Below are 104,464 nucleotides of genomic sequence, written 5' to 3' on the forward strand. Positions count from 1 at the left end.
ATTTAAAAGCGTCAGTTACAATGAAGAGCACCACAGTGCACCACGCAGTGGTGTGAATGGGCCCTAAAATTGCTCTCATGCATACAGACACCCTCATAACAGGACACCATCTACTAGAGCAGTCATACATAGCGCTTCTTTCCTATTCCACATTTCATTTTTTTTCTTTTTTTCGCTGATATATATTTTATGAAGACTGTAGTCTATAGAGTTATTGCTTTTTCTGTGACTGCTAAGAGATAATAAATGACCTTCCTTTTCCTCTAAGCTGGGAATACAGAGTCATAGAGCCTGAGGTAAAGACTGGCTGCTTGACTTGTTTCCAAGTTACACATTTTTCCGCCAAATTTTGTGTGTGAGGAGAACTGCTGTGTGACAGACAGGCTGTGAGGAGAGGCGGCAGGCCGGCAACCATGAGCCAGGCCCCAAATGTAAACCTCATGAGACAGGCTGCTCTCATCTATATGGACAGGAGTGGTGGGCTGGAGAAATTTATAGAGGACTGCAAGAGATATAAAGGTAAATACAATACTAATGGAAGTTTACCACAACCATTTAAGAGAGACTATGTTTATACTGGAAGCGGCTTTCTGTTCTTTTTCATATCCTCCATGCACACAGACTTGGTTTTCCAGTGCCAGTAATGTATATTTAAAGCCAAAACTTTATTTTTTAATTTTGTATAGTAGGGAAGGGTTACTACCCCTTTTCTTGTCAACTGTGTCCCGGTGCATAGAATTCCCTTCACTTCCTGTTCTGTAGACGCAACAAGAAGTGAGAGAAAATTTCTCCAACGTGAATTCAATTCTTCTTAATGTGGGAGTAAGCTCCCATGGATGATTTTTACCCATAGGTAAGCCTATAATAAAGCTTACCTATAGGTACAGTAAAAATCTCCTAAACGTGCATCACTTAGGAGATACAGTTTTACTTGTGAAGCCAGCGGAGACGTCACCGGGGCATACATTCTGAAGAAACAGCATACCCGTGCCGTGAACAGCGGCTCACATGATGTTATCGCGACTTGCCCAATCAAAGGATCGGAGCCCACCAACCCGTAAGAAAGACGTGAAAAGGGTGAAAGGGTGAAAAGGGTGAAGATGGAAGCCCTGTCAGCAGTGACAGCACGCCACTGGAGTGCTTTGTTTTTAAGGTATGTTTCACATAATGTGCTAGTATGCGATGCATACTAGCACATTATAACATTGCCCTGCAGGTTAACCTCTTGCTGACCAGTGCACGCCGATTTACGTTGGCAGAATGGCACTGGCAAGCAAAAGGGAGTACAGGTATGTCCCCTTTAAGAAGCTATGTTGAGAGCGTGTGCGTGACCGTGGGTCCCACGGACTCCATGTCCGCCAGGTGACCGCAATCATGTCATGGAGAGGAAGAACAAGGAGCTGCTTTTGTAAATAAAGAATTGCCCCGTTCTGCCTAGTGACAGGACACTGATCCTAACTCTCTGTGTCTTGCCCCTCACAGGTAGAATCACTCCCTAGGACACACTTAACCCCTTCACTGCTCCCTAGTGGTTAACCCCTTCACTGCCAGTATCATTTACACAGTAATCAATGCATTTTAATCGCATCGATCACTGTATAAATGACAATGGTCCCAAAATAGTGTCAAATATGTGTCCGCCATAATGTAGCAGTCCCTATAAAAATGCAGATCGCCGCCATTACTTACAAAAAAATAATTAATAATAAAAATGCTATAAATCCATCCCCTATTTTGCAGACGCTATAACTTTTGCACAAACCAATCAATATTCGCTTATTACGATTTTTTTTTTTTTTTAACAAAAATATGTAGAATACATATCGGCCTAAACTGAGGAAAATAAATTTTTTTATATATTTTTTGGGGATATTTATTATAGCAAAAAGTAAAAAATAATGCTTTTTTTTCAAAATTGTCGTTTTTTTTTTGTTTATAGCGCAAAAAATAAAAACCACAGAGGCGATCAAATGCCACCAAAAGAAAGCTCTATTTGTGGGGGAAAAAAGAACTCCAATTTTGTTTGGATACAACGTCGCACGACCGCACAATTGTCAGTTAAATCGACGTAGTGCCGAATCGCAAAAAGTGCTCTGGACAGGAAGGGCGTAAATTCTTCTGGGGCTGAAGTGGTTAAAAAAAATTTAAAAAGCTGGTGGTTCACTCTACCATTAAGCAGTTATCTCCAGAACAAATGCCCCCAATTAAAAGATTGCTCTCTACTGCTGTACTCTGGGCCGGTACTAGGACGGGGGTGGGAGGGTTCAGCTGCCCTGAGCGCGATGATTTAGTACAGAAATTCCTTTGTTTTCTTGGACAGGTTCCATCAATATTCTCCAGTGTGGGTCGTGTATATACAAATAATCTTGTGCATGTTTGAAGTTCTGTAACAATGTCATTAAGACCCCTTTCACACCAGGACCTTTTGCAGGCGCTATAGCGTTAGAAATAGTGCCTGCAATCTGCCCTAAAAAAGCTGCACCATTGTTTGTAGTGTGAAAGACCTGAGGGCTTTCACACTACAGCGGTGGGCTGGCGGGACGTCAGGGAAAAGTCCTGCCAGCAGCTTCTTTGGAGTGGTGAAGGAGCGGTGTGTTTACCACTCCTCCACCGCTGCTCCCCATTGAAATCAATGGGGCAGCGCTGTAATACCGCCGGCAAAACGCCGCTATTGCGGCATATTGCCGGCGGTTTTAACCCTTTCTCGGCCGCTAGCGGGGGGTAAAAGTGGCCGAAATGCGCCGCAAATCCGGCGGTAAAATGCCGCTAAAAATAGCAGTGTTTTACCGCAGACGCAATGGGCGGTGTGGTGTGAAAGGAGTCTAAGACCAAGCCTTTACTGATACTTTTTGTTTACTTGTAAAAAATCTGTATTTTTTGCTTTAAAATTACTTAGAACCCTCAAACATTATATACATTTTTTTTGCAGAGACCTTAGAAAATAATGGCTGTTGCAATTTTTCATGTCACTTGGTATTTGCGTAGCGTTTTTTTAAACGCAACTTTTTGGGGAAAAAATCCACTGGACTGGAAGTCTTTTCCACAAACCCAGCCACTGCCTCTGCAGTTAAAGTGGAGGTAAACCCGTCTATCGTTTTCAGTCAAGGAAGCTGCCATCTTGGCCTCTAATGATTCTTCAGCTGCCATAATGCTGCACATGTGATCAGTTATGAAACCAGCCATTGGATGGTTTGAAAGTTTAGTTGCGAGCACAACCAATGTGAAAGTTAGCATTTTCGGCATGCCGGGAATGTAAGTGTTTTTTTAAACTGGGTTTACTCCCGCTTTAAAGAGAGTAGCAACTGGTGGGATGATAAAAGCACAGCTCGACCACTGGGTTTTTCAGCCCCCCAATCACATGTGTGAATATGCCCTTATGTCATTTAAGACATCATCATGGGCATATGTTAAATATCAGTACCACTCAGTATAACGTCCCTGCCTATCATAGTCTTTGCCTGCAGCAAGGCTGGACATGGCACCTGTCCCACACACACTAAAATGCTGAGAGAGACGCACTGAGACCCCTGTGTGCAAGGGGTCTAACCAGTTAAAGCAGACCTTCACCCTTCTCTGCCACCTTCCATAAGTCCATATTCCATACTCCATACTCCTTTTCTTTTGTAAATATCTTTCTTTAATCCAAGCTTCCCCCACTTTCAGTATTGTCACCTAGGTGAGAGTGATGTACCTCAGCTGCCTTATGGCTTTTGAGATACTCACGTCACACTGCGGTGCATTATATATATACCCAGATATAGAGGTGTGATGTGTACTCTCTGTATATACTATAAATCCACTGTCCTATATATCTCTATATAATATATCCCCGTATATACCCAGATATAGAGGTGTGTATGGGTGTAATATTCCTGGTGGGGGGAGTATTGGTGTAATATTCCTGCCAGGGAGAGTATGGGTGTAATATTACTGGTGGAGAAGTATTGGTGTAATATTTCTTCTGGGGGGAGTATTAGTGTAATATTCCTGATGGGGGGAGTATGGGTTTAATATTAATTCTGGGGGAGACATCTGTGCAAAAAGTTATTGTCGTACGATGGAGACTCTGTTCACCTAGGTGTAGAAATGTCAAAATAAAAGGGGATATATATATATATGTATGTATGTATGTATGTATGTGTGTGCGTGCGTGCGTGTGTATAAAATATATATGCATTGAGGAAAGAAATATATCAAGGATACATAAGGGCCTCAATCAATTAGATATACAGGTTAGGTTTACCTTAAATGTCATTCAAATGCGCCTTCCACAGAATGTAGAGGGTAGCAACAGACTAATCCGGAAATATTTCTTTCAGTGATGAAGGAACAATTTCATGAAGCCATGATGAGAGGCTCACATGAGAGGCTGCAGATTAAATCAATAGCGTCCCCCAGACCAACCACAGTGTCCCCTCTGATAACAAATAGAGATCATGCACCCATCAGCAAGACCAACATACACATAAGAATCAATCCTACCGAAGCTGTAGACTGTGATCCTCTTCCTATAAACAATATATTATGGTTACAACCTGCGGATCGTAAGTCTATAAATAACCCCATTTCTAAACACTCTCTATCTATATGGGATAGGTATAGAAATTCACATGGTCTGCAATCTCCACAAAATCCGCTATTATCTTTCCACAAGAATCTGACTTTTTACCCAGCCTGGAAATATCCCAAAACCTTTAAAGCTTGGTCTAAGGCTGGTATCACTTGTCTATATAATTTAACTTCAATTACATCAATAAAATCTTTTACAGATCTATGTGAATTATATAAGCTTCCACAATCAGAAATATTCAGATATCTCCAAATCAAAACTTTTTATACTCCTCTTCTCAATTTAAATGTAAACTTACATAATATTTCTCAATTTGAAAGATTTTGTCTCAAGGAACCACATGCTAAAGGTCGTATTACATCATTTTATACACAATTGATATCTAATTCTAATACTGTTATACCTAAATATGTGGCCAAGTGGGAAAAAGATTTGGATTGTACGATCGATTCTAGGTCTTGGTCCAACATATGGCCTTTCACAAAATCTTCCTCTATAAATATATTGGCGTCTGAATCATCATATAAAGTCCTCACACGCTGGTATTTGGTTCCTGCGAGAATCGCCAAATTCTCAACAGACAACACTGGCCTCTGCTTTCGTGGCTGTCCAGAAAAAGGTACCTACATACATACCTGGTGGCATTGCCCAATTGTACAATCATTTTGGAAAAAGATCTTTCTGATAATTACAAAATTTTTTGATCGTCCAATTTTTCCAGACCCAATTATAGCTCTCCTTATTTTAAAACCAGCCTTTCTGAATCAGAAACAATTCAAATTAGTTCTTACACTCCTGATAGCCGCAAAGCAGACTATAACCAATGCGTGGAAAACAGACGTGGTGAATATTGCAGAAACCAAACGTTGAATGAATCAATCTTTCATCCATGCTAAAATGGACGCTATAGATAAAAACCAGATGACAAAGTTTGATATCATATGGAAACCCTGGATTAAATATTATACGTCAGATAATATTGACAACCGAGTTTCATTGTTATGGTGATTAAGATTTTTTTATAGAATTACAACATTAGCTGATATATAAAACCTCCTCCAGAGAATTATTTCCTCCTCTTCCCCTCCTATATACCTTTTATGTTCTTCCCTTACTATATAATACTTACTATAAACATACTTTAGAAGTTATGGTCAAAACTTTAAAATCATATATTTTCTTTTAGACATATTTATATTTTCTTGGGATTAAAATGTTTAAAACTCAGCTATAAGAATGTTTTCAAATTCTAAAATATATAAGGCAATTTATTGTCATTCCCACGAGAATATCTTGAAATTCTTCTTTGCTTTGTATCATCCGTACTTCAATATGCCTTTTTATTTCTGGTATCAAATAATTTGTCTTATATTCTGTACATGTAATTTATTTTAACATAAAATAAAAACTTTTGAATGAGGAAAAAAAAAATAATAAAAAAGAATCAAATCCTACCAAGCGTATCCTCAAAACCCTCTGCATCTGTCAGAGACATAGCGGCCACCAGGCCAGACGGGACTGGTGCCAGCCACAGAGCCAGCCATGGAGCAGGAGGTGGCTGCTATGTCTTTGTTCTGACAAATACGGTGAATTTTGAGGATACGCTTGGTAGGTTTGATCTTCAGGATATTCTTATGTGTATGTTGGTCTTGCTGATGGGTGCATGATCTCTATTTTTTATTAGATGGGACACTGTGGGTGGCTTGGGGGATGCTATTGGTTTAATATGTCCGCATTCATCATGGCTTCTTTACATTGTTACTTCATCACTTTGGAAGAAATAGTTCTGTATTGGTCTGTTGCTACCCTCTACATTATGTGGAAGGAGCATTTGCATGACATTTAAGGTAAACCTAACCTGTATATCTAATTGATTGAGGTCTTCATGTATCCTTGATATATTTCTTTCCTTAGTGCATATATATTTTACACACACACACACACACACATAAATACATTTATACATATATATACATGTAGCACTAACCCCCGAAGGAGCTGCTGGTTATTTTCGGGCTTACCGTTACCTTCTGCTTCTCCTTGTTGCATGTCTAGGGGATGTCCCGTGGTAGATGGCCCAGTAACTTGAGACTGACAATTGATCCAGTTGAATGGATTTTATTTGCAAACTTCAACCACTGAACAGTTTTTTAACTTGGGATCAGCGGGTTGGAAAGGAGTTCAGGTACTCTCAATGTCAAAGTCTATAAACGTTAAGGAACTTGCTTACTTTGACTGCATCCAGAGAATAGCCATTCGCAGCTGGATAAGCACGCAGGTTGGACAGTCCCTCACAAGGCCTAGCAGCCAACAAGGTGCTTACTCAGGAACAAAGTCTGTATCACCGACGTTGTTGCAGAACATGTAGGGAAACTAAGCTGTAGAACACTTGTAGGATACCTGGATCTTTCAGCCACTTGGCGATATCCACAAGTCCAGATTCTCTCGGTTACTTCAGCCCTTCCAGGCTCTTGTTAAGAAAACCAACCCGTACGTGGTGTTCTTCTAAAGAGTCCTCCCCTGAAATGCTTGAAGTTCAATGGGTCTCTCCCAAACCGGAGACGGCACCCAACCACCTCAGAATCCTCCTTTAGTTCCCTTGCCTTGGGCTAGCTAGCCCTGAGGCATTAAAGTCAGGTGGATCCGCACCCCAGGCCATAGCCTTCCTGGGGGCTGGTCAGGAGTACCAGGACTATGTAATCAACACTTCATACTGGACCGGAACCCCAAACCACGTGACGTCCGCATCTTAAATGCCCTCTCCCAGAGGGCACAGCCAGAGGGCCACTCCCACTGACATGACTCCGGGAGAGAGCAAATTAAGCGCCTAACCAGACCATAGTTCCATGCCTGCCACCAAACTGTATTTTGGGTGAAGTTAAATTTGGAAAACACGTGCTCTTCGCACCTTTTATTTTGACATTTCTAGTATTTCCACCGGCCACATTTGGCTCCTCCTGCCAGCAACTGCCGCTGCTGGTGTTAGCACCTCTTCTTACATCAGTTTTGGATCCTTTAGTAGTAGTACGCATTAGCTTGATTACATTCCATATACATGGTGAATTTTATGTTCATGTTGTGTGCCCCTCTGTATAGTGCTCAGACTCTCATGGATATTTATTGAACATATTATTTATGGTGTTATATATTTTTGATACACATTTACTTTGAGAAATGTTTATTTACGGTCATGCATACTTACTCATAATTCTTTATTCCTATTTTTGGAATTGTTTATTTTTTATTTTGATTGTATTTGTCTTTTTATAGCAACATATTGCTTTATAAAAAGTAAAGAAATGTGGCGCTTACTAGAACCTCAAAACTAAGCAAATCCTGAATAAATGAAAAAGCTAAGCTATCTATACCTCTGAGGGTATTCAGTTTCCCGCTACTCAGGCGTCGGCACAAGATAAACTGTACAGGGGACTAGGAAAGCCGCAGGCAAAGCCCTTCCCAGTACATCGGTCTCTCAAAGATATCATCCTTAGAGAGTGGAAGGACCCAGAAAGCGAGGTTTTAAAGTTAAAAGCCTGAAAGCGTAGGTGTCCTTTTAAACCAGAGGAGGAGGAAAAGTTTTTCAAAGTCCCTCATTTGGACACATCTTTGGCACAAGTGTCCAAACGTTCGGATCTCTCCTTTGAAGTTATGGAAGCATTCTGGATCAGATGGACAAAAAAATCAGAAGTCCTGTTACGTAGAGCATGGGAAGTCAATGCTGCAGCTATGGTTCCAGCTGTGGCTTCCGCCTCTGTCACCAGGAATGCTGAGGCCTGGGTTGGTAGGCTACTAGATCATGTGGCACACAATAATAAATCCAAGGAAGTTGCAAATTCCGTGGAAATTATCAGCAAAGCAAATCAGCAAAGCGGTAGCATATGTGTAGAAACAGAACGAAACTCTGGATAGCCGCACTCCGGATTGTGTAAAAATTAAATGCCTTTATTTCTTCAAAATGCAAGTGCAAAACTCCATTGAACAAAACGTCACAGCAAAAAGGGAACAAAAAAGGATTTTTGAATAAAATTGGTAACGCGTTTCACGCTACAAACAGCGCTTACTCATAGCTAGCTTATGTTCCGAATAACAAACAAATATATACTGTTCATGTATAAGCACACCACAGTGAAATCAGAGATAAAACCATGACAGCTGATAAAGCTATCATCATAGATTCTCCACACATGCATTCCATACCCAGTCAGGCCCGGACTGGCCATAGGGCATACCGGGCATTTGCCCGGTGGGCCGAGGCCGTCGGGCTCAACCTCGGGGCCGTGATCTGATGCCCGATGATGGCCGGGCTGCACAGCGGGAGGTAAGCGGTGACCGCGGCCTGGAGAGGGTTAACACAGGCCGCGGTCCCCGCTCACCTCCCGCTGTGCGGCTGTGCCTGTGTCTCCTCTCCAGGCTCTCCTCCCCTGCCGACGATGTCATCTATCAGCAGAACAGGGGCTGGAGGAGCCGGAGATCTGTACACTGAACAGGGATCCGTGGTTGCTAGGCACCAAGTCGGATCCAATTAAAACAGCGATCGCTGTACGCGCATGCGCGCTGCGGCCGACGATTGCTAGGCAACGGGACGCTGCCAGGGCTTTGAATGGACGTAAACGTGAGACGTCAAGCCAATTCAGAGTGTATACAAGGAAGGGAGACACAAGGAAGGAAAACAGGTAAATGAGAAGGCAGTCCAGGGAGTAATAGAGGACACAGGAGGAAAGTGTAAATAGATAAAGATAAATGGCGGCAAAAAGGAGATAAGAAAGGGGGAAGAAGAGGGGAAGGTGGGAAGAAGAACGGATAGAAAAAAAGGGGGGATATATATAAAGAAAAAGAGAGAAAAAAAAAGAGACAAAGGAGAGGAAAATAAGAGAAAAATACGAGTGAAAAATAAAAAAGAAGAGAAATGAGAATAGTAAAAAAGAAAAAAATGAGTGGGAAAAATAGACAAATTAAGAGGATAAGGTGAAACTGAGAAAAATGTTGGAAAATTAACTTTAAAAAAAAAGTAAAGAAAATTACCTAAGTAAGAAAAAAATTTAAGTGTGAAAAAATAAAAATATTAATAAATATAAAATAAAATAAAAATTATAAAAAATAAAAAAAATATATAAATAATAATAATAAAAAGAAAAGGAAAAAAAAAAGAAGAAATAAAAATAATAATAAATAAAGGATAAAAATGAAAGAACACGAAGAATAAAAACCCAGAAAGAGGGGAAAAAAGAAAAATATGAGAACCTAAAATATTATAGATGGAAAAAAGATGATCACAGCATTTAAAGCCAACCCCATCATTATTTGAGAGAGTGTTCTACTGACATAGATCTGATATACAGAGTGCTTGAGAGAGGGGGATACTATGCGGCTATGCCTGTGTGTCCTCTACTGGCTCTCCCACCTTTCCAACAATATCATCCTATCAGCAGAGTAGAGGGCGGGAGGAGCTGGAGATCTGCACAGAGAGCGGGATTATTTTCACATCAACAAGTGGGTAATCACCCGTTTGTTAATAGGATCTAGCTCTACAGCTCCTCCCGCGCCCTACTTTGCTGATAGGATGACATCAATGGAGGGGTGGGAGAGCCTGTAGAGGACACACAGGCTGAATCCTGCCTCTGCCCTGCCAAAGGTAGGACTGCGCAGGGGAGGCAGAGAGGGGGGCATGACTGCAAGGGACACTGTGATGGGGGTCTGTGATTGGGAAGGGCACTGTGATGGAGGGCTGTGATTGGTAGGGGCACTGTGATGGAGGGCTGTGATTGGTAGGGGCACTGTGATGGGGCGCTGTGATTGGTAGGGGCACTGTGGTGGAGGGCTGTGATTGGTAGGGGCACTGTGATTGGGGCGCTGTGATTGGTAGGGGCACTGTGATGAAAAGGGAACTGCACTGAAAAGGGGGACTGTAATCATTACAGTTTCCTTTACAGTGCTGTCCCCTTTATATCACAATGCCATATTAGAGTGCGGAGGACCGACTCCGTGATTATCCCGTCACCAACCGCCCTTGCGAACGGGTGGTTGCTGGAAAATTGGCTGCTCAGTCTAAATTGCCCGGGCCTGTTTTTTGTCCCAGTCCGGGCCTGCACCCAGTTGTTGGTTGGTGAAAATAACTGGGAAAGGAAAAAAGGGGAAAAGGGTGAACATATCTGTGTGTTTAAACGTGATTTGATGAAAAGTATAAATATGTAAAAAATATATATATATACATATAGAAGTGAAAATAACAAAGTGTAAAAAGAAAAAGAAAAATGTATATATGTATATAGGCGTGTATAAATGTGTGTATATAAATATATTGGTGTAAATGTGATAATAATACTTGTAATTGTGCACTAGTGCAGAGTAACCTTTTAATGCATAGATAATGAATATGAATAAATGTCATACAATTCAAAGTGAAACAGTATTGAATGTTTATATGTATGTAAATAAACTCAAATATTTAGAGAATAAACTGTGATATAAAAGTGACAGGGATGAACATGCACTAAACAAAATCACATCGAATTGATGGCCATATTTATGTGAACTGTCGGTGAAAAAAGAAAAGGATAATAATAAAAGAGTCAATATGAAACCATACAATTGATGGACTTATTTCGATGACAAGTAGTATGCATGCATGGAAAATCCAAGATTCAGAAGCAGATCACAATTGCCAAATATTTCTAAAGTTGTACATACACCAACCAATCTCGTGTTTTTATCGATGTGTAAATGAATGTAAATACACCAATCAATGCATAAAATAAAGTATGTACCTGCAACTACCACTATAAAAACACACAAATATACAAATATAACATGTAAAATAGTTAAATAAAAACAGAAACAAAAAAGAAAAACAAAAAACCTTTTAGAACCCTCACGGACACTAGAATAAGCCTAGACGCCTCAATCAAGTGCCTAAAACAGTAAATGCACCCAAATGAGGCGTATACTTTAGGCAATCAACCATCTACTTGAATGTTCCATAAATATTACGATTAATGGGCGAGTAAAGGAAGAAACATTAATAAGGAGGGGGGGGGGAAATAACCCCTTCCCTCCTAAACTATAATTAACTCATGTTGTTCACACGGGTCGCCCCTATTAAAAACCAATACAGCGGCGTGCAGAAATGTCTGTAATACAATAAATGCAACTAGTGTACGGACACCATCTGCTCTACATAGAATAGTGATATATAGTGTGTGATCGCAGTGTATATAAAGTCACTTAGACATTTTTTATAAGTTGTATAGTATGTAAAGGAAATATCTCCTTTTCTTTGAAGACCAATGACCTGAGTGAATATTATGAGAGAGTCTATGATGGAATAGAAGCAAGGATGCAATGGCTATAACAGGTGATTGAACATGATCAATTCCGCATGAGATAAAATGGTGATATATATAACCACAATATGTATAAACTCATGTGAACACAGTTTGTGGATTATATATATGCAGAAGGGATCACGCTATAATGCTGTGAGATCTCTTGATTTCTATTTTTTATTTTTATTATTATTTATTTATTTACCTAATGTAAATGACACCTCTCTAGGTTGTGTAAAGTGAAAAAATATATAAAAATTTACTTGTTAAAAGACTATAGTCACGGAAAAAGAATATTTCCAGATCTGTACAATGGTTGAATGTGAAATGTGCTGTATATAAACCGCATCAATAAATTGCATAAACCGCAAAGTGTGTAATGCGGTATTTACAAATTCCCCCATATCTGGGTTATATCAGTAAACCACATACATGTAAAACAGTAAGTGTGTCCCATATCTGTGAGACTATACCCATATAATATATATTGTATCTGAAAATATCTATATGTGGGTAACATTCACAAGCTAGACAAAAACCCCCCTCTATGGTATTAGTAAATATGGGGAAGAAATGTCAATTACCACCCACTTGGTGTGTCTGATTAGCGCACACATGTATAATTTTAGGCATTCACATGGATGTTTTGATCCCATGTGACAAGCTTATAGAGGGTGTTATTGTGAATGAACCTATGACTATTATAATGTTAAATTTCGGGATGGATGGAAGAGATGATGAAAAATAAGAAAAAAAACTGGAACACTAGTACATCATAAAAGATAACATTAAATTGGGGTAATCTTAATCCTGAAGGGGAATTACAGTGTTTCAAAAGATTTCTCAATCATAATAATATGAAACATCCCAATCAAAATGTAACCCTGTCGGAATTCTGGTTTCTAAAAAGAATATCCAGAAAACCTCACGTTTACAGAGTATGAGAAATCTGTCACCTCCTCGCTTGGGGGTCACCACCTTCTCAATCCCCTGTATAAATAGATTTGAAACATCCTTCTGATGTACAGTGTCTAGCCACATTAGTGGATTTGTTCTTTTCAATGTCATATAAATGATCATATAAGCGATCTTTAAGTCTGCGTGTAGTGCGTCCTACATATTGTATATGGCAAAGATTGCATGTGATGACATAAATTAAATACTTAGTGTTGCAATTTATGAAAGATTTAATGTCAACAATTTTATTATTAACACAAGAAGTAATCTGTGTACCTCTCATGATATGGCAACAGTAAGTACAACCTGTTCCGCATTTGAAGTTGCCTGTAAATCTTAACCAATGTTGGTCAGATTTACTACTTGTAAATAAACTGGGGGATAAGGTATGTCCTAAAGTAGGTGCTCTACGAGAAACCGTTTTTATGCCTCTGGAAAGGATTTGATTGTATGCCAAATCTTTAAATAAAATAGGGAGATATTTAGTCACTATTTTCCCCACGTCATTGAATTCTGAACTATAAGATGTGGAGAACACAGGGATGTTTGTCTCTAGAGAAGAAAATTTACTTTTATTGCTATTTCTACTGGAGGAATGTTTATTTTGTAACAAAGTATCTTTTGGGATGGTACTAGCTGAAACCAAGGCTTTTTGTATATTGGCGGGTGTGTATCCTCTTTCCTTAAATCTATTAGCCATCTCATTGGCTTCCAGCTGAAACATTTCTGGGGTGCTGCATAAACGCCTCAACCTCAAAAATTGTCCATATGGTATCCCTCTGATGGTATGACAAAGCGGTAGCATACCTGGCACACGCCGCGATCGAGACATTCAGAACAACCGCCAAGTCTGCGGCCCTTCTAAATTCTGCCAGACGATCCTTGTGGGATAAAACCTGGGATGGTGACTTCACGTCTAAATAACATCTCTGTGGCTTACCCTTCGAAGGCTCTTTGCTCTTCAGTGCGGGCCTAGAGCAAGTCCTATCCCGATCCACAGACAAGGGGAAGAAATTTCCAACGAAACCCAAAAGGGATGGGGGAAGGAAAATTTTTCGAGGCCCCCAGGCGAAAGACCGCTTCAAGGGCAAAAAGGAAGCCAGGAAGAAGTGGGGACTTGGGAGAAACAAGGGAAAAGGGGGAATCCTGTTTCCCGAATAAGTGTCCTCTAACAAGGAGACCAAATGACGCCAACCTGAAGGTTGGTGGGAGGCTCTTGTGGTTCCTTCCTCAATGGGTCCCAGAGTCCCTGCATTCTCAGTCTGATAAAGGAGGGTTACAGACTAGAGTTTGTTTCCACCCCTCCTTCAAATTTTACACTGACCCATTTCCCCAGAGATCCACTAAGGGCAAGGGGTCTACTGGACAGTATCAAGAGTCTGACGGAACAGGAGGTCATCACTCCTGTTCCAACAAGTCAGATTGGCCATGGGTTTTATTCCCACATTTTTGTGGCGCCAAAACCCTCAGGGAAATTTAGTTTAATTATAAACCTAAGGAAACTGAACCGGTTCTTGTTGTATAAGAAATTTTGCATGGAGAGAATCTACACAGTCAGAAGACATCTCCAAGAGGGCATTTTCATGATCTCGTTAGATCTAAAGGATGCTTACCTGCATATCCCCATTGCCCTAAACCATCAGAGATTTCTACGGTCGCGGTTCAGTCTCCTCAGGGTGTCCAACACTGGCAGTTCAAGGCACTCCCCTTCGGACTGGCAGCCAGTCCCAGGGTATTTACAAAGCTCCTGGCCGAGGTGGTGTCGTTTCTACACTTGCAGGGGATAGCCTTAATCCCATACTTGGAAGACATGCTAATCTACAGCCCGTCAAGGGAGCAGCTCTTGTCCGATCAGGACAGGGTGCTGTCAACCTTAGAGTCTCTGGGTTGGTTGGTCAGTCTGGAAAAGTCCTCCTTGGAACCAGCGCAATCCAGAATCTTCCTGGGGTACCAGATAGATTCAGTGGTACAGAAGATTTTCCTCCCCCGGGTAAAGGTTGCTAAGGTACAGGGGGTGGTGGCCACTCTTCAACTAAGAGGAGAAGCTTCTCTAAGGACCATTATGAGTATTCTGGGTCTGATGTCATCCTGCATTCCAGCAGTCCACTGGGCCCAGTTTCACTCCAGGGGGTTACAGGGATTCCTTCTCTCCTCCTGGTATGGGAGAAGAGAGTCCCTAGATCTAAGATTGTCTCTCCCAAAGGAAGTAAAGAGCTCCCTGGATTGGTGGCCCATTTCAGCCAACCTGTTGGCAGGTCGGGCATTGAACCAGCAAAATCCTCTAAATATAATGACGGACACAAGTACCTGGGGCTGGGGTGCTCATCTAGGAGACCTTTTCGCCCAGGGTCCTTGGGTCAAGAGCAGGCAGGGGCATCCTCAAATTTCAGAGAACTGCTGGCGGTTGAAAAAGCTTTGAGCTTTTTCAGAGATCAGGTTCGGGGTCGAGAAGTCCAGATTTTCTCAGACAACTTAGTGACCGTGTCCTATATAAACCACCAGGGTGGAACAAGATCCGGCAGGTTGTTGAACCTGACCCAGGAAATCCTGGGAGAGGCAGAAGAGATGTTCCTCTCAAACTCGGCAGTTCACAGAAGAGGTTTCCTCAATGTGCGGGCAGACTTTCTCAGTTGACAAGCCATTCACCTAGGGGAGTGGGAACTGAGCAACGAAGTGTTCTCCCTGGTTGCCAACACTTTGGCAAGCCGGAGATAGACCTGTTCGCCTCTAAGAAGAACAGGAAGGTAGCGAGGTTCTTCTCTCTGGACAGAGAACAGGATTCAGGGGGGAGTAGATGCGCTGGCTCAGAGATGGGAATTTACCCTAGCCTATGCGTTCCCCCCCTCTGGTGCTTTTTCTACGGGTACTACAAAAATGATCCCCTGCTTCCTTTATAAAATCAGAATCCTTGCTACAAATATGTCTTAGCCTGAGAAATTGGGCAACCGGGATCCCTTTTATTGTATGTTTTGGGTTGCCTGAATCGGCTCTCAATAAGGCTCTGCCGGCAGTGGGTTTTCTAAACAAACTAGAGGTCGCCTTGCTGTCACTGGCCTACAACTCAACATCCAGAAACTCGATGGACCTAGGGCTGTGATGCCCTGTAAATCATAAATTCAAATCATTTTCATTTTTATAGTCCAACCAAGCTTCCATGCTGAATTGTTCGTCAGCAACATCGAACAACAGATCGTCTATGAAGCGACAATAAAATGCTTTATCTTTCCGGCGGGGGCTATTCAATCCAAAAATTCTGATCCCTCTCCCACTATCCCATCTTCAAACAGATTCTATCTTTCATTTTTAAAGCTTAAATGAACAAGCTGAAGATAGCAGCTGATTGGTTGCCATGCACTGCGCTGGAATTTGTCTGCTCCAATTTTAGTCATTTCCCTCCATAGTGCTTTGGGATTAAAAGAAACAGCTAAAATAAAACAAACCCTAAATCATTATAATTTCTCTTTGTTTTGTAAGTATCACAGTAGCTTAGTGATTAGTGCTTCTGCCTTGCAACACTGGGGTCCCTGGTTGAAATTCAAGCCAGGACAAAATATGTGTGGAGTTTGAATGTTCTCCCTGTGTTTGCATGGGTTTCCTGTCTCCTGTCTATCTGAGGCTGGGTTCACACTTGTACGACAACCGCCCTGACATTGGGAGCTCATGTCACATGACGTGTGAAAATCAATGTTTCCCTATGTGAGCCGTCTTAACTGGTCCGACCTTGAAAATGCTCCCTGCACTACTTTGGTCCAACTTTGATCCTACTTCAGCTCATTGAATATCACTGAAGTCGGATCAAAGTCTGATCTCTATCTTGACTGATCCAACTTTTGAATGTGACTTGTGCTCTGATCTTGAAAGGGAACTCCATGTCAAATAAAAATAAAAAACGGCATGGGTTCCCCCTCCAAGAGCATACCAGGTCCTTCGGTCTGGTATGGATTTTAAGGGGAACTCCCCAAGAGCACACAACCCGGCAGATCAGGAAAGGGGGTGGGGATGAGCGCCCCCCTCGAACCGTACCAGGCCGCATGCCCTCAACATGGGGGGGTGGGTGCTTTGAGGCAGGGGCCCTGCACCCCCCACCCCAAAGCACCCTGTCCCTATGTTAATGAGGACAAGGGCCTCTTTCCGACAACCCTGGCCATTGGTTTCAGGGTCTGCGGGTGGGGGGGCTTTAACAAGGGGCCCTCAGATCCCGGCCCCCCATCCTATGTGAATGAGTATCTGGCCCCAAAGCACCCACTCCCCCCATGTTGAGGACATGCGGCCTGGTACGTTTCAAGGGGGGCACACGCTTACACATGTTAAAAAAAATGAAACTACTCAAAATCCTTTTATTCCAAAAATACTATGTTATTGTTAATATTTTTTTTTACTCTGAACTTAAACCAGATCTAGAATGTATCTGAATACCACAAACCAAAAACACTACTTAATACATTTTTTGTATTCAAAGCGAACTCACCCATCCATCCATATCGTCATGCTTTATTTTGCTGGGAAATCACTTGGAAAAACACTCCCTAGTATTTCTTGCCGTGACCATCTTGAGTAAGGGCAGATGATTCATGTAGCATTTACTTTCTGGAATCCATCTGCCCTTACTTCAGGCATGCAGACAGGAGGGTGTGCTTAGCTGAGAAAGCCCCTCCTCCCCTCCTGAAGACTCCTGGGCCATAGGACATCATTTGCATAGAAACCAGGAGATAACTGAAGAAATTGATAAAAAAAAGTGTAAAATAAGTAAACATAATATAACTTCCTACCTATTTACTAATGCTAGCAGCATAAGGATGTTGATTGGGAGATTAAAGTTTCAATGTAAAGGCTAAGTTCACCATCAGGAAAAAATAATAAATGCACCTATTTTTCCCGAAAAAAAGGTGCATTTCTGATTTTTTCCTACAGGAGTCTGCAAACCATTGTACCTGTGATCAGTGAATCGTGGGTGCAATTTCAGACTCCTGCAGACATGTTCTACAGTTTTCCGTGGTAGAAGACGGGACTTGTAGTTTCTTCATTCACAGATGAATGAATGAATGATGCGTCTGTGTGCACAGAGCCCATAAAGCCTTGCTGATTTTGAATGGGACTGCAGCTGCTGGGAGAGGAACCCCCACCTGCTGTCAAGGGGAAGGCGGGGGGGGTGTTGGAACAAGTTAAGTTACACCCTAACTAAAGGTATAATATGTAACATGTTCAAAGGGTGAATTTAGCCTTTAAAACCCTGTAAGCAAATTATTTACTTATACCTTACAGCCCCGTGGGGTTGTTTTGCACCTGCGTGGCTAGGAGAGAAAGAATGCGCAGCATGGGATCTAAAATAATAGAGCGGTTGCAGCAATCAGATCTTGGTAAATATATATCTGTGAAATGGATGAGATTGGTTAGATCAGGGCAAAGGGGGCAAAAAGAATAAAGTGGTTGTAAATCTCGGACATTAAATATGATCAAAGCATATCCTTCTATATTGTGCACTTGTCTCATTTCAAAGCACTGAGTGCAATTTCTGTCTGCTGCCTCGTTCCTCTGCTATCTGCATAAGTCATTTCTGACAGATTTTACCAATTCTAATGTCGCATACACACGACCGGACTTGGCCACACACGACTGGACTAAGTCCGTTAGTTTTGAAAGAACGGGACGAAGTTCAATAGCCAGTAGTCAATAGCTGCCCTTGCATTGTATTTGGTCCATCAGACCAGCACACAGATGAACGGTTTTCCCAATTTTTAGTCCGTCGGATAGATTTGAAACATGTTTTATTTCTAGGTACATCGGTCTTTTGGGGAAAAAAAGTCCGCTGGAGCCCACACACGATCGAATTGTCCGACGGATTCCGGTCCACCGGACCAAGTCTGCCGGAAAGTCCGATCGTGTGTACTCGGCATAAGAGATGAAAAGGTAACAGAGGAGGGAGTACACGCCCATAGCGTCGGCGGTAAAACACTGTTATTTTTAACTGAGTTTTACCGTCGTATTTGCAGCGCATATAGGCCGCTAGTGGGGCGCTTTTACCCCCAGCTAGCGGCCAAGAAAGGGTTAAAACCGCCCGCAATACGCTGTAATACAGCGCTGCCCCATTGATTTCAATGGGGAGCAGCGGTGGAGGAGCGGTAAACACGTCCTGACGCCCTACCAGCACAACGCTCCAGTTTAAAAGCTCTCTGGGCTTTCACACTGGAGACAAAGGAGCAGTAGCTTGAGGGCAGATTGTAGGCACTATTTCTAATGCTATAACTCCTGCAAAACACCCTCGGTGTGAAAGGGGTCTAAAGGTTTACAACCACTTTAACCACTAGAGATCCGCGCTATAGCCGAATGACGGCTACAGTGCGGACCTGCTTTGCCGGGACGACGTCAATAGAGCGCCTTGAGGGGCGCACGCGGCGCGCTCTGTGATCAGCGAGTCTGAGACTCGCCTGTTCACGGATCGGAGCAAGGGGTCGATCCCGACCCCTTACCACGTGATCAGCTGACAGCCAATGACAGCTGATCATGTGACACAACAGAGCCGGTAATCGGCTATTCTTCCTCCTCACGCTGACAGCGCCAGGAGAAAAAAAAAGCCGATCACCGGCGGCCGTGAGAGGGACTTCAGTTCCGATCACGGCCAGCTCATCAGTGCCCACCTGCCCCTTGCCAGTGCCACCTAAATATTAAAAAAGTGCCCCTCATCAGTGCCCACAGTGCCACCTATCAGTGCCCACAGTGCCACCTATCAGTTCCCACAATCTGCCTCAACAACAGTGCTGCACCCCAGTGCCACATATCCGTGCCCATCAGTGTCATCTACCAGTGCCCATCAGTGCCACCTATCAGTGCCCATCAGTCCCATCTATCAGTGGTATCTATCAGTGCCCCTTAGTGCCACCCATCCGTGCCACCCATCAGTGCCATCTTATCTGTGCCCATCTTTGCCCATCAGTGCCCATCAGTACTGCCTTATCTGTGCCTATCGTGCCACCTTATCTGTGCCTATTAGTGCCACCTTAACTGTGCCTATCAGTGCCCACCAGTGCCGCCTCATCAGCGCATTTCAATGAAGGAGAAAAATGACCTGTTTGCAAAATTTTATAACAAACTATTAAACATGATTTTTTATTTTATTTTTTATTTTACATCTTTTTTTGTTTGTTTAGCAAAAAATAAAACTTCCAGCTGTAATTAAATAGCACCAAAAGAAAGCTCTATTTGTCGGAAAAAAATGTTAAAAATTTCATTTGGGTACAGTGTTGTCATTCAAAGTGCATCAGCGCTGAAAGCTGAAAAATGGTCTGGGCAGGAGGGGGGTTTAAGTGCCCAGTAAGCAAGTGGTTGATGGAGCTATTGTATATGAACAGGTGCTCTGTTATTGTTCCAACTTTGCTTTGATTTTTTTTTTTTATGTTATGCATGTAGTGCCAGAGTAAAGCCACATTAACACTTTTGCATTTCAGTACAGTGCGTTGTTAAGAAAAAAAATCTGCTTGCTGCATTTTTAGGGTGCCTCCAAGCAATGCAGCTTCCACAGGGATGGGTGACAGCGCAGGCACCACAAGTACAATACATGAACTTTGCATGCTAATGTGTGTATTTAGCCTTTACATTATATGAAAGCAAAGGTTAGCAACAAAAATTGTTAATTTATATATGTTTTGTTTTTGGAAACATAATTCATATTTTTAAATAAAGTTATTTACATTTCTTTTATTTTTAATCATTTACTAGTTCAATTGCAATATTTAGTATGGTAACGTGAGTAGTTACTGACATCTAGTGGGAAGATGGCATACTAAAATGTGCCGGTCTTTTTTTTAAGTTATCTTCAGGATTTGTTATTAGGGTTAAGAAAAAAAGTGTTGAAAGAATAGGAAATTCCCATTTCTCAGTTTTTATACTGAAAATGCTAGCTCCTTTGCTGCCCTGCTGATTCTGGGGTTTTATAAAATATTTTGCTTACCGATCAAAAGTTTACAATCACTTTAAGGCAAGTGTCTCAGAAAGCATTGAGCTTGAAAATTCTGCCAGACAGCTGTCTTTTTGCAAAAGTAGTCTTGCAAAAGCAGGAGTGAGAGAGCCTCTGCTCTCCTACACATTACTGGATCGAGCTTGGGTTCAGGTAAGTGTTTAGAGGGGCTGGGAGGAGCTGCTTGCAGAATATTTTTGTTACCTTAAAGCAGTGGTCTCCAAACTGTGGCCCTGGGGCTGGATGTAGCCCTTTGCTTGCTTTTATTGGGCCCTTGGGGCACTATTCCATCCACTGACTCCAACAATGGAACAGCATTCCTGGCACAATTCCTCCTATTGATACAAATGATAGTATACAATTCCACCCAATGACACCAACAATGGAGCGTTATTTCTCCCAGTGATATCAATGACAGGACACTATTTCTCTCACTGACATATACAATATGGCACAATTCCTCCCAAAAACACAAATGATATTATACAATTCCTCCCACTGACACCAACAATGGGGCACAATTCCTTCCACTGACATCAAAAATGGGGCACAATTCCTTCCACTGACATCAATAATGGGGCACAATTCCTTCTGCTGACACTAACTGTGGGGCACAATTCCTTCCACTGACACCAACAATTCGGCACTATTCCTTCCACTGACACCAGTGTGGGGATACATTTCCTACTGATGGCACTAACCATGGGGCACTATTCTTCCAATTAACCCTAATGATGGGGCATTATTCCTCCCACTGACACCAATGATGGGGCACTATTTCTGCCACTGACATAAATGATGGGACACTATTCCTTTCACTAACACCAATGATGAGATTCTATTTCGCTCCCAAATCCAAAGATAGGGCATTCTTTACTTCTAGTGAAGCCTGGGCATTTTCTTCTCTGGCTTCCCACAGTCCGGCCCCCTAAAGTCTGAAATACAGTTAACTAGCCTTTAGAAAGTTTGGAGACCCCTGCCTTAAAGTGTTACTAAACCCACAACAGTATAATCAGTCTGTATATACAGTAAATCATGCTTATTTTGCTCACTGTGGAACCTAAGGGGATATCCTCTGCATTGAGTAAAAAGGCTGTTTGATGCTGTACATACAGATCCTCCTCTTTTTCCACTGACTCCGGAACATGTCCAGATAAGACAGAGCCTTTGGAGTCAGGCTGCACATGCACAGTTTGGTATCACTGATAACGATACTAGTATTGGTGTCGATACCAAGTATTTTCCGAGTGTATTGGTACTCCTGCAAATGCTCCCGATGCTTGATCCGATACCTGGACACAGTGTGGCGGTACAGGAAGATATAATCACCGATCTCCCTGTGTGGCTTTCAATAAAGCAGCTGACAGATGCTTCTCCTCCCCTCCCCTCCGCAGCCTTCAGCTGTTTCATTGAAAACCACACAGGGAGATCGGTGATTGTAACGTCCCCTGCCACCACACTGATCATCCTTGAGTAACCCGTGTTCTCCTCCGGCTCCCCTCTGTGTGCTCCTCTGTGCTCCTCCTGTCCATCTCCCGCGTGGGGGGTGGCGGCGGAGTATTGACCCCTTCCCGACTGTCTCCCGCATGGGGGGTGTCGCTGCCTTCCCATCAGGGGTGTGACGTTGTTTTGCCCCCCCCCCCCCCCAAATTTTGGGCACCAGCCACCACTGCTGTAGACTACAATGCACAGCCCTGAAGTGAGTATATCATAACTCTCACAATAGTAAGCACACATTAGTCAGCACAGCCATATGACTGTGTAGACAAATAGGAAGTGCAACGTAGGCTTCTTCATCCAGTAATGCCCTGTACACACGGTCGGACTTTCCGACGATCGGATTGTGTTGTCGAAAAATCCGATTGTGTGTATGCTCCATCTGACTTTTTCCTTCGGAATTTCCAACACACAAAGTTTGAGAGGTAGATCTAAAATTTGCCGACAACAAAATCCAATCGTTTAAATTCTGATTGTGTGTAAACAATTCCGACGGACAAAGTACCACACATGTTCAGAATAAATTACAAGATGAAAGCTATTGGCTACTGGCCCGTTTAAAGTCCTGTCGTACCTGTTCTACGTCACCGCGTTCAGAAAGATCGGATTTTCTGACAATTTTGTGCGACCGTATGCTAGATGCTAGACAAGTTTGGGCCAAAATCCTTCTGAAAAAATCAGATGGATTTTGTCGTCGGAAAGTTCGACCGTGTGTACAGGGCATTAGAAGAAAGAAGTGTGTCTCATTGGTCAGCACAATAAAGGGCTCACAGTGATCAATGTGCGCTTGCTATTGCCAGCATTATGACGGATACTTCTTCTGGAGCTGTTTATTGTAGTGCACGGTATATATTCTGCTACATCAGCAAAAAGAAAAAAATGGTAGAATAAATATTTTTGTAGTTTACTTAGCGTTGTATTATACTTAGATCCATGTAAGCCGTTGCTAGAAATGCTGCTTTCAGTTACTGCACACAGCTTCTCTTATGACCATGCTACCAAAGTATTGTGCTTACTCCACCCTCTTTGTTTACTCTAAATATGTCTTGTTGTTCAATTATATTTGCATGTATCCTGACAGACTCCACACACAGTTATGCAGTGTACCGATTTGTAATCTCCATTAATCCTGTGGACATCACTGAACTTAATGCCACACTTGGAAACTATATCCTACATGAGCCACTGAGAGCTTCACAGATCTTCCAGTCGGTATGGCTTGAACGTTTATTAAATATCATTGACTCGTGTAATATTGTCTACACTCTGATATACTCTTAAACTTGCTTATTCATATATATATATATATATATATATATATATATATATATATATATATATATATATATATATACATACATATACATATATACAGTGCCTTGCGAAATTATTCGGCCCCCTTGAACTTTTCAACCTTTTGCCACATTTCAGGCTTCAAACATAAAGATATAAAAATGTTATTTTTTGTGAAGAATCACCAACAAGTGGGATACAATTGTGAAGTGGAACGAAATCTATTGGATATTTTAAACTTTTTTAGCAAATAAAAAACTGAAAAGTGGTGCGTGCAAAATTATTTGGCCCCTTTACTTTCAGTGCAGCAAACTCACTCCAGAAGTTCAGCGAGGATCTCTGAATGATCCAATGTTGTCCTAAATGACTGATGGTGATAAATAGAATCCACCTGTGTGTAATCAAGTCTCTGTATAAATGCACCTGCTCTATGATAGTCTCAGGGTTCTGTTGAAAGCGCAGAGAGATGATCCCATGATCACTCTGGATGAACTGCAGAGAACTACAGCTGAGGTGGGAGAGTCTGTCCATAGGACAACAATCAGTCGTACACTGCACAAATCTGGCCTTTATGGAAGAGTGGCAAGAAGAAAGCCATTTCTCAAAGATATCCATAAAAAGTCTCGTCTAAAGTTTGCCACAAGCCACCTGGAAGACACACCAAACATGTGGAAGAAGGTGCTCTGGTCAGATGAAACCAAAATCCAACTTTTTGCCCACAATGCAAAACGATATGTTTGGCGTAAAAGCAACACAGCTCATCACCCTCAACACACCATCCCCACTGTCAAACATGGTGGTGGCAGCATCATGGTTTGGGCCTGCTTTTCTTCAGCAGGGACAGGGAAGATGGTTAAAATTGAGGGGAAGATGGATGCAGCCAAATACAGGACCATTCTGGATGAAAACCTGTTGGAGTCTGCAAAAGACCTGAAACTGGGACGGAGATTTATCTTCCAACAAGACAATGAGCCCAAACATACAGCAAAATCTACAAAGGAATGGTTCACAAATAAACGTATCCAGGTGTTAGAATGGCCAAGTCAAAGTCCAGACCTGAATCCAATCGAGAATCTGTGGAAAGAGCTGAAAACTGCTGTTCACAAACACTCTCCATCCAACCTCACTGAGCTCAAGCTGTTTTGCAAGGAAAAAAGGGCAAGAATTTCAGTCTCTCGATGTGCAAAACTGATAGAGACATACCCCAAGCGACTTGCAGCTGTAATCGCAGCAAAAGGTGGCTCTACAAAGTATTAACGCAAGGGGGCCTAATAATTTTGCACGCCCCACTTTTCATTTTTTTATTAGTTAAAAAAGTTTCAAAAATCCAATAGATTTCTTCCACTTCACAATTGTGTCCCACTTGTTGGTGATTCTTCACAAAAAATAAAATTTTTATATCTTTATGTTTGAAGCCTTAAATGTGGCAAAAGGTTGAAAAGTTCAAGGGGGCTGAATAGTTTCGCAAGGCACTGTATATATATATATAATATATTATTTTATTTTATTTTTTATTTTTTTTTAGGTATGTGATGCTGCAATAAGAATCCTATCCTTGATTGAACAGTACCAGACTGAAGCACAGGTAAATAATCTGCTCTGAAAATCCAAAGGGCTGGTGATAAAACAGAAAATATTCAGCATGGACTCATTAGAAATGAGTGAATCAATGTAGCTGCTGTATAACAAATCTCACTACAGCAAATCCATATTGTGGAAGCTGATGAGCTAACAATGTGTGAGACCTATAGATGCCTACAGACTGTGACTGCTGGGTGTACAATATGTTAGGCACAGCGACCAGCAAAGATTTAGTGAACACTGATACATGCTTTCATTAAGTTTCATTCGTGCTAATTTTTAAAGTGACCCTGTCAATGTGCCAATAAACATTGTTCCTGTAAAGAAAAAAAGTGAACACGCTTGGATCCCCCTCTGTGCGCAGAGGTTCCTTCTACTGACACTACAGGATCTGGCAGTGATGTAGGGATTGGTGTGAGGGACCACTGAGCAGAGCAGGGAACCAGGAGATCAGCCCCCTCAGACAGGTCAGCTTCTGAAGAAGCTTTAATTGGGCATTTCTCTTCTGTCTTCTCATGCTGTTGATCTGTAGCTGTTTCAAAGTGAGTTTCTTTGTGACTTTGACACAACACCTAAACTTGAACTTTAAACTTGATTCTTCTATCTTTTTGTAGGGCTTGTAACAATGAACAGGCTAATCTTGTGTACTTTCTCTGCAGATAAATGTAGTCCTGAAACTAACACACTTGCCTGAATTGCCTGGCTATCGGTTAAGCCTATGCAACTTCCCCCTGGACTACAAGTCTCAAAGACTTTATATGATAGAAGGAACAGTAACTGCAATATCTACGGTGACAAAGTACACTCAAGGAGCACAATTTCTCTGCTCAGAAACAAGGTGTCCTTTCTCTCAAGGTAGAAATTCACATATCAGTCTATTTTATTCACAAAAAATGTATAATTTTCGCTTCTCAGTCAGTCCCTCTTCACAGTCGTCCAGTAATTACTTGCTAAAATCTGTGCACTATTAGTATCCCAGTTGACTAATCTTTCAACACTTAGGACCATAGGTGTGCACAGCCTATTGCATTAGGGTGTGCACCCCAAAGCTCAAACACATATGCATGTATGTTGATGCGTGTGCGCGTGTGTGTGTGTGTATATATATATATATATATATATATATATATATATATATATATATATATATATATATATATATATATCGATAGATAGATAGATAGATATTGACAGTGTCAGTAGAGCAATGGACAGTGTCAGTAGGGCAGAGATTGGTGTCAGCAAGGCAGTGGCTGGTGTCAGTTGTTTTTATGTTTTTATTATTTTATTTATTATTATTTTCTACTATTTTATTTCTTTTATTATAATTTTTTTAGGAGCCCCTTTAAGGGGCTTTGGTAAAATATAAGGAGTCTAAACAGGGGGAATCTGCACCACGTGGGGTGATTAGGGTGTGCCCGGGCACACCTACCACAGCCTGTGCGCACGCCTATGCTTAGGACTTTGCCAGTAACATAATATTCAGTGAGATCTTTTGTTAAAGCAAAGTAAACTATATCTGGGCACCACAAACTTAAAATGCTGTTTTATACATTTTTAATCCAAGTGAAGAGAACTTAAGGTGTAAGCACTACGCCCACTGGAACACACACATGGGTGCTAGCCCTGCCTCGTCTCTGTGGTATATAGTCAATGTAAGCTGCACCAATAATGGTAGTGATTAAGCACATCTCTGTTGTGTGAAATGCATCTACCTTGACCACTACTGGTGTCTGCTGCTGTTATTTTGGATGTTCCAATAAACCTTATTTGGAGCCCATGTAAGGTGCAGCTGTTTTTAAAGCCACGTACACACGTAGCGGTATGTCCGACGTACTTAGTCTGGCGGACTTCCTGCCAGACTGTCCGTCAGACTTTCCGAACGGGCTACTTGCCCACACATGGCACTTTTTGAGTGGACTAATACGGCGTACTATGTCCGCCGTACTATCCGCCCTACTTTTGAAATGAACGGACTCGCCCACACACGCAGAGGAAAGTCCGCTCATTTCGAGCGGGTCTCCAGGTAGGCGGGGCCCGCGAAGGAGACGTCGCAGGCCCCGCCGCCTGGTATGGACTTAAAGGGGAACCCCAACGCCGAAAAAAATCGGCGTGGGGGTCCCCCCCAAGTCCACAACAGACCCTTGTCCGAGCACGCTACCCGGCTGGCCAGGAAAGGGGGGCGAGCGAGCGCCCCCCCTCCTGAGCCGCACCAGGCCACGTGCCCTCAACATGGGGGGTGCCTTGGGGAAGGGGGGGCCGCGCGGCCCCCCCACCCCAAAGCACCTTGTCCCCATGTTGATGAGGACAAGGGCCTCTTCCCGACAACCCTGGCCGTTGGTTGTTGGGGTCTGCGGGCGGGGGGCTTATCGGAATCCGGGAGCCCCCTTTAATAAAGGGGCCCCCGGATACCGGCCCCCCACCCTATGTGAATGAGTATGGGGTACAATGTACCCCTACCCATTCACCTGTAAAATAAAAGTACAAAAAAAACACAACACACGAGATAAAATACTTTATTGCACAGCTCCGGGGGTCTTCCGTCTTCGGGGGTCTTCTCGCCGGACTCCTCCGCTATCTTCTTGTAGCTCTTTTGCTAGCAGAGGAGTCCGGCTTTCTTCCTCGCCGCCGGCCTCTTCTTCCGACTTCGGGGGTCTTGTCCCCCTCTTCGGTTCTTCTGCCGGGCCACCGCGCCTTCTTCTAGCTCTTTTACAGGCGGTGGCCCGGTCTTCTGTCGCCACCGCCGCCTTCCGTTCTTCTTCTTCTTCTTCTTCTCCAGGAGATGTTGACTCGACGATCTCTCCGGCCGCAATGCCAGGGACGTGCTGCGCTGCCACTTATATAGGGACAAGGGGCGGTGTCACATGGCTTTATGTCACATGGGTTGGTCACATGGATTGATGTCACATGGCGACAGTCCCAGCATCCTCCGGGACTGTGACATCGTAAGGGGGCGGGGTCACCATGTGATATATATATATATATATATATATATATATATATATAGCTAGCTATATTTCTCTTTTTTAATAGAGCTTGCAGTCAGTGGTAGGAGATTGTGAGTGCTGTCTGCGTGCTCTGAACCCAGTATACACCGCTATATCCACCTATATAGCTAACTATCTTGCTCGTTTTAAATAGAGCTTGCAGTCAGTGGTAGGCGATTGTGCGTGCTGTCTGCGTGCACTGAACCCAGTATACACCGCTATATCCATCTATATAGCTAGCTATCTTGCTCGTTTTAAATAGAGCTTGCAGTCAGTGGTAGGAGATTGTGCGTGCTGTCTGCGTGCTCTGAACCCAGTATACACCGTCTGGGTGATGCCATCAGCCCAATTTTTCTGCCCCTGTTTAACAGGGGCATTTAATTACAATTTTTGATGCAATGCTTTGCAGCAGGGCTAATTCCTGCACTAAAACTAGAGTATATGGGAGAGGTTGCAGTGTCGTGGCACCAGCACCAGTACCTAAGGCCCAATTTTTCTGCCCCTGTTTAACAGGGGCGTTTAATTACAATTTTTGATGCAATGCTTTGCAGCAGGGCTAATTCCTGCACTAAAACTAGAGTATATGGGAGAGGTTAAGTGAAAAAATTTGTTGCGCTAAAAAGCAAAATCAATCTATATAAAACAAAAATAGCTGCTAACACAAATATTGCTGGAAACAATATATAAAGATATATGGACAATGATATAGCGCTCTATTCAAAACAAACAAAATATATAAAAAAGTTCATAAACAAGAAAATAGTGAATGGCTTCAAAATACGATATCCTCAGATATGATGATCACATCCAAAGGCAGAAGAAGGAATAGTCATAATCATGCCCCCCATAGTCATGCCCCTGAGGACGCACGTTGGTGGCGAAACGTCGGGCGTTTTTTGGGACCTGGTGACATCAGAAGGAGCACAGGAGTGGTCTTCATTCGTTCTTTCCATCTGTAGCCGATTGTCATTTGATGCCTGTATATCTCATCTTAAATGTGAGTTCAACTACGGTTTTAGAGAATAAAAAGATTATTGGTTTATCAGTATATCTGCGCAATGAGGCCACTTTGTTTTATGTTTTCTATGGTTTTTGGGAGGACTGTTGGTCTGGAGATTTAAGCAGTTCCTGGGAAGTGAAGTGCCTACTAAACAGAAATAAGAATCCTCTTTTCCCATTGGACGATTCCCATTGAGATGATTGCGCTTCTGTAGACGAAGGGAAATCAGCATAGAAAACTGCCTCCCCCTTGGTGATTTACTACATGCGTTTTTATCTGTACATCTATGGTAAGAGTCAGTGTTTTTGGGTGTTGGTGACGGTTCCCCTCCTCCTCTGCGTATGAAATGGATTATGACTATTCCTTCTTCTGCCTTTGGATGTGATCATCATATCTGAGGATATCGTATTTTGAAGCCATTCACTATTTTCTTGTTTATGAACTTTTTTATATATTTTGTTTGTTTTGAATAGAGCGCTATATCATTGTCCATATATGGGAGAGGTTGCAGTGTCGTGGCACCAGCACCAGTGCCTAAGGCCCAATTTTTCTGCCCCTGTTTAACAGGGGCGTTTAATTACAATTTTTGATGCAATGCTTTTCAGCAGGGCTCATTCCTGCACTACAACTAGAGTATATGGGAGAGGTTGCAGTGTCGTGGCACCAGCACCAGTGCCAGCAGCCCAATTTTTCAGCCCCTGTTTAACAGGGACATGTAATTACAATTCTTGATATAATATTTCCCAGGAGGGCCCGTTTCTGTGCCCACCCAGAGTAACTGTGAGGACTTATAGTGTTGTGTCACCAGCACCACAACCACCAAAGGTCAATTTTTCTACCACTGTTCAACAATGGCATGTAATTACAATTCTTGATATAATCTTTCACAGCAGGGGGCTCCAGCGCCCACCAAGAGTCACTTTGAGGGCTTACAATGTTGTGGCTAAACCAACACCAACACCAAAACCCTTCCCTATGTTTTCCAAAAAGCTTAAAAATAGTTTTTTTGACTGGAGCTACACTTTAAAAATGTAGCAGTTGAAAACAGGTTACAAACAGATTCAACTTAACACAACAAACCTACACAGTCCCTGTCTTGTTTGCACCGCCTGTATACTGCTGTTCTGAGTATGTAGGGCCTGGGGGCCACACGTATTTCCTTTTTTTTAATATGGGTACGGGGTTCCCCTTAATATCCGTACAAGACCCAAAGGGGCTGGTAATGGGCAGGGAGGGCTACCCATGCCATTTTTCTCAATTATTTTCAACCATATTGCAGGAACCAGATATAACATTAAAACCGCAAGCAGTTTTAAATTACGTTATTTCTGTTAAATGTCATTTTGTGCAGGGACTGTTCTAAACACGGGAAACACGTGTCACTTCACAGGCATACCATAGACACCCCCCAGGCACGATATTTAAAGGAATATTTCACTTTAATCGTCATTAAAATCAGTGCTCCCGCCAAAACTGACGTTTTTAAAACTTTTTTTTGCATTGACCCATGTCCCCTGGGGCAGGAGCCAGGTCCCCAAACCCTTTTTAGGACAGTATCTTAAAATACAGCCATTAAAATTAGCACTTTTAATTTCGAACGTTCGAGTCCCATAGACTTCAATGGGGTTCTAACGTTCGTACGAATTTGGGGTCCATTAGAAAGTTCTGGTGCGAACCGAACCGGGGGGGTGTTTGGCTTATCCCTACTGTAGAATATCAGTGCACTGTACTATCAAATGCCTATATCAGAGTACTATACTGGTATAGGATGATATTAGTTCACTGCACAATAATATACCTCTTCTATAATACAACTCTGTGTGCTGTCCTGTAAAACTATTGTATCAGTGTAATGATTTGTAATATACCCCTCTCTGTACCTATTGTTGTAAAAGCAATATATCAGTGCACTGTGATATAATATGCCCTTGTGATCCATGCTGTAATACCATCATATGAGTGCCCTGTGCTATTATATGCCGTTGTGCACAATTCTATAATATCATTAAGTCAATGCACTGTACTATAATAAAGCTCTCTCTGTGCTATTACTACTATGATGTTACTGTACTATGCTGTACACTGTACCAATATAGTGCACTGTGCTATAATATGCACCTGTGTGTTGTACTGTAATATTATAATATCAGTGTATTGTTTTGCAATATACCTCTCTCTTTGTGCTGTGCTGTAATGCCATTATATCAATGCACTCCACTAAATAATTATTTCCCTAGAGACCGTGCTGTAGTTATAGCAGACCACTGTGCACAAGGCTGCTGATAAAGGGGTACAGGAAGCAGTCCTGTATCTGGCTATGTCTTGAGAGAGTAAGCAGGGGGGCACAAGCCCAGCAGAGGCTGACTATAGGCATCCTTAGTGCACCATCATTTCAGCAGAGTGCAAGAGAACAGCAAAGCGTCAGTCCAAATCTTTCTTCTGCTTACCTCCTCTTCCCACACTATGGGATGGAAGGGGCCCTGACAGGTAAACTGTAAGGGGCCTTATGATATTTAATTGCAGCCCTGCACCTAAGTACTGGATAATATGTCTTTACTTTTGCCAGGATAGGAATAAGGAGGTGAAGATACTGGATGCAGGAATGGGCAGGCAGCATTTAAGTGAAGATGCTGCTTTGCCTAGCAAACACAGTTTTGCTTAAAAAATAAAAATGTTCAACTTAATGCACTTTACTAATTATATTATTATGATTATGTCAATTAGATTTTCAGTATATCCGAGTCCACATACCTGGGGCTACAGAATTAGCCACTGTAGGACAAGACTTTATGTGCGATTTATGTTCGTCACCACTAAAGGAAGACATGAAGTATAGAGTTCTTGGTGGTATGTGCTATGGTTTAGAATTTGTATTTCACATAAGCCTAAATATTTGTCTGTAGACAAAAAAAATAAAGTTAATTTTTTTATATTGTACTCAGATAAACAGGTGGTTGAGTTAACAGATGCAAAGTCATTACATGTTCTCCAGGGACAATATGCAACCTATGAGAAAAGCCGATTCCAATCATATGCTGTATATGTCAGAGGTAACGTCTTTTGTATTTATTGGCCCTTTATGTTCCCATTAAAAATAGTAATCACCATAAGGGTCCTTTCACACCAGATGTGTTGGCACAATTATTTCAGCTCATGCCAAAGCAAGGAGCTTTAAAAAAATAAGAGATGTGAATTGGAGCAGTTCCCACTGATGTTAGTGTAAGGAAAGCATAGTGATGCCTGTTAGCACAACACAACGCACATCAGCGCACAGGTAAAACAGGAGACCCACACAAGTTTGGCCCCTCTGCCATGATGTAGACCCTTTGCAGGTTCCATAAAGTAAGAAGAAAAGTGCACGTTAAAACACGACGCACAGCAATGCAGCATGACAGCATATGTACATTTGCACTTAACTTAACTTGCACTTAATGCACACATTGTGGTGTGAATGGACCTCATTAAACGTACATTACATTAGGTTACCTGCATTTTGAACTTCTTTTTTCTGACTGCAAGTGTTTTAATACCTACACTGAAAATTCGAAATCACGTCATCTAAATAACATGTTTGTTTTCTTTTTCTTGTAGATGAGTTAATTAACAGGATGAAAATAGGGGGAAGGTATAGAGTAGTAGGAATTCCAGTATGTGGGCCTGATGGTTCTCAACTATCTTTTTGCATAGAAGCAAATAATATTCATCAGTACATATCAGAGAGTAAGTGCAGTACCCTCTAGGAATACAGTACATCTTTTCATCTTTCATACATATATATATATATATATATATATATATATATATATATATATATATATATATATATATATATACAGTATATCTTCTAAGCCAAGCTAAAATGATTCTGTCAGTGAGAAAGAAGATAATTAAAGAATGTTTCTTATAACTATGGTCATATTCCTATGGTATACTTTGTGATTTTAGACTACCTGGTTTTTTTTTTGTTTTTTTTTTTGTTTTTTTGCTTGAGGTGGTTGTAGCTGTATTAGTGCACTTGCAACCAAAACAATTTAGTACTGTCTGTGATACCTTTTTTATTTGCACTAACATAGAATTTTTCAGGACAAGCTTTTGGGATATGTCCCCTTCTTCAAGGGTAAAGCAATATTATGCTTGGACATTGAAGAAGGGAACATAACCCGAAAGCTTGTCCTGAAAAATTGTATGTTAGTGCAAATAAAAAAGTATTACAAACAGTACTTAATTGTTTCTGTTTTTTTTTTGTATTCTGTATTTATCCAAGGCAACAAACACAGTAATATAGAAATACAGACAAGTATTACATATCAAAATTCCTTGATTTGGAGAGTCTAGGATCATATTATGCAACAGTAAATTGATCTCAACTAGAATGGTGGTATCATTACAGATAGGACTTTACACCTTCAGTACTGGCCCTGTGCTTACTTTGGGAGGTCACCCTAGAGAGCTAGGTTCCCATTATTTCTTTGCATTTAGCTGAAAATTTGAATTGGGTCTAACAGGACCATGTCTTATGAAAACAGTCCTCCTGCTTCCTAAAAAACATCATAAGGTCTTCCATTTACACAGTGTCCATTAGTGTTTTAAACCATTATTATATTTTCAGTGAGATGGGATATGGGCCCTGGCAGCATCTTATTATAATGAATTACCAACAAATGGTGGTATTTCTGCTTTGTTACTGAACTGAGATGTAGTAGACATGCTGCTAGATTGTCTGCAAGGAATAGTCCAATAAGTTCTGAAATTAAGTGATTCTAAATCCATACCTTGTAAAACAACACATTCCGTTTAAAATAGAAAAGAAAGGCAAAACATTTGTGTAGAGATATATAAAAATAAAAATAAAACATTATAAATACATTTTCCCCCTTTTTTATAAGTCATCACATTCCCTTTATACTCAGGTGCATAAGGGCTGGGTGAGGAGAAACACCAGAACACTGAGCTTCCAAGTCTGATCTTTGGAGGAGAGCAGGCTGGGTTTCCAGAACAGCTAGAGAACTGACCGCAGTTTGTTCTCCTGCTTAGTGTGGACAGTTTTTAATAGGAAAGCAGAGGGACTGGCAGGAACACCAGGGATTTTCACACAAAGAAAGCAATACAAGAAGAACAGAAGACTTTTTCATACAAGTACCTGGTACAGCAGGCACGTATCAGGAACATGAAATGTTGAGTTTCCATATTCTTTAAGGCACAGACATTGAACCAGAAAGGTCAGATGTGTGGGCTTGAAAAAAATATATGGAGCAGCGTACCCCTAGAACCCCTGCATCTCCAGCAATTAGAATTGACATTCAAGAACATTCAGTCTAGTCTCACAGGGACATTATACTATCTGGTTAGCAACTTATAACCAGACTCCTGGAGCCTGAATGAGATGGAAGATTTGTGTGCAAAATGGAGAGCATTCTTGTATTTGCTTTTTTTTTCCTTTTCCTATTGCCTTTTCTTTTTCCTCCAACCTTTTTACGGCATGAGACCTGAGTTCTGGCCATAAAATATTGGTGTAACTAGGTGCTTAGGTGTATAAATGTCATCATTTTAGCTACCCAGACAGACTTGGGCACTTGTGGCTGCTTTAAACTGAAAGGTCAGTTGGTGTTATCCTTTATGAGCAAAGAATGTCTTGTACAAGGACTTTTGTGGATGTAACAACTGTCTACCTTATGGTGATATCTTTATATCTTGATTTTTCTGTTAGGTTCTCTGACCATAAGTGAGCCACTTCGAGAACTTTATGCAAAGACCTTTGGTTCCCCATGGATTTTCACAGGAGTACTTGCAAATATCTTTGCTTCACAAGTTGTCCCAGTGGGGACATACAATACTCTTAAACTCTGCCTGCTACTCAGCCTTGTACAAACATGTAATGAAGATGAAGACATTGGAAATACCATCGACCTTTTGGTAGTGACACGTGAGACACTAATTGTAGAGAGGTATTTTAATTAAACTCTATCTGAACCCAAAAACAAAAATTTTATATATTGCAGGTTTGCCAATCCATAGTTGTGGTGGCTGCATTAGTTTTCTTTTTCAAGATTTTTTTTCTTTATTTTCACTTGGTGATTCTGTCAATAACACATGGGTTGATTTACTAAAACTGGAGAGTGCAAAATATGGTGCAGCGCTGTATATAAAATCAATCAGCTTCTTCAATTAACTTTGACAGTAAGGCCCCTTTCAGGCAGAGCGAATCCACTCAATCTCTCCACTGAGCCGGCAGATGATAGGTCCGTGTCCGCTCCGCTATGCAGAGTGGACACAGCTCGCTCTCCTCTGTGTGGTTGTCAGATGGAATCTGATTGCATGTCCATTTCCATCTGATTGTCATCTGATTCGATACGCCTGACATATTCGCATCCGTCTGTTGTTGGCAGACACATGTCCCCTGGCATCTGCCACCCCATAGAGAGCTATGGATGGTCTGATCAGGTCCGCCTTATAAAAACAAACAGGTGGACCCGATTGGTCCACGGGTGTGATGGGGGCCTAAAACCTGGAAGTTGATTGATTTTTATGCAAAGCTGCACCAGATTTAGCACTACCCTGTGTTAGTAAATCAACCTTACACAATGCTCACTCCCTCTTTTGTATAATAAAAGAAACAGAATAGGACTACAGGAATGCCCCGTTTTCCTCCTCTCCATAACACAGAAGGGTGTGGTTCTGTAGTCTTTGAAGATAGCTGAGAATAATGTAGCTGATATTAGTTACAGGCATAGGGCACAAACAAGTTCTCAGCTAACACATTTTCTGAAAAGATCAACAGGTATTTTTTGCACATATCGAACAGATATAACAAAACACTTTCAATCCTATATTTAACAGATCAAATGGGTATAAATAAGAGAAGTTCGTTGTTAGGATTTCATTCCCCCTTAAAATGTACATTGAAAAAAATGTTTATCCCATGCAATTTAAAACCCAGCTCCATCTTTTGGCATATCTTATATTTTATAGGAAGTGGTTTTTGTTTTCCTTATTTATTATGGTCAGTGCATATTAATAATACCTAAAAAAGTAAAAGGAGAACTATAGGAAAACCTTTTTTTTTTCAATTTTGGATAAAGTAAGGGAGGGTTATAACTCCCCTGTCAGTTTTATTTTTGCCATGTTTATCCCATTGGAGAGCTTTACCTTCACTTCCTTTCATAGCCAAAACAGGAAGTAAGAGGAAATCCCTGCAAATTAAGGGAATTTCTTGGGTACCCCCAAGTCTCCAGAACTAGTGTCCCCTTTGGAAGATTTCCCCTCTGTTCCTGTTCTGGAGAAAACCCCAAATTAGCAATTTTCTTTTCTTTCACTGTCAATAATAATAGTAAACAGGATAAATAGAGAAGGTGAATCTCCCCAAAGGGGACACAAACAGCAATAAAAACTGATGAGACTGTTGTAATCCATCGCCCCCTGTCCAAAACAAAAACAAAAAGTTTTGCCTTTACTTTACTTTAAAGTGGTATTAAAGGTTCAGCTTTAAAAATAAATAATAACAAACATGCTATACTTACCTGCTCTGTGCAGTAGTTTTACACAGAGTAGCCCCGATCCTCCTTTTCTGAGGTTTCCCCCCGGCACTCCTACCCCCCCCCTTTGACCAGTGCCCCTAATAGGAAGAAACTATCTATAGGGGAACTGGTGTGTGCTCACTCCTGAGCCCTGCTCTATGTGCCCATAAGACACATAGGGTGTTATTTACTAAACGAAAATCCACTTTGCACTGCAAGTGCACTTTGAAGTAAAGTTGCTGTAGATCCGAGGGGGACACGCAAGAAAAATAAAAAACAGCATTTTAGCTTGTACATGATTGCATGATAAAATCAGCAGAGCTTCCACTCATTTCAGATCTACCCCTTAGATTTAGAGCGACTGCACTTCCAAGTGCACTTGCAGTGCAAAGTGGATTTGCCTTTCATAAATCACCCAAATAGAGTTGTGGTTCAGCCACGCCACTGCTCTCTCCTCATTGGCTCAATTGTTGTGATTGACAACAGTGAGAGCCAATGGCTCCCGCTGCTGTCTAAGCCAATGAGGAGAAGGAGTCCTGGGACAGCCGAGCCTTGTGGGGGAGCCTGCCTGTAACACTCCCCCATCTTAAGCTGTCCCTCGAATTTCCAATGTCTCCGGAGGTAGCCGGATTGGTGGGCAGATCTGGGGGTGTGGCTGTCTCCTCCACTCCTCCCACAGACTCCTTCACTCTGGCTGATCCCACATCTGAAGGAGAAAGAGGTGAGGACACTGCAGCCCGAGTGTCTTCATCTCTGGGCATGCTGTAAGTTACTGCATATATCACTACATAAAGTCCTAACCTAGCACTATAACACCCCAGCCTGCCCTATTCATTTCATTTTTTTGTTATTTTCTTTCAAAGAAGTTTCAAAGAAATTTAGTTCATAAAAACTTTCTGTCTAACTCCTGAATATACTCACTATTATTCATTTGCACACTTATTCATTTTACAACAATGGGGAAAAGGTGTAACAATTAAAAAGAGCAGATAACATCTGTTTTTCAGACTGATGAGTTACAGTGTGGGCCTTCTACCACGTGGAGTGCGACATACACCTTTCAGTGACATCTTTGCTACTGTAAGAAAAGATGAACATGGGACAGGGACTGCTATTATCCATGCTGGCAGTGCTTTAATGGCAAAAGGAGGAGTCTGCTTTATTGGAGATATAAATTCAAATAAAAAAGACAAGCTTGACCATTTAAAGTCCGGTAACTATAAAATAATAACATTAAACTCAGTTCCAGCGATCCCTTAATCAATGATGAGCTGCTAATAGTGCTTTTTGTCATAGTTTTGGAGAGTAGAAACATGGTTGTGTTCATACCTGGGAAGAAATATGGAATAGATGTGGATCACCAGATATTTATACCTCTTCAGTGTAATTTCTGGGCATATGCAGATTTCTCTTTTAAGAAGTGCAATCCGAGAGAAAACACCTTTATTGGACAGATGGTAAGTAAAGTGAACAATGGTTTGCAAACAGCACATACACACAATAAAAAAGAATTATACAAAAAAAATTGGTAGCTAGTTATCAAAAAGAGGGACTGCAAGAATTCAGCAAAATCTATATTTACAAACCTGGTACTTGATAAAAGTCTGAGTGCACAGAGTCATCTAGCACATCTGTACATGCATCAGGGAACACTAGAGTCAGCACTATAGTTTCAACACTCCCTAAAGGGATCTAGGCCTCTAGGATCTTCCTTCATTTAAGCTCTAAAACATAGACTATCTATGCATATTATCTTAAACAGTTTTATTGCAGATCTGTAGGTGCTTTGGACCTGTAGATAATAATGTTATTCTTACCAGGTCTCTTGCTGGACTTTTTTTTAAATTGAGTGCTAAATGAGGGGGGTAGCATTTACTTCTGTAGCACTGACCTCAAATGAGCTGCTGTATTTTGCCAGGCTCTCCTGCTTTCCAAACAGTGATCTATCCTGGAGCTGAACTTAGATGCTCATCAACCCACCAGCAGTAGCAAACAAACAGGCTTCAAGGACTCCAATTGTTATTTTTGCAAAAAATTATTGCCAAGGTGTCTAAGGAGAGAGGGTTAGCGGTAAAGGATACCGTAAAACAACAAAAATACATCAGACCTTCTTTATAGCATCAAACTGTCCAAAGACATGCAGGTAGGTTAATTGGCTTCTGTCCAAAATTGGCCCTAGTATATGAATGGGGGACCTTGTATTGTGGGCTCCTTGAAGGTAGGGACCAATGTGAATGTGCAATGTACAGGGATCAGCACAATTGTAGACACTCACTCAGGTTGAACTGGATGGACTGCTGTCTTTATTCAACCTTACTAACTATGTAACTATCTAAACTTGATGGTGGTTCTTATGTCTCAGCGGTAACCTACCAGTTAGAAATTAATCCTTTAGAAGCATCTAATTGGTGGTCCTAAAATCTTCAGTAGCATTCTTCCAAAAACAAAGGATACTTTAAATACTGGTATTTATGGCCCTAGTTACAGCAGTAGCAGCCTGGTTCTTAGGTCCCAGGCAAGCAATCACAGATATCTTAAGGAGCTGAGAGCTGCGGCCTGCATGCAATCTCTATCTGGCAGAAAGCTTGCCCTAAACTTTCCTGGACATTCTTATGTATAGCAGATCCCTTGGAATATGATCCATCAGGCTGCCATTTTCTTGATTCTTCAAGCCAGCTCAGATTCCTTGAGTCTTGCTACAGGCTAGCTTTAAACACTAAAATTTGTTAGGAACATTCCAGTTTATGTCAAGGTTTCTACACTATAATCATATGATCAGCCTCACAGTTATAGTAAGAAACATTACATCCCAGCATACTTTTGGATGTGCAATATCTGACCCAATTACAGTGCACATATTACAAGAAACGTAAGCAAATTCCAGGGAAGCTATATAGTATATTTCATGTCAGAGACATGTGGATACATTTTTAAATCTGTTGTATGGTTACCATAAAAACGTATAATAAATTAAGTGAAATATTCTCATTACGTATTCAGGATTTAAGTATGATACCAATCAACGTCATGGATGCATTTGGAATGTTGGTTTACTGCAATGAGTCATCTCTTAGTCACCCAACTGTGCCTCTTGTACAACACAGCCTACTAAGGGCAGTAAATCCTGGATCGCCTCTCTACCCTGCATCTGAACAGTTCACCACACAAGACTTTGAAGAGGTAGGTAGCACAAAATCAGCAATTTATGCATCTATCATTTTAAACATTATTACTACTTTGTTTTTTATAACTGATGTGAATGTTAAATGTTACAACATAACATATTGGTAACTATCTATATGAAGAGAAGAACAATACATCAATAACATTAACTTCACTTTTGGTGTAAAAAAAAATACCAACACTGACAATAGCCTGTACAGCAAAACGCAGTGTTTTGCCATGCAGGCTACTGTGAACGTAGCCTAAAGATAACATCAAATATACGAGGTATGTCCAGAAAAAATCCAGCCTCTGTTAATATAATGAGAACGGTTTGTGCATCTTTGATGTAACCTCTCAGCCAAAGAGAGTAAACTGGAATGCACATGCGTGAATAATGATGACTTTGACTTTAATAGTCAGTGGGGGCTCTAGATGCCATTAGGTGAGCATGTGTACTGAGTGAGTAGAGCAACGAATCTGCATCAAATTTTGCGTTATATTTGAGCATTCCTCTGCAGAAACTATTTGGATGATTCAGAAGGCTTTCGGGGATTATGCAATAAGTGCCATGCAGATAAAAGTGTGGCACAAATGCTTCAAAGATGGTCGAGAATCTGTTGAAATTGATCCATGTTCTGGAAGAACCAGAGAATGTTGCACGTGTTTTGACTACAACCAACAAAGATCAGCAACTGACAGTGTGAGAACTAGAAACTGATCTGGGAATTTTAAAAAAACGCTGGGTCTAAGATTTTGATGCAGGATCTTGGCATGAAACCTGTTGTGGAAAAATGCCTTCCACAGCTTTTGCTACGAGAGCAGAAGAAACATCATGCTGCAGTTGCTAATGACTTGCTTTAAACTGCTACCAATGAACCAGATTTCCTCAAGAAGATCATAACCAGAGATAAATTATGGGTCTACGGCTATTATCCAGAAATTAAGTCCTAGTCATCCCAATGGTTGGTTCTCCACTCCCAAGAGGGCAGGGCATGGCAAAGTAGCAGCAAGATCAAGACCATGTTAACTGTGTTTTTTGATTGAGAAAGTGATTCCAGTAAAGGATTTTGCAGAGTGTTTTGAATAGTAGAAGAGATGCTGGGAGAGGTATGTGAGGTTTCCTCTATCTTGTATCTTCTTCAATAAATGTTTCTATTTTTCATATTACACAACTGGATACTTTCTGGACAGACCTCTTATGTACTTATTTTGTGGTAAATGCATGCTAAGATTGCATTTCCCAGAGATCACCCTTTGACAATACCTTCATCTTTCCTTCTCCCTAACATCTCTGTTCAGGCTTAATCCAAAATTGGCATCTACTGTCGGGTCGGAATCTGGCCACGTATGTAAAGTTTTCTTTTGTTCACCCCAGGGGCTGAACTAGGGAAAGCTATAGACTCCCCTATCCAGAGTAAATGGTATACATGAAGGAATCTCCTGCAGCTGGCTATTGTAGTCTGACAGCTGCCTCCTGGGGCTGTCAGAATACCTGAACAGTCACTGTAGTAGATGGGCTGTGGTCACTGTTTCACAGTCAGGGATTAGGCTCAGAGACCAGTAGCTACACTAGCAGAGAGGCTCCCGCCAACCAGCTGGATAAGTACATAAGTATACAAGTTTTGGTTATGAAGGAATCTCCTACATCTGCCTATTGTATTCTAAGAACTGGCACCTGTGGCTGTCAGAATATCCCAACAGTGGCTGCAGCTGACAGGCTGTGGCCAATGTTCAGCTGTGTCATGAGGTCAAGCACCGGCCAGCTGGATATCGTAAGTATACAAGCAAGTAAGCCTGGCAGATGGCACGATTAACCCGAGGTGCAGGATTTAAGATCTAACTAGTATTCACCAAAGCCACTGATGGTGGGGATGGGCTTTGCTGTGTGTTAGTACCATGTCACAGTCCTCAGGATCAGCCCACCAGGAGGAGAGGAAGCCAGGGCCCAGTAGCAGATGGGGATCAAGCAGAAGCATAGTATTAGTCAGCAAAAAAGTCAAAGGTTGGTAACAGGTGGTTGCAGGTTGGGATCAAGCTTAAGCAGAGTCAAGGAACAAGCCAAAGGTCAATAAAGATAGTAGTGGAGTGGAGATAAGGACAGTTACAGGTAGGCAAAAGAGCAAGATATTGGCTGGAGAGAGCACAATAATCTGGAACAAAAGTACAAAGGCTTGGCTTAAGTTCCAGGAAGGAACAAGGATTTCAAGGTTCACCACCAGGAATAAGGTACAAAAAACGATTATGCAAGGGATCAGACAGGATGCTGTCCAGCATCTCTGGTGCTTCAGCAAGAAGAGCTGCTCTTGGATGCAGCAGAGGTTGTGGGTTCAGATCCCACTCTTGAAAAGCTGAATTTTTTTCTGTCCAGCTCTTTTTTGTTTTCCTAATTGAAGTTTGTCAAGCCAGGTGCTCTTGGCATGGCCACCAACAGCTTGAATTTCAGCTGAGTCCTTTTGCCTATGCGATTAAAGAACCCATTCTTGCAGAGCTTGAGGTATTTCATTGTATTAGTATTGTTTTACAGATTATCACATTCTATTGTCCTAGATTGTTGGCAAAATTTAGGTGGTTGTGTTGGTAGTTCACAAATATAGAATGTTTCTTACAGCAGACATTTTAGTTTATAAACATAGAAATACAGGGGTATGCCTGTATAACACTACTAACTTAATTACTACTCTGCATTTGTTTAAAAATAATTTGCTGTGTTTTACTTGTTTAGCTAATTTCTTATGCAAAGAGTTTAAAGGTGACCTTTAGCCTTGAGGCTGAAACATTACTCCAGAGTTATTATTTGGCAAGCAGGAGGATAAGGACAGACAGTAGTGGATCTAAAATTTCAGCATCAGCACTGAGACACCTGTGAGTACTTTAGTATAACATAAGCACCTCATAGTACATTAATCATATATGTATATGTGGAAAAAGCAGTGCTTATTGTGAAGACAGAGGATAATTACAAGAAAAATTAGATTTAATCCTGCATCCAATATTAATCTCTTTTTATTTTTAGTTCTTCAATGGCAGAAGCACACGCAAAGTTAAGTTTGAGAAAGGAAGTGACAGAAGAAGATGCTTTGGTTGCCATTTTATTATTTGAAGCTTCTCTTACTCTGAAACACGGTAAATGTTTTTTTTTCCTCTGCAATTAATTTGATTATAAAAAAGTATAAAATATGAATATCTATGATATATACAAGATAAGGGTTAAATATTTTGAAGGTAAATGGGTTGAATATGTATTATTTCCTTCATTCGCAGGGTCCTGTTACTTTACTGCTTAAAATTATACTAAAATCTTGTTTAGACACAGGAAGTACTTGCTGAAAAAAAGCTTAGCATGAAAAATTAAAACAATTGCAGCCACCAAATCTACAGACTGCTTAACCACAATATTCTGCATTTTAGTTTTTGGAAATAGATTCTCTAACTCTTTCACTCACCATAAGACACTTGTATGACTGTGCCTAGGTAGCAATAAGCTACAGGAGCCAACGGTTCCTTGGAGTCTCTTATAAAATAGCAAATGTGACTTTCACCAAACATTTGCTGCTGCTACTGCTGAATAAATTACTGTACTTAAAAACATTTGCACCTGAAAGTGAACGTTTGCTGAATGTCAGATTCGCTACGTTATAACTATGTCCCCATTACAGTGTCAAGCAGTGTAAAACCTCTTGATTTCTGATTTTGATAATCATAGGTGAAATGGCTTCCACCAAAGAGAATTGTGTAGATTAGATTAGGCGCTTTAATGATGTGAATGCTTCAGTATTCCCTGGAAAACACCATCATATTGTCTTAGGTGCAAAGAATTGTCTACCCACAAGCACCCATTGTCACAATAAGAGTTATACATTTGAATTGAGGCTCTGTAATGAAACATTCAGTCATTCCATCTTTACTAATAGGCTTTTCTGTTTCAATAATTTTTATTTGAGTTTAGCAAGTAGCCAACATGCAATAGTTGCACCCACACAGGGGCTAGCATTGACAGTTATCACACAGATTAGCCAAATAACAGCCAAAAGAGGTCATGTAAACATAGAGGAGAATGGGAACTCACACAGCAGTAGAGGATAGACCTGTTCCATAAGGCCGCCAGGGGTCCTGAGAAGATTCCCCAAACCAGTGGGGCATCCCCTGGTCCCACTAATAGGCTTTTCAAAACAGAAGAAACAACATACAGATACATAAATTCATTCACAGGGATCTGTGAGTGAAGAAACTCCAAGTCCTGTCTTGTAGTTCTCAATAGACCATGAGGGTGCTGATGAGCACCCTTGTAGTCCACTGACACTTCCTCCAGCTTTCTAACAGAAAGCCCGTACAGAAGCACAGGCAAGAAAGGTGGAGGGTGTGTCTGCAGGAGCCCGACATTGCACTCATGAGCCACTGATTGCCAGTACAATGCTTTGCATGCTCCCTTAGGGAAAAAAAAAATACACTTTTTTTTTTTTTTTTTGCAAAAATATTATTTATTTATTATTTTTTTCCTGAAAGATGAACTTAACCTTTACCTCAGAAATAAAGCTCAGCCCAGAGCATAGCTGCACTTTGTTTTACGATAAACCATTTGACAAAAACAAAAGCTACTTTTCCGCATTCGATTTTAACCTAGTGCAACTCCAGCATGTTTCATTTCATGCTATCAATTGCAGACAAATCTAGAATCATGCAGTCTTATGCTCCTTTTTAAAACAAAGTACTCCAAGTGCATTACTGGATGTTTTTCAAGTTTATTCATTATTTTTGTTTCAAGTGAAGCTATGTAAGTGACTTTACACCTGTGTTTTCATGCAGGCAGCTCAGTGTTTTCTGTATCCCATAATCCTCTATTTCCAGTTGAGCTGGTGGATGAGAGTAGTTTATGTCAGCGAGATAAATACCTGAGAGAATACCAGCACCAGCTCTTACAGTTTATTATGGCATATGGACCACCAGCAGCAGCAGCAGCAGCTTCTATCTCTGAAGAATAAGGACAATTTTCATAGAGAAGGAATTTGCCTCTTAAATACAAGAAACATTTGCATGTTTTCATAAATCAATTTACTACTGATATTTTCAACAATAAAACGGTTCACATCATTTTAACTAATATGCATTGGATGACATACCACTAAATATATTATGATCTAGATAAGTGTTCCTAGGATGAGGACAGACGATGACTTTCAAAGCAACTCTTTCAATCAAGTAGATCTAGCAACAGCCTTTTTCCCATCCAAGTGCATGCATAATAATGTGTACATGTATCCTCTCATTTTCTCTTCAAAAGAAATCTTAATGGTCTGAGATGCTGACTCAAATGGCAAACATGTAAAGCCTGGTACGTGTGCATTTTTTGGTGTTCACAAACATCTGGCACAGATCTGACCCTGTTACAGCCACTTACCTTCTGACTTTCTCGAAAAAGTTACAGGTCTGATGACTGGGTATGTGGGAATGCTGCTGCCTGCTGAATAATGCCATTTTCATCAGGGCAAAGTTACGTGTTCTAAAATAAGGCCACGGGTGGCAACAGATAGGTTGGGTTATGAATACAATGGATACAGGCAGAGGAGACGGTCCCAAAAAGGTACAATGTTCACAGGTAGTTACCAGGCAAATATATTCAGTAAGTGAGATTACATGTTGTAGACATCGTGTACCATTATGGTGAGGTAGAACTTAAATACTCTAACCACACAAGCCCTAGGGTATCTCCTCAGTGCTGGGGAAAATCTCAAAATCGTTATATGCTGCTGGAGGTTCTGTGTTTATGGATCAAAAAACAGTGTGGGATATGTTGGGACCAGGAGCTTTTTTTTGATAAATGCTCATTAAACAGCTTGGCAAGTACATACACCTGCTAGAAATTTTGTTCCAGGAAATATACTTCAAGCCCAAAACCAAAAATGTAATATATTACAGCATACCAATCATTATATATGGTGGCTGTATTTGTTTTCTTTTAGTTTTTTCTCCTATATTTGCACCTGGTGATCTGACCAGTCCTGGTGTAATGGTGTATATCCAGCCTTCCCTCTCCTGTTCTGGCCACTTTTCTTCTTCCCTTTGTACTTAAGCCCCATACTCAGATTTTCTGCTGATTTTTTTCCTTCAGATTTACCAAAACCATATAATATGAGGTCAAACCTTAGGAGTTTTGTATGCAATCAGGCAGGCCCTGGTTTTGGTAAATCTGAAGACAAAAATCAGCAGAAAATGTAATAGTGTGTATGGGGCTTAAGAGTTGTTTTTAATCCTGACGTTTTTTGATTGAGTGTAACTAGTCTTATATGTATCAGTCTGAGGCTGAAATATATGATGTTCTTGGATTTGTACAGTATTTGTATTATTATATGAAGTGAAATGTGTATGCTCATTTTCACTAGAATGATATTCACAATCTTTCCTATGGTTTTTGTTATTAATGGTAGTGTTGACCTTTTTCCAGTTGAACCCCCGACCATTCAGGTAGTCCATCCGATCTCGCTCAAATTTACCTGACTTTTTACTTATAAGGTTAGCTTCATATTCCGTCATTTGCTCATTCACTTTCACTTTCTGATCCCAAACTATCAAATGTCACAATATCAGAGAATGTGGATAATTCTTCTTGTAGAATACAAATGTCTATATGGATAGCAGAGATTTTGCTCTCTGAGTAATAATGTATTGTAACCACAATCGGTTACATTCGTGCAGACATTTTATCCAGCTCTCTTTGAGATCTTCGTCAAGAAATTAGCATCATTTCGTTATTCTTAACCCTCTTGGTATTCTCTTATTCTCTCTCTGCAGTAGCAGGATATCCCACCACTGCAACATCTCTCTTTTTAGTAGCTCTTTCAATTTGTAAAATAATGATATTATGTTGTCCTCTCTATCTGGAGTCTGTTTATCGGTTTCAATCACAGTAGTCTCTTCATTAGTTATAGTCTCAGATTCAAAATGTTAATACTGGTGGTAAAACCTTTAGCTAGTGAAGATCTTCTTAGCTGTCTTTCTTCAATGTATTTCACTATCATCACTTCAAGAAGCAGCTATATACTGAACAATAGCCCCGCTGGAAAACAACACACACTCTGCAGCAGGAGTCCCCAACCGATTTTTGATAGCAGCAAAACAAAAAATACTCGGACAACAAATAAAAAGCTGATGGCAATTGGTCTGGTATCAACAGTCTCCAGGTGATGAAGGAGAGGACATGGGAATCACTGCTGGCTGACGTGTTTCGAATGAGTACCTTCTTCCTCAGAGCCTGGCAGTGCTACCTCCTTCAGCTATTTAAATACCCAAATGCATCCATAGAACCCATCCCAGAAGGGCCCCAGGGCCCGTCCACTAATTATGGGCGTTCCAGTGGGGAGGAGCAGGACTAGAGTGACAACTCCACAATATGTATATACGTATAACATGTAGCACCAAATTCCCGCCATATAGTGCGAACATGTGAGCTCACAGATTGACATAGCGGATCTCTATAGCCAGTGTGAGAGACAATCCAGTGCTATGTACATAAAGATGCCTGATGGCCAACCAACATTACATGTAATACTATATGAGCCTGGGTCTTACCATGTGTTGGTAGGTTGATCCATACCTGTACATGCTTACATCGACTGCAGCTTTATGTGGTGGCTACCACACCAGTGGCGCTAATGCTTCATCTTAGTGGTCAGATTAGAGTCTGGAACGCACGCTGTTTTGTTTACTTTCCGGAAAACCCAGAAGTGCCTACCAGGCATCACTTCCTGTTTGCCCACAGTCGCACAGGAAATTACGTCAGCCGCTGTTGGTAGCGTCTTCCATTTTGATGTAGACTTCACATAGTGGACGAAGCAGACAATTCTACCTTTATGTAAAAACATGAATAGACATAGAGATAAGGGGGAAGACAAGTAAATATACATTGTCTATCTCACCCTTCGCATCAAGATGGAACAAAGGAGCCTGAGCCCCTCTGGGATTGGATCAGTCTGCAGCAGGCGACCTATATAGACACTTGAACAGGATAGAATACATACACATCGATGGATATACAGATGGGAAATAGTTATGCTGACATATTGACATTATTTATTATGACATATATTGACATATATACAAATACACAAATGTGGATATAGATGCACAATACAAAAGTACTAAGCCATAAGCATCTATAACTGTAGCTGGGGTATATATATATATATATATATATATATATATATAAATTAGTATATCTTATTAAAATACCATGGTATACATTTTGTAATACAAATTGAGTTCCATAAAATTGACCTTAAAAATGCATTTGATATGAAATTGGTAAATAACTTAAAAAGTTGGTAAATGAACCAACCAAGAGAGAGAGATGCATAACTATACCAACCAAGTGAGAGAGATATATGTGTACACACATGTCCACATACACACACCCCCCATACAATGTATACATACACATAGAATGTCTGAATGAAAATGCTCACAATAACTGTTGGGGCATGGTGTGTACCAGCAGAGCCTGAAAAAATGAGTTCATTAATAAATTAAACATATCTAACATAGGAAAGCCAGGGCAAGGTTTCCTACCCAGATGACTAATTGATGGAACATAGTAGATGAATATCATTTCTAAATGGGGATCTCATTCTTTTTTTGCTGAGTACACTATTATTTTACACTATTTTACATATCTCGGGATCTTCGTTGAGACCTCCAGGGGTGAGAATGCCAAGGGTGAAGATCCAGAAGGCTTCTCGCTTACATAGCTTCTGGTATCTCCTCCCTGCGTCTAGATCATCCCCAATTAACTCGATCCCAAATACTCTCATAACTGATGGATCACCCTGCACAAGGCTGGTGCCCCCTCTTTTTCTTTGCTTGACTGCTAGGATATCCCTATCCTGGAGGGCAGCAAGGCCTGAGACACTAACCATTTCGAACTCTAGATCACCTGATCAACACACTTGTGCAAGAGTATTTGTTGTTTTGCTGCTAAGTTATTTTCTAATTTCATACCAAATATATTTTTTTTTAACTGATTACTTTTTATTGAAAAATATTTTTTTACATAAGACTTGATTTCCCGAACAAAGGGAAAAAACATATATCACATCAAGAAATAAAAATTCTTTCATTAAAAATGTACCTAACAACGCAGGCGAAGTCATGCACAACATGCTAGTTGTCCCTGACCCGCCTGCTAAACACCCCCCCCCCCCCAAAACCCCATGCTACGAACACGTGCTGCTGGCCCCGGCCAACCCTATTCTGGTTAGCCGGCAGGGAGATGGCAGGGCACATCAGGGACAGAAATAAGGGATATCAAGGAGGGAGCTCCCAACCCACACCAAACCGAGTGGGTGAGCGTTAATTCTAATCCTCCGCTATCCCATCCAGTTATAAGTTATTTTGTCTTATAAACATCGCTCGTTCACACCAGATTGTAGAGTTTATGGCATTTACCCATGCTTGTAGTATTGGAGGTCTTTTTGCCTGCCAGTTCATCGCAATTAACCGTCTGGCCTGATAAAGGCATCTTAATATAGATGTCTTTGTTACAGCAGAGGTTCTACCCCTTTCCATGATCCCCAATAGACAAGTCTTGGCTTCTGGTTTCAGGGTGGTATTAAAGATCCTGTTGATTCTATGTACAATTTCTATCCAGTACCAATACAGTTTTGGGCACTTCCACACCATATGAAGAAGATCTCCTGATGCCCCACATCTGGGGCAATCATCATTAGGTTTTCTGCTTATTTTCCACATTCTTTTAGGGGTATAATATACCAAATATATTTTTAATGTCAATTTAATGGAATTACATTTGTATTACAAAATGTATACCATGGTACTTTAATACTATACACAAATGTGTGTATATATATATATATATATATATATATATATATATATATGTGTGTATATACAGTATCTCAGTACACCCCTCACAGTTTTGTAATTTTTTTTATATCTTTTCATGTGACAACGTTGAAAAAAATGACACTTTGCTACAATGTAAAGTAGTGAGTGTACAGCTTGTTTAACCACTTCAATACAGGGCATTTTCACCACCTTCCTGCCCAGGGCAATTTTCATGCAACACTGTACCCAAATGAAAGTTTTATAAAAAAAAAATTCCCTCACAAATAGAGCTTTCTTTTAGTGGTATTTGATCACCTCTGAGGTTTTTATTTCTTGCGCTATAAACAAAAGAAGAGTGACAAGTTTGAAAAAAAAAACAATATTTTTTACTTTTTGCTATAATAAATATCCCAATAAAAAAAAAATCCTCAGTTTAGGCTGATATATATTCTACATATTTTTGGTAAAAAAAAAATCGCAATAAGCGTATATTGACTGGTTTGCAGAAAAGTTATAGCGTCTACAAAATAGGGGATAGATTTATGGCATTTTTATTATTATTTTTTTTTTCTTGCTAGTAATGGCGGCGATCTGCAATTTTTATCACGACTGACATTGCGGCAGACACTATTTTGGGAGCATTCCCAAAAATAAAATATAAAAATGCACTGATTACTGTATAAATGTCACTGGCAGGGAAGGGGTTAACACGATGGGGCGATCAAGGTGTTACCTAGGGAGTGATTATAACTGTGGGGGGGGGGGGGACTCACAAGGGGAGGAGACCAATCAGTGTTCCTCTGTACTAGGAACGCACGATCGGTCTCCTCTCCCCTGCCCCCTAAATGCACGAGAAGCTGAGGACGTCATATGGGGCCTGTCCAGGATGGGAGATCATTTGACTATGGGCGGGGTAGGAAGTGGTTAAGTGTACATTTGCTGTCCCCTAAAAATAACTCAAAACACAGCCATTAATGTCTAAACCAGGTCGTCCTGGAGGTGTGTTTGGGTCATTATCATGTTGGAATACTGCCCTGCGGCTTCAGTATGTCACAGTACATGTTGCCATTCATGGTTCCCTCAATGAACTGTAGCTCCCCAGTGCCAGCAGCACTCCTGTAGCCCCAGACTAATACACTCCCACCACCATGCTTGACTGCAGGCAAGACACACTTGTCTTTGTACTCCTCATCTGGTTTCTGCAACATACACTTGATACCATCTGAACCAAATAAGTTTATCTTGGTCTCATCAGACCACAGGACATGGTTCCAGTAATCCATGTCCTTAGTCTGCTTGTCTTCAGCAAAGTGTTTGGGGGCTTTCTTGTGCATCATCTTTAGAAGAGGCTTCCTTCTGGGGCGACAGCCATGCAGACCAATTTGATGCAGTGTGCAGCGTATGGTCTGGGCACTGACAGGCCAACCTCCCCACCCCTTCAACCTCTGCAGTAATGCTGGTAGCACTCATATGTCTATTTCCCAAAGACAACCTCTGGATATGACACTGAGCACGTGCACTCAACTTCTTTGGTCAACCATGGCAAGGCCTGTTCTGAGTAGAACCTGTCCTGTTAAACCGCTCTATGGTCTTGGTCACTGTGCTGCAGCTCAGTTTCAGGGTCTTGGCAATCTTCTTGTAGCCTATGTAGAGCAACAATTATTTTTTTCCAATCCTGAGAGTTCTTTGCCATGAGGTACCATGTTGAACTTCCAGTGATCAGTATAAGAGAGTGAGAACACCAAATTTGCACATCCGTTCCCCATTCAAATATGAGACCTTGTAACATTAATGAGTCACATGATATCAGGGAGGAAAAATTACTAATTGGGCCCAATTTGGACATTTTCACTTAGGGCTGTACTCATTTTTGTTGCCAGCAGTTTAGACATTAATGGCTGTGTGTTGAGTTATTTTGAGGGGACAGAAAATTTACACTGTTTTACAAGCTGTACACTCTCTACTTTACATTGTTGAAAAGTGTCATTTCTTCATTGTCACATGAAAAAGTATAATACAATATTTACAAAAATGTGAGAGGTGTACTTACTTTTGTGAGGTATTGTGTGTGTGTGTGTATATATATATATATATATATATATATATATATATATACATATACACACAATTCTGCTCCTCCAGCTAGTAAATAGATGCTTACGGCTTAGTACTTTCATATTGTGCATCTATATCCACATTTGTGTATATGTCTATATCACTATTTCCCATCTGTTCAAGTGTCTATATAGGTCCCCTGCTGCAGACAGTGATCCAATCGCAGAGGGGCTCAGGTTCCCTGATTCCATCTCGATTTGAAGGAAGAGATAGACCGTGTATATTTACTGGTCTTCCCCCTTATCTCTGTCTATTCCCGTTTTTACATAGGATAAAGGCAGAATTGTCTGCTTTGTCCTGTGAAGTCTACATCAAAATGGAGGACGCCACCAGCAGCGGCAGACGTAATTTCCTGTGCAACGGTGGGCAAAGTGATGCCTGGTCCACACTTCCGGTTTTCCAGAAAGTAAACAAAACAGTATGCATTCCAGACACCAATCTGACCACCAAGATGAAGAATTAGTGCCACTGGTGTGGTAGCCACCACAAACAGCGGCGGTCGATGGAAGCATGTACATGTATGGATTAACATACCAACAAATGGTAAGACCCAGGCTCATATAGTATTACATGTAATGTTGGTTATCCATTGGGCATCTTTATGTACATAGCACTGGATTGTCTCTCACACTGGCTATAGAGATCCGCTATGTCAGTCTGAGCTCAGATGGTCACACTATATAGCGGGAATTTGGTGCTACATTATATACATATTGTGGAGTTGTCACTCTAGTCCTGCCCCTCCCCACTTGAGCATCCACAATTAGTGGACAGGTCCTTCTGGTATGGGTTCTATGGGTGCATTTGGATATGTAAATAGCTAAAGGAGGTAGCACTGCCAGGCTCTGAGGAAGAAGGTACTGCTTTGAAAGGCAGCAGTGGTTCCCATGTCCTCTCCATCACCTGGAGACTGTTGATACCAGACAGATTGCCATCAGATTAAGGCTTTTTATATTGCAGCTTTCCTTCACATTTGTGAGTAGTTTAATATATTATTTTAATAAACATAAGTATGTTGCTTTTATTTTTTTGACTGTGCAAGAGTATTTGTTGATCTGACCAGTAAGGCTGTTTTGTTCAGTTTAGATTTACCATCAACTGTAGTTCAAGGGCCTGCCTGATTGCATACAAATCGAAAGTGTTTAGGTTTACTGTCATACGGTTTTGGCAAATTGTATACATTTATAGCCAGCTTTAGGCTCGGTTCACACAGGGGGGCGACACGACTTGCCGTGCCGCGACCTGACAAGTCGCCCCCGTTCTGTACTACGGAACCGTTCTAAGAGGAGCGACTCGAGTCGCTCCGACTTAGAAAAAAGGTTCCTGTACTACTTTTGGGCGACTTGCATTGACTTCTATACAGAAGTCATTTGCAAGTCGCCGCGGCAAGTCGTGTCGCCCCCTGTGTGAACCGAGCCTTACACACCTATATTAATATGCCCCCACTCAGCAGCATTGTCAGCCTGAGGGAAGAGGAATGTTAGATGTACGAGCAGCTTTAGATTAGGGCTGCAACTAACAATTATTTTCATAATCAATTAGTTGCCCGATTATTATTTCGGTTAATCGATTTTCATTCAACGAATGTACAAAGATCTCACATGAATATTCTGGTCTGAAAATTGATGTGTAGCCAGCATAAGGCTTGGTAAACATCTATGCAGTTTGCATTTGATTAATTTATGCAGTGCATGTTGATTTTTGCACACATGATTTGTCTGCAATTTGCCTTTGTTTTTTTTTTTACTTTTTTGGCCACTTTGTTATTGGGATGATGGCACTACATGCTTATCTGCAGCTTCTCCATTGAAGTACAGTATATTGAACCAAACAAGCACAGTTTTGCGTTGAAAAAGGTCCTGGACCCTTTCCAGCAGCTGAAAAAGGAAGCATAGATGTGAATGTTAAATGAACTGTAGTGCGTTTCTGCAAAAAGCAGAACACATGGGTGGGAACCAGATCTAGGATGTTTAGTAACATAATGTGGTTTAAAATAAAATTAGCCCTTCATAGTACAAAAAAAAATGCAAACTACTACTGTAAGGGGTTAATTTTTTTACTGTGCAACAGTGAAAAGTAATATTTATAGTAGTGATTTGCTCTTTTCGTACTATAAGGGCCGATTCATTTTTTTAACCCCCTATGTTACTGGCTGATTAAGAAAATAGTAATTGATTAATTTCATAATAGATTAGTTGTCAATTCATTGTTTTCAGCCCTACTTTAGATACACTTATAAAAAGTAAACTGGAGTTTGGCTTCAGTTTGTAAGCCGTTACAACAGTTTTTGTTTTGGGATAAAGTTTATACATTGTTGGCTCCTCTGCTAGTGTTGAATGACTTGTTTGATCTCATGCATTCTGCTGGAGTTTGTTCTTTTGAAAAACACTTAGGAAGAAAATGAATGTCACCACATCAGTTCTATAAAAATGAGTGTTCTATTCGTAAACAGAACCCTCACAACCTTTACACATTTTCTGCACAGAAGTGTGAGCCTACTATAACTAAGGTCTGTACTATAGAAGTCTGCATGCTCATTTCTTTCATGTATGCCTTGGGTATATAAATGGCCACATATGATTAATGGAGGACTGTACCTTGCTATTAAGGTTTTTCATTTGGAGAGAAACCTAATTTAAAGCCATTTTGTTCTATAATCTGGGGGTCATAGTTCTCTGGTGCACCTCCTTTCCATAGAAGGGTGGTTTACATTGGGATGGCTTTAATATCTCAGGCATCATAATGAGATCTTTACACAATTTGCCCTTTTGAAATTGGGGGGCTGTCACAATTTTCTTTGGCTTTATTGCACTGGATTATTTGTGTCATGTAATATGACTTAATTAGAACACCATTATTTCTTCTTTATTGGAGCATATTTAATGGCTAAACAGGCTTCATTCACAAAATTTGATCACATGCAGTACTTAGCAGTTTTAAAAATACCAAGCAATCCTAAAAATGTCAAGTCACTACAGCTTTATGCAGCATTTACCGCATAAAGCAAAACATTCAGTAAATACCACATAACAGGTGAAGGTTGATTCACAAAATATATAATGTAATGCATGTGGTAAGTAGTGGTCTTGGCATGCAATATCTAAGGAACTGGCAGCCAGGGGCATGATGGGTTGTGGCACTGCCCCATAGTTTTATTAGCAGCAGGAGGAGCAGTGTTTGTTTTTGTGCGGGTCAGCGGACAGTGAGTGACGATGGATCTGCACCAGTGGATATTTTTCAAATAAAGAACTTTTAAAAAACCACTTTAGGCAGTTTTTGACATGGTACTAGTTACATACCATGTACCCCATACTCAAATTTTCCATCAAAACCCATCTGCTCATAAGGGATTAGCAGAGCACACCCCCTGCTGAGCAAGCAGATGCACCCAGGTAAAAGGGGCCTTTGGATGCATGCCTCTGAAGGTCACCCCCTTTAGGTTTTAAAATTCCTACCATTTAAAAACCACCCCAAGAAGAGACGACACAAGGAGCGACATGAGAAATTGCTTTTATTTCACTTTAAAGTTACAATTACAAAGTTGAATAAAGACATTAGTCCATCCAGCAAATACCAAGTTACAATTTTTTCCCCATATCCTGTACATTGCATTTGCTAACACACCAAGTTTGAGATGGAACAGCTTCTTGTCCAGCTTCACTGTGTGAAGCACATCCTCTAGTTTTAAAAGTTAAAAAAAAAAAAAAAAAAAAAAAACTTTCACACCCCTAAACACTTAGAGTCCTGTATTAATCCTAGCACTATGCCCATCTGCCATGTTTCTCTCCTCACAAGCTTGGCTGGAAAGCAGCGGAAGCCATGGGCTCCAGCAGAAAGTCAAATCTTATGACTAGAGTGGGGTTCACAGCCCAGCTCAGGATCAAGACCAGACATCTACCCACATAGGAGAGTGACTTATGGGGCAGAAACTGAATAGCGCCAGCTGAGGGCACAGTACAACCTGGCCCATTCCCTTTACTGGTTTTGACCGACTTGATCCCTTATGTTTGAGGTTTGGAATTCGTGTGCCCAGCAGAGCATTATTTCTATTTGGGACGTCACCATTTGACACATGAAATTTTCAAATTACATTCAACAATGAGCCCTGGTGGAGTGTGCAGTCTGTCCGCCCGCCCAATACCAGGATAGTCAACCTCACCCATAATATTACCATACGATCTCAAACTGAAAAGGAGATTATCGCCTTCTAAACATTAAGGGGCCAATAGCATAAAGTATTTTTTACTGTGGTTCATTCAAGAAACTCCCACCCTCCTTATACAATGTCCTCGCTCTTCATACAAGCAACCCCTCTACCCACCTTGTTCCTCCAATACAGGGGAGAACCCCTGGAGAGATGCAAGCCAGTCATGTGCACTAAAAAACATATTTGATTTTCACACAAAGTCATAAGCTTGCTTATGTAACAAGTTCTAGTGCTTCCATTTTATTAACCAGCTTAGCATACATGCCTTTTAATTTTATTCAGGCATATACAATTCATCCTCACGCACCTTCTGAATTGTTTTAAGTTTCTAACATTAGCCACTAGTTTCTCAATCTGGATTGAAGGCCACATCTCCCATCTTTGCCCACTGCACAATATACATTATTCTGAACTCTCCCCCTCAGCATCTTAGTTTATGGCCATCTTCCACAACAGAGCAGTACCCTTCTCCATTTAGATGCAGTCTTTGCTATAGAAGCAGTAACAGATCAGAAAGTCAGCCCAGTTCTTTGAACCCAAAACCCTTCTTGCATTAGCACTTAAGCCACATGGTTAGCTTGGAACAGGTAGTAAGTATAAGGTCCTTTTCTTTAATATAGGAACCAAGTCCCTAAATCACTTGGTCAATTCTACCAATATGCACCTGCCTGAAAACTGGCCCTTCCCTAACCCCTTCCAACAATCTGTCCATCTGATGCATAAGTAGCTTTTCATATGCCTGTTGATTCCCTTGTCTCAACTGCTATGAAGTCACCATGTCGCAAAATATCCCATAACCATGTGCCTTCCTGATTGTACATTCCTGCAAAAAAAAATAAAAAATCCAGGTTAGTGTTAGGTTGCAACCTTTAGAACAGAAATTTGCAAACAATGAGCACTATGAACTACAACATATCAAAGCATCCTAAAAATTGTCAACCTATCACTTTGCAGCCATTGTCCCTTTATGGAATACACCACCCCCCAGACAGGTAAAAGCTACAGTATTTATTCTGCAGGCTTGTTTAAAATGTGATGAATATTTGCTTCACACCCAGTAGCCCTCATCCACACCTATGGTGAATCAGTGCTACACAAATCTTGGTTAAAAAAAAAAAAAAAAGAAGCCACAGAAGCCAAAGATTCAGTAGCAAGTATTTAACTTAAGGAATAAGTTACCCGATTGTTCACAGCTTTAGGACAAGAAACGTAAACTTAAAATTAGCCTAAGAATTTTACCTATTGCATTACAGATAGCACAACTGGGCACCTAGAACCTGTATGAAAGGTTGGTATTTTCATGCACCTAGTGCAAAGTACACATTTATGGCCCTTTGTTCAGGAACAAATGCCATGTCCTAAAAACATTACAAGTTGCAATGAACTGTACCAAACAGTATTAAAAATAGACTCCTCAGATTTTTTAAGTATCAGCATTTACCATTCAGATGGGTAAACGGCAAAGATATATCATCATAGAGTCAAATATTAAATGCATGCAGCAATAAAAAAAAAAAAAACCATAGCTGACAAGGGACTCAATTTCACACTCACTTCCAGATTTAAATTTTATTGGGCCAAAATCTTAAAGCATTACAGCAAAGTGGAATAATCCACTGGATCCATTTTATAAATTATACCTCCATCTTCCTTCCCAGGTGCTTTACTTTCCATCTGTCACTATCCTCGTTCTTTTCCATACTTTGTGTCTGAATGTTGGCCGGCAGCAGCTTCACTGTACACTTGAAATAGTTGTTGCAACTATGTTGTCATTTCTCATTTGGGGGAAAAAAAAAAAAAAAAAAAAAAAACCGGAGTTAGACTTACCGGTAACTCTTTTTCTAGGAGTCTTCCAGGACAGCCTTTGAGATATAGGGCTCCTCCCTCTGGGACAGGAAACACGTCAAGCCAATTAAATAAAAGGTGTGGTCCTCCAGGCCCTCCTCAGTTTTACTCCAAGAACCGCCGGGAGGCTCTGAAAGACATAACACACTAACAATCATGTTAATACACATCCTCACCACTTAGTCCAATTTAAACAACTTTGGGTGGGAAGCCAGGCTGTCCTGGAAGACTCCTAGAAAAAGAGTTACCGGTAAGTCTAACTCCGGTTTTCTCATATCGTCTTCCAGGACAGCCTTTGAGATGATAAGCAAGGAGCTCACCTTGTCAGGGCGGGACCACTGCCTGGAGGACCTTACGTCCAAAAGTCTGCTCTTTATCAGACCATAAATCCAGACGGTAATGTCTTGCGAACGTTGAGTAGCTGGACCATGTTGCTGCTTTGCAGATCTCCTCCGGAGAGGCTCCAGCCCTCTCTGCCCATGATGCGGAAACCGCCCTTGTAGAGTGTGCCTTAACTAAGGGTGCCTGCTTCCCCTCTAACTCGTAGGCTTTAACTATCGCCATTCGTATCCACCTGGCGATAGACGCTTTGGACGCCTTGCAGCCCTTGCGGGCGCCCGAAAAATTAACAAAAAGTGAGTCTGACTTCCTGAAGACCTTAGTGGCTTCTAAAAAAATCAATAGACTTCTCCTGACGTCTAACAAACTTAAAGATCTCGCCTCATCCTTGTCTGAGGTTGAGAAAAAAGTTGGCAAAATAATATCCTGTGTCCTATGAAAAGTGGACACGACTTTAGGAAGAAAACTAGGATCAGTCTTAAGTACTACCCTGTCCTCTAAGATTAACAGAAATGGCTCTCTGACCGAGAGCGCTTGTAGATCACTGACCCTTCTAGCTGACGTGATCGCTATCAAAAATACAGTCTTTAGTACAACCCACTTAAGTGAAGCTCCCTCTAATGGTTCAAATGGATCTTGGGTCAGAGCTCTAAGAACCAAGGCCAAATCCCAAGTAGGACAGGACTTCATTCTCACAGGCCTGGATCTAGATAGAGCCTTGAAGAAGTTCCTGACAAATGGATTCTGCTGAAGGGAGGACTGAAGGAAAACACTTAAGGCCGCCACCTGTACCTTTAGAGTGCTGATAGATAGGCCCAGTTCTACCCCTGCTTGTAGAAAATCTAGGACTGCCGGGACCCCGGGACTTGCAATCCCCTGTTCTCGCAACCAGGAATTAAACCTCTTTCCTACCTTGGCGTAAATTGCCCTAGTAACAGGTTTACGGCATTCTAACAAGGTCTTAATCACTCTCTCTGAGAAACCCTGTGACCTTAAGATTTGTTCCTCAGATACCAGGCCGCAAGCTTGAGCCTCTCTATCTGAGGGCACAGGATCGGCCCCTGGGAAAGTAAGTCCTCCCTGACTGGTAGAAACAGCGGAGGATGTACGGCCAATCTCTTTATGCTGGCAAACCAGGGTCTCCTTGGCCAAAAAGGAGCTACTAAAATGAGGTCCGTAGTTTCCGAACGGAACTTCTGCAGAACCTCCGCCACCATCCTTACGGGAGGAAAGGCGTAACACAGGCCAAACATCCATGGATTGGCAAGGGCGTCTATCCCCCTGGCCCGATCCTGTGGGTGAACCGAAAAAAATTGTGTCACCTTCCTGTTGCCTTCTGTTGCAAATAGGTCTATTTCTGGCCTTCCCCAGCATGACACTATCTCCTCGAACACTTCCTTGTTGAGGGCCCACTCGTCCTGACCTATTTTCTGGCGACTGAGAAAGTCGGCCAGGAAATTCTGGGTTCCCTTTAGGTGAATGGCTGATATTGAGGACAAATTCTTCTCTGCCCAGCAGAAGATTTTGTCCGCAATTACCTGCAGTGCAGGGCTTCTGGTTCCCCCTTGCTTGTTCAGGTAGGCTACTGCTGTCACATTGTCTGAGCGAACTTGTAGATCCCTGCCATGTAACCGGGACTGGAATGTTTCTATAGCTTTCCAGACTGCCAGAAGTTCCTTCTGGTTTGAGGAACGACCTGTCTCTAGGTTCGACCAGGAACCCTGGGCTAAGGTTCCCTCTAGGTGGGCACCCCAACCCAGCGCACTGGCATCGGTCGTGACCACCACCGTAGCTTGTGGGGACCAGGGAAGACCCCTGTCTAGGTTGACCTTGGCCCGCCACCACCAAAGAGACCTCCTGACTGCCGAGGATAGGGGCATAACCTGATCCAGGCTCTCCTGCCTGCCATCCCAATAACGGAGCATGAGTCTTTGTAAAGGACGCTGATGATGTCTTGCCCAGGCCACCGCTGGAAAGCATGATGTCATCAACCCTAGGACTCTCATCACCTCCCTGATCTGGGCTTCCCGACCAGATTGAAGCTGGGCTACCGCCTGCTCTAGCTTGCCGATCTTCTCCTCCGGAAGAAATACTCTCATTTCCACTGAAGAAATCCTGTATCCTAGATACAGGACCTCCTGTGAGGGGGTCAGCTGGGATTTTTCCTGGTTTATCAGCCACCCCAGTGAGCGCAGGAAAACCAAGGCCTCCTGTATGTCCCTCTGCAGCTGTTGGGCCGACTGGGCTATGAACAGTAGATCGTCCAGATATGGGATCACTGTTATAGCCTTGAGCCTTAATGGGGCCAGTGCCTCTGCCAGAACTTTTGTAAAGACTCTTGGTGAGGCTGAAAGCCCGAAGGGGAGAGCTCGAAACTGGAGGTGTAACACCCCCGTGTTCAACCTCACCGCCAACCTGAGAAATCTCTGAGATTCCGGATGAATCGGGATATGTAAATATGCATCCCTGAGATCCACTGTGGCCATGTGGCAGCCCTGAAACAGGAATTTGGTTACCGAGAAGATTGACTCCATCCGGAACCGCTTGTATTTTATAAATCTGTTCAGGGGACGGAGATTCAGTATTAACCTGAACTTCCCCGAAGGTTTCTTTACCACAAATACGTGGGAGTAAACCCCCAAGCCTCGCTCCTCCTGAGGTACCTGCACCATTACTTCTTGGTCCACCAGATCCCCCAGAAGAAGAGCCAAAGCCTCTGCTTTCTCTTGGTCCCTTGGTAACCTTGTTACTTGAAAGTTCGGGAGGGGAACTGAACCAAACTCCAACCTGTAGCCGTTCCTTACAAGATCTCGAATGAACGGACTTTCGGTTGAAGCTTCCCACTGTGGGAGGAACTTCCCCAGTCTTCCTCCCACCGGGACGCAGGAGTCACTGGGTTTTAGGGGAGGGTTGAGGAGGATTGAATAAGATACCTCCTCTGCCTCTTCCCTTGTGACCCGTCCAATGCTTTTTGGGGCGAACCTCCCTTTCCTGCAGGTTTTGCTGCCTGGGGCTTCGAAAAAGGCGTTTCCCTTCAGGTCTCTTTTTCCTTTCTGGGAAAGCTTTCTTCTTATCCTGCGTGCGCTCTAACGCCTCTTGTAGGCCGGGCCCAAACAAATGGTCCCCTGAAAAGGGTAATCCACACAACTTTAGTTTTGAAGCTGTGTCTCCTGACCAGGTTTTAAGCCAAACGGCCCTTCTGGCAGCGTTCACTAGTGCTGCTGATCTAGCAGCCAGTTTGACTGATTCTGCAGAGGCATCCGCTAAAAAGCCCACCGCTTTAAACAGTAGCGGAAAGGACTTCAACAGCTGTTGCCTAGAAGTACCTGCAGAAATATGTGATTGTAACTGTGTAAGCCAACACTCCAAGTTTCTGGCCACACAGGTAGCTGCTAGGGCCGGTTTAAGCCCAATGGAAGAGGCATCCCAGGCTCTCTTGAGCAGCAGATCTCCCCTCTTATCCATAGGGTCCCTGAGTGAACCCATATCATCAAAGGCCAAATCTGTCTTCTTAGAGACCTTAGCCAAGGGAGCGTCTAATTTGGGAACCTTGTTCCAGGGATGCACCGCATCCGATTCAAAAGGGAACCTCCTTCTAAGGCTACCTGAAAAAAATGGCCTTTTTTCCGGTTGTTCCCACTCCAGCAGAATCGCCTCCACTAGCGACTTATGGACGGGGAATACCCTGTCTTTCATTACACTCGACCCTTGATACATCATGTCGTGTTTTGAAAGCTGGACCTGTTCTTCTCTGATCTCTAAGGTGTCATATATAGCCTTGAGGAGGTCACCCACATCATCCAAAGACAGCTTGTATCTGGCTGATCTAATGGCCTCTTCCTCCCCCTCAGATTCTGAAGTAGACTCTGTCCTAGAGGAGGCTAATGACCTGGATAACCTCTCCCTATCCACCTCCTCCTCCTGACTTGGTTCGGATAAGGAAGGCATACTCACGGCTCTGGGTAAAGAGACAGAAGGACCCTGCATCCTATCCATCATGTTTTTAAAAGATTGGAAGGTGGATGCAATCTCATCCTTTACGGATGTTAAAACATTGTGACAAGCTGTCACCGAGTCCTCTTTTACCAGGCTACTGACACAATCTGGGCAAAGCGGCTTCTCCCAACCGGTGCCTAACTTAGCCCCACACACGGCACATTTCCTTCTGGGTAAAGGTATCTGGGCTCTGTCCTGTTTAACCTAAAAACAAAGAAAAACAGGGTCCCATTAAAATACCACCCCTGACCACACCACTGTGCTTCTAGGGTCTGTTTAGGAAGTGCCCCCCTTCACCAGCAGGTTCTCCACCCCGGGAAGGTGCTACGGGTCAGAGTGACCCCCCACCCCCCAGTGTAAGTCCTGGTCTGCCCTCACCAAGCTTACCTGAGAGGTACTGGAGCCTGTTGAACCGGAGTCCACCTGCACAACCGCACTCTCCATGGTTCCTGTGTATCACTCAGTCTCTCTGAGCCTTCACACTGCTCCAGGCAACCCTGTAGTCACACCGCCGCGCCCAAAGGACTGGAACGGGTCCTGCGGCGCCCCCTGATGACGCGAATCCGGCGGAAGTGCGTCTCTCGCACTTCCGTACGCCAGAGCGCAAAAACTCCGCCCCGACGCCGTGCGTTCTTACGAACGTACCGCTCACAGTACCCGAACGCCGGTCGGTAGAGCGAACGTCTCCCGCCGCCTCCGACCGACAGGTACGAGCGGTTAGCGCTCCGAGGGGGAGATTGCCGCGTATCGGGGTCCCGTTCTCTCCGAACGTTTAAATGGCAGCGGGGACTGAAAGCTACCCTCTCCTCCCTTCGTTTGGACCGAGGGGTGCTAAGGGCCAGGTCCATCAGGCGCTCTCCCCAGGTAAAACCCCTGAGAAGGAGCTCCCCTTACCAGTTCCAAGACGTGCTCCTTCCCGTCCGGCAGGAAACACAAAAACTGAGGAGGGCCTGGAGGACCACACCTTTTATTTAATTGGCTTGACGTGTTTCCTGTCCCAGAGGGAGGAGCCCTATATCTCAAAGGCTGTCCTGGAAGACGATATGAGAAAAAAGTGTTACAAGATGCAAGCTATACCTGCAAACCGCTTAATCACTAAACAGACTAGTCAGATTTTTAAAGATATCAACATTTACCATTCAGATGGGTAAACGGCAAAGATATATCATCATCTCTAGCAAGAAGGGGCATGGTATAAGTTCTCATAACCCACTGCTAAAATTCACTGATCATTTTATAAGATACAGCAAAGTGCAGCAATATATCTTAGCATCTGTTCCAATTCCACATTTTTCAGTACAGCTCTTTAATATCCACCAGCCTCTCTAATTCCAGGGTCTGGGTGTTAGAGGGCAGCTTCCCTGCATACTGTGCACCATTAAGCTGGCCATACACCAATAACAATTTGGCCAGTCCAGCAGGGACCAGCCACATTTCCATTGGTTAAACAACTTCTGTCAAAGGGGCATATAGCAAATGCCACACAGCCACCAATGTAAAGACAGCGGGAGAAAAAAAACTGCACCAATAACTATTTTACCCATGCACTTAGGCCATGTCCACACTTGCGTGTTGCAGGAACACATGTAGCCCTTTAGCAGATTAATGTCAGTGTCAGTATTTTTTAATCACAACTTGCCAGCATGTGCACGGACGCCAGATGCATATTATGTAACAAGGTACAATACATGTGGCTGCTGCACAATTTTAAAAAGGATCAGGGGCCTCTTGCGCATTTCTGGAGCCCATTGAAATTGGGCAGCCCTACATTTTGTGTGGTGTGACGGGAGCCTCAAAGCCCAACCTTAGTTTTGAACAAAGTGTGAAGGGTTACAACATCTGTCAAGTTCCCCCACTAGATACCTTTTTTGTGCTTCTGGGGAAACGAATGCCAGCTAAAGCTTCCTCCCTACTGCAAGTGTGCTTCTTGCTCATATACACTTGCTTTTAATGTGGATGAAATAAACTCTGTGCCATGTCTGGGCTCAGCTATCAGGCAGAAGGAAAAGTTGACCATTTACTTTGCAATAAAGGACTTTAGGAAGCTATAAACCTTAACTAAAAAGGCACTTGTGCACCTATTCTAAAACACAGGGAAGCATGGCCGCAGATCAGTTTTAATACACAGCAGTAGAAATAAAAAATTACCTTAAAGCCCAGTGAATTGGATAACAAAATTAAGTCACCTGTTAGACAAAAACAAACACACCATTACAACAGTGATACATGAAGAAACAGCCATAAAAATCCTGCCAGCATTCAGTTTAGACAATTATCACCATGTACAATCTGATGGGTAAACGGCAATAGTAAAATCATCATAATGCTTGCAATGAAGGGCGGCAGAGTGATGTCGGCGATAGACACTTACCTCAGAGGCCATGTGTATTTGTGGCAAATTCACCACGTGTTCAATTATAGCATCACATTTCAGACGAAAGCGCTTCCTGAAAAATAAAGGAAATGGTACAGATTGCATAGTGTATGCAAGTACATGGGAGGGAGTGGGTAACAAATTTCACTTTCAGGTCCCATTCATATCCAGCATAGTAGAGTGCACATTTTCCCCTAAAACATGCATAGGGCAACCCATATAAGTTTCCATGTTTTGCCATGCATTTTTCCACAGCAAAAACACACATTGCTTTTGTGTTTCGTGTCCCCTTAACCATTAAAAAGGTAACTAGTTTATTATAGGCGTATAAAGGTGGACACACTATGCGATCAAACAGTACAATTTCTGTACAATCTTGATTTACCAAAACTAAATAAGGACATCCTATCCAATCACTCAATCCAATCAGGAAAGCCTTTGAAGTACAGTACAATCAGATTGTAGTGTATGGTGAGCTTTACAGACTTCCAGGGACATAATGCCATTTAATACTACAGCTCTGCTCCACATAGGTTGTGATTGCTCAGCCCCTGCACACTGCAAAATGAATGATTTATGCAAAAAAAAGGTAAGGGACAAAACAATCCACAGGGGGATACATTGGCTGTTTGAGGGAGAATGGTGCACGACAATGATTGCACTGGAGAAGCAACTTCAGAGGGGGAAGGACGGGTGTAGGGCATTTTAATGAGTTCAACTGCTGAAGTACTTCCTGAATCAAATAAACAGTTTTCACATTTTGCAGGACATACCACCAGGATGCCATGAAGTTTTAAGTTTCAATAATTTGAAACCAGTTTCCAGGTACAGGATGAGTGTCTGGACTGATAAATTAAACGAGAAAGGGTCCATTATAAAAAAACATTTAGCAAGTTGCCGATAGCCGTGAATAGTAAAAAGTTTAATTCTGCATTGGGGCATGGAACATAAAGGAATTTTCTATAGAAGAAACTGAAGGTTCAGGTGAGGCTTGCCCTACAGAATAAGGAAAGCTTTTTTCCTGCAACAGGACTACATTAATGCTATATTGGTAGACAGGGAAGCTGTACTTAGAAACAAAAGTTAACTTAAAGTGGAGGGCCAACCAAAAAAATGCATTAACATTTTTTTTTACCTTGTCAGAAATACCTGTTGCTAGGCAGTCTTCCTAATCTGCCTTCTTCCTGCTACTCAGTGATCTTCGGTCTTCTGTGTAATGGGGCGCACTGTGTTCTGGGAACTGTGTGTTCCCCAACAGCACGACTCGCGCAGTAGGAAACTGGCAGTGAAGCCGCAAGGCTCCACTGCCCGTTTCCCTTAGTACGAATGGCAGCGCTGGGACCCGAGGGACATGTCGGCCCGGCGGCCGACATCGCATGCGCCCTGGAAAGGTAAGTCTCCTTATTAAAAAAAAAAAAGTCAGCAGCTACTTTTTTTTAGCTGCGGATTTAAAAAAAAAAAAAAAAATTTACAGCTGAAAAAACGCTTTAACCTTCAGGTATGAAGGAATAAAGAAAGCACTAGCTAAGTCTATTTACACTAAGCTTTCTAGTACATTACAACTTTAATAGACACATCAATGTGCAGGTCTTTCTAAATGCATTGCAGTCAAAAACCTCTATGAACACCATCTCAGTTTAAAGCTGTTGAAAAGCCTCAAGAAATTTCTTGCAAATCCTGCAATGACCTAGGGGTCTGAAGAATTCATGGTGAGAGTGCAGGAACTGAACAGAGGTAGGAGAAAGGCTGCCAGAGGGGAGGATACTCGGTTTTAAAGCTTGAGACCCAATAAAGTCCAAGTATGGCACCCAATTAAAGATTGCAGTGAACATTATTTCAGGACCAATCCATCAATACAACTTACCTACATCCTGATGTGTAGCGCTCAATACAAGTTTGGAAAGAGACACTGTCTTGGACACTCCCCATGCTAGATCCCATTCACAGTTTAAGACTTCACGTTATTGTTTCAGATTTTCCTATATAGAAAAAATATTGTAAAAGTGTTAATTTTGCACTGGGCATTTCCATGTAAAAGTACTAGTCACCTTTACAACTGATCAGGCATTTATTACAGTTACACACAAAGCACCATCAATTCACACATATGCTCCACGCAGGTTGTTGTGGGGATTTGGACCAGTGAACCTTATGCTGATAGGTAGAAGTGCTAATCACTACACCACTGTGCTTACTGGCTACCAAGTGGACCAGGCAAAGTGCTGTGGCTTTCACATTTAAAAAAAAAAAAAAAACATGCTACTATTGCAGACAAAATCCCATGCCAACATGTTCCTGATCACATTGGCATAAACAGCCAATATTTAAGGCCATCATGAAAGTTGCATATTGCATTATCCACTTTCAGACCGGACCATTTTGCTGGTAAATGACCAGAGGTCTTTTTACACTTTGGCACTGCGCTGCTTTAACTGGTAATTGCGCGGTCATGCAATGTTGTACCCAAACAAAATTTGCGTCCTTTTCTTCCCACAAATAGAGCTTTCTTTTGATGGTATTTGATTGCCTCTGCGATTTTTATTTTTTGCGATATAAACGTAAAAAGACCGCAAATTTTGAAAAAAAATGATATTTTCTACTTTTTGTTATTAGAAAAATCCAATAAACTCAATTTTAGTCATACATTTAGGCCAAAATGTATTCAGCCACATGTCTTTGGTAAAAAAAAAGTCAATAATTGTATATTTATTGGTTTGCGCAAAAGTTGTCACATCTACAAACTAAGGTACGTTTTCTGGAATTTACGCAGCTTTTAGTTTACGACTGCCTATCTCATTTCTTGAGGTGCTAAAATGACAGGGCAGTACAAAACCCCCCCAAATGACCCCATTTTGGAAAGTAGACCCCCTAAGGAAATTGATAAGAGGCATGTTGAGCCCATTGAATATTTTATTTTTTTGCCTCAAGCGATTGAATAATGACAAAAAAAAATTTTTTTTTTTTTTTTTACACAAAGTTGTCACTAAATGATATATTGCTCACACATGCTATGGGCGTATGTGAAATGACACCCCAAAATAAATTCTGCTGCTTCTCCTGAGTACGGGGATACCACATATGTGGGACTTTTTGGGAGCCTAGCCGCGTACAGGGCCCCGAAAACCAAGCACCGCCTTCAGGCTTTCTAAGGGCGTAAATTTTTGATTTCACGCCTCACTACCTATTACAGTTTTGAAGGCCATAAAATGCCAAGATGGCACAAAACCCCCACAAATGACCCCATTTTAGAAAGTAGACACCCCAAGCTATTTGCTGAGAGGCATGTTGAGTCCATGGAATATTTTATATTTTGCCACAAGTTGCGGGAAAATTACAAACTTTTTTTTTTTTTTTTTTTTTTTCACAAAGTTGTCACTAAATGATATATTGCTCATGCATGCCATGGGCATATGTGAAATGACACCCCAAAATAAATTCTGCTGCTTCTCCTGAGTACGGGGATACCACATATGTGGGACTTTTTGGGAGCCTAGCCGCGTACGGGGCCCCGAAAACCAAGCACCGCCTTCAGGCTTTCTAAGGGCGTAATTTTTTGAGTTCACTTCTCACTACCTATTACAGTTTTGAAGGCCATAAAATGCCAAGATGGCACAAAACCCCCACAAATGACCCCATTTTAGAAAGTAGACACCCCAAGCTATTTGCTGAGAGGCATGTTGAGTCCATGGAATATTTTATATTTTGCCACAAGTTGCGGGAAAATTACAAACTTTTTTTTTTTTTCACAAAGTTGTCACTAAATGATATATTGCTCACGCATGCCATGGGCATATGTGAAATGACACCCCAAAATAAATTCTGCTGCTTCTCCTGAGTACGGGGATACCACATATGTGGGACTTTTTGGGAGCCTAGCCGCGTACGGGGCCCCAAAAACCAAGCACCGCCTTCAGGCTTTCTAAGGGCGTTACAGTTTTGAAGGCCATAAAATGCCAAGATGGCACAAACCCCCCCCCCCCAAATGACCCCATTTTAGAAAGTAGACACCCCTAAATTTAGGGGTACACTAGTGAGACTAGGTAATAAATGGCGGGTGCCCTGAAACTATAAAAAAATAACTAACCAACCAGCGTCACCTGTAACAGTTATATGGTGATCACTGGTGAAAGGGTTAACTAGGGGGCAATCAGGGGGCTTTATGCGGTAGTATATGGGGGTCCCTGGCGCTATAAAAAGCTGCGGCGAACCTAAATACCTACCTGCCTAACTAGCGTCACCTGTGACACTAATACAGCGATCAGAAAAACGATCGCTTATTAGGCTGGGTTCACACTGGAGCGATGCGGGAACGCCACGAATGCGCGGCGGGTTCCCGCATCGCATGCCTCCCGGCGGCAGTTCACACTGCCCTATGCGAACTGCTGGGAGTGTCAGTGAAATGTTAATGACACCCCCAGATCAGTTCGCATATCGCAGTGCGATCTGCAAACTTGGATCGCATGGTGTGAACACCCATGCGATCCGATTCTGCTGCGGACCAAAAAAAGGGTCCCGTGCGAGTTTGCGGCGGGTGCGGCGGGTGCGACACGAATTCAGCCATACTATCTGTATAGCTGAACTCGAATCGCACAGAGATCGGATGTGATTTGCACTGCAGTGCGGTGCGAATCACATCCGTTCTCATAAACCGCTGCAATGTGAACCCAGCCTTAGTGACACTGGCGACGGGGGGTGATCACGGGGTTAAACCTTTATTGGGGGGGTTAGGGGGGTACCTTAGAACTAAAGGGGGCTAACCCTAACTGCCCTAACAGTTATTAGTCACAAATGACACCTGCCGGGTGATCAGGGGGTTAAACCTTTATTAGGTAATAAATGGCGGGTGCCCTGAAACTATAAAAAAATAACTAACCAACCAGCGTCACCTGTAACAGTTATATGGTGATCACTGGTGAAAGGGTTAACTAGGGGGCAATCAGGGGGCTTTATGCGGTAGTATATGGGGGTCCCTAGCGCTATAAAAAGCTGCGGCGAACCTAAATACCTACCTGCCTAACTAGCGTCACCTGTGACACTAATACGGCGATCAGAAAAATGATCGCTTATTAGGCTGGGTTCACACTGGAGCGATGCGGAAACGCCGCGAATCCGCGGCGGGTTCCCGCATCGCATGCCTCCCGGCGGCAGTTCACACTGCCCTATGCGAACTGCTGGGAGTGTCAGTGAAATGTTACTGACACCCCCAGATCAGTTCGCATATCGCAGTGCGATCTGCAAACTCGGATCGCATGGTGTGAACACCCATGCGATCCGATTCTGCTGCGGGCCAAAAAAAGGGTCCCGTGCGAATTTGCGGCGGGTGTGGCGGGTGCGGCGAATGGCTGAACTCGAATCGCACAGAGATCGGATGTGATTTGCACTGCAGTGCGGTGCGAATCACATTCGTTCTCATAAACCGCTGCAATGTGAACCCAGCCTTAGTGACACTGGCGACGGGGGGTGATCACGGGGTTAAACCTTTATTGGGGGGGTTAGGGGGGTACATTAGAACTAAAGGGGGCTAACCCTAACTGCCCTAACAGTTATTACAGTCACAAATGACACCAATGCAAAAAAAAAAAAAAAAAAAAAAAAAATGACATTGGTGTCACTGTGACTGGGGGGGCAGGGGTAATTGGGGGGGTGATCGGGGGGTAAAGGGGGGGTGCGAGTGTGCCTGGCATGTTCTACTGTGTGTGGGATGTGTTGGTGCAACTCACTGATCCGCTCTCCTCCGTGTCGGAACGAAAAATACCGACACGGAGGAGAGAATACATCACTTCCTCTCCTGTGTTTACATTACAGGAGAGGAAGTGATGTCACCGGGGATTTCCATTCGTCGGGAGCGATCGCGAGGGGGTGGCCATGAATGAATGGCCGTCCCCTCGTCCGGGATCGCTCCCGAACGAAAACCGACCGCCGCAGGCACCGGGCGGGGGCCCGATCGGGCCCCCGACCCGCGGGAGGCAAATCACGTACATGTACGTGCTTATGCCTGCCCGTGCCATTCTGCCGACGTACATCGGCGTGAGGCGGTCGGCAAGTGGTTATACAAACAGGCTGAAAATGAACCATGAATGACTCATGTAAATAAGTTATGCCACCTTTTGCATTACTTTCAATTAGGGATGCACCGAAATTTTGGCCGCCGAAACATATCGGCCGAAAATGCCCTTTTCGGCAATTTGCCGAAAGAGAAAAACGGCCGATAATGGAGCCGAAAATGGGGTGGGGCCAGGGTAGGGGCGGGGCTCCGCCCCCCACCCCTGGTGCGCCCATCATGAAAAGCTATAACATTCCAAATAGTGCAGGAGAGCCGTCTCCACCACCTGTTTGATCACAGAGCGGGAACATCACAGCTTTTATTTCAATAGCTGTGTGTTCCCGGCCGTGCGCCGTCACGTACAGCCCCTCCCCCTTGTCCGGGCACTTTGATAGACAGATCACCCGTAGGATTGGACGGATGCTCTGTCTATCAAAGTGCCCTGACAAGGGGGAGGGGCTGTACGTGACGGCGCGCGGCCGGGAACACACAGCTATTGAACTGAAAGCTGTGATGTTCCCCTGCTGTGATCAAATAGGCGACGGAGGCGACTCTCCTCTTCTCTCTTCTCTTTACAGGTTAGCTGCTCTGAGGGGGGACACACTGGCTGCTCTGAGGGGGACACACTGGCTGGCTGCATTGTATCAATTGTATCATGTGTCATGTATCATGTGTGCAATTTCTGACCACCTCCTGTACCACGTCCCCAGTCTCTGACCACCTCCTGTACCACGTCCCCAGTCTCTGACCACCTCCTGTACCACGTCCCCAGTCTGACCACCTCCTGTACCACGTCCCCAGTCTGACCACCTCCTGTACCACGTCCCCAGTCTCTGACCACCTCCTGTACCACGTCCCCAGTCTCTGACCACCTCCTGTACCACGTCCCCAGTCTCTGACCACCTCCTGTACCACGTCCCCAGTCTCTGACCACCTCCTGTACCACGTCCCCAGTCTCTGACCACCTCCTGTACCACGTCCCCAGTCTCTGACCACCTCCTGTACCACGTCCCCAGTCTCTGACCACCTCCTGTACCACGTCCCCAGTCTCTGACCACCTCCTGTATAAAAATATTTTTTTAAAACAGTCATTTTCGGTATCGGTGCTGTTTCGGTATCGGTTTCCGGCCTAGTGTATTTTTCATTTTCGGTATCGGTTTCGGCACCAAAAAACCCATTCGGTGCATCCCTACTTTCAATACAGCCCTCATAATGCAAGGTAACAGTTACATTAAGCTTTATTAACACTACAGCAATTGTGATAAATGAGATGAACCCCGCTGCAAGGTACTGTAGGCATGAACTACAAAAGGACAAGCAGACTGCATTGATCCAAGGTCACTGTACACCAGGGACATCCTTGACCAATTTAGTGGAAGCAGATGGGATCCACTGGCATGACATGGAGGGGGGTCAGGGTCACCTACAAAAATCTGACCACTCAACTCACGAGATGTCAGGAGTGATTTATGAAGATATCAGAGGCGTAATGTCCCCACATTATCAAAGGATATTGATGCAGTGACCACATGGGAGGCCACGGCTGCTGGATGACAATGTGTTGTCATACATTAAGTCCCCGTTCACATTGGAGCAACTTGTCATGCGATTTAATGCAGCCTATTGCCAGCAATGGCACTGTTTAAATTGGTGCAACGCTAACATTGCGGCACCACACGGATTTGCAGAAGTAGCTCCTGCACTACTGGAGATTTCCGCCACACATCTGACTTCCAAGTCACACTGTAATGAGGCTTTGAAATCATGCAATTTCAGATGAACTCGCACCATTTCAAACGCACAATCAACGTGAATGAGGGCTAAAGCAGTATTAAAGCCAAAACTTTATATTGCAGCTTACCAATCAGATGTGGTGACTGCATTTGTTTTCCCTTTTAGGCCTAGTTTTATTACAAAAGGCAGGCTAGGTTCACATGTTAGTGTCTACTGGCCCTCTGAAAAGCAATCTATTGTGGACAACTCTTCAGGAGGTTGCATAGCAGCTTCCAAGCATTCAGGAAGGGCCCCGTGAATTAACTTCTTTCAAACAAGGAAAGTTTGCATGGAACCAACACCACAATGGATCCAGGCATTTGGCTTGCTGTTGTAGTACAACCTCTGACTGCAATGTGGGAGTTCACCTATCAAACTAAACAGCCCAATCTAAAAATCTCCCCTTCTGCAGCATGTGTATGATCACCCTCCAGCTGCCTGGTTAGTGGGCAGTAAAAACTAGGCTAACATTTATTTTACCAACCATTTCAGCAAAGCCTAAAAGCATTTCATATGTAGCAGAAATGAGCTACACATGTGAGAAGAAACCACACCTAATAAGGGACATGACCATTCCATACACATGAATGGGGTATATACAGCTCTACAAAGAAGTTCCCCCACTGGCCAGGAATGAAGAGGAACGTCAGTTTAATGGGCCCCACTTATTACAATCTGATTGTATGTTACCACATAACACGAGGGCCCCATCATACGTACATGCAGGGTTCGGCATGTAACATGAGGGCCCCATCATACATACATTACTGCGCACAGCTGTCAGTAGATCTAGATGAGATCACACCTGTGGTGACCTTTTATCTAAAAGAAATCTCTAGTAAGTGAGATGTGATCACCAGGATGCAGAAGTCCTCCTAGAACATCACACTTCATGCAGAAGTTCAAGCCAGCTATAACAATTAGATCCTCCCAGCAGAGGAATTAATGTAATCAGGGTGAGATTCTCCAATCCGCGCCCCGAGCTCTGCCTGGAAGATCACCTCCGTGTCCCTCCTATGGGGCTGATCACACGCGCCTCACCCCACACATCCTACCTGCTGAACTGCCCGGCACAAAGAGAATGGGGGAGGAGCCCAGCCTCCCTATCTACTCTACTACCATAGAGTTCTGCCGGAGCAAGAGCGGACACCATTCCACCATAGATTTCTATCAGGAGCCAGAGTGCCCCACGCTCGTTCGGCCATTTTTATTGAGGGCAAGTGTTTCGTCAGATTAGGTGACCCGTTGTTGTGTCACATTTTGCTGCCTATCACAGGATGCTGCGGAAGTGACGTTCCCGCCAGAAATTGCGTACTGCGCATGCGCGATGCGTTCCAAACACTCGCGCCGTGCGTTCCAACATAGTTTCTGGTACTTGTAGTGCCTATCCTGAGCTACATGCTTCAATGTTCAGTGTCCTCATCCTTATCCCCGAGCTTCAATTTTCAGTGTCCCAGGATAGGCACTACAAGTACCAGCAATGCAAAACCTACTAGGTAACAAGGGGAGTATTAGTGTTGTAACGCACGGCCCAGTGTTTGTGTTGTGTGTAACATCACTTCCGTAACATTATGTGATGGTTTCGCTTAACTGTATTGCCGAAACTATGTTGGAACGCACGGCGCGAGTGTTTGGAACGCATCGCGCATGCGCAGTACGCAATTTCTGGCGGAAACGTCACTTCCGCAGCATCCTGTGATAGGCAGCAAAATGTGACACTACACCCCCAGATTTGGCGAATGTGCAACGGAAGTGACGTTGTCACCGCCATCTTGCTACACCCCGCACTCGCCAACAGTAAGTATAGAGTGGGGAGGGGGGGATGTATTATAATTTTTATCTGTTATCAACATTATCATTTTTTTTTATTATTAATATTATTACAAATGTTTTTGTATTAATAATATATGTAATAATAGTATTTATAATAAGAATACATAAATATTAGTAGTAGTATTTATATTATTATTATTATTAATAATATATTATTATTATTATTATTATTAATAATAATAATAATAATAACGATAAATATATGTTTTTGTGTTAATAAAATATGTAATAATAAGAATAATAATAGTAATAGTTTTCTTTCAGGTTGATTGATAGCTACCATCATTGAACACACTTATTGGAGACCAGGCTGTCATGGATCCGCCCCTCACGGGTGCGTTATCACATAGCCTGGGGTCAGAATTACTGACCATAGCTGAGCAGGAGGAAGGAGCACCCATTATCAACTTCAGCAGACCAGCCAGACGACCCTTGGAAAAAGTAGGCACAACAGAGATCTCAGCAAACAATCCAAAAGATATCCACAGGTTTCATACTCAGTTATCCATCTAACCTTCTAAGCATTTATTGGTTTCTGCAGCCATAGACAACCATTAACCCCCCCCAACAACTCTTCTTCTAACACACCCACAGACCTCTCTTTCAATCATGTACTTATGGCCACTCATACAGATACCAAATCTAGATGTGGAGTCCTTCAGGTTTAGCAATGCCATAGTCTGGGTGTGATATAAACCCTATCCGAAATCATACCCTGGGGTAATTTGTCACAAAATATGCACAAAATATACATTTTGTGTGTGTGTACTGAGAGAGATATACAAAAGCGCCCATGGAACTAAAAGCCCCAACATGCTCTGTTGTGTCAGTGAGGTTGGATATAGACAGGTATTTAATTTTATTTTATTACAGGTATTTTATATACTGCCAACAATTATGCAGAACTTTACGTACTGTATGTTTACATCATACTGTATATTTACATCAGTCCCTGCCCTCAAGGAGCTTACAATCTAAGGTCCTTATCTCTCATGCGTAGATACACTCACTAGGGCCATTTTACACAGGAGTCCAGGAACCTCCCAGCATTCTCCCTGGTTGAAAAATATCATTTTACCAGCCTTATTTGAACTTGATACTTCTTCAGATCTGATACAATTTATGTCAATAATAGCTTATGAAATGATACGTTCCTTGGGATGTCTGAACTTTAAAAGGAAAAAGCTAATGAGATCATTTGAGCAAAACAAAGTGACCAGCTGATAAAAGCCCATTTGTAACATCGTATACTGATTAAGTGACTGCCCTGCTAAACAAGCTAACTAAAATAAATTATTTTTTCATCAAGTTACTCTGGGTAACTACTCACACACTGAATTCATAGTTATGACACTAATTATTTAGATTTTCGATTAAATGGAAAATTGATTCCAGTAGGAAATTCAGTGTGTGAGTGCTATGACCGTGTCCGTGTTGTCTGTTATATATGTGTGTCTATTTTTTGTTTAAGTGTATGTTGTTTCCTGGTTGTAGAACACACTAGGAGGGCATTCATAGTTCTCCTTGGTGTGAAGCTAGCTGAAGTCCAGCAGGCTCGGATGTAATCTGGTCATAGGATGATGTGATTTTATACAATTGTGTGATTTTGGTAAAAATAAATAGTTTATATTAAATATTACTGTCCTATATTTGTCCGCTACAGCCATAGTAGCTGTCTGTGCCTTGAGGGTATAGCGAATCCTTAGCTGTACGTGCAAGGTATTTTATTTTTGTGCATGCTATTTTTCGCTACGACAGTAGCATCCGGCATAAGGAGGAGTGACATAATAGGGGTAAAACCAAGACCACTTTGTAAATGTTTATGATAGTATGAGCTCCAATTGTTTAATAATATACCTACCAGCATGTCCTGAAGTGTGAGAGACAAAAAAAGTGTATCCAAAGAAAACCCACACAAGCCCAGGGAGATTGTGCAAATAGTGCCCTGACCCAAATGCAAACCAGGAACCACAACGCTGCCGGACAGAAGTGCTAACCACTAAGCCATGCAAGCTTTTAGGAACAGCAGTACACCTGCCTTTTTATGCAGTTTTCCAATCAGCCAGCCATGTGTCAGCAGTGCAGTGTATAAAATCATGCAAAAAAGATACAGGTCAGGAGAGTCAGTTAATGTTTACATCATGCACCTGAATGGGCAAGGTGGGGGGGGGGGGTGGAGTGGTGGGGGGGGGGTGGAGTGGGGGGGGGGGGGCGTTGTGAGATCACAGTCTGACTTTTGACTGTGACATGAATTTTAGTGGAACCAACATGAACTGGTTCTAGTAGAAAGAGTGAGAACAAAAAGGGCCTCTGGGTAGTTCTATTGGCAAAGGCGGCCAATGATGTTGTTCAAAGGATAGGCACTAGGCACAAGTCCTCTACTTTAGTAAAACATCCTATTTTTTCACCAAATAAAAGATGCATTGTGGTTTTAAATTGACACTTCCTAAGTTCAAGGTGATAAAAATGGTGTCTAATATCAACTGGTAGTGAGATCCACTTAGGGAATATTCTTTATTGGCCTCTAGGTGGAATGTAGGGCTTGTGGCAGTGACGTCACTTGGTGGATCACATGTAGTTGGCTTCTAGCATTTCTAGCATTAAATGCTGATTTCCTGGGATTTTCACAGTTTTCTCACAATGATGCCAAAACAGAAATCATGCAGTGAGTGGCAGTTCTGGTGATGGAAATACTTTGTTGATGAGATAAGTCAGAGGAGAGTGCCAGACCAGTTCAAGCTGACACGCTACGGTAATTCAAATTGACACCCTTTTCAACTGTGCTAAACAGAAAAGCATCTCAGAATTTGCAACACATAGAACGTTGAGGTTGGTGGGGTACAACAGCAGATGACCACATCAGGTTGTACTCCTGTCTCTTCAGCCAAGAACAGAAAACTGAGGCTGCAGTGGGCATTGGGCACAGGGTCACTGAATGTTGATGTTATCCCAAAACCTTTTATGCAAGAGCTGTGTTGATGGGCTTTAAGCACGTGTAAATTACATAATTTAGACATCAGTTTGAGGCACTTCTGAGATCATTCAGATTTCACTGACAGGTGCACTTGACCTGCAGTTGACTTGCTTCTGACGTGCATTTGACTTGCTCCAAGCCAGTTTTCCATAGACTTAAAGCGATATATGTTTTTGTTTTTTTTAAATAACAAACATTTTATACTTGCCTGCTCTGTGCAGTGGTTTTGCACAGAGCAGCCTGGATCCTCCTCTTCTTGGGTCCCACGCCGGCACTCCTGGCTCCTCCCTCCTGCCCAGTGCCCCCAGAGCAAGTAGCTTGCTGTGGGGGCACCCAAGCAGGTGCACTCCTGAACCCCGGCTCTGTGTGCTCATTCACAAATGGAGCTGCGGGTCAGCCACGCCCCCTCCATATCCTAATTGTCTCACTGGCTGTGCTGCTGTGAAAAGCCAATCAGGAGTGTGAGTCCCCGGAGAGGCAAGGCTCTCATGGGCATCACTGGAGCAAGAGGAGGCTCGGGTAACTATTATGGGCCTGCTGCACACAGAACGGTTTTTGCCTTCATGCATTGAATGCAAAAAACCTTATGCCTTCACAACCACTTTAAGGTAAGTTAGTAAGGGAATGCAAATCCTGTTTGAACAGAGCAAAAACCCATCAACGTAAAAGAACTCTCATGGTTAGTAAAGAACAGAATAGAATATATGCATGTTTAGATACTATAATTTGTCTCTGCAATGAACCGAAAATGTATTTCAGGAGAAAATCTCCTCTAAGGCTGCGTACACACGGGCGGACTGTTCGCCCAACTAAGTTCGTCAAACAATCCGACAAACAGTCCGTTCAAAATTTGCGTGAACGGACTTGACCACACACGATGAGCAGACAGTCCGCTGAAAGCGTGCGCGATGACGTGAACGGCACGTACGACGGGACGAGAAATTCGACGTCCAATACACTGCAATGCAACCTTCGCCGTGTAAATCCTTTCTGAGCATGCGCCAAACTTAGTCTGTCGAACTAGCCTACACACGAGCGGACTGTCCGCTGAAACCAAGTTTGGACGGACTGTCTTACGGAAATTCCGTAAGACTTTGTTCGTCAGACTGTCCGCTGAAACAGTCCGCTGAAGCCCACACACGAGCGGATTGTCCGCTGAAACACTGTTCAGCGGACTAAGTTGGGCGAACAGTCCGCCCGTGTGTACGCGGCCTCAGTCTTCATTGGTTGCTAGGAAGCAGGCAACCAGGCTCTATGGCTTCACTGTTTTTTATAGTGTTGATGGAGGACTTTCCTCTGCCTGCTATTTTATTGTGACAGCCAGCGACTGCATCTGATTTGCTGAATTTTCTGCTCAGATTTTCAGATCAAAGTTTGATGAGCCAGATGGTGCCAACAGGGCCACCTGCAACTTGAACTATGCATGGCCACCATCACAAAGTTGCTCTCTGGCTGTTGAGCGCTGTACTACTTCCCTAGTAATGTGCAGACTGCATAGCACTGATCCCTACAGCTCTGCGTCTTCCTCCCATCACAGCAAACCTATATTCTGAAAATATACAACTGAATCACCTCTCTTCCTTACCCTAGTTTGAAGGGGTTAAACTATACATTCAGCATTGCTCAAATAAATACAGTTAAATATTTCTCCCCTTAAATCCATTTGTCAACAGCATACCTAGTGGGAAAAAAAGTGTCCCGATAAGGGATTTGTTTTACAGGTAGAAAACAATGGAACATTTTTTTTTGCATATTTCTTACCATGTTTTGTTCGAACACAAATGAAAAAAAAAACTCCCAACGACTGGGAATCACTTTCGATAAATGGGGACTATTGTCCACAATCTGACAGGCCACTTAACATGACAAACTATTTGCCTATTGTTGCATGCATTTAGTGCAAATGTTTTCACTGAAAGAGCACAGCCCTCCAGCCAGGCATGACAATTCAATTCTCTTAAATATACGAAATTCCTTAAAAGCACAATGTCAATAATGCCAAAAGCTTCTTGAGAAGATTTAACATAGCAGCAAAAAGAAGCATGTTGCAGGCAAGGGGCACGTATAAACCTGTGGATATTTCAATTTACACATACACATTATTACATCTTATACTCAAGAAATTTCTACAAAGGAAATGGGCCACTATACAGAACAATAAACATATTACAAGCGGAAATTGCATTTAATTCTCTGTTTATGTACAGTTCATGTACAGACTTGTTAGATCATATGTACAAACCTGGAAGTTTAAATCTGTAATGGCTATGAAGAGGTCAAGTACATGGAACCAATCTGCAAATATGAGGTCATGATAGTGGCTGATGGGCACAGACATATCAAAGCAGTATGCCAATCTTGACATTTTTGGAATAGTCAGATTGTTATAGGTTCAGTTGACCACTGACTTCTTTTACGCTGTGAGACTCCAGCAGCATGATCATCTCATCGGAATCCTTTGCTCTTCCACTTCCATCGTGACGTCTCATTCTCCTGCTCATATTATGAAATGTAAAATAAATAAAACATGCAACAGGAATAAGAACGTTTGCCATGGCTTTAGCAAGTAGGAGAAGGTACAGCAGACGTTTCACCTTTAGGATACCTGAATAATTTATCCCACCACCATCTAGCATAACTTAAACATTAGGCTTGGTTGCACTGGCCTTTTGTACAGTATATGGCATTTATTCTATTAAGTATTACTGGAAACATCTGACTACTGACATTTGAAATCTTAACTTGAAAATGTATAGTGTCTCTGCTCTAGATAACTAGTTATCAATATGAACATATTATTATAATTATCATATTACAGATAAAGTTTATTTTTTCCCATCAGTGTCGCATAGGTTTTCCCTTCACTTCCAGTCCTGAAGACACAACAGGTGAGATCAAAGCTCTACAGTGTTATAAAGTCAAAAAGCTTTTTTACCTCAATGCATTAAAGCAGTGGTCTCCAAACTGTGGCCCGGGGGCCGGATGGAGCTCTTTGCTTGCCCTTATCTGGCCTTTGGGGCACTATTATACCAACCGACACCAATGATGGGGCTCCATTCCCCTTACTAACCCTATCAATGGGGCATTTTTCTTCTCATTGCTATCAACAATAGGGCACTGTTCCTCCCATTAGAACCAATGATGGTGAACTAATGCTGGGGCATTATCTACTCCAATTGGCCACATTCCAGCCCCCCTAAAGCCTGAAGGACACTAAAATGGTCCTAAGATTGGAAAGTTTGGAGACCCCTGCATTGAAGGATAAGTTCAGTTTTCCAAAAAAAAAAATGAATGTTTTTTTTGCAGGTAAATAAATGTGCATTTTTTTTGGAGCCTGTAAAGCATTGCACTAGCGATCTGCAGATCACTGGTGCCATACAGGTTTCCTACAGATCTGGTAATGTATCTGTGTGCCCGTATATCCCATACAGGTAAGCAGATACACTGACAGGATAAATGAATTACTACGGCACTCCACAGCACCATGGTAGTTCATTGAGAACTACAAGCCAACAACTGCAAAGGATTTTGGGGCTTGTAGTTCTTTCACACACAGAGCTGTGTGAATGCATAATTACAAAAACTGTACTATTGCACAGAGCAGGTACATTTAAACCTCTTTTTTATTTAAAAAAAGATATGTTTGGCTTTACAACCGCTTTACGGGAATTCTCTTTTTGGACGGTTGTCACTAGAACACTTGTCTTCATTGGAAGATTTCCCTTCACTTCTTTTTCTGTTGGAAACACAATTTTGGATTTCGTATCACTTTCTGTCCCAGTGGTAAACAGGACTGATATAGAGAGTGAATTTATTTTACAGGGACACAGATAGTAATACAAATTTGGTAGGGGTTCTGTTTTTTTCATACATTGGGAAAATTAACTAAGAGTGGTGCAGCTATAAAGTCTATGCCACTCTCTTAAACTGAGAATACAAATCAGATCTGCCTCCCTCAAATAACCTACCCCACCTTCCCCATCTAACAACGAGGAGGAAGGCTGTTAACCTTGAAGTTGCTTGGGTTAAAAGCTGGGCATATACACAGAGAAATAGGGTTTCCCTGCCTATATGCAAGTAATGCCCATGTAGAGGCATATGAGCTGTCTGTGAGGTTATTGGGAAACAGTTCACATAAGGTGCGCCATGTTCATTTCTCAATCTGGCGAGTATCTGCATCAGTTTTCTATATTGATGTGACCACCTTGTGAGTTTGGAGCAGAACCTGAACTGGTTTTATTTTACTCTATAACAGGTCTATCCACTTTGTTAATGTGGCGCATGCCACTGGCACCAGATTCCCATACCATTATAATGTATGATGTTATCATGTATGATGTATAATTTCATGCAGGATCTTGCTGGCAGCCCCCTCAAGGTATGGGCAAGGGAAACTTAAAGGTAGGTCAAGCTGTTATTGTTTCTAATGTCTCCTCCTTATTTTACAGAAATAAATGCTCATAAGCAAAAACTTGAGAAAAAAATGTGGAAACACGCAGCATCAGGATCAATGGATCAGGATCAATGTTCTTCAGTGGTGATTTAATCATTCTACCATAAAATCATATTTCGGGAAATGTATACATTCCGAAAAGTTATATAAACCCAAATCAAACTGTGAAATTATTATCATTTACTTTGTACTAAATCACAGTGAAAAATACATTTTCCATGTAGCCATTGCTAGTTATGAGAGAAAAGAACAGGTCCTGCTCACTTTTTCCAAAAAGAAAGAAAAATTGGGTTAATATGCCATTTAGGGCTCATTCACATGGGCATATTTCTGCACAGAATGCAGGTTCCTGCTCGCAGAGCTAATAGATGATCCTGCATAAAATATACACCTAAAGTGCTTGTGTTTAGATGCATTTAGACATGTGCAATTCTAGTGATTTCACTAGTTGAAATGCATTTATAATCAGAAAAGAAGTTGTATGGCCCTATTGATTCCTATAGGGCTACTTTTAGATGCATACAAAACTATAGGCTGTATACATCTAAACACAGCATTTTACAGGCCCTTATGAATGAGTTAATTTAATTGTTGCTTCTAAAGTCATTAACATTTCCATTTCATCTAGTATATGAAATGTGAAATCAGTTATTATAATGAGCGGCCATAAAGTGGGTATGCCTATTAAGTTTGGTGACAATGAAGAGGGCAAAGTACATAGGTGGGCTTATAGGACCATGTGGAATTCAATGAGTCAGTAAAGCTGGGGGCTCTAAAAAAAGTGTTATGTAGCCCTATACTGTGTCACAATAAAGCTAGATTTGGCTGATCTGTATTACTTCATGCATCCTCTGGAAATTTACAGTTCATGAATTTGTGAATTATGAATATGTTTCCTGTGTATGTCATTGTTTGGGTAGTTGAGTAGATTTTTAAGGGCCCTGTTATATTTTTTTGTGAGCTAAAACATTATTTTTTGTGCTTAGAACTAAACTGTATCTGAGCACCAGAAACGGAAAACACTATTTAAAAATAATTAATACATTTTTAGTATTCAAAGCAAACTCACCCATCCATCCATTCATTCCACCTTGCATTTTTTTTCATGATAAATCACTTTTAAAAACAACCATCTAGCATTTCTAGTTGCCGCCATCTTGAGTAAGGGCAGATGATTCATGTAACATTTACTTCCTGAAATCTATCTGCCCTTGACTCGGGCATGCATACCGAAGGGTATGCTTAGCTGAGAAAGCCTATCCTGCCCACCTCCAAATGAAAGAAAAAAAATGCCATGAAAACACCTGGGATGTATGACATCATTTTGGCCTAGGCCAGAAACCAGGAAGCAATTGAAGAAATGTAAAAAAAAAAAAAGTTTGAAACAAGTCAATATAATATAATTTCCTATCTATATACAAATGCTAGCAGCATAAGGATTAAAAACAATGAATAATGACTTAAAGAGTTTAGTTCTGCTTTGAAAAAATGCACTTGCAGCATTTTCAGGAACACAGCACAATTCACAGTATATGCTTTGTGGTGCAATGTAGCTTAGGTTCATTGACAGCTACTGTATGTCTGTATTGGGATACCATTCTAATGTCACCACAATGAAGAACGTACCGCACATTGAGATAATCTATAATAAGAAGCTTGTTACTACATTGCACAATTGTGAAGCCAGTCTAAATGCTGAGTTGCCTCCTCTGAGACATACAAACTCCCTTTGCAGAAACCTTGTGTATATGAAATCTTTGTACTTTATCGACACCGATAGATAATTGATATAATGACATACTTTTCATACCCAGGGAAGGATGAGCTTATTTTATATAGCTGTTATTTCTTCTCAAATTCCAACATTTTGTATACTTCATTTCAGCTTCTGCTTTGCTTGTAGTATTGAAAGTTTTTAATGCTGATAGGTCCACTTTAGTGCTCATCCTGTTCCTGCCTAAAGTATTCAGGTTACACATGGACCCAGTAGTAGTAGTTTCCACCTCTCCTCTTATTGCTAAACCACTAAAATGTATAATATTCTATCTACATAGATTAAAACATTTGTCTACCACCTTTGAACGAATGTCTACTGTAATAAATACATGTACATGTCAATGTTTGTGTTCATTCACTGGAAGGTGGTGTCATTTATACAAGTCTTTCAATCCAAAAAAGAACTGTTGGAGAGATCTTGGTAGGGCACTAGGCAAGAAGTCCCAGGTAGAATGTTTATAGGCAAACAAATGCAGAGCTGTCTTTTACTGCATCCTCTCAAACGTCTTGGCCTTAGCTCTCAGAGCGTGGGGTGTTCTCATCTTGATCCTGGTTTTCAGACCCTGTTGACTGGTGGAGGAACTGCCCCGAGGCTCCAATGTAAAGTCTGGATCTCATAGGCCATTTCTGTAAGAGAAACAGAAAAAAAAACTTACAAAACAATCCAAATTATAGGTACTGTATGTAACAGCTCTTAACACAGTCCACGTACCTTACAGGCTCTGAAAAGAAGCTCAAATCCTATTGAAATATCATTTTACAACATGTAAGCAGTATGGGATATGCATGGTGTATGAGTATACAATGTATTTAAATGTTCCCTGTGTGATGAACACCACATCAATGTCTGAAAAAAGATCTTAAGGTCCATACACAAGATCAGACTTCTTGACAACAAATATGCAAATGAGCTGTTTTGGAGCAACATCCGACCGTGTGTACGCTCCATTGGACAAACTTTTTTGGTTTTCATCTGACTTTTGTTGGCTGTGCGAACGGACAAACTTTCTGGCAACAAAAGTCCGATGGAGCAAAGTCTGATCATGTGTACAGAAAACCATAGGACTTTTGTACAAAGTACAAACACACATGCTCAGAACAAATGGAAAAGATCAGACAACAATACAGAAGTTGACCAAAGGTAGCGGTAAAGAGCAGAAAAACCACATGATTTGGTGAAAGTTGGCTGAAAAAGTCCTGCCGTGTTTATGCAATACAAGTTCTCGGCCTACGCCCTTTGTACAAAAATCCACAGGAAAGTTTGTACAATGTCCGATTGTGTGTATGAGGCTTAACACCCACCACACACGTTATGAATTGAATGTACAATGTCCCTTAAGCCCCATACACACTATCGGACTTTGTACAAACTTTCCCGTGGATTTTTGTACAAAGGGCGTCGGCCGTGAACTTGTATTGTATACACACAGCTGGACTTTTTCAGCCAACTTTCACCAAATCATGTGGTTTTTCTGCTCTTTACCACCACATTTGGTCAACTTCTGTATTGTTGTCTGATCTTTTGCATTGGTTCTGAGCATGCATGTTTGTACTTTGTACAAAAGTCCTATGGTTTTCTGTACACACAAATGGACTTTGCTCCATCGGACTTTTGTGGCCGGAAAGTTTGTCCATTCACACAGCCAACAAAAGTCTGATGAAAACCAAAAAAGTTTGTCCGAAGGAGCGTACACATGGTCGGATGTTGCCTTAAAACAGCTAATTTGCATGTTTTTTGTCAAAAAGTCTGATCGTGTGTTTGGGCCTTTAGAGATACTGATACTATGTAGTGAAAATCTAAAGTGAATACAGTAAGATTGTAATTTGTATGGTGACCCTAAGTTAACAGCATTTTGTATATCTATCTACATTCTTACATAAATATAAGCAAAGAAAGGTAGTATGCAGCTTCTTCAACTTTTAATCCTTGCCCATGTGCCAATTTATGCTTGTGCCATGATTGCTGCCTTGGGTTTCCTGTTTCGGAGTGGTTCCTTTCTCTTGCAGCACCCTATGGAGATACCTTTGTATACAAGGACTACAGTTATGTCTCCTTATACTGTGTGCATAAATAGAAACACACATATATGCCTTTCTTGTAAAGACTGGAAATTCAGGGAAGCACACTGAGAGAGGAGGAGATAGCAATACTAAAAGTGGTAAACTGCAGGTGCTTCAGTTAGATTTTTAGCAAAAACTGGGGAATGTTAATTTAATTGTGCTCAGTGTGTTAGGCTAAAAAATGCTGAGGGTTTGTCAGTTGACTTTAGGGTGATCAAAATTCAGGCCTTCAGAATGAGTAGTGGCTAAATGGGTTTGCAACTGGACAAATCAATAAAAAGAAAGCCAGGGGACCTAGATTTAGGCGCAAAAGTCACAAGAAAAAGTTGCGTAATTCCTTCCCTAAATAAATATAACTCTTAATAATTTTTATATATATATATATATATATATATATATATATATTATGGATTTATATAGCACCAGCAGTTTACGCAGTGCTTTATATACACACAATATATTATAATATATTATATGCTGTATATATTCACAGACAACCATGTACAAAAATGGCACATAATAAAACCGAACTGATGCATTTCAATCCATTTAGGCCTTAAACATAGCAATATACTGTATACCATTTTGTTTATGACTCCATTAGGTTAAAATGCGTCAGCTATGTCCTACTAAGCGGGATTTTCAATAAAGCACTCTTTGTTTTTGCCTTAATTTTGAATCCACAAACTGATCCATCTTGTTCTTGCTGTGGCTTGTGCAGTCTACTCATTTTCTGTTATTGCTTGAATCATCAACATTAACATGTAATTATAATTTTGTAGTATAAAGGTAGTATACATGTTTGTGCTCCCAAATGGTGTAGTGTTCCCTGACTCTAATTATGCGTCCTCTTCTGCCTGCAAATTTCTGTGTGCATTGGCACTCCACGTCAGACACCATAGACGTGGCAGGCATTACCACACTATTAGTTAGTCTAATGTGGAAAAAAAAAATGATTTTCCTATTTTATTTTTTATTTTTTTACAAATGTCAATTTTACAGTATGTTCATAGAGATTTGATAGTTAAGGAAAAATACCACAATAATTGTACAGTATTGTCAATATCAATATAGTATCAACATCAAATCAGTTTTTCTATTTGTATGGATTCAGCTCAAAATGTATTAATAGTACACAGAAATAACACAGAGATCACTGAGCTGGTTAATTGATTCAGAGTGCAATGTTGTACCGTTTGAAATGTTATGCCGTTAAAGTGGGGAAAAATATGGAATTTAGTAAAACACAAATCAGTGAAAAAGAAACCGCTTTTTACAGTCAAAATGTTATAATGATCACTTAACAGCAGGCATGTCAAACTCAGATGAAACAGTGGGATGAATTGAGTGAAATAAAAAAATCAAAGGGCTGCATTTTGTCCACTGCGCGTAGCACCTACTTAACTTCCTACTTCAGAAATTTACATTATAGTAAAATAAAATTGTAGTTTACAATATTTTATCCATATTATGGTTTATTGGTATGTTACAGGATGAAAAAAAGTGGAGAATGTAAATGACTGATCAGTCCTTCGTTCAAAAAGTTCATTTCAGGAAAACAGATATGTTAACAGAAAACTGTCATACGCCTCTCTACCCCAAATACCAACATGTTATTTCCTTGCTGGCGTGAAATGAACATAGACCTTGTATATATTACATCTAAGAAAGATTAATGTACCGTAATGTGATACCATCATTATGAAGTCTACATTAAATAAAGACATCATTTACAATATTTCCTTATTAAAAACAATACTTTGAAGTGGAGTATGAAGGGATCTATGAATGACAATTATTTTATTCCATCACTAAAAAATGATGATGTAAAAAAAACATATCTAAGAGCAGAGGCGTAACTAGAAACCTCAGGGCCCCGGTGCAAGAAATTAGGAAGGCCCCCCCCGAAAAGCATGATTTTGATACTATATTTTTTTCCACTGTACAACAAAGTAAAACATTTCTGTGCAACCTGTGTCCCCAGTGGAACCTGTGTCACCAGTGCAGTGGTGGTCCTGGAGAGGGGTGGTGGTACTGGAGGTGGGTGGCGGTGGTGGTACTGGATGGGGGTGGCGGTGGTGGTACTGGAGGGGGATGGTGGTACTGGAGGGGGGCTGGTGGTGGTACTGGAGGTGGGTGGCGGTGGTGGTACTGGAGGGGATGGTGGTCCTGGAGAGGGGTGGTGGTACTGGAGGTGGGTGGCGTTGGTGGTACTGGAGGGGGATAGTGGTCCCGGAGAGGGGTGGTGGTGGTACTGGAGGGGGATGGTGGTACTGGAGAGGGGTGGCGGTGGTACTGGAGGTTGGTGGCGGTGGTGGTACTGGAGGGGGATAGTGGTCCTGGAGGGGGATGGTGGTCCTGGAGAGGGGTGATGGTGGTACTGAAGGTGGGTGGTGGTGGTACTGGAGGTTGGTGGCAGTGGTGGTACTGAAGGGGGGGTGGTGGTACTGGAGAGGGGTGGCGGTCCTGGAGAGGGGTGGCGGTGGTACTGGAGGGGGACGGTGGTACTGGAGGTGGGTGGTGGTGGTACTGGAGGAGGGTGGCGATGGTACTGGAGCGGCATGGTGGTCCTGGAGAGGGGTGGCGGTGGTACTGGAGGTGGGTGGCGGTGGTGGTACTAGAGGGTGAGTGGTGGTACTGGAGAGGCATGGTGGTCCTGGAGAGGGGTGGCGGTGGTACTGGAGGTGGGTGGCGGTGGTGGTACTAGAGGGTGGGTGGTGGTACTGGAGAGGCATGGTGGTCCTGGAGAGGGGTGGCGGTGGTACTGGAGGTGGGTGGCATGGTGGTGGTACTGGAGAGGGGGTGGCATGGTGGTGGTACTGGAGAGGGGGTGGCGGTGGTCCTGGAGGTGGGTGGCGGTGGTACTGAAGGTGGGTGGCACAGTGGTGGTGGTACTGGAGGAGGGGTGGCGGTGGTACTGAAGGTGGGTAGCACGGTGGTGGTGGTGGTACTGGAGGAGGGGTGGCGGTGGTACTGAAGGTGGGTAGCACGGTGGTGGTGGTGGTACTGGAGGAGGGGTGGCAGTGGTACTGAAGGTGGGTAGCACGGTGGTGGTGGTGGTACTGGAGGAGGGGTGGCGGTGGTACTGGACATCAGGATCCCCAGATACCCACCCTTAATTTAGGGTCCCCAGAGAGCCCCCTTACTTTAGGGTCCCTAGACAGTCACCCCCTTTAAAGAGGTTTCTCTGTACCTTGCTGGACTCCGCCGTGCACCTTGGCCCCCAGCAGATCTCTGTACCCCCCCCCCGCACCTGGGGGGAGGCAGCGATCAGCAGCTCTATGATGTTGATGGGCGGCGGGATCTTCCTGAGTCTCTGCACACACTGGAGAGGAGTCAGCACGGCTGTGAGTGAAGAGCGTGTCTCATGTAAACAGCAGCACAGAGACACCGGCACTCGGGAGTGAAGTTTCATTTTCCCTTGTCCTCTCGCAAAACACACAGCTGATCCTGCTCCCCCTTCGGCCCCCCCTCCCCTCCTCTCCTCTCCTGTGTTCTCCGCGGAAAATGTGAGCTTGTTAGCTTCACACCTGAATGCCCGCGGAGAACACAGGAGAGGAGAGGAGGGGAGGGGGGGCCGAAGGGGGAGCAGGATCAGCTGTGTGTTTTGCGAGAGGACAAGGGAAAATGAAACTTCACTCCCGAGTGCCGGTGTCTCTGTGCTGCTGTTTACATGAGACACGCTCTTCACTCACAGCCCTGTGAATAGCAACCACGCCGGGGCCCCCCCACAGTGATGGAATTCCAGGGCCCAGTCGCAACTGCGACTGTTGCGACCCTGATAATTCCGCCACTGTCTAAGAGGAGTTTTGTCAGCCAAGTATTTAGTCTCTATAAATGCCTAATTATAAAGAATGAGCTCTATAATGACAGAGGTCAAGGTTTTCTTTATTCCCAGAGAAGTTTGTAAATCGCTTTTATTTATCAGGCATCTTGATTTGACATAGAATCTGTGGAGGAATAACTGAACTCCTGGCATCCCATGTTGGCCAATAAAGATGGCTGCATCCCACCTCCTTAAAGATGGTGAGTATTGCATACTTTGGTTCCAATTTAATAATATAAAAGTCATTCTTCTGTTTTGCTGATGAGAATTCTGCCTACAGGACCCCTTCTTTACTACACCTACACATCCCTTCACACTGAACATTCTTCATGCATCCATTGCTTTCACCACCTCACCTGAGCACCTAACCTCCACTCTTCCCCTGCTCTCTCTATCACACCTAAATGCCTAAGGTCTTGTTCATATGCGCGTACTTAAGCGTACTCACACCGTCTGTGTTCAGGGGCCCACAACATGACCCTCACACGGGTGTACATTTAGCTATGCCCGTGTGAATAAGGCCTTATGGTTAAGGAAACTGAAGCCCTATACACAGTAGAAGATTTTCTGCTGATTTTTGTCTTCAGTTTTACCAAAACCTTATAAGATGAGATCAAACCTTAGGAGTTTCAATTTGTATGCAATAAGGCCGGCCCTTGCACTACATGGTTTTGGTAAATCTGAAGACAAAAATCTGCAGAAAATCTAATAGTGTTTATGGGGCTTAAGACTTACTTAAAATGTGTGGTTTCTTCCTGGGAAATGCTCTCTTTTCCTGGTTTGACCAGTCCCCAAACCATTCCGGTTTGCAGGTGTCTCCTTTAGCTAAAAAAAAAACATAGGAACCAAAAGGTTCCAAACTCATGCAAATCAATGACCAAAAAACAAATAATCTACAATTTAGAGCTGTGTGCTGTAAAGTGCAAAAAACACCTAAAACGGGAAAAGAAACAAAGGAACTGCACTCTTGTATCATAAATTACATATCAAAAGTCATAGTGAATAAAAAAATAAGTCTTCATTTGAGTTATAAAAAAATACATAAAAATTGCGAAGTCCATGTATACATCCCACACGTGAATAATGTCCTCAGTGAGTATAAAAAAGGTTCCTCTCCACCGACAGGACCCCTATTAAAGGAGTTCTGTAATAGGGGTCAATTAAGTCTGGTGAGTGCATGGTGTGTCTGCATGCGGATAGAAAGGAACCTCTCCTTTAGCTAGCCAGCTACTAAGGAAACACCCATGTATGTGTGCTGCATGCCGGGGTCAGGACCGTCTTTAAGGCAGGACAAAAAGGGGAGTTGCCCTGGGCCCTGTTATTGTTGTGGGGCCCAAAGCAGCTGCCTCCTACTTGCCAACTATTCCAGTTTAAATTCCCTTGTCCCTAAAGCTATAGTCCCGCGCCGTGTTCTGATATCTCAGTGTGAAGTGCTGCTACTAATGCTGCCCTGCTCTGCATGGATTCCAATGTTTTTTATTTTTAGAACACATGATTAGAGCCTGAGGCTCTAATTGGCTTAAAAAAAGGGTGGGCTCGGGGCGCAGTGCCCACCCAGTTGTGTGAAAATAGCCAATGAATATTCGCTATTGTCTTCCTGATTCTTCTCATGGCCAATCAGGAAGTGGGTCCTGAGACCTGTCACCTGGGGGGGGGGGGAGGGTGGCTGTGGGTGCATTGTTTCCCGCTCCCCCCCCAAGAAATATACCACCAGCCACCACTGCTAGCCATGACATTTTCAGGACAAGCTTTTGGAGTGTATTTCTTTGTTGTTTGACCTCAGAAGGAGGGGTATGTCCAGAAAGCTTGTCCTGAAAATTTAACTGCAAATAAAAAAAATATCATGGACAGTAGAGCTGCATGGTTAATAGTTAAGAATCAAGATTGCAATTCTTTCCCCCTCTCAATCTTAACAAAGAATTTTTCAGATTCTATGAATAGCTCTCTGCTCAAGCCAACAGCTATCAAAACCCCCCCCCCCCCAAAAACAGGCAGTCTGCCAAATTTCACAACATTCCTCAGCCCCTGAGCTAAGACCCCTTTCACACTGAGGCAGTTTTCAGGTGTTTTAGCGCTAGAAATAGCAACTGTAAAGTGCATGAAAAATGGCTCCCATTCATTGCAATGAGTGCTTTCATACCCAGGTCGTGCGCTTGCGGGACATTAGAAAAAGTCCTGCAAGCAGCATCTTTGGGGTGGTTTGGGATCACTGTATAGAGCGCTCCCAAAATGCCCCTGCCATTGCAATGAATGGGCAGCGTTTCTGAAGCGCCTGAAAAGAGCTTCGGAAGCGCCACAACACGGACATCTTTAACTCCTTCTTTGGGGTTAAAAGGGCCCAGCTAGCGGCTGAAAAGCGTTGCTAAAGTGCTGCTTAAACAGCGGTAAATCACCACGTAAATAGTGGTAAAGCAACGCTATAACAAGCTGTGCTTTACCGCTAACGACCGGTGCTTTCAGTGTGAAAGCAGCCTAACTATAAACATTGTAACGTTTTGTTCTTTAGATCAAAGGAATGAACTTCGGTCTGTAAATGAGGGAAGTTTAACTACTTAAACACTAAACCTTTTTCTGACACTTGTTGGTTTCAAGTTAAAATCATTACTTTTTCTAGGAAATTACTTAGAACCCCCAAACATTTTATATATATATATATATATATATATATATATATATTAGCAGAGACCCTAGAGCAGGGGTCTCAAACGGGCGGCCCTCCAGGTGTGGCGAAACTACAAGTCCCATGAGGCATTACAATGCTGACAGCTACAAGCATGACTCCCACAGGCAGAGGCATGATGGGACTTGTAGTTTCGCAACAGCTGGAGGGCCACCAGTTTGAGATCGAGAATAAAATGGTGGTTTTATGTCACACTGTATTTGCACAGCGGTCTTTCAAATGCTATTTTTTTGGAAAAAAATATACTTTAATGAATAAAAAAAATAAAATAAACAGTAAAGTTAGCCCAATTTTTTTGTATAATGTAAAAGATGATGTTACGCCATGGGAATCGTGCTCTTTATTCTAAGCAAAAAAAGGTGATTCTCATTTTTCCCAGAATCATGCAGCTCTAATGGACAGTACTCTCTTTTTTCTCTCTGGTAAACTTTAATGCAATAGAACCTAATCTGGCATTTTTCAAGGTGGACATGCTTTAAAATATTTATTTATGAATTAAAGATTATTAAATCTAGAAGTTGATTAACAAACATGTACACCGTGTTTGAGTAGAATGCCTGCATATTGGTATTATGAAAGACATGAAAAAATCAGCTGCTAGATGAATGTTCTGCACAAGCTCAATTCTAATGGCCCCCCACCTACAGTAGATTGGTGACATAGGTGTGCTATTCCGGACATGCAAGTTTACCTATCCTGTGCTGAATTTTTGTTATAAATTGTTAATGAATATCTAACACCATAAAGTAGATCTAAACCCAAGTAAAAACAATATACATAAGTTCTTAGATAAGGTGGTAGCATTGGTATTCTTTTTTAAATACAGAAAAATACTTGTTACCTCATCATAAATCTTGTATCTTTCTAAATCTGGCCAAAGTTGGCTCAAATTTTAAAAATGCAAAATTTGAGCTGTGGGTGGCCCTGCCAGCACCAACCACCCCCACCAACTCAACATAAGTCACTTTAAGGCTGGGTTCACACTGAAGATGGATGAAACTCACAGCAGAGGGTCTGGTACGTCCCTGTCCTCCATTTCAGGGGCAAATCAGGGTAGAATTTTTGCCTGAATTTGGCCTTGAAATGGAGCCAAAGATGCACAGGACTCCCATGAAAGCCGCTCCACAGCTGCCACGGAGATATGTGAACCAGCTCGCAATCTCCTGTCATGGGAAAAGTAACTGCATTCTGTCAGATGCAGTCACTGTTTGGGTAATTACTGCTTAGAGTGGGTGGGGAAATTAATTTATTTCAGCTGAATGAGAGAGATCTATCTGTGTATGGCTAGCATTACTTTTTGTGGAATAAATTGAAATCTCCAAAAAAAAATTAACAGCTTTCTCCGCTATCTTCTGTGAACTTCAAAGCGACATGTAACTCTGGAGAGCTTGGGTTTGGTCCGAATCCATGTTAGTCGAACTGGGAAGGAAGCTATAAGTGCTGGCCCAATCAGCTGCAGGGGCAGGGATGCTTGTGACATCATTGACTATGTTGATCATTATTGACCATTTTGCCATATTAAGTCAATGATATCAAGAACAGCCAACAATTTTCCACCCGGCTCAGTAAATTAAAAAATGTCGACAAGGTGTCTACAGGAACTTACATTCAAGCTTAAAGTAGAACTATAGGCAATTTTTTTTTCATTTTGGATAGAGCAAGGGAGAGTTGTAAACCCTGTCAGATTTTTTTCGCCATCTGTGTCCCATTGCGGAGATTTCCCTTAATTTCCTGTCCCATAGCCAATCAGGAAGTAAGAGGAAATCCCAGCAAATTAAGGGAATTACTTGGGGACCACTAGGTCACCAGAACTAGTGTCTTCATTGGAAGATTTCCCTTTTGTGGGGACAACCCAAAATTTGGGATTTTCTTTTACTTTCACTTTCAATGATAATGATAAACAGGACAAATAGAGAGGCTGAATCTCCTTAAAGCGGAGGTCCACCCTAAAGTGGACCTTCCGCTCATCGGAACCCTCCCCCCCTCCGGCGCCACAATTGGCACCTTTCAGGGGGGAGGGGGTTGCAGATACCTGTACAGTACAGGTATCTGCACCCACTTCCGGGATAGCTCTCTGCGGAAAGGGGCGTAGATTACGCCCCTTTCCGCAAGTGCCCGCCCCTTTCTGCAAGTGCCCCGCTGCCTGCTGGGAAACACACAGATCCCAGAGGCAGCAGGGACCGTCCTTATTGCGCAGCGCGACTCGCGCATGCGCAGTAGGGAACCGGGAAATGAAGCCGAAAGGCTCCATTTCCTGATTCCCATACTCAAGATGGCGGCGGCAGGACCCGAGAGACGATCTAGAGATCGGCTTTGGGTGCCGACATCGCGGGCGCGCTGGACAGGTAAGTGTCACTATTTTAAAAGTCAGCAGCTGCAGTATTTGTAGCTGCTGGCTTTTTAAAAAAAAAAAAAAAAAAACGCGGAGTCCCGGCGGACTCCCGCTTTAATGGGGACACAGCCAGCAATTAAAGCTGGCATTAAATCCCTCTCCAGTCTATGAGAAACTAAAAAAAATAAGTTTTGCCTTTATTTATACTTTCACTATACTTCTGTCAATTAATCCTTAATCTGTTTTCCCTCAGCTGCCTCCTGCCTGGTACAGATATTGGACAGTTTGGCTATTTCTCTGCCTACCTGTAGTGGTACTTCCGCCGCTCTGCTTGTCTAGGTACTTATGGGCCCATCAATCAGCCTTTTGCTCAGGTATGTAATGTTGCACCTGATGCAATAGGGTGGATTTAATAAAGGCACTCTCGACTCTCCAAGGGCAGTTGCACTCACCTTCCACAGATCTTGATAAATTGTGGTAAAGCTCTGCTAATTTCCATCATCCAATCATTTGCAAGCAAAAATGCTTTTATTCATTATCCTCGCACCTGTCTTAAGCCAGTCATAGATGGTTTGAATCTCGGCCAGTTCAGCAGGAACTGTCAGAGATTCGAGCCATGTATGGGTAGGCTAAATGTACCCAAGCCAATCAATTGATTAACTTGGGTACAACCAACCTGCCAGGTTTTGCATGCGATTATTGCTAGTGGCTGTTAAAGCCATTAGCAATAGTCAATGTGTTCTTCCCCTGCCTCCCTCCTGCCAGGAGAACACAATGGCTTAGTGGGAGGTATTCCCCTGTCTACCATCGGTTGCTGCAACTAAATTTGCTCTGTCTATGGCCAGCCTTAGATTGTTATGTGCTTTACAATTCCGAAAGAGGCAATCTGTTATAATATTTTTTGCCAGATACCCAACACAAAAGAATGTGGGGTTGATTTACTAAAACTGGAGAGCGCAAAATCTAGTGCAGCTGTGCATAGAAACCAATCAGCTTCCAGGTTCTATTGTCAAAGCTTAATTGAACAAGCTGACGTTAGAAGCTGATTGGCTGCCATGCACAGATGCACCATATTGTGCACTCTCCAGTTTTAGTAAATCAATCCCACTATGTCATCTTCTATATATGTCGTTCTAAGAAAGATATCATGACTGAAGTTGAAAACTCTTAAGCCGCGTACACACGGGCAGATTGTATGGCCTACTTAGTCCGCCGAAACACATTTCAGCGGACAGTCCGCTCGTGTGTGGGCTTCAGCGGACTTTTTCGGCGTGCAGTCTGGCGTACTAAGTATTTCGGAATTTCCGTAATTCTGTCCGTCATACTTTGGTTTCAGCGGGCAATCCGCTCGTGAGTAGGCTAGTTCGACGGACTAAGAATGGCGCATGCTCAGAAAGGATTTACACGGCGGAAGGGTGTATTGCTGTGTATTGGACTTCCTATTTCTAGTCCCGTCGTACGTGCTGTACACGTCATCGTGCAAGCTTTCAACGGACTGTTTGTGCATCCGTGTGTGGTCAAGTCCGTTCATTCGAAAGTATGACGGACTGTCCGTCGGATTGTATGACGGACTAAGTAGGCCATACAATCCGCCCGTGTGTACGCGGCTTTACTGAAAGAATGACTCTCTATTACAATTATAGAGGGTGAAGTGGTTTTGGCACTTTGTGGAAGATGGGTGTCACCTCTTTTGAAGATTTTTTATCTGCCATCACGGACTCGTTTGGGACTGTATTCAGTCCTCTAGATGAACTCATATATATTCTTTTTGGAGGATTTCACTTATATGTTTCCGTGCTTTTGCTTATTTTGACTGTGTTAATATATCATTTATTGTTTTTTTATTTTTTTGGTTTGGGATATGACTGGGGTAGCGCTGCACTAACTATATGATTGTTATTGTTATGTAGTGGTGTGGAATCACGGTATAGGTGTTAGCTTGCAACCTATTATTTTATATATGTGACTGCATGGATTGATATTTGATTACACGATTGTAAGTGGACACATACTAGAATGTTTTTCACAGTCAAGTAGAAAAAAGGTCCAAACTTTTACAGAAGAGGATTGCAGTAGATGCAAATGACGAGAAAACTGGGATAGATTTACTAGAACTTGAGCATCCAGAATCTGGTGAAGCTGTGCGTGGTAGCCAATCAGCTTGTTCAATTAGGCTTTGCCAATAAAACCTAAAAGCTTTCTATGCAGAAGTGAGCCTGATTTGCACTCTTCAGCTTTACTCAATAAACTCCACTGTCACATATTATACTATATTTCTAGAGTGAAAATCCCTGAGAGAAAAAAAAAGGGGAAATACAGACCCTGACTCCAAATATCAAACTAAGAAAGGAGAGAGCTTTGGGTAATTCTCACAGATTCAATCAAAACACAAGTAAGCAAGTAGGAAAAAAAAAAAAAGAAACGTAACCACTTGCCGACCGCCCACAGTATATATACATCATTACATTGATATTAAATACCAGTGTTATGGCAGCAGCTAGCTCAGTGTCTATCAACTGACTCCGAAGCCTCCTACACACGATTGGATTGTTGGTCAACAAAACCATGGACTTTTGTCCAAAGGGTGTTCGCCCAAACTTGTCTTGCATACACACAGCCACATAATTGTTGGCCAACTCCCTTATCATTTCGCACTTTTCAGTTCATTGCTGAATGGCCATTCATCAGTCAGCCATGTTGTGGAATCGGAGGAGATAACGTGTTATTTATTATTGGCCTTGGACTTATTACTTTGACATTATTTTTTTGGTTGAATAATGATTTGATTTAGTATATTTTCTATATTATATTATTATATTTTCTATATTATATTATTATATGCATATAGAATGCACTTTTTGGTTAAGTTCTATTGGCAGATAGCATGTCTAATTTTCTTTTTCTTTTTTTAATGCAAAATAAAAAAGTTGTGGAGAAGAATACTTGGCTATGTGTTTTACTTCAAATGTCAGTTTGGGAGTAGGCAGTTACATTAAAAAAAAATACAATGTTGATAAAATTGATAAGGGACATCAACATAGGTGTATCTTTGATCTTAAAAACTACGGGATAATGGTGTTGTAACTTGCCTCAAAAAAAAAAAAGCGATTTTTTTTTGAAAATATTACTAGAAAAAAAGCTTTTTAAAATTTGTTTGTATTAAATCTATCAGTATCTCCAGCAAACAGCTTCATTATTACTCCATTAAAGAAGAAGAGATTTCAGAATTTGCCATGTCACGAATGTTAATTCTCCATTACAAACGCTAGTTTACAAGATCGACTGCTTCTGGCTCGTCCTTGCTTCCGAGCATGCATGTTTGTACTTTGGATTTTGTCTGACGGACTTGTGTACACACGCTTGGAAAATCCGACAACACACATTTGTAAACGGAAAGTTTTAAAACCTGCTATCCAACATTTGTCTGCTGAAAGTCCGACAACAGTTGTCCGAAGGAGCATACACACGGTCGGATTTACCGCCAACAGCCTGTCATCATACAATTCCCGAAAGTCCGATCGTGTGTACGAGGCTTTAAGGTTTTCACTGGTAGTGGACTTACAAGTGCATTACAAGTGGTTACCTCTTCTCATGACTATCAAATAGCAGGGATAAAGCAAGATCTTATATCTAGGGGATAATCGGCTAATAAAATCATGGTTGTTTGTTATAATTCTTTTCATTTTTCTCTACTTGCTTATTTGTGTTTTGATTGCATCTGTGAAAAATACCCAAAGCTCTCCCTTTTTAAATTTTTTACTACATAGTATACTAGATCAGCCTTTCTCAACCTTTTTACCCAAGGGAACCCCAGCTTAAAATTATTCCTACAGTTTACAGTACAGTATAAAGATCAGTAAGTTATAGCCATAATAATAAATACAATAATATGGCATACCTAGAGAATCCACTCATTGTGGATCATTTTTTATGCTAAAATCCTCTAATTTCAAAAAAAATTTTAGGTAACAATCACAAAATTAAGATGAAAGGTAATAATGAATATCCAGAAAAGAAACCTGCAGACTCTCTCAAATCATTGGTCAGTGAAGATGTGTCTCCTTACATTGTTTGTGAATGAGAAGAATGTCGGCCTTACAGACAGCTAAACGGATCCTTGGGGGTTATGCCACTGACTTCGCCAACTCATGATGTCACCAAAACTGTGCAGGCATCATCAAATGAGGAACTCATCTGCCATGGCTTATGAAACCCTAGCAACCTCTGGAGGAATCCTATGGTTTAATAGAACCCTAGACGAGAATGGCTGCGACATTCTAATCACTACAATTAGGGTAATCATACATACTTTGAAAATCAATTGATTCCACCTTCCACACTAACAGAGTGGATGGAGGAATCTCCGCTGCTGGCTACAGTATTTGGGTAACCACAGTGTCCACAGCTGCTTGAATATAATGGCGTTGTGGAACAGTGACTGCATCTAATAGGTATTATTCCACGCTGATAAACAGTTTTTTTTTTAAATCAACTTTTGTCAAGCCAGGTGAATCTGAGAACACCTACAATTAATAGATTTTCTTGATGCCTGGAATTGCTCTTGAAGGCATCTTTATATCTCATTGTTTAAATTTCAGTTTTCACTGTATTGTAATTTTTATGAAAACAGTTACAGACTATATAACAAAAACAGACAATATAACTCACCTTGACAGGATGTAGGTATCCATCTCCACTGTGTAAGGACCCAAGAAGATCTGGACTGAGGCTGTTGGAGCTGCTTGGGCTGGTGGATGGGTGGTTGTGGCTACTCTCATCCTCCTCCTGGAGACTGCGGGTAAGGTGGGCAATGTAGGTAGTAGCAAGTATGAGAACATCCAGCTTGGACAGCTTTGTGTCTGGGGGCACAGAAGGTAGTGTCCTCTGTAGCTCCAGGAAAGCGTGGCGTAAGGTCTGCACTCTGTTTCTCTCACGGGCAGCATTGGCAGCAGCTGGGCGGCCCACCATTCCATTCCCGTTACCTCCTCCGGTCCTTGATTCCTCAAGTTTTCCTCTTCCCAAAGAATATTGTGAGTCTTGTTCAGAGCTTCCAGGTGACTCTTCCCTGACATGCACCAGTCTGGACACCAGAGGGCGTTGGACCTTCTCCACCATATCCACACAAGACACTATAATGCATAATTGGACATTATTATTATTATTATTATTATACAGGATTTATATAGTGCCAACAGTTTTCACAGTGCTTTACAATCTAAAGGGAGTCAGTACAGTTGCAATAAAATAAAAACAAGAGGGTTAAAAGGACCCTGCTCATAAGAGCTTACAATCAGATTTATTTATTAAAGGTATTCATAAAGCACCGACAATTTATACAGTGATTTACATATATATTGTAAATTCACATCAGTCATAAATACTAATTTGTTGAAAAAAAAAAAATACCACAAGTTTGGAAATTTTAGCAACACAAAATAGTTAGATAATAGCCATATTTGATTTTTATGACTATATTATTATTATTATACAGGATTTATATAGCGCTGACAGTTTGCGCTGCGCTTTACAACATTTGGGTAGACATTACGATTCAATACAATGCAATTCAATACAGGGGGAGCAGAAAAAAACGTATTTAAGTGCTATGGATATGTGTGCATTATTGTTCTGTTTGTGATGTTATTAAATAAAGCCCAATAAATAAAATATTCCAAGGAATATCTGATTAGTTTAGGAGATAAGGAAGGAATTATTTTTCTCCTGGCGCAGCAAACAGGACCATGCTATAAGGTTTTTTTTTGCATTCCTCTGAATCACATGTGGGTATAAGGTTCTGTATTTGGAGTTTTTTGTATTTATTTTTTCCTCTTTTGGTTAAACTAGATAGACACGTGTCTTATTTCATCCTGGCTAACTATGTAACTATGTAACTCATAGGCCCCTTTCACACAAGCATTCCAACTGATTATTTTTTGTTTCATTCTACAGCACTATGTGTACTCAAAAATGAACCAGTTGTCCCTTAAAATGGAGCCACATATTACCTGTGATAGAACAAAAAAGACGTTAAAAGAACAAGATCAGCTATTTTACTAGGTATGATTAGACTTCAGTTCACCAAAATAGAAGAGCTAAGAGATGTATACCAGTATACCATCATACGGTATTTACTATGTGGATGCGCCACACTTACTAGCAATATTCTAGAGAAGACAATTTATTGCCTTCTCTTGTAAGGGAATTTTTAACATTATTGGGAGAACTCAGGAATACCAGTTTTACATAAGGTTTTGAAAAATCAGCTACTATCAATATACAGTATACTTTCTCCCATATATTATAGCTGCAAAAAGTTTCTGAGGAATTCAAAAAGCAGCATTATTCAAAACTGAAAATCCACATTTGACTTAGCAAGAAAAAAATAACTATTTATTATATCAATAATAATATACCAGTAATTAACCTTTATTATTATTAACATTCCACATGGTACAGGAACTGGATATCCTTGAGGAGCCTTTTTTATATGAAGGTTTCCCCCAAATGCCTAAAATCCTCTATCTTTACTCAGAGGAGTCTTTTCCTCAGTTAAACTACCTAAAAAACAAATTTGTTTTCACATTTCCTTGTAGATATGTACAATTCATAACAGAATATTATTATAGTTTTTGCATGCAGAACCTTGTAAGCTCATCTATATCTCATTACACGACTGTCTACATGATGTTAAATAGATACAAACTTTTAGGACTTAAGTGGTAGAGATTCTCCTATTAAAGTGCTTGTACTTAAAGTTCAGAGCAGCCCAGTGGCTTAGTGATTAGCACTTATATCTTGCAGCACTGGGGTCCTTGGTTAAAATTTCAGCCAGGACACTATCTACATATAGCTTTCAAGTTCTCCCTGTGTTTGCGTAGTTTCCTCTCGTCCTAGTATGTGTACAGATTGACTATGCTCATGTGTGATTGCATTCTGCATGTCAGCTGCAAGCTGACCAATTGAGGGGCGTTAAGGAAAGACCTAGAGACCTACTTCTTAAACAAAATTGCCAAGACAATTTCATGGAAAATGCTTTCAAGTATATCAGACATGGTGCCAAGAGAGCTGGCCCATAGAATCACTGAGGGTCAGATACAACTGAATGTGCGTGTGTGTATTTTAAATAACCTTTTATATTCACAAAGGAGCTCTGATGAAGAGGGCTTGCCTTTGAAACGCGTAAGCCAGGATGCACAGTTCAGACAGTGACTACTCATGTACATAAGCATATTAAATAACTAGCTACGCTGGATCTTTCTGCCAGGAGCTGGCAGAAAAATCCATTGAAAACAATGGTCCATTTTGGTGCCTAATAATGTGTTACAGACTTATGGTATTGAGAAGTGTATGTGCATAAACTAATTATTTTGGCTTGAATATCCATTTATTCTGGCCACTGGAATTAATATACTCGCATAAATGTGCATTTATGTGCATAAATTTACGCTGGTAAGCTCCTCCCTGAATGCAGTTTTAGGGCATTTTTATTTTCCCAAAGGGCTACTCAAAATATCAACCTGAACACATTGGCTGAAATAGAGCTGTGCTCAGAAGCATAAAAAAAAATAACACAAATGCCTCTAAAAGCTGATTTTTTTTTCTGCCTGGTAAAAAAAACAATTCCGGGACAGTACAAAAACTCCCACAATGACCCATTTTGTAGAGCAGACAACCCAAGGTGATTTCATTTTTTGCCACTTTTGTTGGAGATGAAGAAACATGCTGGTAATGAGGTGGCTTTAAAAAATCCAAGTTGATTTATTAGAACAGTTTCTACTCCTTGAGTAAATCAACCCCCCTTATATAACTCCTACATATCAAAATAAGTTTGTATTTTCCCCCTGCTCTGACTCATTAAAGCATTTCAAAGTTGGGTACTATCATAGTTGTGCGCAGCTTATTGCATTAGGGTATGCACTCCAAAATTCAAACACATGTGTGCATATATATATATATATATATATATATATATATATAAACTAGATGGTAAGCTCTAAGGAGCAGGGCCCTCTGAATCCTCCTGTATTGAATTGTATTGTAACTGTACTGTCTGCCCTCATGTTGTAAACTGTTGGCACTATATAAATCCTGTATAGCAATAATAATAATAATAATAATATAATAATACACACTTAAAATAAATGTAAAAATGTTAAAATGTAGCAGAGTAGAGGACAGTGTCAGTAGAGCAGTGGGCATGTCAGTATGGGCAGTGCACAGTGTCAGTAGGTTTTTTTTATTATTTTATTTTTTGAAATTTTATTTATATATTTTTAATTAATTTAAAAAAATGTTTAGGAGCTCTGGTGAAAAATCAGTAGGGCGCATCTGTACCGCACTGGGCGATTAGAATGTGTCCAGGCACATTCGGTACATCCCTGTGCACACTTATGGGTACTATGCATTGAAAAAATAATTACATGTTCATTAGCTTATCCAGGTTCTTATGGGTACACTGCTGCCTGTTATTTGGAAAATACCAGACAAATAGCTTCAGGTGCCCACACTGGGGCCAGTTATTAGTCAAGAAAGGTCAATGTAAACTCTTTGCTTGTAGCCCAGCTGACCTTGACTTTAAACTACAGGCATACCCCACTTTTAAGTACACAATGGGGTTTATTTACTAAAGCTTGAAAGTGCAAAATCAGGCTCACTTCTGCATAGAAACCAATGAGCTTCTAGCCCCAGCTTGTTCAATTAAGCTTTGGTAATAAAACGTGGAAGCTCATTGGTTTCTATGCAGAAGTGAGCCTGATTTTGCACTTTCCAGCTTTAGTAAATAAACCCCATTGTGTACTTAAAAGTGGGGTATGCCTGTATTGTAGTCTTCAAACAATATGCAATAGCTAAGCTTGGACAATCTGGCATGTTTCGGCAATGGCATTTAAAATCTCCCAGATTTAATTATTTCACTCTCAATAATTTAAATGAAATATATTACATATGAAGTATCATCAAATGCCACAGAACTGACTGAGACCATGCAAAAATCAGTTTTACATCTATACTATCATTGTTGAGTGATTAGCAGTGACAAATATTTTTTAGCTACACCTCCCACAGCCAGAAGCCAATCACCTCCACAGAATCAGAGCCCTGGAAAATGCTGTGTGCCTGGACAGTGCATATTATTATTCACAATGACTGTGGGCAAACTTTGTATTATGGGGGAAAACGAATCCAAACACAGAAAGACTTGGTGGGATATTCATACAGTAGTTGAACTGCTGCATATCCAAGTGCTCTTTGTGACAGATCCTCTTTAAATAAGCACATTCAGCACTATAACAATTATAATTCATCTAATTACTTCAGTTTTGAATCCTGCCAAGATCAGCCATCTTTGCTGTGTACAATACTTTTCAAAAAATTGGCACAGACATCTTTGGCTTTGACAGAGAGAACATCTGTGTATACAGCTGTATATCAGATCAGATATATTTATACAAGAGCACACAGCTGACTGCAGGATGAATGAGATCAGGATTATGAAATATAAAGCAGAGGTGTGGAAAATCCTACAAGAAGGAATGTAATCCAAATAAGTGGTTTCTGGAACAAAATCCACTATTTCAACAAGTGATTTAGAATAGGTATACAGAGATGTAGCTTTGACATTTAAAAGCTCTCATCACTCCCACAGCTCTGAGCAAGTCATAAACACACAGACCTCTAAGAATATGCTTCCTATAGTGCAAACTGCTAATTACTTCTTTAACATGTAGGAGTGATTTATACTGTTTTCAGTATTGTTCAGGACACAGGTTTGAAAAATGATGATGTATACATATTGAAGTATATATATATATATATATATATATATATATATATTAATGTCATTATATATTGCGTTTAAAAAAAAAATACATACACACACACAAAATTAAAAATACGGTGATAATTTAAAATGTCACATCACATCACAATAACTTACACATGATTTACTTATACATCCTAAGACAAAACTCTTCTATAACACATAGAAAAACTGATTTACTCTTCTGTTACTGATGTTAATTGTATACTACTTTATTTTAGACTTTTTATTTACTATTATTTTTTAATACTTTTAAATAAATACTTTTTAAATAATTATTAATACTTTTATGAAAATGATGATTGGGGATGACTCCAGGGCTTGTATTTATGACATATACTATTTAATA

At 41.8% G+C, this 104,464-nt stretch overlaps 2 protein-coding genes and 1 long non-coding RNA gene across 3 annotated transcripts in view; 1 reads left to right on the plus strand and 2 right to left on the minus strand.

Annotated features, from left to right (window-relative positions):
- Positions 1-213: 213 nt before the first annotated feature.
- MCMDC2 (minichromosome maintenance domain containing 2) lies at positions 214-44,839 on the plus strand. Its single transcript, XM_077492826.1, has 14 exons — positions 214-519; positions 23,379-23,509; positions 25,116-25,175; positions 25,831-26,026; positions 31,883-32,005; positions 32,101-32,208; positions 32,750-32,878; positions 34,866-35,103; positions 37,680-37,885; positions 37,969-38,129; positions 39,673-39,852; positions 42,560-42,699; positions 42,851-42,960; positions 44,641-44,839. Exons 1-14 carry the CDS (start codon positions 414-416, stop codon positions 44,814-44,816), a joined length of 2,064 nt encoding a protein of 687 aa, XP_077348952.1. The 5' UTR covers positions 214-413; the 3' UTR covers positions 44,817-44,839.
- Positions 44,840-55,280: 10,441 nt separating this feature from the next.
- Positions 55,281-73,567, minus strand: LOC143997277 (uncharacterized). The gene is made up of 6 exons (XR_013277666.1): positions 73,419-73,567; positions 66,412-66,526; positions 64,545-64,620; positions 64,322-64,359; positions 57,634-57,768; positions 55,281-56,816 (listed from the first exon to the last, which is right to left on the minus strand). It is a non-coding gene; the product is annotated as an uncharacterized LOC143997277 (long non-coding RNA).
- A 9,511-nt stretch (positions 73,568-83,078) lies between these two features.
- Positions 83,079-104,464, minus strand: part of TCF24 (transcription factor 24) — a 23,429-nt gene continuing 2,043 nt past the window's right edge. Inside the window, exons 2-3 of the mRNA XM_077492827.1 lie at positions 98,967-99,427; positions 83,079-84,026 (exon numbers count right to left, since the gene is read on the minus strand). Of these exons, the coding sequence (XP_077348953.1) occupies positions 83,913-84,026; positions 98,967-99,413 (561 nt within the window). The 5' untranslated portion in view covers positions 99,414-99,427 and the 3' untranslated portion in view covers positions 83,079-83,912. The remainder of the gene's footprint in view (positions 84,027-98,966; positions 99,428-104,464) is intronic.

Source organism: Lithobates pipiens, unplaced genomic scaffold (genome assembly GCF_037356315.1).
Source record: "Lithobates pipiens isolate NorthernLeopardFrog02 unplaced genomic scaffold, aLitPip1_a1.2 Scaffold_19, whole genome shotgun sequence".
Lineage (NCBI taxonomy): Eukaryota > Metazoa > Chordata > Amphibia > Anura > Ranidae > Lithobates > Lithobates pipiens.

Excerpts from the sequence above, each read along its gene's own strand:
- MCMDC2 (XM_077492826.1), top strand. The coding sequence starts at position 414 with ATGAGCCAGGCCCCAAATGTAAACCTCATGAGACAGGCTGCTCTCATC. Across the intron at positions 520-23,378 it reads GGACTGCAAGAGATATAAAG|ACTCCACACACAGTTATGCA; the intron begins GTAAATACAATA and ends GTATCCTGACAG. Across the intron at positions 37,886-37,968 it reads GCTTGACCATTTAAAGTCCG|TTTTGGAGAGTAGAAACATG; the intron begins GTAACTATAAAA and ends TTTTTGTCATAG.